This window comes from Camelus bactrianus, chromosome X (assembly GCF_048773025.1).
Source record: "Camelus bactrianus isolate YW-2024 breed Bactrian camel chromosome X, ASM4877302v1, whole genome shotgun sequence".
NCBI classification, from domain to species: Eukaryota; Metazoa; Chordata; class Mammalia; order Artiodactyla; family Camelidae; genus Camelus; species Camelus bactrianus.
This window is the reverse complement of record NC_133575.1, coordinates 29,975,842-30,120,020: the sequence shown is the minus strand read 5'-3', so window position 1 is coordinate 30,120,020 and position 144,179 is coordinate 29,975,842. Positions and strand designations below refer to the sequence as shown.

At 38.4% G+C, this 144,179-nt stretch overlaps 2 protein-coding genes across 9 annotated transcripts in view; one reads left to right on the top strand and one right to left on the bottom strand.

The window, feature by feature from the left end:
- The window catches only part of OTC (ornithine transcarbamylase), a 54,721-nt gene extending 3,166 nt beyond the window's left edge, over positions 1 to 51,555 (bottom strand). Inside the window, exons 1-9 of one of the 2 annotated variants that reach the window (XM_010949527.2) lie at positions 51,336 to 51,555; positions 39,612 to 39,750; positions 38,054 to 38,135; positions 28,072 to 28,159; positions 13,112 to 13,265; positions 10,970 to 11,092; positions 5,529 to 5,582; positions 5,299 to 5,448; positions 2,788 to 2,925 (exon numbers count right to left, since the gene is read on the bottom strand). In XM_010949527.2, the coding sequence (XP_010947829.2) occupies positions 2,788 to 2,925; positions 5,299 to 5,448; positions 5,529 to 5,582; positions 10,970 to 11,092; positions 13,112 to 13,265; positions 28,072 to 28,159; positions 38,054 to 38,135; positions 39,612 to 39,750; positions 51,336 to 51,412 (1,005 nt within the window). In that variant the 5' untranslated portion in view covers positions 51,413 to 51,555. Of the gene's footprint in view, positions 1 to 2,787; positions 2,926 to 5,298; positions 5,449 to 5,528; positions 5,583 to 10,969; positions 11,093 to 13,111; positions 13,266 to 28,071; positions 28,160 to 38,053; positions 38,136 to 39,611; positions 39,751 to 49,285; positions 49,409 to 51,335 lie in introns of those variants that run through there. The other variant, XM_074358914.1, reaches the window with a different exon arrangement.
- A 24,773-nt stretch (positions 51,556 to 76,328) lies between these two features.
- RPGR (retinitis pigmentosa GTPase regulator) lies at positions 76,329 to 143,028 on the top strand. Of its 7 annotated transcripts, none has more exons than XM_074358846.1 (19): positions 76,342 to 76,577; positions 78,003 to 78,128; positions 78,615 to 78,707; positions 80,161 to 80,223; positions 82,284 to 82,442; positions 84,319 to 84,468; positions 85,951 to 86,109; positions 90,714 to 90,869; positions 97,070 to 97,194; positions 98,617 to 98,802; positions 99,752 to 99,923; positions 104,725 to 104,822; positions 105,572 to 105,637; positions 107,953 to 108,894; positions 118,892 to 119,038; positions 120,478 to 120,535; positions 121,809 to 121,900; positions 129,857 to 130,038; positions 138,516 to 143,028. In XM_074358846.1, the coding sequence occupies exons 1-19, from the start codon at positions 76,415 to 76,417 to the stop codon at positions 138,529 to 138,531; spliced, it is 3,153 nt and encodes a 1,050-aa protein (XP_074214947.1). In that variant the 5' UTR covers positions 76,342 to 76,414; the 3' UTR covers positions 138,532 to 143,028. The 7 variants fall into 7 exon arrangements, with proteins under 7 accessions (XP_074214944.1, XP_074214945.1, XP_074214947.1 ...); XM_074358847.1 differs by lacking the exon at positions 138,516 to 143,028 and having other exon boundaries at positions 76,345 to 76,577; positions 107,953 to 108,142; positions 108,752 to 108,894; positions 129,857 to 130,337; XM_074358845.1 differs by lacking the exon at positions 138,516 to 143,028 and having other exon boundaries at positions 129,857 to 130,337.
- Positions 143,029 to 144,179: the final 1,151 nt, after the last annotated feature.

Below are 144,179 nucleotides of genomic sequence, written 5' to 3'. Positions count from 1 at the left end.
ACAATATTCATTTTTTTAAATCTCCAATGCCTGGCAGCGGGCCTGGCACACAGTAGACACTCAGTATATGACTGCCGAAATGAACTTGACTCTAATCAGATGACTCAGAGACATAAAAAAGATAGCATGTGTGTCACCACCTCCCTTCCAGAATTCATTGCAGATATCACTAGTCAGTTTTGCCACTTTTTCTTTCCAAGACCACAGGCAAGCTTAGAACCTTCTGAACATAGGACTTTAAGTAGCCTGTTTATGAGATTGCGGACCTAAGATTAAAAATATTTGCCATCTATATAGCTTGATCTGCTTATTTTATCTGTGAGGAAACTGGGACCTAGGGAGGTAACACTTATGCAAGATGACACAGCTGACTGGTATCAAAGACAGAGAATTCACATCTCCTCACTCCTAGTCGAGATTAGATTCTCTACCTTCTTTTAATATGACCATGCCTCTTGTTTTCTTTAAAATGTATTTTCCCATTAGGGCAAATGGGTACCTCAGCTAGGTGGGAGATGGAGAGATGGTGGTAGGACTTAGAAAGATGGAAAATGGGTGGGCATAAGATTTCACTGTGTGTATGTATATATATATATGCACACGCAGGCAGATATATTCTTGTAAACACTTCAACTATGTGAATACATTATGTACTTAATTTTTAAAGTAAATTCAATTAAAATATGTACGTAGTAAGCTTTTTAAAAATTCAGAAGTGCAGAGCATCTTCATAAATGATATTTTAGAAAGCTTACTTTTAATTTCTACCTCCCCCCACCGAATTTCTAGAAAGGACCTTTAACAGATTTGGGTTGATTTACCTTTATAACTTCAGTCATATTCTGATAAAGAATAGAGCTTGAGGAAAATTTTTTGCTACATTTCTTCCTGAGGCACATGGTTGGAGAGCTCACATTTTCTTTTTTGTCATCTGGATCTTTGCTACTCAAAATGTGGGCTGCAGGACAGCAGCATCTGCATTACCTGGGTGCTTGTTAGAAATGCTGAATCTTGGGCCCCATCTCAGACCCACTAAATCCAAATCTGCACTTTAACTAGATCCCTAGGTGATCCCTAATGGACATTAAAGCTTCTAGATGACATGACAATTATCATTTTAGCCAAAAGTTAATGTCCTGAGGTGGCAAGCTGGAAGGTACAGTAAAACAAATATCAACCCTCTTATTAGACAAATTTAGGCCTGATGTACAACTTTTTTTTTTCTCGTGCTATACAGTGTAATCTTGTTTATATATTCTACAATTTTGAAATCCCAGTCTATCCCTTCCCACCCTCCACCCCCCTGGCAACCACAAGTCTGTATTCTCTGTCTATGAGTCTATTCTGATGTACAACCTTTCATTGCAAAGGGAGTCATGATTGGCTTCTAATCAGCCAGAATGGAGCTCAAATCTCTTCTGGTCACTGCATTAGATCAACAATGAAGATGATGATGGTGATAATTATAATAACAATATTTACAGTGTATTAGATAACATGAAATGTTTTACATGTATTATTTTAATGATCACAATAACCCTATCTACCCCTATTTATAGATTATATAAATAATTAGCAGACAGTCCTTTCCAGCTTGTTTCTGTCTACTCCAGATGTTGAAAGCTATAAACTACATATCCCAGACCCCCTTGCACCTGGGGTGCAGGCATGCCACTCAGCTGCATCTTGGAGCCATTGTGACTTGGAACCATAAGTGAACATGTAGTGGAAGCCATATTTGGTCAATTGGATCTTGTGGTCCATATGCAGGTGGAGGTATCTGGTTCAGCTGGGGAAGCTATAATGGAGTATCTGACATTTAGTTTCCAGGGCATTAGGTACCAGGCTATGTGTGGCTGTGTCAGTGGTGTTTTGGCTACAAAATAACCACAGTGTTATTGGGCAATGTTCCTGCCTGTGTTGTTTCTGAATATGTGGTATACAAGAATGATTCACTGCACTCTCTTTCCTAAGAGATTATGGGAGGTGTGTCTAAAACTTGAACAAATTCCTTTTTCTTTATTAACCTGGAGTGGACTCTATTGTTTGACAGTTAGACTCTGGATAGTTTAGTAATTGAGATGAGTTAAATCACTAAAAGCGGTACTAAATTGTGGCACTTGAGTATTCTGATTTCCAGAGAGGAAAGTAATGTTTGAGATATTGTGAAGCAGAGATGTGAAGTTAATATTTCCTAGAATAGTGGTGATGAAGATGAAACTAGTGGCATTTTGTTAAAGACACTAATAATTTTTAAGATTAGTTTTGCTGCAATTCTGCAAATGTTCTATATCTAAAAACAAACGTGTCCGTATGGCTAAAGTTAGTAGAGAACCAAAACAATTATCTAGGCAAGGAGAGAAAGGAAGAAAGAGGGGAGGAAGGAATTAAGATTTCTTTGAATGCCCATTTTGTGCCAGCCACTGAATTAGGGGCTTCTATAAACATTATCAAGGGGATTACAAAATTATTGCATAAGAATTGTACAACTTATAATGGCTGGCAGGCAATGGTGGCAGGTGCCCAGGCTGATCAACAACAGTAAGAGTTTGGACTAAAATAGGTATATTTAGATGGGGATCACTTTTACTCCATTAAAAATACACAATAAATGCTAATAAGCAATAATACTCTATTATGAACTTTCTGAGGAAAAAAATAGATGCCGTATCAGCAAGTAATGTAGGTGGATAATCCTGGTTGCTTATTATTTACCAAAAAGCACGAATGACCAAGTTGGGGCCACATGGAGAACTCCCTATCCTCCAGTCTCCATTTCTTGCTTACCATGATTGTCCATTTTCTGTTTTCAGCCTCTGGAAAGACTAGTGATCGTGGAGAATAAAACACTTCATCATCCACTTCTTCTGGCTTTCTGGGCAAGCAGTGTAAAAATGTCCAGTCAGAGGCAGCAACTTTAGCAGTCTAAAGAAAAGATGAAGGTAAGACTGTGTTTTGACTATTTTATGCGGCTATCACATTTGTCGTCGTCAGAGTCTCTGACTCTGACCTAGAGTCGGAGGTCAATGCAAAGGGAGAGATCAAGGGGAAGAGTGAGGGTTTAAGCTCAAGGCACCCAGTGGAAATACATATGGTACTTTCAGCTTACAAACCTTTATAGTCATTTTTAATTTGGAAGATTATCACTCCAAATTAAACCACTAACTCAGTTTTCTGGTACTCTGTCTAGTGGGATAGTGGACGTTTCAATAAAGACCTCTACTATTGTAATATGTGGCTGATAGCAAAAGTCACCAATTATACCCCAGTATATTTTAAAGGTTGCTTTTATATCCTTGTTGTTATATTATTAGCTTATCTCCAAATTATTGTCTTTAGCACTTGAAGCATACTTCATTACTAGTTAAAAAAATTTTTGAAAAAGAGCTCTGAGATAGGAGTGCATTAAACAGGATTATGGGCACTATGCACTAGATGCTTCATTCTTTTTTTTTTTTAATTGAAGTACAGTCAGTTACATGTGTCAATTTCTGGTATACAGCACAATGTCCCCGTCATGCATATACATACATATATTCATTTTCATATTCTAGATGGTTCATTCTTAATGCAAATGTCCTAACAATTTTAATTTTCTCCAACAGTTAATGCCTGAAAGTTACATTTTCCCATCCATTTTCATTGTTCACTTACAGATTCAAAACTACATTCCCTCATAGCTTCTTACCTCAAAATTACTACCTTTGTACTAAATATTTTTTGGTTTTGTACAAAAAACAATAGAAAACGGGCAAAGGATATGATATGATGTGATGTGATATGATGATATGAATGGATATGACAGCAGTTTTATAGAAAAAAGATACGGAAATGGCCAATAAACTTGCAAAGATGTTTAAATTAACCCCATTAGTAATCAGAGAAATGAAAATTTTAAAAAGCATGAGATATAGATTTTTAAATATTCAAAATGTAAATAGCAACGAAGAATGGAGAGAGCGTGGAGGGAGTTTAAATTGTCAATCCTTTTTGGATGGGCAATTTAGCAACATTCCTTGTATTTTAAAAAGTATATGCCACTTCACCCAGAAATTCTTCTTCTAGGGATCTATTCTCTAGTAATACCTGCACAAAGAAATATAGATAAGGATCTTCATTGCAGCATTGTTTATAATCGGCATAATTGGAAATAGCCTAATTTTTCAACAGGAAACATTTTAAGTAAAATATGGTCCACTCATACTTTGGAATTCAATGCAGCCGTTAAAAAGAATGAAAACTATCTAAGTGAATGGACAAGAAAACCTAAGATTTGTTATTTGGAAAAAATAAGTCAGAATAATACGTCTAATCTACCATTTATGATAAATCAATATTTGTGTGTGTGTGTGTGTAGGCATATGTAAGTACACAGAAGAGGTCTGCAAAGAGACACAACAAATTGTTTAACAGTGGCTACCTCTGAGAATAGTCACTGTGAAGGGGATGGGGAAAATACATTTTTACTTTTTATTTTTCAAAATTCATTCCGTTGTCATGTATAAATAAGGAGCTTATATTTATATTTTACTTTATCAATAAAATATCTATTGGAATTGCTCAATCACTTTCTCCACCAAAACAAATTAGTTGCTCTGCAAACAGAATCCCAATGTACATCTGACTTTGAGGGTATTCCTGCAGAACAGCGGTTCTCAAAGCATGACCCTGGAGCAGCAGCATTGCATCACCTGGGAACTTGGCAGAAATGCAAATTCTTGGGTCCCACCCCTGACCTACTGATTCAGAATCCCTGGAGAAGTGGTTCCTGCCAGCTGTGTAGGAACAACTCCAGGCAAGTCTAAGGCATGCTCGAGATTGAGAAGCATTGCTTCAATCTTCATGAAAGGCATCCGATTAGATGGGATTCTCCTGGGAATGCCTTGGAGGCAGGTAGTAAAATTCAACTGAACTTGAGAGTCCTTAGAAAACAGAGGCAAGGACTAGCCTGAAGTACAGAATTAAGGAGCTTTTCTTAGAGAAATCAGAAGAAACTGCAACAAAAGTAACGTAATGTCTCTAAAAAAAGAGAAGCATTCCAATGTCTCCAGCGCTGTGAGAGGGAAAAGCTTGCTTCTTTCTTCTGCCTGGGCTGCAAATTCCTTCATCCCGGGCAAAAGTGTCTTTCCAAAGGACATAGCTAATCTTCAGGAGGAGAGAAATCACTGGGGGATAGTCAGTGAGTCCTCTATAGGGAATGAAAGGACAGTCTGCTCTCCCCAAAGTGAATGAGTGATTAGATGCTTCTGACCTTTATGAATGGAATTAATGAACCTTCAGAGAGGCATCAATTTGTACCTTCATTGTAACCTGGTAACCTTGGAAGGCCTGGAGCCGCCTCTTCTTCTCCTCTTCTTGTCCCATGCTTATCCAAGTGTCTGTAATTAATACATTGCCTCCACGAGCCGCTTCCAATGGATCATTCGTCAGTGACAGCTTGGTATCATTCTAGCAGACACAAACAAGCTGGTTAGAGAACTTCATGGGACAGAGAAGGACAATTTGGACTTTGCATATAAGGAGCATACCTCCTTGGCATACTGCTCTGCCAACTTGGTTATACTGGGATCCGGCTCATAACCCTGCAGGGGGAAGAATTAACAGCTATTTAGGTAATTTTATTAATTATACTTTCTCATATGTAAGAAAGTATGCATTATTGTCCTTTCAACAATATTCTCTCTCTCCCTTTTTTGCTGTAAGTTGTAGCCCAGCCATGTTTAGTAGAATAAGATACTGCCATCTAGAATTTGCAATCTTCATAGTGGTTTGGGGAATTTAAAAAGTTAATCAATTGCCCTGTTTTTCTTTTATGATCTTTGCCCTCTTTAGTCATTCAGACCAACGGGGTGCGGTGCTTTCTAACTCTTGGTAGCATGTCTTCTTTTTCCTCTAATAGTTTAAGAGGATTATATACGTAATTCTACAACTTAATGCATTTTTGTCTCAGAGTCTTTCCACAAGCTGTTTTTCTTTTTAATGCCTTTTTTGTCTGAAATGCTTTTTCCCACCCACTCCATGTGGATAATGCTTGCAGGTCTCAGCTAAAATGTTTCCTCCTCAGAAAAACCTTCCCTCTCCCCCTCAGTTAAATGCTAAGAGCCCACATGCACACGTCTTATTCTTTTGCGCTCACCGGCAGGTGTTCTGAGTGCAGGGCGCTTGCTTTGAAATGGCATTTTCACAGCAAGTATACTGTTTTCGCTGAAATGTATTTGTTCGGGATGGTTTGGTGAGGGCAGGGTAGGGGCTTGGGTGAGGCAAGTAAGGTGCTTCGGCACCAAATCTAAGGAGGCACTCGCTGTCAGAGTCGTGCAAGCACAAATTTTAGACCATAAGCACCTCGCCTCCTCACCCTGGTCTCAACCCTAGGTGAGGGGACACAGTGGGAACAGCTAAAGCCCCCCAAGCTATTCCAAATCCCACAGGTAGCCCCTCTGCCTCCATCCTCATCTCCAGTCTGTTCCGTGCAGAGCAGCAAGAATTGTTTTCTTTGAAGCTTTCAATGTTTACTACTTGCTTCTTAAGTCGAAGCTGATTAAGGGTATCAAGGCTCCAGGCCGATATCTCCTGCTTCTGTCTCTTTTAATTTTTCTCAACATCTTGCTGCAGGAAAACCAATCTCATTGTCATCCTTGTACATGTCTTGCCCTTTTCTGCCATCACAGCCTTTTGCCCTTGAACACCTCCCCTTTTTCCCCTCCTGGGCCCATCTTCTTCGGAACTTGTCAGCTCCTCCCTTGTCAAAACTGTAGCCCAGCCTCACCTCCAGACCCTCCATGTGAAAGGCTTGTCAGTCCAAACACCATAATTATTCTCACCTTCCTCCATCCTTCTCATCCTCCTGAAATCTTAGAATTTATCATGACTTGGTTTTAATAAATTCTCAGTAGGGAATTGTGATGGGTGCTGTGATGTGCCACCCAGACCCCCCTTCATGAATAAAGGGCTGATACCCCCAGCTGCTGGGCGTGCTGCCGGAAGATGGCTTTCAGCTGTCAGCCCTCTCTGGGCACTGCCTCAGCTGCAGAGAGCCGAGTCACCCAAGGTCACATACCCTTCCAAGGCCAACTGCATTCAGTGACTGACGGGAGGGCATGAAAACCTGACTCCCTCCTCCCAACTCAGGACAGCCCTAAATGGCCATCTCAGATCTAGAACTCTCCATAAGGTCAGCCGAGGCTGTTCTTGGCCCTGCATCGCAGCTCGGCTTCTCCCTCCCTCTGCCACTCCTGCTTCCTTCCCGCCCCCCCCCCTTCTCAAGGGCACGCCCTAATAAACATCCAGCACATCCTGCAGGCTGAACTCTCTCAGAGACTGCTTCCCAGGAAACTCAACCCACGACAGGCATGTTCAGGTTTATTCATTTGAAATTGCGTTTATTTGCATACGATTGTCTATCATAGTTCCCTCTCTCATTACAGAATTCTTGAGGAAAGAGACTGCTCAGATGATGATGCCTGCAGGCATTTTGGCAGCTTTATCATCCTCAAATAGCCATAAATTCTGGAGCTTTGTATATTGGAATTTGGGAGAGGTAATTGATAAAGGCTTGCTAATTTAGGAATTAATGTTGTGACCATTCATACTGGTGAACATAAATGAAGCGGCTGGGCTATTACCCCATGTACCTCCTGCCCTGAAAATTCAGCCTTCCCTTTGGAAGGCAAGTTTTCTACTCCCTAAGTATAATCATTCTTAGAGAAAGAATCAATAAGTACTTAGAGAACCAACAGAGAGGTTTGGAAATTAGAAAATCACCCAACCTTGCATGCACTGGGCCATGACTGAGAATACAAAAAGGAATGCTTTACTCACAGCTCAGCTTTCAATACTAAACCACTCATTGGCTTTTACATAAATCTTAAAACCAGACTAAGAAGGTGATTAACAAACCCAGTTCCATCTAAATATTCACTTAGAACAATGTTAAAATCATTACCATCAATAGTTTATGGAGCAATTTTACAATCAAGGACAAAATTATGTTTTCTTGAGCATGTAAGTTATTCTTGCTTGAAGAATGGGGAAATAGATGAATTATGGCTTTGGAAACTTTTCAGTGCTTTTTTTATTTTAATGGAGGTACTGGGGATTGAACCCAGGACCTTGTGCATGCTAAGCATGAGGTGTACCACTGAGCTATTCCCCTACAACTGCTTCTTAAATTTACAAGTCTTGCTTTATCTTTAAAGGAAATAGGTCTATTTATAAATTGATGGAACAACTTATGCACTTCAGATTTTCCAGAAGACTTTTTAAAAGTCGTACTCCCTCCCACCAAGATTTAACCAGGTTTTAGTACTCTTTATCATTTAAATAAGTTTCTGCATAAGAACAGCACTGAAATTACTCTATAATATTGGAATTTTTCCTTTGACGTTAATAAAACATCTTTGACATGCAATAAAATGTTGAAACCATATATTTCTCCAACAGAATAAAGCCTTTCCAAAAACACCTTATAGCAGGGAACAATTATTGTTAATGTATGTTTTATCTGTAAAAACTAAATGCAGTAATAGTTTTCATTAATATAGAGCCTTTCTCCAAACTAGATTTGTAGTGAGCGTGTGCTAACTCTTCCCATAAAATGAAGAAGAACCACTTTATACACATGTCAGATCTGGCCCTTTATTTCAGTTCATGCTGATGCTGAATGAAAGAGAATTATCTGTTGTAAGAGTTAGCTCTCTGAGTCCCCAAACTCAGTCCCCCTATTACTATGATAGGGTGACTTCTAACATATGCTGCTGCCTATGCCTGACATTTCTCCTATGGCAAGTGTATTAGGTAGAAGTGTGTCCTCCAAAAATTCATTCCCAACCAGAACCCCAGAATATGGTGTTTTTTAGAAATAGGGTCTTTGCAGATGTAATTGGTTAAAAGGAGGTCATACTGGATTTGGGTTGGCTTGAATTTAATATGTCTGCTATCCTCGTAAGAAGAGGAACACTGGACAGAGAAACACGAGCATAAAGGGAGGAAGATGGAGGCAGAGATTGGAGTGATGCAGCCACAAGCCAAGGAAGGCCTAGGGCTGCCAGAAGTGGGGAGAGACAAGGAAGGATCCTCCCCTCGAGGCTTTGGAAGGAGCATGGCCCTGCCAACACCTTGACTTTGGACTTCTGGTCTCCAGAGCTGAGAGAATACATTTCTGTTGTTTGGAGCCACCCAGTTTGTGGTCATTTGTTATGGCAGTCCTGGGAAACTAAGGCAGCAAGGTGCGCTGACTCAAACTGGTTTGGCAAGAACACTAGGGAAAAGCATTTGGTTTGGTTTTGTTGGTTTTATTTGGCTTTGGCGGGATGCAGCAGACAACGTTGGTGCTCCACCCAGATGCCGTCAGAGGACCCCATTTTATAGCTTTCGCTCCCTCTCCCAATTTCAGTGCACTTTGAACACCTACCACTCATAGTTCTTCAGCAGTTGGCCTCTGGCTAGCTGGCTGCTTTTCCTGCCAAAAGTGCCAGGGGATTCACCACCCCACCTCCCCACCCTGCCCTTGACCAATGACCGCTTCCAAGGATAAGAGCCTACCTTCCTTGTCCCAGGTTGGGAAGACTCTGGGTCATAACCTACATGCCAGAACTCACTGGTCGGATCAGGCTGAAGCCCCCTGCTGTGGGACTGTGCCTGACATGGCGCTTGGGTGACCAAATCACCCTGGTTCGCCTGTGACCCTCCTGGTTTTTAGCACTGATAGTCCCATATCCCCAGAAATCCCTCAGTCCATCTTAAACTCAAGAAGCAGAAGCAGGGGTGGGGGATTTTTAGGCCTCACATATTCAGCTCTGAATGTCTTAGATCATCGAAGTGAACGCACAGCAGTGACTACTGAGACAACAGCAAACACATGCTTGGTCAGAAATACCCGGGTGCACAATATTTTGAATCATCATCTCTTAATGAGAAGGTCAATTCTCTTACTTCGTTTCTGAAATGGTTTCTCTTTAGGGGAGTTTTCCCTTCAAAAGACTCCTGATAGGAAATTATATGTAATGAGAAACACAATGGTGCAAAGAATTCAGTAGAGATGGGGTATATAAAAGGTTCTGTGGGGATCCTTTAGGGCTGGTTTGTGTATGAATCTCTTACAGGATTAGTTTTTATCCCCTAAAAGGCCTATTTATTCTGTATGAGGCTGGGAGTATCTTAACATAGAGCTTCTCCTAAGGGGATCTGCACTTTTTTATTTGGGTGTATTTATTTATGAATTTATGTTTTTGTGTTGGCAGAATATTTACATGTTAAAAAAATCAAACCATATAAAAGGATTTGCTGTGGAAACAAAGTCTCCCTCCTACCTCTATCCTTGAACTTCCCAGTTCCACTTCTCAGAGACAATTATTACTAGTTTCTTGTGTATCAAAAGGGTTACTCTGGACCTATAAAAGAAGCCACATTTTCCATACATTCTGTGGGAGGCTGATAGGTAGGAAGTACATGAGGTCAACTTCACAGCCAGGACTCAGATTTAAAAGCGCCCTTGAATTTGAGTTCTGAAATATCAAGCTGGTGTAGACGCCATCACTTTGTCCTTCACATTAGATTGATTTTTTTTTTTTTTTACCAAATTGTAGTATTCAAAAAATGACAGCATCCTCCCCATGCCTTGGAGCACTGTCTGGATTTCATTACTTTCTTATACCTTTGTGATAGCAATGCACAGGAATGCCAGTTATCATAATGGCTGGTTTCAGGGCATCCAAAGGGATAATTCAGATGTGCTTTTAACACAGACTCACAGGATGAAAGACATCAGCCAAGACTATCTCTTATTATAGAGATCCGAAATTGGGCACTCAAGAGTCCAGAGAGCTTTTATAGTAGGGCTAGTAATATAACTTAAATTTTCTGGGCTCACCTGTGCTCTCCTTGAATAAAAGAGAGGTTTGTTTTTCACTAGGTAATTACGTCTGTGAATAATTTAAGAGGGGGTTAGTTTCAAGGCAGAAAGTTTCCCTACCTTTGGAGTAGCCACCTGAAGATGCATCCCGAATTTCGCTGCACTCATCATGATGGAGTGCAGGATGTTATTCCCATCCCCAATCCAGCTGAGGGTAAGGCCTTTCAGAGAGCCATAGTGTTCCTGAAAGGCAAAGGTTGGAGGAGATTACATCTGAGAGGAAATTCAATTATGTGAAACAATTATTAGGAATAGTTATTAAGAACAATCAATAAGGAAAATAAAGGAAGCAGTCTTCATCTCAATTTTAAAGGCTTTGTTGGAATGAATAAACTACTTTTTTTTTGCATTATACAGGGCATTTTGATAACATGAAGGTACAATCACAAAAAAAAGCAAATTGTCCAAATATCTTAAGCCAAGACATTATATGAGCTCATATAGAGACTCATATTTTCATATATTTCAAATCTGAACCTTTGTTGTGTTTATTCTTTCATTCAACAAATTGAGACCCATCAATGTCCAGACACTGTTCTTAGCCCTAGAGATGTTACAATGAACAAAGAAGACAAAAATTACTGCCTTTACGAAGCTTACACTTGTTGGTATAGAAAAGGAGAAATACAACGCACCTAGAACAGTGTAGCGTGGTAGTTGAGTATGTTCCCATTTATATAAAGTTGAAAAACATGCCCGTTAATACTCTTGGTTGTTTATGGGTATTGACATGTGCAGTTAAAGTATAAACAGATGCTTGGAAATTATAACTACAAACACCAGGATAAAAATTTCTTTGTGGGGTTGGAGGAAGTGGGATCAGGGAGAGTTACACAGTGGACTTCAACCCCATCTGTAATATTTTCTTTAAAAACAAAAAATTCTATAGTAATATTTGGCAAAACTGTATAATGGGTACATGGGTGTTTTACTTTTCTTCAAGTGTCTATAGGTTTCATATATTTTATATATTTATATATTTATAAAGATAAGATTTTATAAATCTTATATAATGGGCACATGGGTGTTTTACTTTTCTTCAAGTGTCTATAGGTTTCATATATTTTATATATTTATATATTTATAAAGATAAGATTTTTTTAAAGAGAACGGCTAACTAATTTGGAGATCATAGAACTACTGGGTGGCAAAGCTAGGATTTAAATCCAGGTCCATCTGATTTCGACTCCATGCTCTTAATAAGGTGCTATTTATTCATTCAACTCCTACTCTGAGTATGTCCTTTATGAATGCATGGTACCAGGTCCTGCAGGGGACAATATGATGAATAGAACATTTCACTGTCCATCAGTGAATGTATTAATATAGAACTGATGAAGCCCCAGGGGGAAGCATTACATAATCTGGCGTATATGTAAAGCCACACCTACAAACAGTCACTTGGTATCTAACATTGTTATATCACCCTCTCTGCATTAATCTTATCTTCATTACCAAAGAGTTTACTTTTGAGTTTAACTTCACATTTGCACGTGTGTAGCTTATTCAAATGAGGAGGAAGATGGACCTATCCAGTTTGTCCTGTCTCCCCAGAATAGTCCATAGACACAGAAGGTATGGTTGTCAGAATTCCCAGTGGCAAGACTATGTAGATTGGCTGTGGTAAACCAAATGGGATGAATCTTTCAAAGTTATTAACGTTCCTTAATTTGAAGGGCCGTGGCTAAGTTTGAGCCTCAATTCTATAAATTCTGCATGCTTTTAACTCCAGTCTTAAACAGTTTATTAAAATGGTAGAAAATGGCCTTCTTCTCAGAAAGTGGTTTAATCATTGACCATTTTGAATATTCAGAGCACTCTCCACTAATCTTCACTCCCAAGTCACAGAGCCTGATGTATGTGGGATTACATAAAGATTTTCGATTTTCTGTGCTCCAGCATTCCCTGTTCATCCACCATGTTAAATATGGCACCAAAAAGCAAAGTGATTGAAAGAACAGGGGATGAGAGAGGGGTTAAAAATGGTTGGAAAAAGGTTTGAGAATAGAATTATCTTATAATCTGTTTTTCACAATGCCCTGTCTTTGCTGGATATCTAGATGCACACATATGCTATAATTCTTTGCCAAGATGATATTTGAAAACAAAACATCAATACCATGATTTAAATGCTTCCATGTAGAGCTAGTTAGGGATTATTTATTGATTTTGCTCTTGTGCTAGGCAAAGAAATAAGCCAACCTGGAGCGTGAGGTAATCAGCCAGGATCTGGATAGGGTGGTACAAATCGGACAGCCCATTGACGATTGGGATGGATGCTTCTTTAGCCAAGATGTCCAGATCTGATTGTTTATACACTCGCGCCAACACTGCATCTGTCATGCTAGACAACACACTGCGGCAGACCAAGAAAAGATCAATCAAAGTTGATTATGATCAATAATTCCTTCTTTAATATAGGATCTTTTTTTAATTGAAGTACAGTAAGTTACAATGTGTCATTTTCTGGTGTACAGCACAAAGTCCCAGTCATGCATACACATACATATATTAGGATCTTAAATAGTGATAAGAAATGCTAATAAATTGGAACTTTTATTATGTTACAACTACCTATCAACATGACAGATTGAAAAACTAATAATAAACACGTAGTCAGTAAAGAAGCCAGATGTTGTTCCACTGATGTCTTAGCCAGTGACTACTGATTTTAGCATTTTTACAGAGATAAGAAACCAATTGTAGGCCTACCAGTTGTGATGATGAATTATCATTGATATGTGGCAGTTGGTAAAGTTAAAAGGAACAATACCAAAAACAAGATATACAGAGAAAAATTAAGGCCGTCTTCTTTAGAGTAACCAGCTACCCAGACCTATCTGATACCCTAAGGGAATGGGTCCCAAACTTGGGTGTGTATCAGAACTAAGTGAAGGCTAATAAACAAGTCCAAGCTCCTGAAATAGGATAGACGCTGGGTCTTTGTACTTTTACCAAGTTTCCCAAGTAACTCAGAGAACTTTCAAAAGTTTCAGAACCACTGTCCTAAGACAGGCTATTACAGTAAAAGAATTTTAAATCTTCTCCCCTTTTTTTCAAAAGCACAATACAAATTCCCTTCCCAGTACAGATATGCTGATGTTTCATACTACAGAATGCAGGCTTTTAACTCTACCATGGGAAAGTTACTTAAATGGAGGTAGATATCCCAACAGGGTCTATAATTATAATCAATTATCAATTCCCTATTTCAGAAGAATTTATTAATTTTATGACACTTAAAATTCTATGAGAGTGGGAGGTTGAGGAGTGTTTGACCCCAAAGGACTTTTTAAAATATATATATCTTCCTACAGTGTGTAGAGATAGGATTTAAAAAATCTGGGTTAGCCACTGCAGTTGACCTTCTGGAATCTCACAGTCAGAACAGATCTGACTTCTGTTGTAGCCTCTCAAATCATTTTAGGGAGCTAGGACTATGGGCTGCCAACCTCTTATGACTTTCATGAACTTTACAATGTGTTGTTGAGTTTTGCTAGATTTAGTGTGTACCACATGTAAATGTTATCTTAACCTCATAAATGAGAAAACCAAGGCCTTTGAAAACCTTGAAGTAATTAGACCAAGGTTGAGAAAGGATGAGGAAAGATGAGGCTGAAACAAGGAGATGCTAGGAGAGCAACTGGAGAAGTCAATGTCCTATACACTTGAGTTTTTCAAGAATATTTTGAAAGAGCAGTTGTGGTTCCCTCCCTTGAAAAATCCCAAGAGCTCCGGAAGCAGCCAAAAGGCAAGCACGCATTTACTTGCCTTGTTTATCATGTGGAGTTGGTATCCCTGGACCCTCTGTGGTATACTCCCATGTAATAGTGACTGGTCTGCCTTTTGAGGTTGCCCAACACCTCCTAGAACAGAGGTTCTCGACCATGGCTATGCATTAGTATCACCTATGGAGCTGTAAAAATTCTGATGCCATATTCTGCCCTTTGGAAGTCTAAATCAGAAGCTCTGCTGGGGGACTCACATCGATATTTTCGAAGCTCCTCAAGTTATTTCAGTATGAAGACAAACCTGAGAACCATTGTCCTAGAAAATAGAGTGAGTGAGGAGGTGGGAGAAACATGGGATACTCTGCTGCTGGGTAGAACAATGGATCAGTGTAGAGGAGGAAAGTCTTAGTTGCTGAAATCTCGTACTATGAGAAAAATAAGGGATAACAACATGATATGTTATACTGGAAAGAACAAGATCTTATACACTTATAACAGAAGTACAGTTGACCCTTGAACAGCATAGGTTTGAACTGCACACGTCCACTTATACATGGATATTTTTCAGTGGTAAACACTACACTATTACATGGTCCATGGCTGGGTGAATCCATGGATGCTGAGGAATGGCAGTTACTGAGGGCAGACTGTGCATATGTGGACTAAGCCCTGTGCTGTTCAAAGGTCAACCGTGTTTTCCTTTTAGCTCAGTCACTAACAGGAGTGGTCCCATGGCAACAGCAGTAGCTATAATCTTTTCTCCCTTCAACACTTGTTAAGCATCACTAGTGCCCAAATTTTGGTCTTAATATTGTTCTGTACATAAAAAGGGAACCAGAAACTATTAGAGAATAGTTAATTCCATGTCCTTGAGATAAAATCAGTATAGATCTGTAATACTGTTGTTGCCAGGAAGCTAAATGATTTTAAAAATAGCAGAGGCAGTGCTAAAAGGAAAAAGAACCAACTTAAACATTTGTCAAGTTGTGATCATTTACAGTAAAAATCATTAGGCAAAACAAGTTGTATGTATAAAAGGCCATGATGCTCATAAGAGCTAATATAAAGAAAATGTACAAAAATATGGTTGTAATATCAAAGAAGGATGACTATTATCACATACATTTAAATTTATTTACTTAAGTAAGTAGGAAAGTGCTTATATATAACTGTATAGATATGGATAGATATTTCATGGGGTTTTGTTAAGTATATTTCTGTTCATAAAGTATAGATATGTGCCATTTTTCATGTGTGTAAACCATAAATAACACAACTTATAAGCCAAATAGTCCTAGAAATAGTCAAAATTGTAACATAAATGGACAAGCCCATTAGCATTTGTGGTCTTATATGAGGTAGAAGACTAGTCTTGCAGTTAACTAGCACCCGTTGCCATATACAGTTTCCAATTAAAAAGATGATACAACTGTTTATTCCAAACTAATAACTTAGTTAACTGTCCTGAAGGAGAAATCTAAATTTTCAAACTCACTTTCCTGTCTCTCTAGGAGTGAAACTTCTTGGTGGCCCAACTAACTATAAAACAATGCCAATCAGAAAGGCATATATTTTAAAATATTGAAACCAGGCCAGGTAAATATATCATAAAAATAGCGAGGAGGTTATATAGCCCAGTGGTGGAATGCATGCCTAGCATGCACAAGGTCCTGGGTTCAATTCCCAGTACCTCTGTTTAAAAAAAAATGAACAAGTAAACCTAAAATTACCACCCCCCCATTAAGAAAAAAAAGGGAAAAAAAGAAAAAATTAATTTAAAAAAATATATATCATAAAAATATCACAATGGGTCATATATTGCCAGAGATCGAAAACAAATAAAAATTAAAGAATATCCCATATTTTAATTTCTTTAAAAAATCAGAATTCATATGAAAAACAGAATAAGGATCCTATGGCAGACAGAATAATGCTCCCCAAAAGATGTTCATGTCCTAAGACCCAGAACTGTGAATATGTTACCTTACATGGCAAAGGAAGTTTTACAGATGTGATTCAGTTAAGGGTCTTGAGATGGGCAGATTGTCCTGGATGGGTCCAATATAATGATAAGGGTCCTTATAAGAAAGAAGCAGGAAGTCAGAAATGAAAGAAGATGCTAGCTAAGTTGCTGGCTTTGAAAGAGAGGAAGGGAATCATGTGCCAAAGGATATAGGCAGCCTCTGCAGGCTAGAAAGGCCAAGGAATTGGATTCTTCCCTGGAGCCTCCAGAAGGAACACAGCCCCGTGGACTCATTTTAGACCTCTGACCTGCAGAATGTAAGATAATAAATTTGTGTTGTTTTAAGTTGCTAAATTTCTGGTAATTTGTTTAAAAAGCAGCAATAGGAAATGAATATCAGAACCCATGATAAAAAGTGAGGGAGAAATTGGGAATTTGGGATTATTAGATACAAACTACTATATACAGAATAGGTAAATAACAAGGTCCTACTGTATATACAGCACAGGGAAGTATATTCAGTATCTTGTAATAACCTATAATGAAGAAGAAAAAAAAATACACACACACACACACACACACACATACACATATGACTGAATTGCTATGCTGTATACCAGAAACTAACACAACATTGTAAATTAACTATACTTCAATAAAAAAATCTAAAACTAGGTGATAAAAACATATTCAACCCTAGCGGCCAGAAGCTGCAATTTAATTCATCTTGAACTTAGCAACCATTTCCTATAACCCAACCAAAACTAACTGGTCAGCAATCCACTTAACCTGCATTACTAGCTTCTTGAGATGATTTTTTTTTTCTTTCCAGTCTAGTAAAATTACACACATACATTTAAATTCCAGGACCATATAAAAATAAGAATAAAAAGTAGGGGTAAGAATGTAAACAAAATCAAATCTATGATGTTAATAGCATTGTGCTCAGTTTTGTTGTTAAAATATTCATCAGCTCTGTAATCAATGTTGTGTTTTATGTGTATATTTTCCTTTTTAAAAAATTTAGAGCATTCAAGGAAATCTGAAATGCTAGGCTTATGATTAAATTAAATGTTTTAAAGCATTTGATTAAGTTGCAATCAATATTTAAATGGTTGAGGACACTTGTTTTGTTCATTTAATATGTATTTGATTTAGTGGTTGTATAAGTAGTATGTGAATGTTTAAAGCAATCGTTCTGAAACTTGAACATGCATCAGAATCACCAGGAGGGCTTATTAGAACGCAGCCAGTTGTGTTTCTGATCCCAGTAGGTCTGGGTTGGGGCCCAAAAGAATCGGTATTTCTACCAAGCTCCGGGAAATGCTTATGCTGCTGGTTTGAGGATCACACTTTGAGAACCACTGAGGAATGTTTAATCTTTTACGTTTATAGAAATGCTGAATTCGTAAGATTAATATATTGGACTATAAACTAAGTACAAAGAGTACAGAATATTCCTATAGGCAGAAAAAGCCTCTTGGACATTAATGCATCTATGGGCAAAAGAGAGTATGACAAAGCTTAATAGAAAATGTCACTTCAGTCCTCCAGCCACAGAAACTGCAGGTGAAATGGACTCAACGACATGGAGGGAAAGGAGCAACTCCCAAGTTGTTTTCACATTGGAATCACTTGGAGAAACAAAGATATTAAAGGCCTTTAAATAGACAATGAATATTACTTTGTCAATGATGTTGCTTTCTGCTTTATGTTTAAAGCTGCTATAAATCATAGAGAAATCACTGTTCTTATTTTTCTTCTTCCAGTCTACTAAAGATCTTTTAAAGAAAAATCTTTTCACTGGAAACAATGACAAACCTGTAACTCGGGCTGGACTTACAGGCCCATTAACAGTAATCTGGGCTTTCTATAGCTCTCCATCAATTTAACATCCCAGCTTTAAACATTGTAAGAGCTGTGTTATGTGTGTTAGAAATGAAAAGTTGACAAGTTAAAAATACTCTCTGGCTCTGTAATGACTTTTCATTTTGCTCTTTTCATTCCAGTTGAATATTAGAGTTCTGTTTGCTTTCCAGTGGATTCCCACAGCTTTGTAGATAATCTTTGGCATGTGTCAATAATGGTAGCAAAACAGTTTTTGCAAAATCCAAATTACCCAAATTTAAAGTTTCTCACACCAATCAGTTTTCTCTGGATGTTTAATTGCCAATATTAGGATTCGAAAAAATAATTAACAACTTAAAATATTTATTCAACTTGATTTCATCTAAATGTTTAAAATGTGGTCTATTTTTTCCCCATCATCTCTTTTCCTGCTGTTGGCAGAAAAAGGAGAAGCATGGAATAGGACTGAAAATGGAAAGATGGTTCAGGAGATAAAATGTTAACTTTGATTATTTCTGGGTGATGGCAGTATTGGTGGTTCTAGCTATATTTTTAAAATTTCTTTTAGTATTTTCTACCAAAAGGAGTACGTCTGTAATAACCAGAAAAAAACCATATCTTTCAAAAGAGAAAGTTTCTCCCAAACATAATTTTGAAAGTAATTGAAAATGAACTAGGGCTTCTTAGAGTAATGGCTAATTCTCAGCCTTAGTGAAGAAGTGTACAAGATGAGCCTGGAACATCTTGCCATATCAAAAAGCCAGGGAGTTATCAAAGACTAATAAAGTTATGTCAGAATGACCCAGTAGCTAACTCTAAGACAGATTGCATTGGCCAAATATGGGGCAATTTGCACACCAATAAGAATAATAACTGCAATGAATTGAAAACTTCAAATATATTCAAATGTATGATTTTATGAAGATACTAAAAAAACAGAAGAGCATTGAGAAGAGTCATAGCAAGATCAATTTTAACTCAATTTAAAAGAGAACTCTCAGTCAGTTTGTATGAACTCTGGTCAGAAAAGTCAGACTGTGTAAAAATGGAACAAGATAGCTCTGTATATTAAGAATGCCCTGATATTGGATATTTTCATGTCAGCTCAGGAACAATTTTGAAGGAATGGTGTGGAAGAGGCATAAAAAGGATGCTTGATCTAACTAGCTCATAAAGATCTTTCAAACCTCAAGTTTCTATTATTCTTTGATATTTTTTCCCTTTGGTATAAAATCAAAACTTGTTTAGAAATTAACTAAAACACCCAGAAAGCCAAAACAAAACAATAAATACCATAAACAAAGTCTCCCATGGCCCCAGGAAAGCCTGATGCAGAGTCTATGTGGTTGGGTAAACAGATACTAAAAACAAAGAAAGAAACAAATAAACAAACAAAACCCCAAACCCCAGTAGTGTGCTGGGCCAGATCTTAAAAGCAAACATGGATGTTAATGAGATGGGCAATCATGAAACAATCCTGATGCTCTTAGAAAGAGCTGAGTTGTTCCTAAACTATTGGAACATGGTGGGTGTGTTGCAAAAGCCAAAGGCAAACAGAAGTTGTATTCTCATAGGGTCTTGCCATGCATTCTTCCTTTTGTCCCCATCCTGCCTTGAATCACTGTGTGCCCCGTAAATTCCAGTTTGTTATCAGTGACATCGCCAACCAGTTGAACAGCGGACTGGAGAACAGTGGGAGGAATTTTTGGCTGTTCATAATGACACCATTGAGAACCCTATAATCATTCAAAAATGGGCATTTTCTATTTTTATTTTTTATGGAAGCAAGCCAAGGTCCTAGAGGAGACATGGATTTTATCCCCAGTGTAAATTGGTCAAGGAATAAATCTGTTAACTGTCTCCCTCTAGGAGGGAGAATATTCTAGTGGTCTGATATCCCTACCCAAATTATAATTTTAGTTACGTCAATATAAGGATGATGAGGAAACAAGATAATACCTTCAGCACACCTGGGTGGCCTCCTCTCAAATGGGCTGATGTTGGAAGAAGCCCAGGGATGTTGAATGAAATTGCCATATGCAGTTTATTCAGGAAGTTTTCTATAATGGCCAGTTAATTTTGACTCACATGTTAGTTTGTAGTTTAGAAGACGTCGGAGATAAATGGGTATGGCATAACAGCATTCAGAATGACCTCCGCAAAATGTGCTATAGGAATTTCTGTGTTGGGGCAGCATAAGCTTCTAGGAGACCACAAAGGTGGCCAGAATTGAGTCAGAGCTTGTCCTGAGATTGAGTTAGGCCATAAGTTTATTCAATCAACATTACCTGAATTTCTTCTGTGTGCCTGTCCCTTAAAAGCACCATCTGATTTATCCTCATATAACTGATTGGGATAAGTATTTGTATCCCCATTTTATAAGTGAGGAACCTAAGACTCAAAAGCAACTGGTCCAAACCACAGGGCCAATGTGGTATGAGCTGTAACTTGGACTGAAGCCCAACCCTGCTTCAAAGCCCCTACTCTTTACATTATGGCAAACTGCCTCTAAACTATGAATATATCATAGTTCATGTTGTGAAGGACTGACTTCTGTTACCATTTATCCAAGGACATACAACTGCCATGCTGCTACTTTCCTGGTGGCCTGTGTAAATATTCACAGAGATACCATATTTCCTATTAGGTACAAATTTATTGGCACCTAGTTAGGTACGTATTTCCCACTAGATGCCAATATTTTAAAACATTTTACTAAGAAACCTAAGTAAGATGACCTTTTTTGGTCTTAATATCATTGATATGAATATCTTAAGAACAGTATTCTAGCTTTTCAAAACATTCCTTTCAATGTGACAATAGTTCACTCCTCTTGAGGACTGTGTCTCATCCACAAATCCCTTTATAACTTCCATTATTTGAGCTATCAAATGACAATGATTTGAGACCCTTCCATGTTGCTGCAGGGGCATGTGGATATGTGGTTGTGTAGTGGGTTGAATGGTGTCCCCCAGATTCATATCTACCAGGAAACTCAGAATGAGGCCTTGTTTCAAGTAGCATCTTTGCAGATGTGATTAGTTAAGATGAGGTCATACTGGGTAGGGTGGGCCCTAAATCCAATGACTGACATTCTCATCAGAAGGGGAGAGGATACACAGAGATACACAGAGAAGGTAAAGATAGAGGTGGAGATTGGATTGATGCAGCTACAAGCCAAGGAAGGCCAAAGATTGCTGAGAGCCACCAGGAGGTAGGAATAGAGCAAGGAAGGATTCTTCCCTAGAGCCTTCAAGGGGAGCATGGCCTCCTGACACATTGATTTTGGGCTTCTAGCCTCCAGAACTGTGACAGAATAGATCTGTGTTGTTTTTAAGCCACCAAGTTTGTGGCAGTTTGTATGGCAGCCCTAGGAAACAGTGGTTTTAGCTGATTTTCCTTTCTACTGGTTTTACACTGGCAGAAAATACTTTAGCAATCACTACCATAAGTAAATTACATCTATAGGGGAAGTAATTAGAGTAGAACAACGTTACATTATTTTATATGGAGCCCTTCATACACATGGTTCCTGAAGCCGTTTTACTAAGTACCGTATTAAAGTGAAAATGACTGTGAAGCTATTATGCACCTTTCAATAGTGGACTCAGAGCATTAGGCTTGAACAGCTGTCATTATGGAAGAAACAGAAAGCCTTGAAATTAGAGTGATAATGTCCCACTGCTGTTGCTAAGTTTCATCCATTTTTAACTTCCAAAGAATAAGTGATCTGAGTCATACTAAGGTGTCACTTCTAAAAAGACAAGCCCAGAGTGAGGGGAAAAAAATAGAATATCCAACTCTTAACCCCAGTAGAGCACCAGAGAACTGACAAAATCTGAAAACACTCTTAAATCTGAAGTAAATTTAACTGAATGTATATGTATATCTTTTGTGTCTTTTAATATAGTAGCAAGTGGAAAAGAGTCACTAAGAGACTTTCCCAAAGAGGGAAGTGAGCAGTAGTCGTTCTATCCAGTGGGAGCTTGGCCCCACAGGGACCACACTGAACTGAGGAAACAACTCAAATCTTAGGGCTGTCCTTCCATGGGTGTGCAGTACTCTCCCTTGCCAGTTACATTATGTCTAGGTAAAGGACGTTTGGCAAAATCCAGAAAAGAGATGATAGCCCAGTTGTGCAAAAAAGAGTTAACATAGCACATGGGTATCTTCAGAAGGCTAGCTTACAAGTTTGGCCCTTGGCTGGTATCTGGGAACTTGGACTTTGGGAAGGTTTCCACCATACCTAGGAATAATACGGATGGCTCACTACCTAAACTGTTTATAGAAACAGTATGGATTATGCTGAACACCTGCTTTCCTTCTGGGAGTCTCGAATTTGGGTTCAGGCTAGGCAGAGGGTGCCTATGTGACCAGCGCCTAATAAAAGTCTCATGCAATGAGTTTCTAATGGTCTTCCTTGGAAGACAACATTTCACACATGTTGTCACAAATGATTGCTGGGGGAATTAAGCATGACTTGTGTGACTCCACAGGGAGGAGACCCTTGCAATCTTGCGCCTGGCCTCCCCTGGACTTGGCCCCATGCACCTTTTCCCTGTGCTGATTGTGCTTTGTGTCCTTTTTTCATAATGAATCTTAGCCATGAGTATGACCATGTGCTGAGTCCTGTGGATCCTCCTAATGGATCATTGAACCTGAGGGTGGTCTTGGGGACCCTGACATACCAGCTCCTCCACTATATCAGTTGACAGCTCCATCTCAGTGCTCCTCTTCACTCCCCACGAGCACCCTCAGATTACACAATGCTCAGCTGAAACTTAGCTAAGGAGAATTCACCCACTATATTATGAAAACTGAACAGGTTTTATTATTGCAGTCAAGTAAGAAAAGAGCAATACATTTTATTTTGAATATTTATTTAGTTTTTTTTTTTTCACTCCTTGATCTGATTTTTCCTTCCTTTGGTGTCTGAGACAGGACCAAGTTGTAAGGGTACATTTTTTTTTTTAATTTGCAAAGTTTAAGTATGTTTATTTGCAGATGTAAAAACATTTCTGGCTGTCCTTCTGTTCCTGAATGCATCAAGCTTGTTCTTGCCTTAAGTTTTCATACCAGCAGTTCTTTCTGTCTGAGATGCTTTTCCCATAGCTGGCTCTGTCTTTTCAATGAACTCTCAAATTAACTGCCACCTCCTCAGAGAAGTCTTCCCTGACCACCCAACCTAAGTGACCCCCAGTCCACCCACAGATCACCCTGCTTTGGCTTCACCATAGCACTTATTTCCACCTCCTATTCTATTCATGCTTTATTTTGTTGTTGTTGTTGCTTAGTGAAAGCGTCCTCCCTCAAGAATGTAATTTCCACTTGAAAAAGTATTTTGTTTGATTTGATCAGCACTCTATTCTCAGTGCTAAAACAATGCCTGGAAGAAAAACTAGGCATTCAACAGATATTTTTGAATCAATGAATAATTAAATCAGTTGACTAAATAAGTGACATTTTGGAAATTGCATTTAACAGTTTTCAGGAGACTGGCCCAGTTTGCTTTTTTCTTTTTTCTGTTGCCACGTTCAGTGTATTCCCCATCAGGTTCTTTTTTTCACCGACGGGAAGACACTTTTTTTGTTCCACCAGGCCCCCAAGGCAGCCGGACAGGCAGATAGAGAAGCAACACCGTCAATCAGTGTCAGGTGTGCACTGTTCTCTTGACTTGAAAGGGCCAGCACTGTCATTTAAACATCATCCAATCTCTCTGCATCTTACAAAGTTTAACTTCTACAAAAGGCAAGGACGCAATTGCTATGGATTGTACCACGTGTATCAGCAGGGTAGATGTCATTAAGATTCATTTCCTCGCTTCTCCTGTTTAATTACTTCTAAGAAAGGCAAGTGGATTTCTCTTGTCTTCTTCAGTTTAGATTTATTGAATGTCTGAATCTCAGCCATATCTTGTTTGTCAGATATTTTGGCAGATAAAGCAGTAATGGGGTGCACAAAAGAAAGTCAGATTTCCATGGTAGCTACTCTACCCCTTTTCTCTCATCCCCATCTCCCATTCCAGCCTCTTCTGATATTGCACTATGCTTATTTTCGCTGGACCCTAATTATTTCCTCCTGTCCCTCCCTAACTGCAGGTCCAGAGCCAGGTTCAGCCTTCTGCAATTCTCTAGCAATGATACTCTGAAGCTCCTTTTCTACCAGAGTTTATACTTCGATTTCTCCAGCTCTCAACTTTACCTAAGGCCTTTATCTCCAGTGACTCAGGGACATTTGTACTTGGAGGTTCAACCTTTAACGCAATATGTCCAATGCTTAATCTATCACCTTCTCCCCAAAGCAGAAACTCCTTTCATTTTCCTGCTTCTGCTAATATATACATATATATTGTAAGAATAACAAATCTGAAATTATTTTGCCTCCACTATTAGTATACCCTTCACATTCAGTTAACATGAAACCATATTATTAGCTGTCTCCTCTTTACAAGCGTAGACTTACAGCACAACAGCCCAGGATTACTACACAACCTCCCAATTCAGGGGCTCTCAAAACGCCGTCCAGCCACCATTGCAGCAGAATTTGAATAGCTTGCTAAAATACAGATTCCCAGACACCAACTGAACCCCAACCGGCAGAATTAGAATTTCTGAGTGTGGGACCTAGACTTTTGCATTTTAACAAGTTCCCCGACATAATTCTTAAATTAGTTTTAGAACCCTTGGCATTCTCTCTCTTACCTCCTATCTTTGCAGATCCAAATTTCTCTGCATCAGTTTACACATAGTTTACATCAGGGCACACCTCTGTAAGGACTCTGACTTTATATCTAGTACATCTGCATACACTTAAGAATGTAAAATGGACCTTAGGGATCAGACCTCCCCCAATTAATAGAAGAGGAAACTAGGATCCAGAGAAATTTTCACCTATGGGGGTCACAGAGTAGGTAAAGTGGCGAAGGTTGGATTAGATCTTAAGTCTTGTGATTTCCAAGCCATGCAGAAAAGAGTTAACATAGCAGTCCTGACTGCTGTCCTTTGAAAGGACTGCTTGTAAGGTTGGCCCTTGGGTGGAATCTAGGAACTTCAACTTGGGAAGGGTTTCCACCACTCCCAGGACTGATAAGAGTAGCTCAGTATGCCTAAAATGTTTTTACAAACAATATGATCTAAAATTAACACCCGCTTTCCTTCCAGGAGTCTGGAATTTGGGTACATATCAAACAGAGGATGCTGTGTGATCATCCCCCAATGGAAAGCCTGGGCACTGAATCTTTAAGGAACGTCCCTGGTGGACAACATTTTGCACATTTTGTCACAACTCATTACTAAGGGAATTAAGTGCATTCTGAGGACTCTACTGGGAGAGGACTCTTGGAAACTTGCACCTAGTTTCCTTCAGATTTCTCCTCATGTGCCTTTTCCCTTTGTTGATTGTGCTTGGTATACTTTCCCTGTAATAAATCATAGCCATGAGTACGACTAAATGCTGAGTCCTGTGAACCTTCCTGGTGAACCATCAAGCATTGGGGTGGTCGTGGGGACCTTGTGACACACAAGCCAGTACTTCCCATAACTTATTTCACTACCCCTCTCGTAGGCTTATATAAGAGACGGTAGGGGTAAGTCAAAACAGTATGGCCTTAAAAACGACGGCATGATTTAAATGCTGACTTAGCTGCTAAGCTCTATTACTTCTCTGAGTCATGGATTCGTCATTTATAAAATTGGGCCAATAATACTTACCGTGTAAGGTTTTTACAAAGATTTAGAGATAATAGTATAAGAGGTCCATAGTATACACCCTTTAAGGAGGAGCTGTTATTTTCCTTTGAGTCTTTTGGATAAGACAGAATGATCAGAAGGAATTCTGTGAATCCAGTTTTACGTATCCATATATCTGTATAGCAGTGGAACTAATTATATGCACTAAAAGGTCCCAATCATGCTGGAACTTGTGAGCAAATTGTTTTTTTCCCAGGATCTGTGTAGAGCTCCTCTAACTAAGTACTTGCAGTGGGAATTGTTGTGTGGAGAGCAAGCACAGAAAAGAACATGTTTCTACCCATCCTTGGCTTTCAACCCATGCTTAGCTATTTGTCTCTTGCTTTTTGGGTCCTGCCCACTCCACTGATTTCTGGGCTCTAACCTCTGATTTCTGGGCTCTGGGCCAACCTGCACTCCTTAGCTCTTTACTGGATGCTCAGCTGTTCCTCTTCCAACCACTAGTTCACACGTAACTCATTCATCATCATTCACTTGATCCTATATAGAGGATCCCCACGGAAACTTCTTTCCTGGTTGTGTCCCCGGCTTTGGCTCTTAACCAGCTTGTAATAGTTGCTCTTGAATAAAGTATATTTCACTTTTGTGGAAATGGAATTATTAGACAAATATAATTCCAGTCAGTGGTAGCATATTTGGAAGAAAAACTCATTGATGTTTATTTATTCTTTTTGTCCCTTGCATCCAGAAGATGAAAACAACACTTCTTAATCCTAACATTGTCCCATCTGAGATAACATAACTAAAAGGTTTAAAGATGAGTTGTTTCAAATATCTTCAGCAATTCAAGTGAGGTGGACCATTTAGTATATACTAGGGTAGCCGCCATGAAAAGCAAACGGTGCCTGCAAGGAGTTACTTTATGGCACGCCATTTTCAGAAAATAATCATAAGTCTTTGATATCAAGGGCAAAATATTTAAACAAAGACATTTGCTCTGGATTTCTCAATCAGACATGATATAATGGTGAGAGCACTGCATGGGGAGTCAGGGGGCCTTTGTTTCAGCCTCTGTAGTATAGTGGTTAAGAGCCTTTTCCCACCTCCACTTTCATCTAGGTGGGGTTGGGGGGTGAGCTACTCGTACTTGCCAATAGAATGTGAGCGAAAGTGACTGCTGCTTCCTTGCTAAGGTGGCTTTGAAGCAAGTATCCTGTCTCCATGCTCTCTTCCTCCAGCTCCTGGCTGGATATTGGCACCCAGGATAACCTTGGAGGCCACGTGTTGAAGATGGTAGAGCCACTGTCATCTAGAGTCCCTGCATGGCCACATAAATAATCAGTCCTCCCATCTTCTCAATCAGAAACATTTGCGCTATGTTAAGCCATTGACATTTTGAGATTTTTGTGTTATAGTAGCTAGTATGTCCCTAATTAAGTTGTCTCACTTCTTTATGCCAATCTGTTTGGGTTGTTATAAGGATTAAATGAGTTAGAACAATGCCTGACACATAATAAACATTCAATAAGTGTTAGCTATTAATATCGCTACCTGCTCTGATGCTAACTGCTTATGGGTCATGGAACATGTCAATTTCCCTGGACCTCCATTTCTTCAAGGGTAAAACATAACAGTCAGGCTTGATGACTAAATTTCCCGAAGGTTGGAATTTTATAATCAGAAACCTCTTCAAATTGCGAAGAAAAAAATTTTTCTTAACTCATGGGAAGTGGCCAGAGGATGAAGGACATCAAGGAAAGTGGTCAGAGGATGAGGGACATTCAGAACATCAGTGAAAGAGGGAAAGAAGGAAAACAGAGAACAGTCCAAAGGATGCTGAGAGGGAAAACCATTATTTAAAGAGAAGCATATTTTCTTTTCGAAATTTGTCCATCAATTCTGAAATAAGCTTCAAAGAGAAGATTTACAAACCGGGCTGTGTCCGTGAGACTTTCATTCACACCCAAATGAATGTCTTGTGTGGTCAGAAAGCAGGGGTGTCCTCCCAGAAGTGCAAAACCTACAGTAAAAGAGAGAGAAAAAAAAGGCATTTTGAAAAAAAGAATTAACTTAGCAAACAAAATTATGAGGAATTGGCACTATCTCAACTGAAAAGTCAAAATCTTTCAATCTCACCAGCCTCTCTGATAGGAAATTCCCAGGGAGAGCAAACTGAGGAACCAGGAGAAGCAGGTGAAATTTTCTGTACCAGCACTTAACTCTCCTTCAGATGTGTGCCCACCTCTCCACCCTCTTGTTCAGAACCAGGCGATATGGGGCATTGTTCTCTTTTAGAGGCTATTCCTCCTTTTTATTCTTTAAAATACATAATGATGTCCACCAGGAAAATGGGCAAATAAACTGTAGTACTGCATATCATGGATTACAATGGAATATTACTCAGTAATAAAAAAAGAATGAACTACTAATATATGCAACATGGATGAATCTCACAAACATTATATTGAATAAAAGAAGCTAGACACAAAAGAGTAGATAATGTATAATTCCATTTACGTGAGACTCTAGAATGGGCCAAACTAACATAGAGTGGCAGAAATTAAAACTGTAGTTGCTTCTGGAGAGGGTGACTGGCTGGGAAGGAGCACTGATGAGCTTTCTGGGGTAAGAGGAATGTTTTATACCTTCATAGAGTTTGTAGGTTACATACCCATATACATGGGAATATGTTTTCTTCAACACTTTTTGAACTGTAAAGTTAAGAGCTGTGCATTTTCCTATGTGTAAATTATACCTTGATTTTTAAAAAATTAAAAATAAAGTGAGCATTGAAATGGCAGTTTCAGGTCACTAAAAGTCAGCATGATCAAAGGGCCATTCAACTGTTTTATTTATCCTTCATCCAAGACAAGGCTAAGATCACTCACACATTACCCTCACTACTCTTCAATCCTCCATGGAATGTGAGATTACTGCAGACATCTGAGAAGATAAGGATGGCTCCTGCCCACCCCCTCACAACACATTCCTTTGGTCTGAGGAGGATGACGCAGAGAGGGGTCTACCCCAAACTCTGTGGGCACAAGCAGGGCCCTTTTATCACGTACCCTGGGCAAAATTATGTGAAATGGTGACATCCAATTAGAACTTTACTATTTTGTTGGGGGGAGGGTATAGCTCAGTGGTAGAGTGCGTGCTTAGCATGCATGAGGTCCTAGGTTCAATCCCCAGTACCTCCATCAAAAAGTAAACAAACAAACCTAATTACCTCCCCCTGCCCCCCCAAAAGAACTTTACTATCTTATTTGAGACAGATTCAATAGGCAGGCTTTCTTAGATACACATGTAAAAGCAAATAAGTATAATTATAAGATAGAGACTTGTCTGAGGAATCTTACAAACATTACTTTTTTCCTCCTTGTTGTAATATACCTAACTGATCTTTTGGGAAATATGCAACAGTCACACTTTTCTAATCGCACCTGTTTCCCATGAGAAAGGAGGAAATCATTAATCGCATGGTGAATTGGGGGATGAGGAATCTTAGACCCATGAAGGAGAATTTGGCCCAAAGTTTCATGAAATAACCCACTGAAGGCTTAACACAATTTGAATAATGCAATTTGAATACAGACAGGTATTAAATGAGATCAACAAATCATTTTTGTTAAGTGTGAAAATGATATTGTAGCTATACAGGAAAATATTCTTATTTATTTGAAATATGCACACTGATGTATTGGGGATAAAATGTCATTATAGCCTTCATTTACTTTAAAATATTTCACTGACAAAAATGAATAGATAAATCAAAAAAGGCGACATATTAACAGTTGTTAGATTGATGTAAGGGGTACTGGTGTGTGTTCATTATGCTCATCTCCCTATTTTCTGTTCATTTGAAAACTTTCTTAAGCAAAAGTAAAACAAAAATATCCACAAGGAAGCAATTGTTCTCATTTCTGTTACTACATTAAAAAATAATTATATTCTACCTATTTAACACTTAAAAGTATTCCCTTAAATATGCCCAGACCAAATGGTTTTTAGCTAGAGGCCACTATGTTCCGACTCTAGAATGACTATAGTCACAGAGCACTAGCAGGTGGTGGCACTTCATAAAGGTTCTTCTGTTAAATCCTTCACTCAGACAAAGAGCATATTAGATATTATTATAAGAATTTTATGAGAAAACAAAATTATGGTTACCAGAGGGGAAGGGGGTGGGTAGGGGGATAATTGGGAGTTTGGGATTAGCAGACTATATACAGAACTACTATATACAGAATAGATAAACAGGGTCCTACTGTGTAGCACAGGGAACTATATTCAATACCTTGTAATAGCCTATAATGAAAAAGAATATATCTCTAAACATATATATAACTGAATCACTATGCTGTACACCAGAAATTAACACAACATTGTAAACCGACTATACTTCAATAAAAATTTTTTTAATTAAAAATTTAAAAAAAAGAATTTTATAGACAGGAGTTTTGAGAGTCAAAGAGTCTAAAAACTTGTTCAAGATTGTTTTTAAGAACCTAGAGCTTTACCAAAGGGGAGCTAGCCCCTGAGCCAACTTCCATTGGGATCTACAGAAACAGGATGACATAGTGGAACTGGACTCAGTCTTCATCTGGAAAATCAGTCAGTTTGCCTAGAGCCCTAAGATCCCTTGCAGATCTGAGGTGCTACATGACAGGTAGAGTCAGAGAACATGAAACACACCAACAGTCCTACTTGCTATGGATCCTGTAATAAAGTATCTGACTCAATTTATGATGTTTGATTGCTACCAGCTTCCAAGCCCATCGTCACTCTCCCTTCTCCTTCTGCCCTATATCTGGGCAAGCTGATAAGAAGGTGCAGATGCTTCCTCCTTTGGCACTAGCGGGAGGTTCAAACTACACAAGTCCTTGCCTGTACATGGGAATCCTCACCCCAGCGCCCCCCGGCCCCAAGCACAATAAAAGCCCAAGCTAATACCATTTCCTTGCTCTCTAATGCCACTTTTGGACCAACTTTGGAGCCAGCCCACCCTCCCCAGAAAGCCACATTATGTGAGTAATAAACCTTTTCATACCCTCTTGGTGCATGTGTGGTATCCTCACTGTCAACAATCAAACTAAATTTGGGTGGGAGGCACATCTTGTGTCTGTTGAGTGACTGCAACAGGTCTCAGCCTCACAGCATGGTTCTGAAATGTACTCATTCATTCTCAAGTATGTGTACATTGAATATGTTATATGTTAGATATTGACAAATACTATATGAAAAATAGAGCAGGGATGGGAGATAGGGACTGTATGGAATTGGAGCTGTCATTTTACCATGATCAAGGAAGCCACAGTGAAACATATCAGACAGTGGAAAGACCATATCCTGAGGTCCTGAGGAAGGGTCAGGACTGGTGGGTTCAAGGCACAAGAAATTTGGCTTGGAAGGTAGAGTGTGTGAGGAGGAGAGTACTAGGCAGTGAGGCTGCAGAAGGACGGTGGGGAGGAAGCAACAACTTTAACTTTTGTTGGAGTAAGATGGGAAGCCATGGTAGGATTGGAGCAGAGGATGACACGATTAGACTTATGTTTTAATAGAACATCCATAGTGGGGGAAGGCAGAAGCAGGGAGACCAGTCAGAAGACCATTGCAAAAATCTGGCTTAGAGTTGAGAGCTTGGACCAGCATGGTAGCAGCTGAAGCAATGAGAAAATGAATTCTTGATATATGTTGAAAGTAGAGCCAGCACTCAGTTGATAACCTTATGTCCTACCTCAGTGAAAAAAATGGTAACAGAGACCTTGCAGATTCCATCACCCCATTTTCTCACCTGCCAGCATTCTACTTCCCTTCCTATTAAGCGTAGATGGACTTGCCATGCCCCATGTGTGCACTGGAAGCCATGCCCTACTCATGGACGTTACTCTAACAATTCTTCCCTTTCTCCCTTTCATTATCTGCATCTTGAGCAGGCTCTTCTCATTTTTTCATTCATTAATAAAACAATATGGAAATGTTAGCTATCTTGATTGTGGTGGTGGTTTCATCTATCATCATTGTGGTGTATACATCTATCAAAATTCATCAAAGTGTACATCTGAAATGTGTGTAGTTTACTGTACAGGAATCATACCACAATAAAGGTGTTAAAAAAATAAATAAAATAACAAATGCAAACTTTCTCTTGTGCCTATTTCCCCTGCCAGGTATCCATTTAAGTCTTTGCTTTCTTTGCAGCAAAACTCTTGTTTTTAGTTTCTCTCTCCAGTTCTTCTTGTCTCATTTCCCTCAAATCTATTTCTATAAGGCTTTGGCCCCCCAACACTGCACCAAAACTCCACTCACCAAGTTTACCAATGACCTTCACATTGCTACATCCAGTGGCCATTTCAGTTCTTATTTTTCTTGACTTTGCAGCATTTAACAAAGTTGTTCACCACTTCTCCCGATAAGCTTTCTTCACACACCATCCAGGACACCACTACTCCTTGCTCTTACATCTACCTTGGTAGTTGCTCCTTCTCAATCTCTATTGCTGGTTCCTTTTATTTTCCTTGACCTTTTAATGTTGATGTGCCCCACGGCTAGTCCTTGGTCCTCTTCCCTCCATCTGCACTCATTTCCTTTATAATTGTATCTGGTCCCATGGCCTTAAGTACCATCTGTATGCTGATGACTCTCAAGTATCTCTAGGCCAAATCTCACTCCAGTACTCCAAACTAATATCCAACTGCCTTTTCAACATCTTCGCTTGTGTATCTAATAGAAAGATCAAACTCAGTCCTTCCAAAACTCGTCCTGCCCAACCTGCTCTGTCCCGCTCCATCCTGCTCACAGTTGGTTAGACAGAAACCTTGAAGTCATCCTTGACACCTCTCTTTTACCTGATACATCAGGGATCTTGTTGACTCTCCCTTCAATTCATACCCCGCATCTGACCCTCTTACCCCTTCCTCTGCTACCACCCTGGCCCCAGGTTTTATGTACAGCGGGGACCTTCTGACAGCTTTTACTGCTTCTATCTTGTCTCTACCCCCAGCCCCCGCATTAGTCTCAACAGAGCAGAGAGACCCATTTAAAATGCGAGTTACAAAAATAATTTAAAAATAAAATAGTAATTGCAAAAATAAATAAATAAATAAATAAATAAATAAATAAATAAATAAATGCAAGTTAGATCATCTCCCTCCAGTGTTCAAAACTCTCCAAAGATTCCTCCATTTTATGCAGAGTAAAAGGTGAAATTCAAATAACAGAGTACATGTTTTTCCCTCAGTTCCAGGCAGTCTTCTCCTTGCTGAGAGCACTTATCACCTTCCAACATACTATATCATCCACTTATTTATTATGTCTATTGTTTATTGTCTGTGCCAGCTAGAATGTCAGCTCCATGAAGGCAGGGATTTTTCTCTGTTTTGATCGCTGATACATCATTCTCAGGGACCTAGAATAAATACTGGTATATAGGAAGTAGTCAGCAAATACTTGTTGAACAAATGTCGGAAGGATTTTGACTCTAGAGGGAGGACCCATTCTTTTCACTTACGAACATCTCCTAATTTTGTTAATGGAATTTTCTATTCTGTGTAAAGTGAGCTAATGGAATTTAGTGATGATTATAATCACTCATCACTCTTGAGTACTTAATCTGTTTCTAAGCAGGGAAAATCACCCAAACAAATATGACTACTTACACAGTCATCGAGGAAGTATTCATCGTGTACCTACTATGTGCCTAGCACAGGGGTGAATGCCATTGAGGGTTTGGGGACTGTGGAGAAAGGTTTCAAACAAAGTTTAAGACCTCCTGGCAGATCTGCTCCAAGTCATAGTCTTACTTTGACTAGAAGTCATTTTGGTAACAACCCAGGATTAGTTTGTTGCCTTTTCATTTCTCTCTTTGTGCTGTAAAGATTCTCAACCAGCCTGAACTTACAAGGTAGGAGTAGGAAGAGGGGCTACAGAAAGTGTCCAGAAGTAGGAGTCAAAGCCTTCAACAGTTCTTGAAGGAGATTAAATGGAAGGACTTTACCTCCAAGAAGGGACTGCCTCTGCAGTTTTGGTCACTGATCAAAAAGAAGCCTCAGACCCCAGTCCAAAACACAGGTTAAGCATTCACCAGTTTATCAGACCTGGATGGCAATAAATGTTTCTGGAAGGTGTCAGAGATTCTGAGAAGTCACCGGGAGCTGCCATTGCTGAGGAGAGGAGGGCAGAGGAACAGGTTTCTACTCTCTCTTCACTCTTCATCCACAGGAGTTTGTTTTTATCGATTTCATTTGTTTATACGTACACATCAGATCTTTTTGAACAAAGGATTTCATCTGTTAATATCTCAACTTCTGTCTGGGGAAATATAGTATACCTTATTTTGCTCTTTCTTTTCCTCACAGATCCTTGCAAGCTTTAGAAGAAGGGGTATAGATAGAATGCATGCGCTGGAAGTATCAGAGCTCTGAGGGCTCTTGCTGGTAGAACTAAGGCAGCTATTAACCTCTCTGTGCTGCTCTTTCATACCTGCGGAATAGTATCGTGGTTTTTATATTGCTGCCTTTGTAAAGATGATGCATTCTAAACAGTTTGCCAAGCACCCGCTTCTATTTCTCCTTGAAAGTCAAATACCAATGTTAAACAATGAAAAGAACCATCTCTTAGATTGCTCTGTGCATTTTTCTATCAGCTACTGCACTTACCGAGATTAGTAAAAATGTATTCCTCTATCTGCTCAATTAATTTGCAATAAAAGAATATAATCATCAGTAGACACACAGGAGAATTGTGCGGTTTGCCAGGCAGGCATGCACAAAGAGTGGGGGAGGAATGAATGAGCTACAACTACACACAGTGACATCGATACAGCTCACAAACATAATGCTGAGCGAAAGAAGCCAGACACAAAAGAGCATATGCTGAATGATTCCATTTCTATAAAGTTCGAAAACAGGCAAAAAGAATCTATGAGGTTAGAAGCCAGGATAATGGTTACCCTTGGGTGGGGGTAGTAGCGACTGGAAAGAGGTACAAGGGAGGGCTTCTGGGTGCTGTTAATATCCTGTTTCTCTATTTAGTATTAGTTACAAGCATGTATTCACTGGAATAATTCATTGAACTGTATACTTAATGATTTGTGCACTTTTCAGTAGGTGCCTTACACTTAAATAAAAATACTACAAGGGCAATCAATATGGCTTTATTTGGATGGAGAATTTTATTTTGTCCCCTGAGATAAGTAGACATGCTGCTGTATCTTTGCAACTCAGGCTTGGGATGAAATCCTCAAGGACTGTCCTTTGAGGAACACCCCATCCCAGAGGCTGGCACAAATCAGGGGTAGTGATAGACAGTTTTAATCACATCCTAGTTTCATTCTAAATACCAAGGTAACAGGTTTTGATGAAAAATTGTGCCAATGGACAACTATTAAGATGCACATGTACACAATGAAAATGTTCTGCCCTGTTTTGGGTTGAGCTTTACCATTTCTGTAAGCATTTAAATTGGCTGCTTACTCTGACTGATTCTCCTACTGTTGAGTTTGGCAGGATGCCACATGCAATTAGACCCATGGGTATTTATTGAGGATAATGATGAATACTCTGTGAACCATAACTTTTATGGTCATATGTTCCTTTTTCTCGTGTATTTGTTGTTGTCGTTTGTAATTTTGTGCAGATTTCAGAGCATGTCTTTATGGAAAACCGTCATTTAACAAAATGCTTAATGCCACCTGTAGAAACAATATTACTGGAATAAAACATGTCCATGTGCGAATTAAATTAGATACTTTAAAAATACATTTAACAATGGCTTCCAATCCTGGGTCTGCCATTTATTAGCTAGCTATATGTCTGTGAGCCACCTGCTGAACCTATTTCAGCCTATTTTCCTCAGTGGTCTCACCCTCATAGAGGGGGAGATTGGCATGAGGATTAAGTGAGATAATCTATGTAATTAATGTAGAGCACTTGGTACAGGGTCTGCACCCAAAAGCTTATTAAATCTTTACTCTTGGTTTTATTAGTAGCTTAACTACCACATTATATGTGAATGGTAAAGCTGATAACAGGGATATTTGAAATAAAAAATAACATTCAAACAAAGAAAAGTGGTAGACAATACCAACAACTAAGAAAAAATAATTTGAAAAAAACTTAAAATTGAGCAATTTCTACGTATTAATCAATCCTTTTGATGACTTCAAAAAAGAACACCTCTCTAAAGTAATAATGATTTAAAAATGATAACCAGTGCCAAAAGGAGCAGAATCTGGAAATTACTGGCTGGTTTATACAGTATTCATTTTTCCTTTACTAAACGTCAGGTGTCAGTGTGACCTTTCAAAGCACCCAGCTTTAAAGAGCAAAATGTTCTCATCGGTTTTCTTCCTAGGACTTTAAAGATTAGGTGACACCTTATATGTTTTCTTTCTTCCTCCTTCCTTCTCTCAAGGGGCAAGGGGAGTGCATTAGTAAGAACACTAAACTTGAGATCTGAATCCTGGTGCTATTTGTATTAATTGCATGAATTTAGCAAGACACTTAATCCCTCTGAACTACATTGTGTTATGTATTTGAGGTACCGCATTACTGATAGTTACAAGGCAATAATTGCATGAAGTAGTTGTTTGCTTCTGAGCCCTAGAAAGCTCTGATGCTTGTAAGTAGGATAAGATATACAAAGAATCAACCAATGTGTTTTTGTTCATGGTACCTCCTCCTCGATCCTATCCATTTGCCCATTTGGGCAGTCATATTATTGATTCAACAAAGGTCTGATGGAGCAAAATTGCCGAGAGAAAGAGGAGGTGATGTGTAACAGACCTTTTGAAACTCATTACAGAGATAATAGTTTGAGAAAAAATTGCATTTCAACAGCCTAGGATTTCAGGATCAAACAAGAGACTTGAAAGAATACATGAGTAGTCAGAACCAGTTTTTCCTCCTGCTTTATCACCTGGCCTCCAATACTGGGAACTGGAAGGGGAAGAAGAGCGAGAGAGAAGAAGGAACAGAAATAGAAACTGATGTATCTTTGACACTGTATCCTGCTGTCTGTCCCCCAGGCCAAGTACTGAAGTGTGGGGAGCATGGAGCATGATGGAAATTTCAGATGAGTTTGGGGGACTCCAGAGCTGAGAATATCTGTGTCTTCTTTTAAGACAGAATTCGAGGAGAGAGCAAATGTTATAGAACTCCCTGGCACCCAGCAAGAGGAAGGAGCGATAGAGTAGAGAGAGCCTTGCAGTACCTCTGTGCCAACTGCAGCATGCAGAGCTGCCAAGAAGTTGACAGAACCAAACCAGGAGGTATCTCAGGTCTTGTGATCAGAGTGAAGCAGACTCCACAGTGAATGGGAGCCAGTCAAGGTCCAAAAGAGATACAGAAGTCCCAGCAGATTTCAGTATAGACATTTGATGATGGTATCCTGATTACTAATGACCAGATCCCCATAGCCTGAGATGCCTTGACATTAAGATACTCTCCAGGACTTAACCACGACGGTGGGGAGAGGGGAAAGAGACTCTAAATTGACAAAGCAAACACTGAAACGAATGAGGATTACCTAACATTGCAGAGATTGTTTCCACCATCCAGCAAAGTTGGTACAAACAAGAAAAATCTCTTTACATATTAGAAACATGCATATTTCTTGCTCACATGACTTGGAGGTCTGAGAATTTAAGCCCACTGACATCTTGTAGTGAACACGAAGAACTGTTTGGGACTTTTACTCAAGTCCTCGTGGAATTCCTACAGATGAAGCTAATCTTGCTGCCTGCAGCTTCTGTGAGAATTGGAAAGAGCTTTCAGAGGCTTGCCACGCTACTCCCAGTGCCAATGTTTTCCCTTTGTTCTTGCTAAAGAGACAGATCCCCCGGGGCCTACTTCTCCCAGGTCCTCACCCTCTGTTCCCCTCGTCAACACAAGTGCGAGTTTGTCTGTGGACTCACCTGTTTCTGTGGACAATCTTGTTCGAGTACTTCTTTTTTCAAAAATCATGCCTAAGGACTTCCCTTGCAATAAAGGCAAATACTGAAAATCAAGGACAAGAATACAATGAAAATGAAAAAGACATTTTATATCCCATATCAAGGATTATGTTTCAAAGCTTATTCTTTACATTATCAGAAAATGTCAAATCATTAACACTGCTCCCAAGTAAGCCTTCAAATGTTATTTAAAAGGTGAATTTAAAGTGTTTTTTTTTTTCATGTTCTATACAAATGGGGGAAGGGAACAGGAACTCCCACAGCTTATCGATGTATAATGAGAAAGTAGGATTAGTTGCTCTGGGTTCAACCTGAACATTTGTCCCAAAGGATATTAACATTGCATACCGGAAGCATCTTCTTACTTAAATTCGTGGGAACCTCTACTAGTGTTCAGTGACCTTGAAGATGCTTTGTTAGGAAATGTTTCCTCAGCTCGGAACGTGCTACTTGGTCACCACATGGGGCACTCAGACTCCTAAGGATGAAGCCCCAGAGTTTCAGCTATACCTTCATCATGCATCCTCGTGAGAGTGCAAACGCTTTGGTTCTGAAAGTCATTTGGAAACCATCTGGAGAGTTTGGGTGTGGGGTTGGACTCTTCCTCTTTCCTCTTCTGTAGATGGACTTGCCAGTAGGATGAGTTCTAGAACAAGTAGATTCCTGCCAGCTAACCTTCCTCACCACAAAGTGTGAAGAACAAACACCTGGGGTCTTGGGGGACCTCTTCTCCTCATTTCAGGTCTTCTATAGGAACGTCAACCCCTAGTAGTTGGAGTCACTCCTGTTTTCAGTTCGTTCTTAGAAACTTGGAGAGCTAGTTAACTAAATTAGAAAGTCAAGGTTGTGTAAAACTTTCTCAACCTGAAATCAGCTCTTTCAAATGCTTTTGAACAAGCTTGGAATATGAAAATGCTTTCACAATTAAGCAGTCTAAATGAAGCTGCGGCATTAATTAAGCGTGTTTCAAACGTAAATTGCTCAACATGCAGAATAATGCTTACAGCTAACCACTGTATCCCCTCTCTTAGCCTACTTTGTTACCATTTAATTGTTTCTTTGCTAATCTAAATTTTTTAACACTGTCACATCATCCTGAATTTTTTGAAATTATCCTTATATGATATATCTGATATTCATCCACAGTTAAAATTTGTTGCTGGGGAAAAAAATATATCATCCTTATTTTTAACTCAATAAAAAACACACAGAGAAAAGAAAGAAGGTATACTTATAAAATCTTTCCAGAGAAATGATTCCTTAGGTTTTGATTAAGTTAATAATGAATTTCAGCATTCCACATGAAAGAAATGCAATGACTTGTCATTGAATAACTGATTTTTATGCTTTTCATATGCCTGTACACTCAGTGATAATCAGTTACCTTGACTGTGTGGTTTCATTACTTAGCTACTGTTTATGAATTTTAATGTATTTTCTTTTCCCTCTTTCTTGGGAAAGGCTGTTTTTTAAAAGGCTGACTGGTAGCAGTGGAAGGTAATATGGAAATGCTACATACCTCTCCTTTCTGTTTTATCCTAAATTTCAGGTCTGCTGATAGCCATAGCATATACTTAATTTCTTCTCCTGTAAAGTTCTTTAGAGTGAGGAGGTCACGACCCTTCAGCTGTACTTTATTTTGTAGTGGTTGTCCACATCTACAAAAAAGAAAAAAATAAGAAAGAGAAAGGGAAATTTATATTTAAGAAAAAGAATCATGTCCTATGGTAATTCATTGTTTAATTCTTGAAACAAACCATAGCAATTCGCGTGTAGCCTCATATATCTCTGCAAAGTGCTCATGCCTTGAAATTGGTATGTGGTTTACATTTTGGATATCCAGTATTTGAATGTTGAAAGAAAAAAGAAATTTGAAGAAAGAGGTTGAATTCTTCTCTGCTGGAAATAACCACGAGTGGCTTTGTACTTAGTAGTTGTGCAACTTCAGGCAAGTTACCTAACCTCTCTCTGCACCTAAATTTTTCACCTAGAAAATGAATATAATAATCTTACAGGGTTATTCTAAGGGTGAGATGATTTACTACATGGAAATCAGACAACATCTGGCATATAATAAGTATTTGGTAAATTTTAGCTTTTATTATTGAAATCATTACATGGTACAAACAGAATTTGTAATGTACATACAATAGAAAATAATTTCATTCTTTTTCCCCTACTGCCCTTCAAATCTGTTCTTGGAGATTTGTTCTTTTCTTGTCCCTGGTCAGACACAATGGACCCTGTTGCTTTTCCAGTAACTTTCAAGGTAAAAAAGGTCCTCTGCTTCCTTTATTCCCTCAAAGAGTCTCAGTGAAAGAATGCATAATTTTTTAAAAAAAAACTTTTAAGAAAGGTACTGCAAGTTAACACCCTTTTCCTTCCAGCCCATGCCTAATTCAAACTGGCCTCCTCCACAGAGGGAAGAGGGACCATAAGCTGTCTCCTCTGTTTCTCTGCCTTCAGTTCCTCCAAGTAAAGCCAAGGGAAGGTGAGGAGCTGAGGGCCAGGCAAAGTCTGGCTCTGTTCTAGCAATCTAGCATTGGTGTAGGTGCTTGAGGCTGATTCTCTTCTGAGATGCTTTTGCGGGTCCTTTGGAGAACTCTCTCATCACTGGGAATGTCTCACAGCAGTACTTGATAGTGGACAATTACATTTCCTTTGCCATCCAAGGAAACACATCCAAATTTTTCTGCCGAGATCTCCCCAGCTGAGTGCTTCAGAGTCTCTTGGTCATGATGTGAGACCATGCCACACTAAGTATCTTTCTCCATCTATATTGGTCATGGGAAGCCCTGCATGTTCTCTGCTCTGACAAGAGTCAGATCCATCCCAGTACAGACATTTGTTCTGTCTACCGTCAAAACAACTAGCCACCCAGTCCCTCTTACTTCAGATTTTCCAGGTATAGGCCTGACATCACTCTACTGTGTCCCCAAGCTCTCCTCTTGTAGATGTTGGTGTCATTGGAGCCACTTTCCCTGGCTTGAGGTGAGGGAAGAATACTTCTCCATGTGGGCACATCATCCACAAATCCTCTTCAAATCTACAACTCATCTCTTGGTTTCTGCAATCCATTTGAGAAGCTGGAGGTAGTCACCAATGAGTTGTGTGAACGAAAAATACTGCAAACCATATCAGTAAACAAAGGACGCTGAAGCCATCAAGTCACCGGTAGCTGCCATCCCCCAGTGAAGACAAGCCTGCAGCCTGGCCTCTGCAGCCACTCACAGTGGTGCACTCTGAGAGGACTCAGAATAAGAAAGGCCAGGATACTGGCCCTAGATAGCTAGGTGCTTGTCAAAGGGATGAATTCAATGAGCCCACATGTTTGCTTCCTCCCATACATAGAAAAGCACTAAATGCTTCAACTTGAGATGCCTGGTTTTCTTTAGTTAACAAGTAATCTTTTAATGTTCCAACTACCTGGTCTTTGTTGTAAAGCTCCTATATATCCTAGCTCCTCCCCTGCCTCTTCGGAGCAGTCCCTCAGAGGGGTCTGAGAGGCTGTCATCCTGGACTCAAAGGGGTTCGTGTCCTCAGAAATGTCTGCCAAATAAAACATAACTCTCAACTTTTAGGCTGTGCATTTATTTCAGTCAACAGTTGCAAAACTAATTCTTGCATATCTCCTTTGCAAGTCCTGGTGCAGTGGTCTAGCATCTCACTTTGGAACGAGGGAAGAGTCAGCACCTACCGGGCCTGGGCAGAAACTAAGATAGAGTCCCATTTTAACATTCTGTTACATTGTGATGATAGTAATTGCCATTTGGGGTAATCAGTATATAAAATGGACAGCATTTATTCTTTCAGTATTCCCAGTTATCTCTATTTAATGATAATTAGTATCATATACCACGAGAAAATGGGAATAATCAATTAATTTTACTAGGAACAAAACAACTGTCACAAAATGATCATGTTTGAATTTCAACTTAAGAAAAAAGTGTGTGCTACTTGAGATGAAGAATAAATTCTCTAGTGGAATTTATGTCTTTTTGCAGTAATGACAAGATGATAGGTAGGCAAATCACAAATTCACTCAATTTGTTGTTCCCACTGCATGTTGTCAAATAACTTAGACAAATGAGTATTTCACTAAGTATCCAACTTTCTGACAGAGTTTATTGGTTCATTTAGTGCTCAGTAGGTGAATAGATTTTTTCCAGTAGACCTTCTTTAACATTAAGCCCTTCAGAGATTCTAGTTATTAAGGAAAGGAGCTTCCATAAAAATAGAGGGTTTGAGGGTTAGTTGGCTAAAGGTCGATTGATTTATTTAATATAAGATTTTAATTACATATTCAACTCCAATAGAAATTAGTGTTTTGAGCTTCTATGTGGATCAAAACTTTGGTCAACAATCCTATTTCAAAGAAGTACCATTGTCTTCAACTTTCAAAAATATGTGATTCATATACTCTCCAAATGGAAATTTCTCTAAAGCTGTTGTCCTCCATTTTTTTTATTACAGATCCCTAACATTAAAAAAAACTTGAAATGGATCCATAATGTATGTTTACTTACTTTTAATATATGTGTCACTATTCTAATAGATTATGCACATAACAAAGCATAAAGAAAAATAAATTAATATTCTAAAGTTTAGACTAAGAAGATCCAAATATTTTAAAAATAAATTTATAAATACACAGAAAAATTTTGCTGGCTAAAGAAGTTTCTAGTCTAGATATTCACTTTCTTCCTTTTACTGGAACCCTAGTAAAAAGCCGACAAAACTGTCCAAGATCTGGATAGTGGTAGTCAGTCATTTGATAACTTTAGAGACATGGCAATTAGGCAGGACATTTGTTTTTACATATATATTTTGGTTTTATGTTTGGTTCTGATAATATTAATTAGCAATAATATTAAGCAACACTTAGAATGTACAAGTACTGATATTTGCAAAGTAAAATCTTTGTCTGATATTCATACATTTTTCAGGGTCAGCTGGTTTCTTCTTCTGGGGATCTGTAAACAGGTTTAACATGTCTGGCCCAGAATGGAGGCGTAGCAGCTTAATCTTTGCCAATTCACATTTAGGGCAGCTTTGAGAATATTTTTTCTTCTGGAATAAGGTCCAAGCAACATTAAATCACAGAAGATAAACTCTCTTGACTCCATGTCGTACAACAACACATTAATATTTCATGGCTTAAGACTTCCTCCAATATTATTTTTAAAGGGGAAGAAAAAAAGCTTTCCTAGAAAACCCCAGTCCCTAGGATTCAAGGAATTTGCAAAACATCACTATAATTGTTGAATTCACATCCATCGACAACAGAGAAAACAACCCACAAGCTAATTTTCAGGTCTTTTTTATTACATGGAGCTCAAACTCAGTCTCCTGGTTATTTTGGAGCCCGCAAAATCTGAGTCTCCAAACTGTGGCACTTAAGGGATTTAGTACCTGCCCCCACTTTCCGCCCCTGCAGGGTTTGGTTGTATCTACTCCCCTCTAAATACTCACGGCCTACAGCTTTCACTTAAGAGAATACTATAGACTTCAGAATTGTGGTGTTGTTAAATATCAGAGAAAAAATTGGAAATGGAAAGGAAATGAAAATTTTACAGGGAACTGAATTTTTCTCCCTCTTTTCCACGAAAAGAAATAGAAAAATAATGATGAAAGAGAAGGACCAACAGCCCCTTTAGCTACTTCAAAAAAGCTCCAACTTCCAGCTCTTATTACCAAACAGAAGGCAGATGGGGAGAAGTAAAAGGTCTTTGGGGCTTTCTCAAATTTGTCCTTTCAAACAAGTTTCTAAGTTGGAGGTAGGGTTAGGGTTTGGGTCACAGTTAATGATCTGTTGTTGGGGTCATGTTGAGATGCTCTTTTTATTTCTCCATTGACAGATCTGAGTTTAAAGATAGGAAGAAGACACAAACATCCTGCTTGAATCCTCCCTTCTTATCCAGACCTTTCATTTTCAAATTTATATAGTGATGGAAACCTTATTTCAAATTCTTTTCCTTAGACCACAAGTGATCTGCAAGTCCCTCTTTGTGACTCTAGTCTCCTCATGGCAGCAGCTGATAATGTTGCCCTCACCCCTGTTGCTGTGGGATGACACCACCAATAAATCAGTAAATGTTAGCAGGTAAGCTTTTTTAAAAAAAAAAATACAGACAGTTCTGGCTTTGCACAGCAATGAGGGACTGTAAAGAACAATTAAATCCGAAACGGTTCAAAGCAACCTTAGCAATCAATGGAGAAAATCACAATTGTTTCGTGACTTAAATTTTTTGGTCAAAACATTAAAAACTCTCTTATTGTCAGTTATAAATGATTAAGGAAGTGAAAAAATTAGTAAAATTGATATATACTTGATACACTGTAATTTAAAACATTAGAAACATTGAGAATTAGTGTTTTATTTCTTTGTGAAATCTATCAGGAGTAGTTTGAAGAGTGTATGTGTCTTCTTATTGTCTAACTTATGATACAGAGCAAGGATCTTTTCTGTGCTGTGGTGAACTGTCATACTCCTTTCTAAGTGGGTCAACTTCCAACATTTTATCCTTTACACTCCCAGTATTGTGAAATCTCTCTGAGAATTCCTTTTATGTGAAATGTTTTGCTGGTGTCACTTCCTCTGGAACATCTTTATACTTTTTGTCACAACCTCTGTCTTCATTTACGTAAATAAGTTTATCTTCACTAAGTTCCTCTGGCTGCAGAGATAGAACTCCTCGAACAGTAGTAGGGTCAACAGTCCCACAGTCAGCTATTTCTTCTAGAAATACATTTGCATCTGATTCAGAGTGAACTGCCAGTGTTACCATTTTTTATTTCTCTACTGCACTTTCATCTCTGTCAGACAATTCCCTCTTTTGATTATCCATTTTTATAAAATGTTCCATGGACTTATCAATGGGAGAAAAGAAGGCAGAACAATCATACTCTTTGCTTTCTATATGTGAACTGAGTAACAGCTGCACAGTGGGCAATCACCAACAGACTTTGAAAGAAGTGATGTGATTGGTCACTGATCATGATGCACACCTGTGATTTACATAGTGATTTGCAGACTGAAGAGCTAGCAGTGAAGTTTTTACTTTATGCAGCTACTGACAATTAATTTACCATGGCAACTGAAAATTGACCTGTGTACTTGGAAGACTGATATTATTTAGCTGAACTGTGATAACTGAAATTCCTTCATATTAGGACCATGCAAAGGAAAGACTGCCTGTCCTTGAGATGCTTTCCCCTCTTAGGACTCTTTTCAGATATCACTCCCTCTGTCCAGAACACTCTCCCCTCAGCTCTCAAGGCTGGCTCTTTCTCATCCTTAGGCTGGGGGCTTAAATATCACCTCCTGTGAGATTCCTTCCCTGACTGTACTAAATAGTCTCCACTTTGCTTTCACTTTTAACATAACACTTGTCACAATTTTTAATATATATTTATGTGTCTGTTTATTGCTTACTTTTCATCTCCCCATTAGATTATATGATCCACGATGTCAGGGATCCTACCTGTTTTCATTCATTAATATATCCCAGTGTTTATTGCAATGCCTGGGATACAGTAGGCATTCAAAAAATATTTTTTAAGTAAATGGGTAAATGAATGAGGCAGAAATAAATCAATTTGTATAAGAAATTCAGCCAATTTCTGGGAATAAATTTGGAGAGATTTGCCATGATGGATTTTCAATGTCCTGACTCAAGTCTGATGACAAAAAAAGATACCAAGAGCCCCCCAAACAGAATTAATGTTAAGGCAAGAGCAAGTATGGGCCATGGCCCAGGCTGAACGCAAGGCCTAAGAGTCATAGAGGAGAACTGACTGTAGCCTAGTACGTTGCTAAAGCTTACATCCCCTAGGGCTCAACCGCTCCAGTACGGTATTTGCACTACTGGGAACAATGGTTGGATATATGGATGTGAAACAAAAGCAATATAACCTTGGATCCTAAGGAAAGCAGTCTGAGTCAAGTACAGAAACCTGGAAAACTGGGAAGAGGACCTGGTGAGATAAGTTTGTGCCCATAGCACCATGAGGGCCAAATCCGAAGTACATTAATAATGAACTATACCAAAATTTTGGTTACCTCTCTCCATGAACCCCTTTTGGACAGAATAAGTCCCCAGGGTTCTTGGGGACAAAAAGGGTGGAGAGGTAGGTCTGTACCTCTGTCGTACCAGCCTGTGAGTGCTCGAGTGGTTAACTGGAAACATTTTTTTTAATTGTACCTCAACTGGTGAAGAGGGTCATGCTGTTTACACCACTGAAAAATCATTATAGTAGTCACCACCATTCTCAGTTCTGTCCAGGAGGTGGGGCAGGAAATGTTGGCTTTGGGAAAAGAGCTGTTTTTCATAGATATCAAGAGCTAACCAGGAAAATTTATCACTGGAAGGAAAGCAAACACAATGGTTCCAGTTTAAATTCCTATCCTGTTTACTATGTCCTCACAGACCTCCCCTTGGCTCCAAAATGGAGCTGCCACACCTTGTTCCCTAAGCTACTTAAAAATTAGAGGAAAGTAGACAAGCTCCACAGTTGTACCATGTTGGCTGAAATGCCTCCACCACAGGTCCCCCCATTTTTTGTGGTCTGTATCAAGCATTTCCTGCTTTTGGGGGATAAACCCACACTCAAGTTAGCCAGATCAAACTGCTGGCGTCAATGGCTCTTCAGTTCTCAAAGAGACCCCATGCTTCAGTTGGAAGCCACTTATTCTAGTTCACGAGCACCTGAACCAAGGCCAGAATCACTGTTTTAGTGTTCCCATAAAATGCTTGGTCTCCTTGTACTCAAGTGTGTCTCCTTGGTAAACCAGATCTAAACCACATTATCATTCTTCAGCCAACACATAACAGGAAGGATACAATATTGGAGAAAACAATGGGAACCACGAACAGATTTTCCGTCAAAACTGTCATTGCAGTCTAGTTGAAGCTAGAGCTTTTGAAAACGGCAAGACTCGTTCATTACATTAATTTTATCCCTGGAAACCCCAAATTTCCGGGATTTCTCAACCCCAAATCACTGAATGCTAAGAAGTCAGGCCAAGGTAATAGTAGATCCTTCTGTTAGCTTTACCCAAATATCTTTCTAGCTAGAAAATGGAAGAGTATTCTGTATGGCAGAATGAAACCTTTCATTGCTGGAATCTGCATTTTCCAACTGTAGTAAATTGTTTGGAGTAAGGAGGTGGGGGGACCTGGATATGTTCCCTTCTATAATTGTATTCTGTTGGAAGACAAAGTGCTTAATTCGACTAAAATGTGGCTCATCAGAAACTGACTTTTCCAGAATAGGAAAAAATTCAGTGTTAAATGATATTTTGATCCCCATGGAGAATTTGAGATAAAGACTTTAGCTTCTGGAGGCATAAGAGAGGGCTAATGCACCTAATGGCTGAGATTTTGGTTTCTTTAACATTGCAAACTGATACAAAAGGCATACTTTCTTGGTGTTTTTTTCTTCTTTACTGAGATATTTTGGTTATATCTTTAAAAAAAAAGAAGGATATTGTACAGGGGTAGATTGGCCGACTTGATCAATTTGGAAGGATCAAAATAGTCAAAGCAGTGGAATGAAAAGTTCAGTGGGTTTAAATATTCAAATTCAAGTCCTAGTTCACCCTATGACCTTGGGAAGATCATTTTCCATCTTTGGCCTTAGTCATCTGAAAAAGTAAGAAAATGAACTAAAAATCAGTAATTCTTCATGTCTTTGTCTTCCACAACACTCAGGCAGTTTATAAACACAAGATTTCCCACAGGCCACACAGAAGCCATCTGAATTCTCAGTGACCTAACTTTAATTTCATCCCTTTCTTTCCATCTTGGAAAGCCATATTGCAATGCATGCAAGGAAGAGCCACTCTATTTTCACAAAACCCTTGAATCTGATCCTATTGATTTGGAAAAAATGCCCAAATCATTTCTAAATTTTCTTCATTATTAACAATAATAATAATTTATGAATAAAAATATACTTGCAACCTTCCTCACTGTTGCCACATGTTCCTATGTGATATAAATTACTATTGATAACTGGTTTCTAAGATACCTTAGGTGGTCAATATTCAAAAATCATGGAACTTTCCCCTCAGCTGAAAATTGAAGCGTGGGATGAGAATTAGCTTTGTGCAGACCTACAGTCAAAGGGTTGGAAACCCGAAACTGTTGAAAATCTGTGGCTGCCTCTGTTTCTTTTATCAAAATTAGTAAAGTTTGAAATTACTAAATTACTGAAAATAACAAACTAGAAATAAAACCCCAAGTCTACTGTTGGCCAAGGGAAACATCATGCACGACCCCATTCCATTCCTGGTCTCATGCCTTGTATAGTTCTCTGAAGTCAAGAAATAGGTTTTATAAAAGGCATTCATTTTCAGTTATGATGGAAAATGTGAATAATCAAAGAGAACTGTTTTCTCTCCTCTGCGCAAGAGCACAGATGGCCTGTAATCACTCCGTCTGTGTGTCCACGTGTGTATAGATGGGCATGTGTGGGATGAAGGGGACATAATGAGATCTGTAAGCCCTTAGAGAGGTCTGGAATGAAATACCTGAAAACTAGTCACCTCCGGCTCCAATCCATAACCTCCACAGAATTGGGTGGCTTAGCTCAATATTCTCTGAAGGAATTTCTATTTGTGAGATGAAATTGAACCACACTTATAAATTGGTCTTCTCTGATAAAGAAAGAGATTTTTTTAGTGGTTTCTTTAAAAGCTGTAAGTGGTTTCCTTAATAGGCAACAAATCATAGGACACTGCCTATTATCCAAACACACAACCAGGCTCTAGGGCCTTGTTTGTGAGATGAAAAGCCTATGGAATGGGTGTTTTTAGCAGTCTTGGTGTCTGATCCTGTTGATTTTGTAAAAAAAAAAAAATTAATAATAATAATAATAATAATAATAATAATAATAATAATAATAATAATAATAATAATTGTCTAAAAATGATTGATCCTGTGCAGATGGCTTCAGCCTCCCTTGAGCAGTGATTTTATCATGTCTATGGCGCTATGGCTGCTAACTTTAAAACTGTGCAGTCCCTGTTTGGTAGCATTGCCAAACCCTAACCACAGAGTTCCTACTACTCTCTAGTGCTAAACTCATGTGGGATATTTTGTAACAAGGGCCCTCCACCTTTCCCAAGAGGGACGGGGAAGAAAAGGACCCCAAATCTCTGGAGAAGGCTGAAAATCAAAGTAAAAGTACCATATAGGCAGAGGTGACGGGGAGATGTTCTCTGTTGTTGAGGGGTCGTCAAAGGCTGTAGGTCTTATTGGAGATCAGCAATTCTGAATTCATCTAGCTGGCAGGTAGTGTGGCTAACTAAAAGAGTAGAAAAGAAAAATACTCACGCTACATGAAAGTGACATCGTTTCAACAAAATGTCATTTTTCAATGGAGACTCATGTTCTTAAGTTTCTAATAACATGAGTGCTTCAAGGCTTTCATATTTTCAAATTGCAGGTATGGATTTAGGCTGATTTAGCCATGCTTTTGCCTTAGCCCCCAATCACTATGGGAGATGGCTAGCCAGGATTTTCAGAATCGTAGTCTGGCTACTAGACATAGAAAATAGAATATTAGTAAATACCAAAAATGCCTAAATATTTGGATGTGATTTTACTTGCAAAAATTTAACCTATACTAATGGTAAAAAATGAAATCAGTCATCACTGTGATTTTCAAAGACGAGTATAAGTTTTAGTTCCAAGCTTTGGTTATTCATTCAGTTGATAATTTCCAGCTCAGTGATGATTCTTTGTTAAAAACTATGGAATAAAATTTCATCACGCCTTTACCTGGTATAACTCAGTGGGATGGAATGAGAAAATAATGAACATGCGTCTGTTGCGTTATAGTTTTCACACACATTATCTTGCTGATTATTGCTAGACTGTGACTTCATGTGTCTGGAATGAAATAGCTTATTTACCTTATTTACCTCTATATCTCCAACACCTTGCTTAGGGCATGGCATGAAGTAGGTTCTCAATAAGTATTTATTAAATAAATGATTGAACCATCCCGTGATGTAGGCTGAGCAGTGATTACACTTTCTCCCATGTTATAGGTGAAGCAACACCGCAGGAAAGGTTAGTGGCTTGCTCAAGGTTGTATAGCCAGCGAGTTGAACCCAGTTATTTAGTCTCTAAAACCTGAGCTTTCCTTCAGATTCTGGGCTTCTGTGGTCTAACTCTGGCACTAATTAGTAAACCCCATAATCCCTCTGGGCCCCATTTACCTTATCTGTAAAATAAGAGAAGGCATTCTTCTGTGGCTCTGAGGCCCCAACTACATCTGATTCTATGGGCTTAATTTACAGTATTATTCACAGTGTTGGTCCGGCTTCTGAGTGATGGTCATGATGGAGTCCAGAGAGTCCAGAGCTGTCAGGTGGCCCAGAGAAGGGATGCCCAGCGCCACTTCCTAACAGTGGGAGAAAACTTCAGACTAGGAGCTTCCAATTTTAGAAAGTCATTGAGGTCGTTTTGAGGTTGGTTTAAGTTGTAAAGAGGCATTGGGAAAATTCAAATTGTTAACATGCAACTACTCTAGAAGCTCTCTAGCAACAGTGTCTGAATCTGATGGCCTTGCTTAACTCATCACCCCGTCCCTGTCCCCACAGACACACTCCACGCCATCTTCCACCATACGCATGCCCAATGACTCTGAGCAGGATATAGTTTTTATAATGAATTCGTCGGAGATGGACTCCTTTCACATGCTATGAACAATTTCAGAAATAGATTTCAGATTTGGATTTTATTCCCAAAATATCATTATCCTCATCACATACAAGGCTTCTTTGCAGCAGCTTTGTAAATATTTATCTAGCCATTCTTTGGGATCTGTTTTTCCAAAGAGCAAGTCAGTCCCCATGCCCTAGAATGATATATTGTTTTCAAACAAACCCAAATACAAGCTGAAGGCCCTGTGCAAATTAGTTCCTCTAATTTCCTGCAGCCAGTTGCTCCTTTAGAATGTACACAAATGGAAGATGTCAAGAACATTTAGTCTGTTATACCTGCCACAGTTACCCCCACCCCCTACCCTCCGGCGCCCGGTGAAATCTGATTACAGGGGACTGAGCAATGAAAGCTCAGCTGGAATTAGAGACAGCTGTCTCCAATAAGGGTCGAGCCTGGCACTACACCCTGCAGAAAGAGGCTGTAGGAGGCTGCACTCCTCTGCAGAATAGAATTTCATTTATCACCATGGTTCCGAAGTCAGACTCAACTCTCCGACCATCACTTACCGAAAATTTCGAACCACGAATCTGGGACCATTTCTAAGAACTGCATTGTTCAACAGGATCCTCAAATTAAACAGCATCTTCTTTTGACAGTGAAAAGGATGATTCTGTGCTCCTGCAAACGCCTCACCAAGGTCGCCAGTGGGGTCCACGTGAAAGCTAAGAATGCTTCCAATTGCAGTGAGAGAGCAAAGGTAAACATCACGCTTCAACTACCTTATCAAACTCCTGGTTAGAGATACTGCAGGGCAGGGTACAGGAGCGTTTGAACTTTAAGCCAAGCTCCACCGCTGTGTATTTTTTTTTTTTTTTTTGAGAAGGAATCCTGACTCTTTTGGTGCCCAGACGCCTCATTTTTCATAATATATTTATGCTGTCACATACTTGTACAAAATCAATTGACAAGTACTCATTGAGCGGATAATATATGTAAGACACTGCAGTGCTGGCTGCTATGAAGGTACATAGAAATAACTCACTCAGAAAATGTGAATTGGCAGTGCAAAACCCCAGGTGTAGATGTGACATCCCTGAGTATTTCCAGGGGTATCACTTTCCTACCCCTAAGGCCCAGCTTTTCCACAAAAACAAATAGGAAGATGTATCCTGGAAGCTATATATATACATATATATATATTTGGTAGAAAGAAGCTGGAGTGGGGATAGAGATGCAGTTAAAAAAAATCTCAGTCCTGGAGCTTCCATTGTGCCTTGCACATAGTAGGTCTTCAATAAATAAGGAGTTGCCTATTAATTAGAGCAGAAACCCATAATCTGCAGAAGTGAGGAGGGGGTTACCAAATGTTCCTCCCCTGGCAGCCTCTTTGGATCACTCAGGGGCCATCTAAAGCTTCACACTCATTCATTCATCCAAAGTTATAAATGGGATAATTTCCAAATCTATTCTGTGTCAGATACTGGGCTAAGCTGGAATTTCAGAAAAGGAAGATGATCTCACCTTTGCAGAGTTTACAGCTCAGTAAAGGTCACAGATTTGTAGAGAAATATCCATAATACAAGCCCATAGGGGAGGTCCAGATAAAGTGCCCATTGCGGGGAAGAGGGCATACTCTAAGCTGGGAAGGGTGGGAGGCAAGGGAGGAGGGCAAGGGAAGCACTTGCTAGACATTTGTGGAACGCAAAAAACAAGTGTCATTTCAAAACCAATTATGGCCACTTCAGGGGCAGGGATGGTCGTGATGTCATAATTCATATTAGCAGGGAAGTAAATCTTGGCACTATTCTCTCCTACTTACAGAGACTGATGTGGGATAAAGAGAGGGAAAGACAAATTCCCAAACCTCTGCCACATCTTCTGTTCTGGAAAGATTATTCCAGGCAGAAGCAAGTGTTTGCAGAGGCATGGAGGTGAGAAGGCATATAGCAAATGCTCCACGTGGGAGAATAGATGGCTGCTTTGTTTGAAAGGACCACCTTAAAGCATCATCGAAGAGGCAAAACGGGCCCGTTGTTGGATAGGTTTTAGAGAGCAAATTTGCTCTACCTAATACAGGAAAGGAAACTGGATGTTTGCAGGGATATTAAAAGAGAAGAGGTTAAACTGCATGCTAACACAAAGCCCATATCTTCAGTCAAGTGTGCTACCTACACAAACAGTTCATATGAACAATGCTTGGAGAGAAATCAAGAAGTGTCTGCAGTGCTGTGGTAGGGAATGCGGGCAGCACTTCTGAGATGCCAAAGCAACGCAGAAACCCTTAGTTCTATGGAAGTAGGAGTCAGTCCCCCAGAAAGGACTAAGAAAAACTTAAATGTCCCCAGAACCCCCACAGAGATGGGAAGAGAGGAGTGTACCACAAGTGGGATAAGCTGAAAGGCAAGTTCACTGAATCTCAAAAGACAAGCATCTCAACGGACATCTGGGTCATAGGTGGAAAAACACCATACAGGGTTTGACATTCATCCTCAGAATTCATTCAGGTGCTCTTCTTGACCCACTGTGTGACTCCTCTCATATCTCTTCGACTGCCTGGTTTAGCTCCAGACCTAGTTCCCTTTGTTCACCCAGCCCTCTATTCACTCATTTCTCTCTGCTACCAACAATTGTAGGTCGGGTCTCTGTGCTGGGTAGGCTCTGAGGGATATAGTGATAACCAGGAATGATGAGTCTCTTCCCACATAGAGTTCACCATTTGGAATGACTTCAGGTCACAACTTCTGTGTCAGTCCCCTGACCCCATGACCCTAACCAAGAGAGTAAGGCTTGTTTCCTGCTCCCTTGCCTCAGGCCCTGTGGAACCTCCAACTTGACTTATCCCTCATCCAGCTTCCCTGGGGTTGGGGGTTAGATGGGGTTCCTGGAGGACATGGCACTGATCCTTGATGAATTGGGAAGAATTGGGGAATTGTCAAAACTAGAGGAGGCTACAAAGGATATTAGAGCAAAGGATGGAAGCTGTGAGTAGACCCAGAGGAAGAAACAAATAGGGTGTGTGGGGTACCAACAACTGGAGGGTGGATCCACTCCATCATTGACAATTTAAATGAAGCACTGTACCAGCAAGCCCACTATGAAAAACACAGAACCTTTAGTGTCCATGTCCTGCCTGTATCTCCTTGGCATTCGGTCTTCCTCTGCATACCTGCTGCTTCTTAATGCACATGCCTACAGCTGACTGGCTGAGGGTAAACACCTCAGACTCGTCATCCCGGTGTGGGCAACCTCACACACAGTGTCTTACACACTTGTCCGAAGGTCCTCAGTGGGACTAAGCCTCCATTGCCCACAGTAATAACCTGCTGATCAGTGTACCCTTTATTAGCTGCCTTCCTTCACTGTCTCACTTCCCTCCCTCCCCTACATGTACTTCCTGGGATCATCTCCCAAATGAACCACTTGAACCCAAATCCCATTCTCAATGTCTGTCTCTGTGGGAACCCAATCTTTGCCCAGGTCTACCCTCTCAACAATTTTTCAATGCTCTGCTCCTTATTTTTCTCCCAGGACCTCCTATCTCTGATTTGGTACCTGGGCTTTCAAGTGTCAACATCTTTGTACCCTCTACCATAGGAAACATTCACTCTCAGATTTGTCACGGTTACCCTACAACTGGTGGTATGCTGGTAAATATTTAATAATCAGCTCTTCAAAAAACAAACAAAGCTCTGATTGGTGGCACTGACCAATTTGTGTGATATAAATTCTCTTACCATGGACAGCTTCAAGCTGCCAAAGTGACATCACTGAACACAGAGTTGGAAAGAGAGGCCTTCAGATTGGCTCTTGTAAGTCATTGTGAGCTGGCTCCAATAACCATTGCCAACAACTCCCACCAAAAAGGAGAATTCTCTCAAGATTAGGAAAGGAATAATGGAACCAGATTGTTGAGGGCCTTGAAATCCAGATTATGGAGCTAAGAATTTAATCTACAGTCAAAGGAAGATTATTAAAGTTTTAGAAGTGGAGCAGACAAGGGGACATATGTCATTATCTGCATTGTGTTTTAAAAAACTTAATCCAGCACCACTGTGTAAGAAGTACAGTGCGGATAAAATGGAGGCCAAGAGACAGAGGTTATTGTGTTATAATAAGGGCCTGAGCACATACTGGGGCTGTGGAAATAGAAAACTAGGGGTGGATGTAAGAGAGATTTAGGGATTAGAATCCACCTATCAGAACAATTGGTTGGATATTGAGAGAAAGGAGGTGGAAAAGTTAATGAGACTCCAGGATTTCAAGTTTATCCTATCACATTTGAGTCTAAAATTCCAAATAGCCAAATGACACCTTTGGGTGTTAGTTTCCTGACATTTAAAATTTGTAAGCATCACATATGAACTTGTAATATTTCTTTGAAATTGCTACTGTGCTTCCCTAGTGAAATCTAAACACTGAAGATGGAATCAATATTATGTAAAAGAAAGACTTATGGGAAGGATGGTTGAAGATCAGATGGGATCTCTGGCTGAGTCACTAGCTGTTGGTGAATTTGACCAAGTCACTTGACTCCTCTAAGACCCTCAGAGTCCTCATCTGTCCAGCTAAATGTTTTATAAAAATGGGCTATTACACTGCTTGGGAAACTTTAACCTGCTAACCAAACATGAGGTATAGTGTCTAAGAGTCTTGACATAGCTATTGCCAAAGATCTATTGCAAATTTGAGCTCTGTGCAAATAAGACATATGGCTGTTACTGCAGTAAGAAGTTCTGTTTATTTCAGAGTGTTGCTAATTACATAAATACTTTTTATAGCTGGTTGTCTGGAGTTTTAAGATCTTGAGAAACCACAGTATTTGCATGCAGTACACACTTTAGTTACAGACTCTGCAGGATTGTTGCTGGTAATCTATCTTCCACTGGATGTGAATAAAGACACATGTATTCCTGTCTGAGACCAGTAGCCATCCTGTGACCATGAGGAGAAGCAGCCTTAGGATGAAACTGCGATTTGGCAGAATGAAGCAAGAAGGAATCTTTGTCATTCATGACATCATTGGGTTGTAAAATCAACCAACCTCATGACTCTCCCTACCACTGGACACCTTGTTACGTCCTTTTTGCTTAAGTCACTCTGAATTGGGGGTTTTGCTACTTGCAGTCAAATGCATGCTAACTAATACATAATTAGGCTTAGGTTTTTGAAGGTTTATTTCTCCTGTAACAGCAGGGAAAAAGTGATGTCTTTCAAAGGTGTGGATTCTACTTCAGAACTTATCATTTGCTGGTTGAATGACCTTGGCCAAGTCAGTTTCCTTACCAGCAGATGGAAACAGTATTCTTTTTCTCACCTTTTTTTCTTTTTGGTTAAATGAATCTATTTAATATGCTTTGTTATTTTTAAATTTTTAAAATTAGCACACAGTAAACTCAACTCTTTTTTTGGTGCACAGTGCTATGAGTTGTAACACATCTATAGATTAATGTAACCACCACCACAGTCAGAATACAAAATAGTTCCATCTCTTCCCAAAACTCTCCCTTAAATCCTTTTGCAGTCACACCCTCTTCTCACCACTAATTCCTGGCATATTGATCTTTCTCTCTCTTTATACCTTTGCCATTTCCAGCATGTAACATAGATGGACTCATACAGTATGTGATCTTTTGAGACTGATTTTTTTCATTCAGCATAATGCCTCTGAGATTCATTTGCATTGCTGTGTTTCTCATTATTTTGTTCCTCTTTTTTGCTGACTAGTCTTCCACTGTATGGATATATCATCGTTTGTTTATCCAGTCCCCATGAAAGGACATTTGGGTTGTTTCCTGGTCTTGGAACTTATGCACAGAGCTGCTACAAACATTTATGTATAGGTTTTTGTGTGAACATACATTTTTATTTCTCTAGGGTAAATATTTAGGAGTAGAATGGCTGGATTATACAGTAAGTGTATGTTTAACTTTTAAAGAAACTGCCAAAGTATTTTCCAGAGCGGCTGTACCATTTTGCAGTTCCCCCAGTGATGTATGAGAGCTCCGATTGCTCCATGTCCTTGTCAGCACTTGGTTTTGTCAGTATTTTTCATGGTTGCCACCCAGATAGGTATGTAGTGATTTCTGTGGTTTTAATTTGCATTTCCCTAAAGGCTAATAATGCTGAGTATCTTTCCACGTGCCATTCATACGTCTTCTTTGGTGAAGTATCTGTTTGTTGTTTAATTGTTTGTTTTCTTATTTTTTAGTTTTGAGCATTCTTTATATATTCTGGAGACAAGACTTTTATTGAACATATGATTTGCAAATATTTTCTCCCAGACTGTAACTTATCTTTTCATTCCCCTGATGGGGTCTTTTGCAGAGCAAAAGTTTTAAATTTTGATCAAGTTCTTTTTATGGATTACACTGTCAAAGTTGTATCTATGAACTCTTTGCCTAACCCAAAGTCACAGAGATTTTTTTCCTATGTCTTCTGAAATTTTTAGAGCCTTGCAAATTACATTGAGATCTATGATCCATTTTCAGTTAATTTTTGTCTAAGGTATAGGGTTTAGGTTGAGGAATGTTTTTTGGGGGGTAGGGGGGAGGCATAAGAATGTCCAATTTCCCTTTTCTTAAGAGATCTCTATGTCCTAGGTCATATGTAATTTGCTGAAGAATCCAAAAAATCCTTTGTGTTAATGTCCCTGGAGTGCTTCATAAACTGTAAACCTGTGTCCTGTTATAAGAATGTATTCTTATGTGGCTTGGATCTGCACGGGAATTGGCAAAAGAAAATAAATTAGAATTATGATAGTGAAGTAAATCACTCATCAGCTGGCTACTATTATATTCCTCTCCACTTGTAAATATGTCAACCACAGAGCTCCTGATAATCTGAAAATTACTTTTTAATTAACAGATGGTAATGGGACTTTGTCAAAATATTGATTCAGGGGTGTTTTCTTGCTACATCACTGCTAAGTATTTGTTCAAACATGTAGGCCCTCAGGGAAGTTGTGAAATCAGTGAAGATTATCTCTGACCCGCTCTCCACCCCCTTTCCCACCATACCCTTTCAACTGAGGCATATGAAAAGGGTAGACAGGGTCCTCCATGAAGACCAAAATTCTGAACCAGAGTGTGAAATGCTGATCATCAAATTCAAGTGTAATCTCTCTTCTCTGTTGTCTTATAAACCACATGTCCATTGAAGTCATTCTTCTGTTAATCATTTACTCCGTCAGTTGTTGATTTTAAACAGAGCCTAGAATTTTTTAGAGCTTAGACAGGGACAAAAAGCTTGAGTTTTCAAACCTGGTGCTCTTTATTTTGTAATCTGGTAAATTTAAGTGTTCGAAAACAAAATTGGGAAATTTAGACACAATTTATGAGGTAGGGAAAGGGTAAATAAATATGATCCCACCTTTATGTCAGTCAGATGAGTTGCAGAAGGCAAGGTTATCTTTCATGAGCACACTTTTATTTGCTCAAGCTCCCACCCAGAATCCTACAGCTATCTCTTCCCCCATAGGCTGATTCCAATTCCTCCCCTTGGAAGCACAGAGGTCAAGTTGTGCATAAAGGAGATTTATTAGCAGACCAAAGGCTATCAGGCATTAAGCAAACAGGGAAATCACAGAGGTTCAAAGTTCACCAGTGTCTCGACAATTGTCTCTGAGGCTCCCTAGGACAGCCAGATACTTCTAGAGTTTGAGTGATCTGGGGGCCCTGTGAGGCTATTGGCATTGCTTGCTGCTGCCCAGGGCTTGGTTTAGAAGCACTTTCCCAGTAATAAGTTCCGTAGCAATATTCTCCCCTTGGGCTTAGGACATGCATACTGAATATTCTCAAAAACCACTGCTTAGTGAATGCCTTCCCTGCCCATTTCTAGTTCTTGGTGAAAGCTACAGTCATGTTTGTGGTTGGTACCTCTCTCCAGATACTACTTGAGAAGTCCTCTCGATCTGCTTTTTTGTATTTGGCCATATCTACTAAACAAGGGCTCTGCCCTCACCTTAAGCAAATAGGTAAACACGGCCTTCTCTTAAGGCTACTCCACTAGTAACAATTTTGCAGCTTATAAACATGGGACCTACCCAGGGTATGGAACATAAACTATGGGAATCTTGTCTCCAAAACAAGAGAGAAACAAGCCCTTTTCCTGGAGCTTTTCTGAGTCTTTGGAGTCTGGGTTGTGGGGATTGGGCACTTACCATTACCATTTCATCCTCCAGAATTCTTTCACTGGAGTTCAGCATCCCTTCTGTTAGAGAACCAGGGAATTCATGGATTGTCTGGTGATCCTCGATTGTTACGCAGTGTGTTACCATTAAGGAATAAACCAATCACCTGGGAAGCAATATAAGGAGACCTAATCTAGTGATGTAGGAGTCAGTCCGTTACTGCTGGAGAGCTCTTCATCGTGAGCAAATTCCTCAGCCTCCCTAAGCCTCAATTTCCTCTTCTATAACTGAGGGTACTAGCAGCTCCTATGTCATGGCTTTGTTGTTTAGATGAAGTGTGATCATGGATATAGAGTACCATAGCACAGTACCTGGCTCGGGGTTCAATAAATGTTAGCTTTTATTGGTTACTCCCATCAGTACGCGTGGTGAGAGCCCCCACTCCTGTCCCAGTTGTTGGCTTATTATAGTCACTTTCCTAGAAATAAAAGTGTACAGGTGCCCTGCTTTTTTTCACTATTGTCCTCTAAACTAATCAGAAATAAGAAACAAAAATGACGCTTCTCACTGAGGACCTATGATGTGTTTTCTTCTCTCTTTTCCTTTTCCCTCTAAATGATGGGAAAACCAGGGACTTTATTTGCACTCAGTACTTCAACTGCCTAACTGTTCAAGTTTCTAATCTGTTATTGTCTGATAGTATTTTCCTTCTGAAACCTTGCCATGCTGACCAACCTATCCCATCTGAGATGGAAAGGAGATAAATTAATTAATGATTGTTAAGCGCTTAGAAAATACAAAGGACTCTATAAAGGCCAAGAGTCATTATTGCCTTCCAGTATAACAAAACAGTATCATAAAAATGGATCATCAAATCTCTTTGCTACCATGGCCACTGCTCCTTTTGCCAGTTAAAATTTACATCGATAGGCTATTTGGTCAAAGCAACGAGGGACATGAAAACAATCCTGCCATTTTCTAAAGTAGGTGTCCCTCATCAACTGAACATAAAATGACTGGAGACATCAGCAATCCATTCTGCCAAGTCCATATTGGAATAAAATAGGCACATCATGATCTTCCCCCACTTGCGAGCTCTTTGCAGTGACTGTGCTGTCCCTTTCTCTCCTACATGTATGAGTTAGTTTATATCACTACCAGGTGTTTGTTCCAATGCCCCCTACATCATAGCAGCAGGACACAGGACAGAGAGGATAAATAATCCAGATAACCTTGGATTAGGTAGAGGGCAAAGAGCCAATGCATTATTGAGTTTAGAAGAAACTGTTTAATCAACTTAAAGAGAAAGCTGTTTGCTAGTTTTCCTATTATGATTCCAAACAGGACACCATTTTATTTTATTCTATTTTATTATGGTTTTTCTTTTTTTACTGAAGTGTATCAGTTTACAATGTTGTGTCAATTTCTGGTGTACAGCATAATGTTTCAGTCATACATATACATATACACATTCCTTTTCATATTCTTTTTCATTATAGGTTACTACATGATATTGAATATAGTCCCCTGTGCTATACAGAAGAAACTTGTTGTTTATCTTTTTCATATATAATAGTTAATATCTGCAAATTTTGAACTCCCGTTTTATCTCTTCCCACCCCCTTTACCCACTGGTAACCGTAAGTTTGTTCTCTGTCTGTGAGTCTGTTTCTGTTTTGTAAGTTCATTTGTGTCTTTTTTTTAGATTCCACATAGAAGCAATATCATATGGTATTTTTCTTTCTCTTTCTGGCTTACTTCACTTAGAATGACAATCTCCAGGTCCATCCATGCTGCTGCAAATGGCATTATTTTATTTTTTATAGCTGAGTATATTCTATTGTATAAATATACCACAACTTCTTTATCCAGTCATCTATCCATGGACATTTAGGTTGTTTCCATGTCTTAGCTGTTATAAATAGTGCTGCTGTGAACATTGGGGTGCGTGTACTTTTTCAAATTAGAATTCCCTCCGGATATATGCCCAGGAGTGGGATTGCTGGATCATATGTTAATTCTCAAATAGGACAGCATTTTAAACTAATCAGGTGTCAGTGCCATACCTGGAAGTCAACTTATTTCTTTGTGTTTGGAGAAGCCTGGGGAATTTAGTAGGATTCTACAAATGATTAATACATATGGAATCATGCAAAGAATTGGGTTTCCATTAGACAGTCTGAACATATTCACGACCCAGGATACAGGGTTGTTTTGGAACCAAATTCATATAAATGTGTTCAACGATTTTGAAATTGACTACAATTTTCAAAACATTCTGTGATATTTTTTTCTTTTACATCCCGGCACTGCCCTTTGGTTTGACAAAGTAATGTTGGCACCTGACACTATTCCTTAACATTATTAAGTGAGTATAATTAAAAGTTATTTGCGTTCAATTATTTGCTTATCTGCTTCTTTGATTGTGCTTTCTCTTTTCATCAATACCAATTTTAGCTTCATTTAATCAAAGTGGTGAAATAATTAGATAGATAAGAGATTTAAAGTAAAAACTGATGCATCAACCTTGATAAGACCCTAAGGCCTCCTGGAATATTAACTTCCTTTATCACTGTTCTCCCTAAGGTTCACCTTGATTTTTATATGCATTTTAATTTGGGAGGGGGCCGGGTACTGAGGGAGCTATTAAAATCAACATGAAATGTCAAAAAGTGAGTAAGGTCAAAATGCTTCAATATCTAATACTATAGGAGGAATTCCATAAATACTATGACCTGCTGACATATGTAGAAGTTCCATTTACAAGGAGAAACTGGGTTAAAAATGATCATTTAAAACTACTCATTAGATAAAAGGAAAGATCTTAGACTCTGCATTTATTAAACTTTCATTGTAAGCATAGTACTTTCCTTACTAGATTCTGGAGAGGTCTGAGATCATAGAGTTAGACATGGATGAACCCTAAATATGTTAGTCCAACTCCCTCCTCCAGAGGACTAAGGAAGTACACTGATTTTTCTCAAAATCAGGCAAGGGAAGGAGAAAGAGAAAGCAAGTGAGAGAGTGAGACATAGAAAATGGCTTCTGGACGCCCAGTGAAAGCTCTTTCTATGGCTGACTGACAGAAAACGAGAGATTTTCACTGCCCAGCATCCAAAACCCCCTCCAGTTCTCATCGAGTGAGTATTGGTAGAGTCTTAGTGTAAAACCCTTCCCTCCCTCTCTCCCCCATCCTGCAAAGCCAGGTCATGGGCACGTGATCCAGCAGATGCTCTTACGTGGGGCTTTGAATCTTGAAGGGCTAAAGAAAAAGAGTCCAGGAGATGATATTTATTGTGCTGTAATCTACCAGCATTTCTGCCTATGTTCAGTGACTAGCACACTCTTGCCCTAGTGACTAGGCCCAGTGGTGGCTGTGTACTTCAGCAAAGTCAGCAGTAACGTCCTAAGCCAGTCTCCTGCTGCCTAACCTCCCTAGTTTCCCCTCTTTCTCCATTCCTCTCCAGACTGTCCATTAATTCCATGAGTTCCCTGATGATTTCCCCCTAAATCTTTTTTTTTTTTTTAACCTCAAGAACTCTGACTCAGAAATTGTTACCACAAAGCGAGTTACAGATGGCTGACCCTCAGGGAAAAGTGATAAAATCAGGATTGGTTGACTGACATCAAAACTCCCCTTTAGAAATACAGTGGCAAAACAGCTGATTAAACCATTGCTTATGGTCACCTGGAATGCTGAATGAGACTATGATTTAAGGAGAATAGTTTGAAGGGCATGTAGAGTTCAATGACAGCCAGTGAGATAGCTGCTTCTTACAATGAATAGCTTGATGGTGAAAAAAGTCATCTGGCTCCGCTGATCTGAGATGGTCAAAGATAAACTCAGACTTTGGTCTGATCCTGTGTGCTGATGAATTACAATATCAGTGGTATTCCCAGCCCTGACAAGTTTCTTAGGTGATATTGTGGCATTATTTGGGTTAGACTGAAGGCTGGGAAATTGACATGGAAATATATGAGAGGATTTAGAAGACCCTAAGAATGCTGAACCCTTAATTCTCATTCAATCTCCCTTGTCAGCTCAAGCAATCTCTCCTAGCTTGTCTGATGAAACTGTCCTTTCCTTGATTGAAGATACTCCTTTACTTGAGGGAGTTACCTTGCAAGGTGAAGCCAGTTCTCTTCATCCTTCCCCACCAATCCCCAAGACTGTCAGATTTCAGCATGACCCTGGGGGAAGGAGTGGCAGTGACAAAGTCAAAAGCCAGAGAAGGCCAAAGAACTCCTGGATTTCTAATTTATATTAGAAAAACTCTGGGAAGTGTGTGTGTATGTGTTTGTGTGTGTGTGTGTGTGTGTGTGTGTGTGTGTGTGTGTGTGTGTGTGTGTGTGTGTGTGAATAGAGTATAAGGATGCTTGATTGAGGATGAGAAATGTAATTTTGGATTGGTCTGGATCCAATAATTCAAGATTCACTGTAGATTGAGCAGCTATAATTGAATCCAAGGGGTAAAGAAGGGAAATGCTCCTGGGGGCAAAACTTCAAGCCGTATACCTCACTGGCATTTTACCTTGAGGGGGAGAAGCCCTGAGGCATGGGTCTATACCAATTCATGAGCAGTAGTTAATGGTTTGGCCGGATGATTAGGGGCATGGAAGGAATAAAATTAAAGACTGGGGGACAAGGTTTCAAGAAAAATGTGGGTGGGCTTCTCAGAAAAAATATTGATGTCTCTTGTGAATACGCACCAAAAAGTACACAGTGTACGAGTCTCTTATGTCTGTCTCATTTATTACTCTATCCATTAAAAAACAGTTACACTGCATTTTAAGGACATACATATAAATGCTTCCTATATAAATAACAGCTGAAAAAAACCAACATTGTATTGGAAGAAATACCTGTTCAATATAGATATTAATAGCCCAAGAGTTTAGGTGTTCTATCAGGAAAACATTGATTAAGGTCTTCTATTGAGTGGACTTATTATATTACTTGGCTGGCCAACATTTGAACCCTCAACTAGATTTGAAGATCTTAGTCCTGCTTTCTTGTGTAAAGATCTAGAGAGATAAAGGGACCTTCCTAAGATCAGGAAATGGGGAAGGGAGGAAATGAGAGAGAAAAGACAAACAATTGGAAATAAAAACCAAATCTCTGTACTCTTGTCTGACACTCTTACTGTGGCAAATTATAAAGGATATTTAGGTCATTTGTTAATGGAGATTTGTCTTTTTTCTAGAGGAGACAGAAAATTGCTTTGTTTTTGAGCTCTTTCTGAACATCTAGAAATCCCCAAATGTGCGAGTGTTAAAAGATGCCAGCAGCTCAGTTCCCATCAGGGAAGCCAAAGGAGGCAGTATTTCCTGTCCCCACCCCTTGGAAAAGAGGGTGAACTAGCTTTAGCCAATTGGATGCTCCCGCCCAGGACTTTGCTCTCAAGAATGTAACCGAAAGGTGAAGGGATGAGATTAGAAGCATAGTGAAAGCAGTGGTTTCATCCATCGGTGGCATCCTAGTCAGATTCCTCCTGCTGGGTGGCTTTCCTTGATCTCTGCCTTTTTAAATCGGTCTCATTCCCCAGTCTTCCCACCGATTCTCTGCACCAGCTGATAGCCCCTAGTATGAGATATCTACCCAGGAAAGCTGATGTGCTTGGGTTTCATCAACGAGCTCTGGGGTCTTCTAGCTTCTGGTTGGCTTTGGCCATTGGAATCCCAGATGGAGTATGGAGGGAGGGAGAAGGGTGAAGTCAGCAGATTTATTCTCCTGGTTTCCCATGAGGTGGCCATAGGTTGGCTGTTCCTCGTTAGAAATTCACTATTCCTCTCAAAGTGGCCTACTTTACACAACCCTCCTTCTAAGTTCTAATGAACTCTCCATCCCTCCATCTCTTTAGGCCAAGGGATAGTAACAGTTCCACTGCTGTTAACCTGGGTCCTTGCACTATGCCTTATGGTTGTGCCCCAGCCCCCTTCCAACCCTTCAAAATTTATTCTTTTGTAAATAAACCCACTTCAAATTCTCATAATAAGAAGGTGTCGTCTGTTTGTCAGAAACCTGACTGGTAGGCCTTCAAGCACATTGATTTTCTAGTTAGCTCTGTGCCAAAGAAACCTTGACAGTCTTAGCATTCTGACAGGAGGGGAGGGAAGGAACAAAGGCCCAGAGTTGGGGTCAAAGGTGGAATTTTCAGTGACTTGCAATAAATGATACTGAATATAGCCAAGGGACCCAGTTGGGGAAAAGTTACCCGTGGAAAGGCACAGATAAAAATATTTCGAAATAGGCTTAGAGTCTTCAAGCCTGATTCCCAATCACAAAGGGCAATGGCAAACAGCTCATGTTAAAAGGAACTTTTGTTCACAGACATACAATTGCTAATAGTCAAGCCATTCATTTTTTTAAGTGTCTGGACAGTCATTAAGTCGTCCTTCCCTCCCAGCCCCTATGGTGTTTTGCACAAAGTAAAACACGTGTCGGTTCTTCCCCGTCTCCTCCACGGCTTTCTTCACTGTCAGAGAGACACAGCTGCCCCATGTTTGGAAGGATGCAGCATGAAAAAGCTATTAATCTAGCTCCATCTAGGTGCACCAAGTCTAACTGCAGGGCTGCCTCCAGCTCCATTATAGGAGGATGTACATAGTAGTGGCATTTTAAAAACACAGATCATGAAGCAAATTGTGGGAATTAAAATTATGAGGGAAAGTAAATCATATGTAAAAAGCTTCCAGAAAGCCAGGCACTACATCATCTCATGTAAACCACACAATCCTGCAAGTTAGGAGTTATCCTGATTTAACAGGTAAAGAATCAGAGCCAAACAGTAAGCAATGTGCCCAGATGACTCAGGTAACAAGTGGTAAAGCCAGAATTCAAAACCATGCTCTCTCAAACATATTTTCTAAATTGAGGTATGTGACAACCCTCCCCCTCCACCCAGGGGATGCTCAAAACAATCCATCTTGGTAAAGCAAACCAAATATTAGAACTTTTAGCTATGTTTTTTAGCTCATCGATTAAAATCTTTTTGTGTATGTTTTACAATATGCGTAATATATTAGTAGAGTTGCACATCGTATCGCTTCTGCGGGGTAGCTTTTCTCGATCTCGGCCTTTATTTTTTTCTGAGCCTCATTCCTCCCTCTTCTCACTGATTCTGTGCACCAGTTGAGAGCTTGAAGGGCTATCTACCCAGGAAAGCTGATTTGCATGGGCTACATGAATGAGCTCTTATGTCTTCTGGCTTCTGGTTCTTCATGAATGAAGACGTGCCATCTCAAAGTTTGAAGACCACTGCTCTGTGCTCCTTCAAAAGGTGGTCTAGTGTAGTTGTTTGGAGCATAGAGTCTGGAACTGGACGGCATGTGTTCAAATCTCAGCCCTGACACTTTTTAGCTAACTTTGGTTCACTTCTCTGTACCTCAGGTTTCACTTCTGTTAACAGGCAAATTTAAATAATGAATGCATAGAATGCTTAGACCAATGTCTGGCACAAATGAGAGCCCAGTAAACTAAGCCATTATCATCACATTACATGAGACTTAAAAGTAGTCATCTAGAAAATTACCCAGTCATTCCACTATGGACATATATCCCTCACAACTCTTCTTTCAGAATTATTTCCTGAGTTAGTGAGCCACCAGATCAGATCCATTTCTTTTTAGTCACTCTTTATTTGTCACCCAAAGCATATTTTTTCTTGAAAATATTTTCTATTTTTCATCAATTTAAGTTCCAAATTATTCTTCAATATAAATCTGTTTTGTAAAATCTAATACAAGTACACAGATTTAGGATTTTCACTTCCATGGCTTTTTACAAGAACATAACATAGCTCTGGAGTCTCTTCCAAAAGAGTCAAAGCGTGTTCTCAGAAATTTCAGCAATACTAGGCTAAGTGACCTCCCAAAGAAGGAGAAATCTTATTTGGATGTCTAAGCTATGTCTAGCAAAAATAATGCTCATATTCCTGTGAAAATAACCATTTTATTAGAGCATAGTGTAATGCAGGGAATCCAATCATCAGTGTCAGATAAAACTAAGTTTGATTCCTGGTTCAGTATTTGCTAATAGAATCACTTACAGGTCATTAACACCTGTAAAGTGATTTAATGATTCCTTGCTTGTAGATTTGGGATAGGAGATGAGCTCAGTGAGATAAGAGAGCAGGATGTTGTACGCTATTGTTAGGACTTTCTTTGGCTTTTATTTGAATGAGTAAGAAAGCCATTGGAGGGTCTTGAAAAGAGGAAAGCATGTCATGCCCTTAAAAGGGTTATTTTTTAAAAGGATTGGATTCTCCTGGGTTGTGAAAACTGTTAGGATGGACGCAGGGACACCAGTTAAGAAGTGATGAAGGTACTCCAGGTGAGAGGTAATGATGTTTTGGAGCACAGAGGTAATAAAGGAGACTATGAGACATGAGTTTGCAGATATATTTTGTAGCCAGAAGGGATGATGTAGGTAGAAGGCCTCAATCAGGTATCTGGTATCCAATAAAACCAATAAAGAAACAAAATCATTACTACTTGATGCTCAAAACTTGTACAGAAATCAATGGGCAGCCAATCTGTTCAGGATTATTATGAACTAGGATCTTCAAACATACATTTTCCCTTCCTAACGTATTTTAATTTTTCCTCAATTGGCAGATGGCCTAGTCTCAAGAGTTAGGGTCTTGTAGACAGACAGTTATGGGTTCAAATCTTGGCTCCACCGCTTACTAACTCTTTGACCATAAGCAAGTTACTTAACCTCTCTGGACCTCAATGTCTTCATCTGTAAAATGGAGAGGCTCAATAAAATATACCCCAGAGAGTTTTGTGAGGATTCAATAAGTTACTGTATGTAAAGTACTTAGAAATGTCTCTACCACATCATAAATACTCATTAAATGTTGGCTAGTATGTTTGTTGGCTTCTATTAGTTTTTTGGTTTATTATTTTTCATTTTAAACCTTTTTGTTTTGATTGAAAAAGCAAATTGTGTTCATTATAAAAAAGTTAAAACCATACAGATATGTGTGACTTAGACATTAGAAGGCCCCTCTAATTCCACACCCTAGAGGTAACTACTACAAAATAGCACAGTAAACATTGCTCCAGATTTTTACCTATGTGTATATCAAACCTACCCATGTATTCATATATATTAATTTACTTTCATATAATGGGATAATACTCTGCATATTATTTTGCAGCTTGTTTTCAATCACTTAAAATTTGATCTTTAGATATCTTCCCATATAAGTACACAGAAAGCTATTACACTGATTTTCATGGTTGCATAGTATTCCATTGTACGGAAGCCTGATAATTAACATATTCATTGGCTTATTGAAGTCACTTAGGTGTCTTTAATTTTTTTCTTACTCAAACAATGCCACAATAAACATCCTTGTACATATTTTTGGCACAAATTTGTATATTTCTGTAGAAAAAATTCTAGAAGTACTTATCTACAGAAGTGGTTATGATGAGTAAGAATTATATGCCTTTTAAAAATATGTATATATAATTTATATTGCCAAATTGCCTTTTGAAAAGGTCATATCTTTTTGAATTCCCACATACTGTGAATAATAATAATAATAATAATAATAATAATAATAATAATAATAATAATAATAAAAGTGCTTATTTCTCCTGCTAACTAGATCCTGACAATCTTCTTAAACCTTGCCAGTCTAATAGGAAAAATCAGTAAATAAATTGTATTGTTTTATTTGCACTTTTAATAGTAGAGTTAATTATCTTTTTTATTGAGTTATAGTCAGTTTACAATGTTATATCAATTTCCAGTGTAGAGCACAATTTTTCAGTTATACATCAACATACATATATTCATTGTTGCATTCTTTTTCTCTGTGAGCTACCACAAGATCTTGTATATATTACCCTGTGCTATACAGTATAATCTTTATCTATTCTGCATATGCCTGTCAGTATCTACATATTTCAAACTCCCAGTCTGTCTCTTCCCACCCCCTCCCCCCTGGCAACCACAAGTTTATATTCTATGTCTCTGAGTCTGTTTCTGTTTTGTATTTATGTTCTTTTTTTTTTTTTAGATTCCACATATGAGCAATCTCATATGGTATTTTTCTTTCTCTTTCTGGCTTACTTCACTTAGAATGACATTCTCCAGGAACATCCATGTTGCTGCAAATGGCGTTATATTGTTGGTTTTTATGGCTGAGTAGTATTCCATTGTATAAATATACCACTTCTTCTTCATCCAGTCATCTGTTAATGGACATTTAGGCTGTTTCCATGTCTTGGCTATTGTAAATAGAGCTGCTATGAACAATGGGGTGCAGGTGTCATTTTGAAGTAGGGTTCCTTCTGGATATAAGCCCAGGAGCGGGATTCCTGGGTCATATGGTAAGTGTATTCCTAGTCTTTAGAGGAATCTCCATACTGTTTTCCACAGCGGCTGCACCAAACTGCATTCCCACCAGCAGTGTAGGAGGGTTCCCTTTTCTCCACAGCCTCTCCAGCATTTGTCATTGGTGGACTTTTGAATGACGGCCATTCTGACTGGTGTGAGGTGATACCTCATTGTAGTTTTGATTTGCAATTCTCTGATAATTAGTGATAATTAGTGACATTGAGCATCTTTTCAAATGTTTAAAATTTGGAGTTTTTGGTACAAGCTCCCTGCTTTTGTCCATTGGAGGGTTTGTGTTCTTTTTACTTATATTTTCCTTTTCTTCTCCTTAAAATTTGAAAAAGGCAAGCCATAGGCCAAGAGAAAATATTCAAGTACATAAACTAACAAAGGACACTAGATGTTTACCCAAAAGAAGTTTGAGCTTTGTCCACAAAAAAACCCCACAGCAGCTTTGTTTATTAGAGCCCCAAACTGGAAACCCAAATGTCCATCAATAAGAAAATGGATAAATAAAGTTATATCCTTAAAAATGAACAAGTTATCAATATACACAATATGAAATAATCTCAAAAACATGATGCTGAGTGAGAGAAACCAGACAAAAGAAACTGTACAAAAGACAATACTGATCTATGACTGATGAAAAGTCAGAATGGCGGTTTTTTCCTAGAAGGTGGAAGTGGGGGAGGGAAATACGTATCTGGTTTAGGGTGGTTGTTAAATGGTGCATCTACTTTACGTAAATTATGCCCCAGTCAATTTGACTTAAAGGGAAAAATTGTGTTGTTTCTGATTCAAAGCATTTCAATTGTGCATTAAAGCACAGAAAATAATATGTCACTCACATACCACCACTCTGATTTATACGTTAACATTTTGCCATATGTTTTAGATCTCTCTTCTTTTGACAAAAGCAAACCATTACTGATACTTACGATGTTCACCATTCATCCTTCACCCTTCCTTCCTGTTCCAGAGGAAATGACTCTCCCTAATATGATGTTTATCATTCCCATGAATGATCATACTGTATGTTTTTAAACACAAAATAGCATCATATTGCACATAATTTTATTTTTCTCAAGATTAAGTTGTTGAGAATTCTTCATGTCCATACATGTAAAACTGGTTTATTTATCATAACTGCTATATGATATTCCTCTGTGTGAATAAACAGTCTATCCATTCCTTTACTGATGGACATTTCAATTATTTTCACTTTTTTCTAGAATAAACAATGCTGAAATGAACATCATGTATGCCTCTTTGGGACAGGTTATCTTTTCAACTTTAGTTTTGGCAATTTATTTTCTGATATGATTGTACTAATTTAAACCCTCAATAGCAAGTTTCCTGTATTCCTAAACAGTTATTAATGTTAGCACTTTTGCTAATAATGTGAATTTAAAATGTTATCTCATTATTACTTATTTTTCACTCTCATTTCCAGTAAGGTTGAAAATCTTTTTACAGGTTTATTGGGCATTTGAATTTTTATCTCTGTTAATGCAATACCCTTTGCTCATTTTTTAAATTTCTTATCTTTTGCCTTTTTCTTCTTGACTTGTTGGTATTCTGTACATATTCTGAGTACTAGATCCTTAATTCATTAAATTGTCCATAATTACATTTACTAGCCATTTCCTTTACTGTTTCTAGAAACTACTTATACTTTCCCACGAGTTAATCCCTTGCTACACAGAGTGTGATTGATGGAGCATTTCCACTAGTATCATCTGGGAACTTGTTTAAAAATGCAGATTTTTGGTGGGAATGTAAATTGGTGCCACCACTATGGAGGACAGTGTGGGGTTCATTAAGAAAGCTGAAAATAGACTTACCATATGATCCAGCCATCCCACTCCTGGGCATGTATCTGGAGAAAACTATAATTTGAAAGGACACATGCACCCCAATGCTCATAGCAGCACTATTTACAATCGCCAAGACATGGAAACAGCCTAAATGTCCATCAACAGGTGACTGTATAAAGAAGCTGTGGTGTATATATATGTCATACATATATATGTGTGTGTGTGTGTGTGTGTGTGTATGTGTGTGTGTGTGTGTGTGTATATATGAATAGAATACTACTACTCAGCCATAAAAAAGAATAAAATAATGCCATTTGCAGCAACAGGGATGGACCTGGAGATTGTCATTCTAAGTGAAGTAAGTCACATAGAGAAAGCCAAATATCATATGATATCACTATCTGTGGAACCTAAAAAATGATACAAATTCTATTTACAAACCAAAAAAAGACTCACGGACATAGAAGGCAGCCTATGGTTGCCAAAGGAGAAAGGGTAGGGAGGGATGGCTTGGGGGTTGGGGATTCACAGACACACATTGCTATATATCTGGAATGGATAAACAGTAGGGACCTGTTGTATAGCAGAAGAAACTGTATCCAGTTTCTTGTGGTAGCATATAGTGGAAAGGAAACTGGAAGGAAAGTATGTGTATACATATGTATATGTGTGGCTGGGTTACTTTACTGTGCACCTGGAACTAACATTGTAAATCAACTACACTTAAATAAAAAATTTTGAAAAAATTTTTTCTCAAATGTTAAAAAAAATGCAGATATCTGGGGCCCACTCTAGATCTGCTAAATTAGAATCTGAATTTTAACAAGACCACTAGATGATTTGTATATGCGTGAAAGATTTTTAAATACTACATTAAATGATTGAGAAAAGTGCAAATTTTCTTCCCAGTAATCCCCACCTGCCTTCTGCTGCTTCTTTACAAATAGAATGCCCTGGCCTTGGACCTGTCCGTCCTCAATTTATATATCCTGGAGCTGCACTACAAAATTTCAGAAATCAAAGAAGCTATTAGAATCTGATTTGTAAATGTGGACGTTTATGGGATTTCATAGTGAGGTTTTCAAAGTGGAGACACACCTGTTTACCTGATTCCAAAGAGAGAGATAAACAGCCATGGCAGTCACATTGCAATATAATTCAAAATGCAAGCCTTGGAAGTTTTGTTGAATGCTGTCAAGAAAGGAATTAGTTCAGCTAGGATGCATAATCCATCAAATGTCTTCCTTGTTCCTAGATGCCGCTATCTTTACTTGACACAAAATGCTCCAAAAATGAGTAGCGACAAGAATTAACAGAGGAAATTGCAAAGAGTTGTACATGTTGCCAGACGTGTGATGACTTCTGTATATCAACATGACTTTCTGAGGAGCATAGGAGTGTTGGCCACGTATGAAGTAGGGCACTGAAAGAGCACGTGACTGTAGCAGAAAGTCATAAAATTTTACTTTAGAAACCACTGCCTTCTCCAACACGAGGGAGGTGACGCCACAGGTTAAAACCATCTGGCTACAGGGATGTGGCCAAGGAATTTCTTACTCACAGAACGCCAAGCGTGCTCCCCCATTCCCCCCCCCCAACTGCGGTGCACAGGGGCACAGAACACTGGAGCTGACCGGCGGGTTGTAAGAAGGAGAAAAGCATCCCCTCTGGCCTGAAACATTTACTTCCTTGCTTCCTCTCCCTCTTGATCTGCTACAGCAACCAAAGAGGCCAGAGGTCACCTAGGGTGCAGCTACAAGATAGCTGAATTAGTACAAGGTAGTTGAATTAGTAGCCGGGGTCCCTGAGTGGCCAGGTGGAGTGGATCCCCCGCTGACCCACACTGGACATACCCCATGAGTGAGAAAGAAACTTTCTTGTTTGTGTTAAGCCACTGAGACTTAGGTGTTGTTTGCATCGCAGCGTAGCCTGGATTATACTGACGGATACAGTCAGCATAGTGGACACTGCCTTAACACTGCTGCATGTGACTCTGTTCCAGGTGCCAGGCTGTGAGTTCTACACGTATCCCACAATAGCCTTCTGACACAGACAACAGTATTGTCCTATATAGTATGACGTACATGATATGTATCTACATCATAGGTGTCAACGGTATCTTCGCTATCTAGATGTGAATGTATCATATATAGCAGTAGTTTATTGTGAAAGGAGGCTTTCTTCCTTTCTTCTTGTTATGCTGGAAGTAGTGTCTCTTCTCGCTAAGGCCAGTCCCTCCACATGAGATCTGGGTGCCATCTCTTCCTCCCTTACATCAGTGATTATTCCTTCACTCTCCTGAATCCGTGTTTCTCCCCTTCTATTCAGTCTGCCTCTCAGAATTCCCAAGTCTCTCCACGCTTAACAAGAGCCCTCCATCCACCTCCCTTCCTCCTCCAACCACTATCTCCCTTCTCCCTCCTCTCCTAGCCCATCTCTGTCTCCTTCCTCCAAAGCGTTCAGCCTCACTTCTTTCGCTCAGCGTCCCCCACTCTCCAACTACTCCAATATTGGTTCTTCTTCCATCACTCTACCTAACGGCTATTTTCAACACCATGAATCTCCTCATGGCTGACTTCAGTGGACAGTTTGCACCTAATGTCATTTCTCAGCATCCGCTTGACAAGATTGCCCACACCCTTCCGTTGAAACCCCATTCTGTGGGCTCTTCATCTCTGGTCACTCTGTCTCCTTTCCAGCTTCATCATCTATTACTGGACGATTAAATTTTAGCCCTCGTCACAAACTCATCCCAGCCTCTGTTTTCTTCTCATTCTATAGTCACTTCCCAGTCTTCCACCGAGCAGTCTTTGCCAAGGCTGTTATCACTACATAGACCCAGGCATCCCCCAAATGGGTACCTCCGTCTGGAGCTTCTGCTCACCAGTTGCCGGCTCAGTTCCTCGCCTCCACTTTGATGTCTTAGTGTGCACAAGGCTGGACTGTCAAGTTCTCCCCCCGCTACTTACTGAACTTCAACCCCTCCTGCTCCTTCCTCTGCATTCCCCATGGTACATGGTGCCACCATCCCCCTATTTGCTTATGTTGGAACCTGGGAATGGGGTTGCATCAGTACCTTTGGGAATGCTCAGCAGGAAAATGTGCTTTACTAGATTTCAGAAATATCATAACTAAACTAAACCATATCATAACAAAAGTGAGTCGCTGAAATTCTGATTTTCCCACTGTGACTATTATGATGCTTTAAAAAAAAAATCAAATCCTTTCCAAAATAATTTAGGGCCCCTTCTTTTGCTCTAAGAGCTATTTGGTAGTCCTGCCCTGCCTAGGAGTCAATAGTCAGACACCATTTCCTGTTGATTCTCCCTAAAATATTCTCGAATCTGTCTGCTCCTCTCAGGTGCCAATGCAGTGTATTTCAAGCCAATGCGATTGCTTGTCTGAATTTCTGAAATAGCCTCTGAACTCTCCTCCCTGCTCCAAATTATTTTCCACAAAGCAGCCAAGCAGAATGATTGCCACGATACATATAACTGATCCAATCAATCCATTGCTTAAAAACCCTCAGCGGCTTCCCGTTGACCTCAGGATAAAATCTGAGATTTAATAGTCTGAAGATCCTGACACTTTGCCATGGCCAGTGTCACCTGTTTGAGCTCCTGGAAAGAGCCAAGCTCCTTAGGACCCTTTGTGAGACAGGAGGGAAAGGGGCAGGACACAAATGCTAGACAAATGAAGCTGTTGGGATTTGATAAAGACTGGCTGGAACTGGCTGAAACCAGCTGAAACCAAGGTGACTTTGAGAATAGCCTGGTCATTGACCTTTAGCTCATTATAGCTTCACTGTAATACTAAAAATCACTCCCCCTTATGCCATGACAATTCTGAGGTGGACCATAAAAGGCCAAAAAGTGGGCAGTGGCCCAATTCCCGGGTAATCCCCACCCTTCCCCGAAATAGCAAGAATATTTCTCCCACTCGTTAGCCTATGAAATTACTTAACCCATAAAAACCTTCGACCTCGTTGTGCCCTGGGACCACCCTCACTTTCTGAGAAGGTCTACATTCTGCCTATAAAGTGTGTATCTCTCTAAATAAACTCACTCTCGCTTTTCTTTAGCTCGTTCTTGAATTCTTTCCTGTGCGAAGCCAAGAATCCTCAACTTGGTGGCTTGTCCTAAGGACCCGTGCAGGTCCCAAGACGTGACATTTCCCTCTTCTGCAACATCTGAACGTGATTTACTCTCAGCTCAGAGCTCTGTCACCCTTCCCAGCTGCTCCTTCTTCAGTTCTTAGATTTAATGTCCTCTCTTCAGATAAACTTTTCCTAACTTCTCACGCCGGGTTAATGCTCCCTGTTAATCACTTTCTTAGTAACCCCTACTTTGCTTTGTAAGTAAACAATTATTTGTATATTCGATCATTTAATCTCCCCCTCCCAATTTTAATGCAAACTCCCTAAGTCAATACACGCTGCGGTACACAGGAATTCAGGGATCCTTGCGTCCAGCTTTGATTCTAGAGCCCATGCCGGCAACTACCACATGTACATACATTTACTGATCCGGGAAGATGGCATTTTGCCTCTTTGTTTATGATGGCCAAGTGTTGATGCACGGGAGACTAAGAAACTGCAGAAAAATAAAACATCTCTGAGCTAATTCTAGAATAATGATGTTCTACTGTTGGTAAATCTCTTTGTGCATGTTCCTGTCAGTAGCGGACTGCACACCTCAGCCTTCTGTGGAAGAAGCGGCGTTGGCGGCGGCGGGGAGGGGGTGCGTTCAGATTACAGGTGGGACTGGTTAAACTGGACCTCAGCTCTCCCACTGTACAGTCTTTTCATCCGTAAATGGTAGTAACATTAACCACCTTACAGGGCTGTAGTTGGACTCATTTGATCAATTCGTATTTAACGAGCATCTAGTATATGCCAGGTCTTGGGTTAGATGTTGGGGCTACAAATGTGGTTTAGGATATTTAGCAGAGTGCCTATCTCATTTAGAGTTATAGATGGTCACCATTACTAGTATCATTACAGTTGTGTGTTGACGTTTGCCTGTGTCACATGACTTGACTGGCAGGGGACGTGATATTTGTGACGTCTGTCACTATCCAGACCCGGGCCCTGGGTGGCTTGGGTCTGCACAAACAAGCCTGCGCGCGCCGGCACAGTACTGCGCGGCGTGGCCGCCGCTCCTCTCCGGGCCACCAGAGGGCGCGCGGCCTCTACTTCTCCGTCCGCTGCGCCTGCGCCTGCGCCGTGCCGGTCGCCCGCCCTCCGCTCCCCTTCCCTCCGGCCCTCGCTCCGCCTCGCGCCCTAACGCCCCGCCTCCGTTGCCCTTAGCGGCTGTTTGTTGACTTCCGGGAACGCGGGAGTCGCCGATGCCTAGAGTGTCGCTATGGGGACCCAGGGGGCTTCCGGGGCCCTCGTCTGGGCTGAGGCGCAGCTTTAGGCCCCACCGAGTCCCCCCCACTAGCTTCCTGGCCCAGGCGCAGGCTTCTCGTAGCGCCATCGGCATGAGGGAACCCGAGGAGATGGTGCCCGGTGAGTCGCGTCTGCGGCGGTGGCGGCGGGCCGGGAGGGAGGGTCCGCGGCGGGCGGGCGGCCAGGCCCCGCCTCCGGGCCGGCCCCGTCGAGGGACAGGCCCGGGCCGCCGCGGCCCGACTTTGGTCAGAGCTCTGGCCGTGCCCCCGAGGGTGACTGAGAGGAAAAGAAAGAAGGGGAAGGACGGAGGGGGGACAATGGGGAAGGGGGTGCTGGTCTTTCTTCTCCTCATTCTTTTAAAGGAGGTTTTCGATGAGTTTCTCGAAGGCAGGGCTACCTTTTACCTCCCTATGAACTTCCCAAATTACTTTCGTCGAGGTGCTCCGGACCTGGTTGTGTACTGAACGCAGTAAAGAGTGGGTGACCAGGGGACGTGGGGTAAAAAAAGGATGGGGAAGACGACTGGGAGGAAGGAGGGAGCCGTTAGCGAGTGTTTTTTTAAGACTTTTCCCCTGAACTCCAGAAGTAACGTTTGACGTTGTGAGTCGGTATCATGTATATACTGTGTAACAGAGACACGTTTTATGAAGCAGTACTAAGTCTAGCCACTTGGGATGCGCTCAGCTCTTTTCTATAATACATTCCTTTAAAAATGGTAATCGTGACCCACTAAGTTGATTGTCTGACCCACTAATGGATCACGACCAACAGTTTGAAAAAACACTGGATTAAAGCAAAACCATGTATTCACTGAAATATGTATTGCGTTTCTGCCATGCTCTTGATTCAGACACGATTAAATTCCTGTCTTGAGTTCACAACTTAGAGATACAAGAAACTAAACAAAATGACAATATCATTTGGGGTGTGTGTGTGTGTGTGTGTGTGTGTGTGTGTGTGTATTTAGTTATTGGGTGTGTGTGTGGGTGTGTGTTTAGTTATTGGGATCTGGTAGGAGTTTTTAGTCTCTCTCCAAAATGGTACTGGATTAAAACTGTGTCCTCACATCAGGGAGTATATAATGACTTCATTTAGGAATGGTAAATCTCAACATCCTGCCTTCTCATGGTGTTAAGGATGAAACTCAATACTGACCTGTTTCTGTGTGTGGAGAAAAACCCTCAGTCAGGGGCTAGACCACCAGGTGTTCACCAGCATGAGGAGGGCATTGAGTGTATCAGCTCATTGCAGGGAGCAGATGGTCCACCTCATGACAGCAGGACTGCCTCCTTTGTGACAGTTTCTTACTTTACACCTGTAAATGAATAATATATATTTAATTTATTAGATTTTATAAATAAAACTAAAATGAAGTCTGAGGAGTAAAACTGAATTAAGATGGAAAAAGGAGGTTGTAGATGGTCAAGAGCAAAAGCAAAGCTGTTAGGAGACAAGGAATCTGTATAGATAAATTACTGGGAAAATATTTTAGTTCACAGGCAACATAATAAAAGTTGTGAAATCGAAACTCTCATGTATTTGCAGATTCGGGTGCTGTGTTTACATTTGGAAAAACTAAATTTGCTGAAAATACTCCCAGCAAATTCTGGTTTAAAAATGACATACCTATATATCTTTCATGTGGAGATGAACATACTGCTATTATTACAGGTTAGTATTAAAATCCTAAATGAAGATAGTAATACTTAAAGAATCCTAAGTATTGTAGATGTGTTGTGTTTGAAACATGTTGAAAATACACAGAAAGTGGCTTTTTTTTTCTTTTCCAAAGAATTCTTGACAAATTGACTTATCAAGGGCATCTTCTAAATTTTAGTTTCCCTTAGTATATTTAAGTGTGATTTTCTATACATACTACTTTCTTGGAATAAATCTATTTATTTATTTATATATATATTTATTTTATATATATATTTTTTATATATATATAAAATAAAAAATATTACTGTATAATTTTAGAAACTCTACACCTAACAGAATCTGGCTATAGGTAGATGGACAAGGTGATCTGTTTCAACATGTAAAAGCAATGACAGTGTTTAAGTACAGCTTTTTTACTGCATTGTGATGACTTCATCTCATATTACTTTATCTTGAAAATGCTTCAATTTATTATTTCTTTTTCCTTCCCTCCAGGAAATAATAAACTTTTCATGTTTGGCTGCAACAACTGGGGCCAGTTGGGATTAGGTTCAAAATCAACTGTTAGCAAGCCAACATGTGTCAAAGGTTGGGGTCTTTTCTTCCTTAACGCTTTAATTACTAAACTATATAAAGTACTTTTATATTGTGTAGTTCTTTAATATCATATTATGAATGATAAACCCTTTAGTTCTTTATTTTCTGAGATTTACTTGAATATTACTAGCATTTAACTTTTTCATATGGTATTTAGAATTACTTTTATATGTTAGGGTCTAAAAATCACATTGATCTTAAACCCAGAGACCACAAAAGAAGTAATGATTCTACAGTATTACACATGAACATCCTTTTTTTTTTTTTGCATGTTTGTAAACCTACTTAAATATCACTGTTATTGCATATATAGAAAACAAACAATATGACATGTTAGGATTTTTAGCTCTGTCTCATTTGTTAGAGTTGTGGACATCATGGTTGTATACAGTTGCCACTTTTATAAAACACACTTTATCCTGCTGTATAGAGTGAGCATAAGTGCCGAACAAAATATCACAACTAGGGATTGATTATTACTAGTATTCTTACAAGAACAACAGGACAAAGTATTTCAAATTAGGACTGTCCCAGAAAATATGGGACATACAATACCTTTACAAAACTTTCTCCCTGTTATGTGCAAAGCTTCTGCTTGGTTGTAACCTACAAACAGCAATACGTGAATGGCGATGGAGATACCTTGGGATGTGATAGGAGCTGGATTCTTTATCTTCCTAGCCAAATTTTAAATTTCAGCTCAAAGTTTCAGTATAACTATCATATCCATGCTATTTATAGATATTGTTGTGGAACTTTTAAAGTGTTCTGCTTGGTCAAAAGTATTTATTGAACCATCTACTAAACTGTTGGGTTTATTTACGGTGCCTATAATCCTTACTCTCAAATATCTGATAGATAAGCTAGCAGGATTGTCTCTACTAAGAGATCCTTGAGGCCAGGGATTCTGTCTTAGTGATCTTTGCAGCCCCTATGCTAAGCATTTAGGAGATGTTCTGTAAATGTTTTTAATATGTAAATGAATGAATGAAGAACTTTAACATAGGCGTATGCCTATGAGTATCGGACTTGGTGTTTTGTTGCGTGAAGTAGAAAGTTATCTTGATGATGGTGATGGCAGATTAGGAAACAGATCAGGTCTCAGGTCGGTGAAGAGGCACCATAGCAATGCAGTGGATTGCAGCACATTAATTGCTTGTGGCTTTTAAAAAAATATGTAGATGCCTAGGCCTTACCTCAGAGCAGCTGACTCAGATTCTCTAGGGGTGGGGCTGAGCTATCTGTATTTTTCTCAAAGCTCCACTGGTTATTATGATGAACAACTAGTTCTGAAAACTTGATTCATTAGTTATGAACATCACCTTTGGAGTCAGACAGGCCTGGGTTTAAGTCTGTTGCACCACTTGGTTATCATTTGACCTGGATTATTTATCATTTTCATAATCATAAAATGTCTTAATTGTCGTGTTTTTATATTTTTTAGCTTTAAAACCTGAAAAAGTGAAATTTGCTGCCTGTGGAAGGAACCACACCCTAGTTTCAACGGGTATAGTATTCAATCTGTATGACTTCCTGCCCAGTTTGAGGACTGAGGTCTCACTCCAGTAACATTTATGGCTTTGTAAAATTAACAAAAATGGTACATTGGCAACAATAAGATTAGGATTTTTAAAAATGTAAATGGTTAGCACACTTGTTTGCCTATATGCAGATAAATGTTGAGTGGCTGAAGAAAAAGCTTCTTTCCTTGGCTTATGTCTAGGGACGGCATCTCCTTACCTGTGTGCACACCTCAGGGGCAGCTTGCTCCTGATCTTGCTCTTCCCTCTTCTTTTCTGAGGGTGAGTGGAAGCCCTCCTCAAAAGGCTATTGATGTGAGTTAGCACAATCCAATCAAAATCCAAACAGGCTTTGTCTGTGTGTCTGTGTGTGAGTGTGTGTGTGTGTGTGTGAGTGTGTGAGAGAGAGAGAGAAAATTGACAAGGTGATTCTAAAGTTTGAATGGAAAAGCACGGGACCTAGAATAGTGAAAACAATTTGAAAAGATCAAAATTGAAGGACTTAGCACTACCAGATTTCAAGACCTACTGTAAAGCTAATCAAGACACTGTGCTATTAGTGAAAAGATTAAGACAAAGATTAATGGAACAGAGTAGAGTTCAGAAAAAGACCCACAAGTTTACACCCAAGTGATAGATGACAAAGGTGCCAAGGCAATTCAGTGAAGAAAAGGCAGTCTTCAACAAATCCTGCTGAAACAGTTAGACATCCAGGCCTTGACCACGGGGCAGTCTTTCCTACCATCCTTTTCTGCCACACAGCTGCTTCCGTCTTCAGGCTCTTCTCACTGCCTCGGTTCCCCTCGCCTCTCTGCCCTCACTTATAATTTTCCTTTGCTGAAATGTCTTTTCTCCTTCTCTTATTCAGATTCTTTTAAGATCCAGCGTAAGGCTTACTTCTCCCATGGAGCTTTTTGTGGCTATTCAGCTTCTTCCTCATATCGTTCTCTGAACTGCTTCAGCATTCTATGAACTCTGCTTTGCTCCAGATGTGTTCAGTTGTGTGGTCCAATTCCATGTGGCCTTGTAGTGTCTTCCATTTGAAAGCTAGTCTTGTTTCCTCAACTAGGTTTCATTTTTTCTAAAGTAACATCTAATTTAAAATTTTTAACTGATTCAGGATGATTTTGCCCTCAGTTTCCACTATAATTTAGTGAGGCTTTAATTTCATGTGCATTTTTATGACAGATATATTTAATTTTATTATGTACGTGTTTATGTTTCATTGCTTTAGAGGTTACTGGCAGTGTTTATTACCTAGGCATGATATACTTCTTATGTGATTAAGAAAATAATTAACAAACATTTATATAGTGCTTACAATGAGCCAAATGCCATTCTAAGAATTTTATAAATGTTAATTTAATCTTCATAATACTTCTGTAAAGTAGGCACTATTATTACCCCATTTTACAGATGAGGAAAATACAACACTGAGAGGTTAAGGTTAGCTTGCCCAAAGTTATACAGCTGATTAGTGGCAAGCCAGAATTCGCACCTAGGAAATCTGGCTTTGGTGTCCTCTCTCCTAAACACAATGCTATACTGCCTTCCTATTTAGCTAAAAAATTAAAATATAATTACACAACATAGAATTTTCATGTTTCTAATTATATTCTTCTTGTATTTGCCCCATTTTACTTATATGTTACCTGTTATATCTTAGCTTTAATGGGTACGGAAGTTAAAATTAATGAACCACATCTCTTTTGAAATAGTTTGATTTGGATTATAAATTAATTTGGAAATTACTTTCATCTTTTTTGCTCTGAATTAATAGTACTGCCTAAGCAAGAAAATACATTCCACACATATTATGCATTTCAATTGCTACTTAAACTCTAGAATGATTTATGAAATCTCACAGAAATGTAGAGCCTTGTTTGTTTGGCTGTGTTTTTGACACCAAAATGAAGTTCACCAAATTGCAGGATAATGCCAGCTTTCATCTTTCTCCTCTGGTACTAGAGGAACTATGTGGGGTACACCGGCCTGTCTCACTACGATGGTGACGATGGTATACTGATATTTTCTTTTCCATGTGCAGAAGGAGGCAAAGTTTATGCAGCTGGAGGAAATAATGAAGGACAGCTAGGACTTGGTGACACTGAAGAGAGGAACACTTTTCATCTAGTTAGTTTTTTTACATCCCAGCATAAGATTAAACAACTTTCTGCTGGATCTAATACTTCAGCTGTACTGACTGGTAAGATTTTTTTCCATTTCAAACTGGGACACATCTCTTTTTTTTTGAGACTAGGATATACCAAGTCAGTAGATTGAAAACAGCAGTGCTGTTTAATTTTCTCTCATTGACCCTGTGTTTTCAGAAGACATTAAAAATAGAACTTAAAATCATGACATATATTATAATTTCATGCTTACATACATTTAGAAGGTAATTGTTAAATAAGTTCTAAGCTATGCTATCCATCTGCTCCTTTAGATATTATTTTTAAACCCCAAAATACTTCATAGAGGTGAAATTTGCATAACATAAAATTCACAATTTCAAAGTAAACAATTCTGTTGCATTTAGTACATTAACAGTATTAGGCAACCACTACCTCTATCCAGTTTCAAAACATTTTCATCACTCTAAAGTAAACCCCTTCCTCAGTAACCAGTTTCTCCCCATTCCCCCACCCCCCCAGCTCCCAGCCACCACCAAATTTCTTTTTCTATGAATTTATCTACTCTGGATAGTTCATATAAATGGAATCGTACAATATGTGACCTTTTGTGTCTATATTTATTTTTTTTCCAGCTTTCAACTTAATTTATGCCGCAATAACTCTCATTTACCCATGTCTTTTTTTTTTTGCAAGACAAAATCTTTATTCCATTTTTAACCATTACCAATAGGCATTAACAAAATTAAAAAAAATTTTTGACAACTTTATTGTGGTATAATTTCTGTACAGTAAACTACACATATTTCAGATGTACAATTTGATGGATTTTGATAGATGTATACACTAGATATTCTTAAATATTATCTTCATTGTATGTTCTGAAAGTTACACCAGCTTTAATGAAGTTGCTGTCAGAAACATCATAGAAATCTGTTGGATATATGTTATTAAAATACAGTTTGTAATGTCATTGCATCTCTCTGCCCTCCCTATCAAAATCCTGTATGAGAAATTTCTTTAACTTTTGGAGCCGAGATAAATGAGTCTCACTGAAGCAGCTGCTGGTGCGCGCTCTTTTCCCGTCCTGGGAGCTGTGTGACGGACGCTGTTGCTCTGGCTGTCAGGAGCGCCAGCGCTGTGCCTGCAGCTCCGTCCCTTCGTTCTGCCAGCCGCGCAGTTGGCATTTTGGCCTCCTCCTTTTGGTTCTTATTTTTTTATGTTCCTTTTATTTGCCTTATTATTAAACCACTTCAAAGCTTTAAATGTTTTAAATTAATTAAAAGATGCAAGTAAATAAGTCTTGATAATTCCTTTCTAAAATATTTCCCTTAGTTTTTTCTCTGACATTGCAACCCTTATCAGAAAGCACGTTTAAGTTAACCTGTTTTTGAGATGCTATGTATGCTAACGCATCTCCTTGTTCTCTGAAGTTAGATTATTTATTTTCAAGTATAAATTGTAAAGTTAAAAAGTTAGTGAAATACATTTATTTAATGTTTTTCTTCCTTTACAGCATCATTCCCACAGTGTTCTCAGAGCAAGGTCTTCCAGGCCCTTTTGACCTGGGACTTGCGCAGGATATGTCCAGTGTGACTCGTGCAGACATTCAGTTAGGTTGCTGGTAGACAGCTCAAAAGGAGGAAACCATTTTCTGTTTAGAGACATTCGAATAAGGAAAGGTTATTATAGAAAAGGACATTTTGTCTTTGCTATTGAGATAAAAATATGGACATGTCTAAAGTGATTTACATCAGGTTATTCTCTATCCTTTATCATTTTGGAAACATTTCATAACAGTAGCTAGCTGGTGTAAATGTCAGGTAGTACTTTTCTTTAAAGACACATAATTTTTCTAAATTAAAAAATAAATGCTCTGTTGGAAATATAGTAACTTGCTATCCCTGCTACCTCTGAAAACCCTTTTTCCTCTTTGTGTTTTCTTTATAGAGGATGGAGAGCTTTTTATGTGGGGTGACAATTCTGAAGGGCAAATTGGTTTAAATAATATAACTAATGTATGTGTCCCTCATCAAGTGACCGTTGGAAAGCCTATCTCCTGGATCTCCTGTGGATATTACCATTCAGCTTTTATAACAAGTAAGACAGAGCAGTTTGGATTTATCATGTTATCTCCCATTTCTAACTTATTACTAAATAAATAGTAAACTGCCATAACATTCTACAGTTCTATAGAAATATTCACATGGTAATCCATGTAATAATACAATTTTGGTCTGTTTTGGGTCACAATATTTCTTCATTTCAATAATGAGTGTTTATAATTTCAAACTCTATCTGACATGTTAACTTTTTTTAGTGAATAAAGGTCTGTATCCTCCAGAGAGGTCCAGTATGTGCTTCCTAGTCCTTCCTCTTCCAAGGCCACACAGGGCATGTTTTCTCTTTGGCAGTGAATTACAGGGATGTATGTGTGATGTCTCTGCCCAGGGACACTCACTTTATTCTCGGAGTCTGAAGCTTTTATGTGGGTGACTGGTCTTGTCGGCACATCCTGCCAGCAGCTAGTCATGGCAACTGCAACTCAGGGCCCTCAGCGGTGAAACCAGGTGTACATCATCAGTGTTGACGTTTGTGCAAAGCTACCATTTCTTAGCATCTTGCTAAGCTGGCGTCATTTATTTCTCCAGGTGTACATAACAAAATCATCAATCACCAACACAGAGAACACACCCAAGGGCCACATTCCCAGGGATTGACCAAAAGTCAGTCAGCTGTGATTTTCTTGGAGACATGCAAATAATAAACAAGACGTGCTGTGTTACCTCTTTCCTCACACCAGTGGTGATATGTTCTGTGTCATTCTTTAGGTTAGAACGTGTATTTACAAGTTTTAAAATTCCTGCTCTGTAGAACTCAGTTCAGTTCATAGAAATGAATAAAAAATTCCTGCTTTCAAGAAGCTCATAGTCATAGCACAGTGTGGTTAAGTGTGATTACAGAAACAAGTCAATAGTATTAGTATGGACAAGGCAGTAATTAAATGTCACAAGTTCCTTAATAAGAGAGTCTTTCTGGGAGAAGTACCATCTAAGTAACTAATTGAGTAAAATCTGCTATCTTTAGGCTTACTCACCATATTTACTTCACCCGTAAATGAGTTTTCTAAAATAAGTTTCATAAAAAGCAATTATTCATTTATTCAACAAGTATTCGTTAAATGTTTAATGTACTAGACACACTGCTAGGTTCTTGCAATACCGTAGTGAGCAAGACAAAATCCATGTCCTCATGGGGGTTTAATGTCTACTCATTTTGCTTTATTAAAAGTAAGAAGAAGTAAGATCATCTTTACGTATTGTGAAACAGGTAAAATAATTCTCTAGTTGTTTATCAGTAGTGATGGTCATGAAATGTTCATGAAGATTTTGGATTAAAATAATCAAGGGGAAAGGAAAATCTAGCTTTATTTCCTTACCATTCAGTAAAAATATCTCCAGAAAGGTCAAATTTATTAAATTGAGATTTTCTAAATGTTTTATTGAAAGAACATATACCAAAAAGATGAGTATTTCATTCATGTCTATGTCATCACTGATCACTGTACTTTTCCTTGAATAGCGGAGGGAGAACTGTACACCTTTGGAGAAGCTGAATGCGGGAAGTTAGGCCTTCCCCCAGAACTGCTGGTCAATCGCAAAGTGCCTCAGCTAGTGCCTGGAATTCCTGAGAAGGTGATCCAAGTCGCTTGTGGTGGAGGGCACACAGTTGTTCTCACAGGTATGTGTGGATGCTGCCACTCTGTCCCCTACTTTCTGTGGTGGCTCATGAAAAACTTTTTGACATTCATTTATTTTTATTGTGGTAATAACACTTAACATCTGATCTACTCTCTTCACAAATTTTTAAGTTACAGTATTATAATACAGTATTGTTATCTATAGGCACGATGTTGTATGGCAGGTCTCCAGAACTTTCAGCTTCGCATAGCTGAAATCCTATGCCCATTCATTAGCAGCTCCCCTCTCCCCCTACCCCAGTCCCTGGCAACCACCATTCTAGTCTCTGCTTCTATGAGTTTGACTATTTTAGGTACTTCGTGTAAGTTGCCTTTGCATTTTTTTCCATTAAGATCCCCACCTTTTGTTCCTGTAGTTAATAAACTTTTCTGGCCTATGGAAAAACTTTAAGTAGAAAAAAATGAATCTTGTTGAATTGTTTTTGCTAACATAATTGACATTTTCATGATCTTAACACTTTAATGGCAAAAAATAACATTTTTAGCTCATTTCCAAGAATACATTGTTTTCCTCATATATGTGTTTTCCATATTTATTTAAAATTGACATTTTTTTCTGAAATACCTTCATTTGGAGAAGCTCCTTGTTAATGCTATTTTTTACTTGTAATTGACAATTCTTTTTTTTTGTCCACATTCATTTTTTTTAATTTATTTATTTTATGTGGGGGAGGGAGGTAATTAGGTTTGTTTGTTTGTTTGTTTATTTTTAGAGGAGGTACTAGGGATTGATCCCAGGACCTCCTGCATGCTAAGCATGCGCTCTACCATTTGAGCTATACCTTCACCCGATAATTCTTTTTTGTGTGTGATATTCACAATGTCTAACTTGGTGATTTCTTTCTGATTTTTACGTACTGTTATAGTAATTAAAGAGTGTTGAGATTTTAAATTATAGATAATAAAAGAAACTTAGAACTTTAATGGTAATGTCACTTTTGGCTTCTGAATTTTGTATTTGGTATGACATATGACTTCTCAGGATTGTACATTAAAATATACTTACTACTTGATAATATGCTTACAAAATTGATGCTCCCAAATTTGTTCAGCATTAGACTCATCTTAGATAAGTAGTATAAGAGATAATGCAGTTAGGTAGTGAATGATTGTAATATTTTTTGGTCAAAAAGAAATAAACAGTTTCTGAAGTCACCACTTAATCTTCAGTAACACAAAGCTAGAAGTGTTCTAGACAAATTTTAAAATCTAATTCTCAGAAGATAATGCTTAAATGTTGCAAGGTAATTAAGCAATATTTTATCTTTAGGTTTTCCTCTTGCATCACTTTTCCTTGACTTCCTATTCTAGTCCTAGTTATGCTTCTAAAGCTATAGTTTCCCAGAATTACAACTTCCAGATGGAATCTTTTCAAAGTTTGAAATAATTTTTTTCAAGGCCTCCATTCTACATTTGGAAATAATTCTGAGGTTTAAGTTTTTTTTAAACTTCTGCTGATAAAATGAATTTTCATATAATTTCTAAAAGATTTATTCTAGGAATTAAACTTTAAAATTAATCTTTATAAATTATCTGAAAATCCATCCATAGGCAGAAATGCAGCTTATTCTTCATGTGCTATGTATCTTCTCTAGTTTATACAAAGATTGTAGAAAGAATTAATTTATTAGGTGATTGAAGAATATTCTGAAGGACACAAATGTTGATTATGTAATAATAGTGTCATTCAACTATACATTATAAAATACTTTCAAAAATATTTTGCCAAGATAATTCATGATTCTTTTAATTATGCTTAAAATTTAAAATGCACCAAAGTATGATATTTTTGTGCAGTATTATAGACATTCAGCTTCCTGTGGACTTTGTTTTGAAATTAAGCACCATATTGCCAGAAATTGATTGTTTTCTCTAGATTTTGCAGACTTTGGGATCTCATAGGCCAGTAAAGTTGTTTTTTTTTTTTTTTGAAAGTATTCATTTGCTTTCAGAAAGATTCTTTTTTTTTTTTTTTGAGGCACAGTTGATTTACAATGTTGTGTCAATTTCTGGTGTACAATAAAAGTTTTTATATTTTAAGTTTTAATTTTGTAAAAAGAATATGAGAACCTACAGATGGTCGCCAACTTCCATTTTTGCATTTAGCTAAATGTGGACATTGCAAGAAAAATGCCATCTGTTTTTACCATTATATAAAATAAGGGACATTTTCAAAGTGAAAATTAAAAGCTTTTAATTTTATAATAAAAGACATCCCCTTAAGTTGTATAAATTTATCTGTATGGAAAATACACTATTTTACCTATTTTTCCAATTTCTCCATGGACCTTTGAAAGCCAATCCTGGTAAGAAACCTGTGTTCTGGAGCAGCATAGACAGAAATAATAAATATTTAATCCTAACTGATGAAGAAATGGGCATGAAGAGTGTATTGCTCATCAGTTTGACTAAGTTCTAAATTAAACACCTAAGAGTTATAGAATAATTTGCAAGACCTTAAAGCAAAGAATAGCTAGCCATCTGTTCTAGATCACTCCTTTCACTAAAGGAAAAAGCTTGATTAGATGATTCTATGGTGGCCCTCGCAGCTTTGTTTTTCCTTAAACTCTGATCTTAAAATCTATTTAGGTATCATTTAGTAAAATACTTTTAAGACAATTTAAATTAGTTTACTGCTGGTAAATATATTTAAGATACGATATTTAGATGTGACTGTGATAGGTCAGACAATACGACTACTGCTTATAGCGACAGGGGAAACGATGGATTTCTATTAAGAAAGTGTTAGACTGGGACTGGCATGCACTAAGTGAGACCGAGTGATAGGTATAACCTTGTATGTCATCCACAGCAGTTACCAAAAGACAAGAAAGGCCTGGGTATTAGATTGGGTCCACAATGAAGTCTGGACTCAAGGAGAAGAAGAACTTTGCCAGATTATGTTTAGACAAATTTAAGATCTCTACGGGGCTACACAAGTAACTATTTGTGAAATGAAGTGTATTCTGTGAAATTAGAGTAATATTTATCTGAAGCCAACTAATAAAATCTGTTTTCCTAATACCGAATTATTTATTAGCCCTGAATTGCATTGTTACAAATGTTATAAAGGTGATATGACTAATAATTATATTGGTTTTTGTATGTGATGTCCTTAGATAAAAGTCTTAGGTCATTTAAAAATAGTAGAAATGATTGTCATTGCTAGTCATCCAAGCACATGAAAGGGAACCTAACGGGATAAGGAACAAAACTTTTGTAACGTGATTCAGGCTGCCTGAACAGCCTAATGTCACAGGCTGATATCAGGGAGCCCAAGAAACTTAGAGTAATTGTTGGCCAGCTAGAGATACTAAGCTGAACATTCAGAACTGGAGATACGCTATGTGAGTATTAATTAAACTAAGAGATGATATTTTTTCCACTAAAATAAAGATCTGTTTGCCCTTGCCTCAGTGTGGCTTTGTATCCTTGACACATTGTATTTTCTTTAAGAAGTAATATGTATATGTCTTATTTATGAAGTAAATATTCTTATTAGACAGAAAAAATGTAAAACTATATGACAATAGTTATGTGTTCATCAATATCCTCCGTGTCAGAATAAGATGAATTAATTAGATAATTACTTTTTAGAAAAATGTCCTTTTACAACTGAATGTCCTATTGTGTTTTAAAACCTTCTTGAATGTTTTCTCATTTAATCCTCACAGCAACTTTATTAAACAGGTATTACAGCATCAGAGAATTTAAGTAGTTTGTCTACTTGCCACAGCTAGTAATGATGAAGGTTTGGGCTGCTGCCTGAATCCGAAGCTCTTGCTCCTGCATCAGGAGAGGCAACGTGTTACACTGTGGAGAAGCGGACTAATGCAGTGAACACTGTGCTTCCTAAGGCGGGAGCCAGCCAGAGTTGTGTCTAAAAGGACACGTTCATCACCGTTCGTTTATCCTGTTTTTGTGCTTTTCTGTTTCTCAAGAGTATATGAGCTAATATTTACTAAGTAATTGGAGTTCCTTTGGAATCACTTTAAAAATGTTAATATAGAGAAAAACCTTTTCCCCTCTTTTCATTATTACTGCATTTCCTAGTAAAGGAGCTTTTCCTGTAAATAAATCTAGCATATCTACTGTAAGTTTTAATTCTCATGCAAATTCTCCTCTGAAATTGCTTTATAAAATAGGTTATTCCATTAAACTACTGTTAAAAAATAAGGAGTCTTTCTGTAGGAAACACTGTTCATTTTTTTACTTAAGGCAGTGAAAGGAATTAGCTTAATGACAATTGATGCTTTTTAATGAGTTGAGTGGTAATTATAGGGACATTTTAGGTAGTTCACCAAATGACTTTTGTGTCTTTAGCGATTCCTTTTGTGGTTATATGTAAAGGATAAAATCAGGCCCATACCACAATTGTTATGATTGTGTACCTTGTCATTTTTCTCTCTCTTCATCACTGAGTAATGTATGCTTAAGTATTAGGTATTCCTATATGAGTATTTCTTTCAGAGGCACTTAACCTTCATTATAAAATAAGGTGGACTATCACCGTCTTTCTAGATATAATGGTGACTGTGTCTGTACCCCTGAAATCCTTTTCTTGTATTTGCCCCTTCCCTTTTAGAGAATGCCGTGTACTCCTTTGGGCTGGGACAGTTTGGTCAACTGGGTCTTGGCACTTTTATTTTTGAAACTTCAGAACCCAGAATCATTGATGATATTAAGGATCAGAAAATAAGGTATATTTCCTGTGGAGAAAATCACACAGCTTTGATAACAGGTACAGATCAGAATTTCTATTATACACTTATAGAACTCAGTATATTTTATTGCAAAATAAATACTATATGGAATGAATGTATCTAATGTAAGCAAAGGAGTTAATAACTAAGAAAATGGAATTCTTTGTTTAATATGCCAGTGTATAAAGTTGTGAACTACTTTTTAATATTTTAATTCGACTGAAAATCAATATAAATGATCCAAAGAATTACAGCCTCAAAATACATCAGTGCTGTCGGAGGTAAGACCATAGTATTATACTTTGGCAGAAAGCTGGAATCTTTTTGAAATTGTATCAACTTGAAGGCTCTCAACTCTGCTCAGGCCAAAGGGAAAAGCCTTCTAAGAAAGAACTTATTTTAAAACAGTCTCCCTGTACATTCAGTCTGATAGCTATAGTCAGTCTGAGTAAATTCTTATGATGCTTTTGCCACCAGGAGGCATTTTCAGAAGTAACTCTTCCCTGTTTTCTCCATAGTGGTAGGGAGAAAGGCACCTCAAAAACCATTAGGTAAATTCTTGGGCCCTCTAGATCTTCTGCTCTGTAGTTTCTCCTTTATCCAGGGAGATGCTGCTTTGGGCCTACTTCTCAACTTCTGAATCTGGGTGCTGCCAATGTAGGACTCAATAAAGGTGTATTCTTAAAATGACAGACTCACCTGTCGCTAATTAATATACTCCACAATTTTAATTGCTTTGGATCAAAAGGCTCTGTAATTTCTCTGTTTCTACCTCATGTTTCTATCTACAAATGAAATATTAAAAAGTCATAAAGCATGTAGTATTTTAAAATGATCTGGGTACTGGTATTGCTGCATTTTTTCCCTTCTTTTACAAAAGTTTCCTCTATGATGGAGCTCATCTAATGGGGTCTGGTTAGGGGAACTAGGAGTCAGCAAATATAAGGTACAAGCATGTACTATCCCTTCTTCCCCAAGGAACCTTTCAGAGAGAACTACCTGCCCATTTTCAAGTATCAAGTGTTCTTGTTAATGTAGCATGAAATGGAACTATATAGAATGTAAAGAATTATTATTCATTCATAGCCCCAGAAGAGCTGTTGATACATACGCCTTACTTCAGGGTTTTAAGCTCAGTTTCTCTGTCCTTACTGCCATTTTCATCAACTCCACATTGCCACTGGTGGTAAATACTTTTTATGGATCATCTAACATACAATGAGGTAATTTGGTTAAACTTTCATAATACCTTTCCTCCTGATGAAAGAAGTCATAGCACAAATAATTGAACATTAACTTTGTTTGACATTTTTGCTCATGAATTCTCCCCAGGGGACAGGTGTTAGGAATTTTTTTTTTCTCCAGGACTAACGAGAGGTAAATGGTGAGTTATCTGTAAGTTCTTGCTAGTTCCCCATTAAGACTAGTGGCTCATGTTTTAAAAAGGTCTCTGAGGTTGGAAGTATGATCAGGCGGCTTGATCAGAGTTTTTCTCCTCTGGCCAAAGATAATCAAGTTTAAAAAAAAAAACCTTTTTAACATTTTGGATAAAGAGATCAGGGTCAAAAACAGGTGGAGGAAAGAAAAAAGATGATAAGGCATATATATAAAGAAAGGAAATAAATACCTAATCGTAATTATAGCAGTCTAAATTTAGAGTCTAAATGCTGCTTATTGTTTATTTATGAATCTGTTTGCTTTTGTATATTAAGTTTTGAACTTGCCGCTTTACTAAATTACGTTATTATTTCTAACCATTTTTCAGGCAGGTCTTTTGGATTTTCTTAGTATATAGGTACTTTGCCGTCTTAAACTACAAGCCCCCAAATGTGATTTTGTCATTTCCCAGCTTAAAACTCTTCATTTTTAGCCCACTATTGTTCTTGATAGAGTTGAAAAATTCTTTTTTTTTAATTTTAAAATAATTTTATTAAATACATCTTCTTTTAATTTGCCTGTTAATTTGCTAGGGCACAATTGTGTTTTAAAAACATGTAAATAAGAATTGTATAATTTTTTTTACATTTTTTATTGAGTAATAGTTATTTTACAATGTTGTGTCAAATTCTAGTGTAGAGCACAATTTTTCAGTCATACATGAACATATATATATTCATTGTCACTTTTTTTTCGCTATGAGCTACCACAAGATCTTGTATATTTATCCCTGTGCTATACAGTATAATCTTGTTTATCTATTCTGCATTTTAAAATCCCAGTCTGTCCCTTCCCACCCCCCGCCCCCTTGGCAAGCACAAGTTTGTATTCTATGTCTATGAGTCTGTTTCTATTTTGTATTTATGTTTTTGTTTTTTTTTTTTAAGATTCCTCATATAAGCAATCTCATATGGTATTCTTCTTTCTCTTTCTGGCTTACTTCACCTAGAATGACATTCTCCAGGGACATCCATGTTGCTGCAAATGGCGTTATGTTGTTGGTTTTTGTGGCTGAACAGTATTCCATTGCAAAAACATACCACATCCTCTTTATTCAGTCATCTGTTGATGGACATCTAGGCTGCCTCCATGTCCTGGCCATTGCAAACAGTGCTGCCATGAACATTGGGGTGCAGGTGTCACCTTGAAGTAGGGTTCATTCCGGATATGTGCCCAGGAGTGGGACTCCTGGGTCATATGGCAAGTCCATTCCCAGTCCTTTGAGGAATCTCCAGACTGTTTTCCACAGTGGCTTTCCTTGCTTCCCTCTCCCACTCTTAATGATTTAGTTGTCTTCCTTTACAATTTTGTGTTTATTCTTTTTGTAATTCATGGCAGTTATCTTCTTTCCAGTTATGAGTTTCTCATTTTTGTAGCATCCTGCTTCTTTTCTATTTAGAGTAGACCTGTGAATATTTCTTTTAACATGGGTTTAGTGTTGCTAAACTCTTTAAGTTTTTGCTTGTCTATGAAGTTCTTTATCTCTCCTTCTATTCTAAAGGATAGCCTTGCTGGATAGAGTATCCTAGGCTGCATCTTTTTTTCATTCAGGACTTTGAATGTATCTTGCCACACCCTTCCGGCCTGTAGTGTTTGTGCAGAGAAATCAGCTGAAAGCCTTATGGCGGTTCCCTTGTAACTCACTCTTTGTTTTTCTCTTGCTGCCTTTAGAATCATTTCTTTATCCTTGACCCTGGCCATCTTGATTATAATATGTCTTGGTGTGGTTCTGTTTGGGTTCTTCCTGTTTGGGACCCTCTGAGCCTCCTGTACTTGGATATCTGATTCTTTCTTTAGGTTGGGGAAGTTTTCAGTCATGATTTCTTCAAAGACCTTTTCAATCCCCTTTGTTCTTTCTTCCCCTTCTGGAACCCCTATTATGCATAGATTGGCACGCTGTATATTATCCCATAGGTCCCTTATATTGTTCTCATTGTTATTTATTTGCTTTTCTCTCAGCTGTTCTGATTGGGTGCTCTCTGTTGTCCTGTCTTCTAAGTTACTTACTCATTCCTCTGCATTATCTAGCCTGCTTTGTACAGCCTTTAGGTCAGCTCTCATCTCTGCAAATGAGTTTACTAATTCTACTTGGTTCTTCTTTATAGCTTCTATTTCATTTTTGACCTATTTTATATCTCTAAACACTGTTTCTTTTAGTTTCTTCAGTACTTTCATCACTCCTTTTTTGAAATCTTGATCTAGTAGGCCATCAATGTCTATTTCCTTGATCGTGCTTTCAGGGGATTTCTCTTGCTCTTTTAATTGGGAGTGGTTCCTCTGCTTCTTCAGATTGCTCGTATCTCTCTGGCACTGTGGCTTAAGGAGTATCAGTTATCTAGTTCTCCTGGTGACGGTGTGCTCTTAATGATTTTATCAAGAGGTCTTTGTGTCTTCGCCCTGTTTCGCGAACTCAGCTTGCTGTTTCCAGAGGCCCTCTGTTGGCGCCCTCATCTGTGCTGCTCCCAGTGGCGGTCGGCTAGCAGACTGCACCCCCTCCTAACACTGGGTCAGAAGCTGAGCTCTTACCCGGTGGGCGGGTGTGTCACTCCCCCTCCCGATGCCGCAGTCAGATGCTGCGCTCGGGGCGGGGGTCGGGGGGAGGCAGGTGGGCGGATCACACCCCCTCCTAGCACCTTGGTCAGGAGCTGTGTGCCTGCCAGGAAGGCGGATGGCCGCCCGCCCTCTCCTGGCACCCATCACTCCGCTGCTCTGTGCAGCTGCCCACTCCACCTCGGGTCGGTGCTCCGAAGGCGGGCTTGGGGAAGACCACGGAACAGCCCTGCCCCTGCTCCGTGCCAAATCTCAGCTCCTTGTTTGTCTTGGCGGTGCAAGTTCGCTGAGGTGCCAGGGCAGAAAGATCCTACCTGCCTCAGTCCTCCCTAGGAGGTTGCAGAGCCCCTGGGTGCGAATTCAGGTGTCAGCCCCGCCCCCGCCTAGGCACTGCACACAGGAGGAGATGGCGGCTGTGGCTGCGCCCTACCTCTCTTCTCGCGAGATGCGCCAGTAATGGTGGCACAGGTCTGAGGAGACAAAGGCTACGGTGCCCCTCCCCGCAGGGCACACCAGCCATGTTGCTTTGCTTTCTTCACAATTTATGGGGGACCGAGGTTGTTCTGCTCCGTATCCCCTCCCAGCCACAGCATGCAGCACTCTGCAGTCCCCCAGGGCTGCCTCAGTGCAGCCGCCCTAGTCCTCTGCCCGGCTCGGGCGGCCTGTCCCGGCCCCAGCTGCTGGCTTGCGTCTCAGGCTGGGTGTCACAGGGACCCTTTGTGCCCGTTTAACTCAGTTCTGTCGGTCAAGGGGTGCTCGGGGCAGATCTGAGCCTCGGAGGCTCCCCCTCCATCCCGCTGGCCTCTCCGTTGGAGGGGGGAGACCCAGTGAAATAGCACCAGTCCTTCTTTGCCGCTCCCACCCCGCGGGACTGGTCCCACACTGTTTTGCTTTTTCTTCTTTCTTTTTTCCTTTTCTCCTACCAGATTTTTGGTGTCTTTGTCTTTCGAAGAGGGTGATGTTCTGCCAGAGTTCGGCAGGTGCTCTGGTTGGCTGAGTAGGTCCATAGATGTGAGTTTTGGTGTATTTGTGGGAGAGGGTGAGCTACGAGCATCCTTCTACTCCACCATCTTGCTTCTCTCTCCTGAAAAATTCTTAATTTGAACTTATAGGAACCTCTGTGGTGTGGTTCCTTCTTCCCTCTTCTGACTTATCTCAAAGCACTCTCCCCCTTGTGCTCCAGACACATTGGTTGCCTTTTGACTTCTTGATTGTGCTATGTTTTCTCTTGATTCACAGCTTTTGTATGTACTCCTGGTCTCTGCCTGAAAGAGTCTCTGCTTCCTTCTTCTTGCAGCTAAACTCTAATCCTTTTGGCTTTGGTCTGATAGCCTTTCTGAATCACCAGACTAGAAGGAGAGCCCCCTCCTCTGCACCCATACTGGCACCCTTTCCTTTCCTTCTGCTTCCATGCCACTTACCCAGCTTGAGATGGAGGGTATGAAGGAAGGGCTTGGGGAATGAATGTTCAGAGTAGCTGCTATAGCAGTGGGCAAAAGAATTAACTGGAGAGAAGCAACAAAATTACTCATTATCATCATGTGCCCAGCTGTATAGGGGGCCCCAGTATTGGTATAGAGACTAGCAGCATGGTTGGTTTATGGCATTTTCTTCAGCAGCATTCCACAACCGTGGAGCAGAAGTAAAAGTGACAGTTGGATTGATCTAAACTCATGGTGATTTTTGTCTCCTCAGGGGACACATGGCAGTGTCTGGAGATATCTTTGATTGTCACAACTGTCGAGGCAGGGTATTCTATGAGCATTTAGTAGGTAGAGGCCCAGGATGCTGCTAAACATCCCACAATGCATGGGACAAACCCATATGATCAAGAATTATCTGGCCTCAATTGTCTGTAATGCCAAGGTTGAGAGACACTGATCAAATCAGTGACCTGAGGAAAAAAGAAAATAGATTGTGTTGGGATGTAGGGGTCCAATATACCAAAATCTCCTTCTCCTTGAGAAGATGGTGTGTATCATGAGATCTCATGCTGGATTGCTGCTCCACACAATGCCTCGCACGACTGGCTCTCAACTTCACAGACCACCAAGGGCTTAGTGATTTATTCTCAGAGTATCTATTGCCTGTTGTTTTGTGTGGGACCACAGAGACCATAAACAGTGTGAAAACATCAATGGATCAGAGTGAATTCAATGCAAAATTTGAAGGGATAATTACAATTAAGTTAATATTTGTCTGTTTAAAAATAGATCCATGAATGTAACACTCTCTCTTTTTTTCATTTTAGATATAGGCCTTATGTATACTTTTGGAGATGGTCGACACGGAAAATTAGGACTTGGATTGGAGAATTTTACCAATCAATTTGTTCCTACTTTGTGTTCTAACTTTTTGAGGTTTATAGTTCAGTTGGTAAGGGTATTACATTTAACTATGTACATTTTCATATTCCTATGTTTAAGTCTTTCAGTATTTCATAGAAAATACGTACTTTTATGTTAGTATGCAATAATAAATATACTTGTTTCCTGAAGGCCCAAAGTTAGACATCATGCCACTCTGAAAAATCTGTTCCTTTCCTAACGTTCCTCCTTTAACATCTTCCTTTTTGCCCTAATCTTGACTCTTCTACTTTGTTCTCATATGTCTCTTAAGAGACTGTTCCATGCCTGGAGACTTCGTGTTTCTGTAGCTCCCAGCAGAGTGCCTCACTCACGGTGGCTGACTATAAATATTTGTTGAATTAGATATCGCTTAGACTCTCAAATCCTGCACAGGAGAAAATCTGATAATAAATGAAGAGTTTTGAAAATACGTTTTATTGCCTAAGTGTTATTTGGATAAGGTGGTGGTTCAGTGTCATCCCCATCAGGCACTATATCTCTGTTGTTGCTAACACTTTGGCCAGTTAAGAACTATAGGCTTGAAAATTCTGTTTACTTAGTGATGATAATATCACTTGAAATTTGTTCTTCAAAGGCTCAGAGCCTCATACTATGGGACACTTCCATCCCTTGATTTGACACGTTTAATGAATGCCTGCTTGATATATGATACTGGACTGAGGATGAGGAATACAAAGCATACAGTGATGAACAAAGTGACCAGATTCTCATTCACTAAGCTTATAATCTTATGGGGAAGATCAATTTTTAAAATGCTATACCAAAAAAAATCAATTTTAACTTTGAAAATATTATGACAGAAAGGTTCAGAGTATGCTATTCTGTGCCACCTTGTAGAACACTATAAAGATGCTAAAAATCTGTATTGCAAATACTACACAATATTTTTTAAGCATTTTATCAAAAATGTTATTTCTCAAAATCCTTTGCTGATTTCAGTTTTCATTGTTTCATCATTGTGTATGCTTACATTTTGCTCTCAGGACTTTTAAGTTTTAAAACTTAAATTTCATGTAAAGAGAAAGACTTGGAGACATAATTATCCCAGGAGACTGATTTATTCTTGGATCACTTATTTCCAAGTAGAACTTCTCTGAGTAATTTTTTCAAGTTGTTAATGTTGTTCCCAGATTAAAATAACGTTTTCTAATGTATAAGGAGAAATACAATGTGCTAAATAGTTTTTTCTTTATATTATATATTAAATTGAAAGTAAAATGGTATGTTAAAGTATTCTAATTTTCAGTAATAGTATTTAAAGAACATATATTGTATTTCTCATGCGTGTGTATGTGTGTGAAGAAAGAGATTCACGTGGTCAGTCAGTCAGTATACTGGTAAGTTAATGTTTTGTAGCTGAAAACTGTTAAAAACCCATTTGTGTCTGAAGCCAATGTTGATTAATTTATCCGTGAATTGATTTCTGCAGGTTGCTTGTGGTGGATGTCACATGCTAGTTTTTGCCACTCCACGACTTGATATGTCAGAAGACAATGATTCAGATGAAATGAATGATTGTTACTTACCTTCATCTACATTTTTGCCCATCAGCGATCTGACCTCAGAAACTGTCTTGAATAGATCTTTATCAGCACGTATGCGTCGAAGAGAGCGGGTACAGCTGTGGCCTCTTCTATGTAATAGTATCGTCTAGCCCTGCAAAAACCTGGAAAACAACAAATTCACTTTCTTTTTAAACCGAAGAAGGGTTTTCTTAGATTTACTAAACAGGATTATTAGAATTGAGGGCTTACAAACTTTTACAGTGAATTCAGAATTAAGCTGTTAAACACACAAACTAGAAAACTAGAATTATCATGAATATTTTTTTCTTATAGACAGTGGTACTTAGCACTATCTTACCACCTCAGATTGAGTGCTGAGTTGTTTTCTCAACTACACGTGAATTGACTTCTACTGTGCTTTTATTTTTTGAAGAAAATACCTCATGAGCAGTGGAAGCTTATATACTATAAATAATGAAATGTGGAAAACAAAGAAATAAGGACTTTAGTTTGAGAGAGGGAGTGTTCTTTCTCAGTTATATTTGGAGATTCTCTTCCTGTGCTTTAAAATTTTATTTCAATGATACTTATATTTTAAAAATACCAAATAATTTTAAAGGAAACATTCCTTTAAAAAAATTACTGTAAGTTCCAAAATGTATTCCTTTTGAGGTAAAAAGGTTGAGTTTGGCTTTTTACTATGGAAAAGTATATATGGAAAGATTGAGAAATATCCCATAAGTTTTTTGTAGTTGTTGCTTGTTTGCATCTTACGAGTAATCTTTTATTACTCAGGGAAGGCAGAGAAAACACATACACATTTTTCCCCTTTGTGTGAAAAATAGACTTCCAAATTGACAATTTAGAGCAACTTAGATACAGAAGCAACAGAACAGAACATTTTTGAGCCCTTGGAGATTATTAAGAAGTGAATGTTGTGGGACACTGACCAATTTTGAAGTCTGTCTCTTAAATATTTTTAGCAACCTTAGGGTAGTTTATGCCAATATTAAATATATAACATCATCTAACAGTTTATTGAACCTATTTATTTTAAAGGAGAAATCTCCAGACTCTATTCGAATGCCAAGAACACTACCTCCAACTGAAGGGACTCTGGTACCACCCACTTGTTTTTCACCTTGTTCAGTTCCTTTCTGTGTGTCTGAAAGTGATCTGCTAGAGAAAATGATGCCTGAAAAGGAGGGCTCCATGCAGCCAGTGGAACCAGGTAACATCTGAAGCTCTGCCATCTCTCAGAAAAAAATGTACCATTTGTTTCTATTGTTTTCATGTTTATCTTAAGATGTTTTCTCCAATTAAATTGTTTTCTTCCTAGTTAGGGACTGACACCCCTCATTTGAACTCCAATCCAGGAATACTCTAACTAATAGAAAGCATCTTCAGTGATCCTAAAAATCCCATGTAGCAGCAGCAGTGTCCCTTCATAGAGCAGTGTATAGCGTACCTATTACCTTCTCTTACGTTATCTCCTTCAAACCCAGAAGCAACTTCATGAAATAGGTGGGAGTTCTCGTCTTCATTTTCATAGATGAGAAAAGCAAGGCTTGAAGAGATTGAATGACTTGCCCAACGTCACTCAGTTTGTAAATGAATTGAACAGGATTTGAATGCAAGTCTTCTGGACCTGTGTGGAGTTCCGCATTTAGGCAATATAGCATCATGTTAAGAGCGTGGGGTGTGGAGTTACACTGATCTGCAACCAGACCAGCTCTGACATTTATTAACTATGTGACCAACTTTGGGAAAGTTACTTAATTTCTCTAAGCCTCAGTTTCCGTATCTTTGAAATGAGTTTAAATAATACCTACTTTACAGAGTATTGGTGACAGTTAAATGAGATAAAGCATATAAAATACTTAGTGTTGAGCCTAGCATCTCTAGAAACCTCTTAATAAACATAGTCGTGGTTATTAACACCTCTGCCTCACTGCCTATTAGATAGATTTCATGTTTTAAATTGTAATTCCACCTCTTTAGCTATTATACAGTTTCTTCTAAATAATTTGGTTTATAGAAATTTGTGTATCTTAAGAGTGTGTTTATGTTACTGCAGGGAAGATACCTGGATGATAGGGGCAGGACAAGAAGCCAGGGAATCAGAGTAAGCAGTAGGTTTGGAAATAAGACGGTGATCTGAGCGTCTGGGATTAAGAATCGTGGCACAGATAATATTTAGTATCTTAAGGATCAGGAACCTAGACAAAAGATGGAGGTAACAAAGGAGCAGAAACTCAGGCAAGAGTTGTGGGCCATGGAAATGGAATATTATCTACAACTAGGACTTTGTTAATGAGCTGGATTTCCTGCATTTCACCCACAACTTTTGTATGTTTCCTTTTGAGATAAGAATGACTGGCACTCTTCAGCCCTGTACATGGGAAAAATAGATTCTGACAACAGTGTGTATAGGGAAAAGAGAAGTTTATAGTTTAGAGTAGGTTGTTTCCCACTTCAAGAGATCTAAATGTGAAGATAGACAGGATTTTGTAGCTTTGGAGCAAAAGGAAAAGCCATCCCTTATCTTTTTGTGACTGTATGCTAACACCGACTTAATAAAAAAGTATTTTGAAAGTTGCATCCAACATATAAGGTGACTTTTTCTAAATTATTTGCAGACTAATGGAGGGAAGGAGGTCAGGGAAGACATAGCTGAGAAGGTGACATTAAAGCTAAAACATAAAGGACAAGAAAGCCACACAAAGAGAAAGGATGTATATATTCCAAGCAAAGAAAATAATGTAGGTAAAGGTTTAGAGGCAGTTTATAAGAGAAAGAAGACCATTGACTCTATAGAGTGAGAGAAAAGGCAGGACAAGATGATGTTGGAAAAAGAGAGCGCAGAAGAATGTTCATGGTTTTATAGACCATGAGAAGCCTATTTGATTTGGGTGTTTTTCTGAAGTGCAATAGAAAGTCATTAAAGGATGTTAAACAGTGGAATGATGTCCTCCAATCCAATTTAAATTTTAAGATGATCACTTATGCCTGTGTGTGGATGTAGGAACACCAGACTAAAGGTAGGAAGAAACCTTAAGAGCCTTTTACCAGAGATGATGGTGTGTGGACCTAAGGTATTTGCAATGGAGATAGAGAGAAGGAGGCAAATTTGAAATACATTTTAGACATAGAACCAACTGAACTTGCTAAACTTGTTAACAGATTACACAAAAATGTGTAGGCAGGAGGATGGTTGACTAGTTTGAGGAAAAAAACTACAAATTATGCTTGATACAAGTGTGACACATCCGAGCAGAAATATCAAGCAGGCAATTGAAAATGAAAGTATAATCTTCAGAAGAGAGGTCTGGACTAGAGATAGAAATTTGGAAACCATCAACATAGAGATAGTATTTGTAATCCATGGAAGGTGATGAAATCACTTATTAGAGAGTAGCGTAGGAAGAAAAGAGGGCCCAGGATTTTGTCCTGAGACTAACACTTAGATGGTAGGAGAGGAAGAGCCAGCAAAGCCGCCTTCCTCATCCTTGTCAGACAGTAGGATAGGAGGAGGGAAGTGAGGAGAGTAAGGTCATGAATTCAAAGTACTGCTCAAAAGTTAAGGAAAAAGAGTTCAAAGAAGCATCCTATGGATTTGGCATCATGGAGATTTTTGGTGACCCTGATAAGAGTAGTTCCAGGGAAGATCAGGAGAGAAGGCAGAGTGTTAAACATTGAGGCATGAATGGGAATTGAGGAAGTGAAGAGGAAGTAGGGTGTGTAGATAGTTCTTTTGCCTAGTTTGGTCATAAAAAAGAGCAAAGAAATGGGCTGGCAGGTAGAAGGAGATGCAAGGTCAATGGGCAATATTAGAGCATATTTGTGTGCTAACGGACATGAGTCAGTAGTCCCAGAGATTGGTAGCATGTGAGAGGGAGGGTGTAACCAAAGGTGCAAAGCTCTTGAGAAGATGGGAGGAGCTGGCCTACAGCGAAGTCTTTATTAAGAGGAAAGACACGTTCTACATTTTAATGCGAAGATGTAGGTAAATGTGCACATTTGTTGGTGAGAAGATAAGGCAGATCAGGTCCAATGATTTCTGTTTTCTCAGTCAAGTATAAGGCATGACCATGAGCTTAAATGATCTACTATCCATTTTCCAAACCTTCTTTCTCTGCCATCTCTAATCTATTCTGCTTAGTACTTTCTATGTTAATCTCCTTCAGGTGCAGTTCAGTCCCCATCTGCTCCAGTGTCTTCAGAGGATTCCTAATATTTTTTAAAATAAGTGTGAATTTTCCCATATAACTCTCACCTTCTCTTCTAGCTTCATCTCTCAGTAGCCTTTTTCTTATAACTTAATTCTTAATTTAGGTTACAAGTCTGCAGACTGGGCCATAGTCCAAATCTAGCCAGCCACTGGTTTTTATAAAGTTTATTGGAACCCATTCATGCCCATTCATTTGTGTATTGTCTGGCTACTTTCACACTACTATGGCAGAGTTTGCATAATTAGGACAGAGACTATACGGCCACAAAGCCTAAAATGTTTACTGTCTGGCCTTTTACAGAAAAAGTTTGCCAACCCCTGATTTTGATCAAACTGAGCTCTTCATAGTCAGACTTAGTGGAAAGGCTGTGAAGTCAAGGCAGACTTGAGATTGACACTTAACACCGAAAGAGTCACTGAACCTTAATTTATTCGTTTGTGAAATGGGGATATAACATTTACCTCTCTTGCTGTCATGGAGTTAACCTGATGTGTATAAAAGCCTATGTTCCAAGCACATGGTAAGCCTCCAATACAAGCCATTCCATGTCTTCTGTTAGCACCAGGCTTATTTTCTTCTCCATCTACCTCCATCTCTGCCTCTCAGAGTTCTACTTATCATTCCCTTTAACTCCTAAGTGAAACATTCCCTGATTCCAACTTTCAGATGTGATTTCTCATTCCCCTATATCTTATATTTTGTATTCCCTTCTAGACTATAAATTCATTAAGAATTAGTAGTTACTTCAGTTGATATCACCTACATAATACCTCACATGGGATAAAGACAAACTGATTATTTGCTCATTTGAATTGAATGAATTTACAAGGGAGAGATCAGTGTGGACTGGCATTTTTAGTGAAGACTTCATTAAGGAGCCCCTCTCAAATAAATATATGGGTGCTAAATGGAGATATAGTAATTGAGAAAAATGTAAGGCCAAATAACGCTTATAACTTTTAATTATCTGCTTTATGATATAATAACCTGGAAGTTTTCTGTGAGATTTTCTAGGTCCTTGTACTAGTTTTTTGTTGCTACATAACAAATTACCCTAAAACTTAGGTTGCAACAACAAACATTTACTATCTCACACAGTTTCTGAGAGTCAGGAGTCTAGGAGCAATCTAGCTGAGTGATTTGGGCTCAGGGTGTTTTATATACTTATACTCACACTGTCAGTTGAGGCTACAGTCATCTGAAGGTTCGACTGGGGCTGGAGGATCCTCTTCCAAGCTCACTCACATGGCCGTTGGCAGGACACCTCACTTCCTCAGCACGTGGGCTTCTCCCTGGGGATGCTCACAGCATGGCTTCCCCCAGAGCCAGTGATCCAAGAAAGTGAGACAGAAGGTGGACAGTGGGGATCAAGACGTAAGGCACAGTAACATCACAATTACGTCCACTTTATTTTATTGGCCATACAGACTAATCTGGTAAAATGTGAAGGGAACTACACAAGTGTATGCATAGCAGGAAGAAGTGGGTCGTTGGGGATCTTTTTGGGGACTGGCGTCACAGTGCTTGATACCTGGGCAGTATTTATCCCAAAGGAATAGTGTTTGCCTGTTCATACGAATGAAGCAGTTATCAGCATCAAAGTCTTTAAATTTTCCAAAAGAGACTTCAAAACCTGTTTTCACTGTGAATGGATTCTGTTCAATTCCTTTAATATGCGATTAAAGGACCTCAGTAAAATTATAACTGTACTTTTATATTACAGAATAATTTCTGTTTATTGTCTAGTTATCTTTTACTTTTCTGTTGAAATCTGGTTTTCTTTCTCTTTTAATCATTCAGATTATTTTCAATATAAAATGACCAAAGAGAAGGAGACAGACAATTTTTCATCAGTGGATTCAGAAAGCCTTGGAGAAACTACTGATGTCTTAAATATGGTAATGATTTTCCTATTTATATGATCTAGATACAAGATTGAATTTTAGTTCTTCATGTATTTGTATGTGTATGTCTGTGTATGTGTGTACTTCCTGAGCCGTTAGATGCATAGAAAAAAGCTTTTTGTTTTGGTTTTGATTTCATTCATTGTTTTAAAATCAGTTTTATTGAGGTATAGGTTACATATAATAAAATTCATTTCAGGGAGGGGAGGATATAGCTTAAGTGGTAGAGTGTGTGCCTAGCATGCACAAGGTCCTAGGTTCAATCCCCAGTACCTCCTCTAACAATAAAAAATAAATGAACCTAATTACTTCACCCTCCAAAAAAAATTAAAAATAAAATTTAAAGTTAATGTAAAGAACTTAGGTAGCGTCGAGTGAAAACAATGGAAATCTTCATCTCATGTTTCCTATGTAGCCAACTAGGTAATCAAACACGTGTCCCAGTGACTTTAGGAATCTAAGGTATTTTCAAATCAATGATTTTGTACACTCCTGGGTCATAGAATGTCAATTTGGCTGATCAGGTAAAATACTATGTCCCTTCATAGTATTTACTAATAAATAAAATCAATCAATCAATCAATCGTTTCAGCCCTCACATTATTAGTATGCAATTGAGAGTTGATTATATTACCATCTGAACTGTTTTGTATTAATTTTATTTATGTAGATTTTAATGTATAAATATATAATCATATATAGTCTTTATTCTTTTTAGAACATATTTTTTTAATTTATTTCAGACACATATGATGAGCCTGAATTCCAATGAAAAAACATTAAAATTATCGCCAATTCAAAAACAAAAGGTATAATATAGAATAGAATTATTTTCTCTGTGGTGGGTAAGAACAGTTTAAATTATTTATATTTTTCTTGAAAGATTTCTGGAAAGAACACAAGAAAGGTAAGCATTCACTTTAGGATTTAAAAGCGAGGGGTACAATATATATAGCCTTACTTTGGGCTTACTCTGTTGGTATGTATTTTCTGTGATACAACAAGAGTGGCAGAATTTCACTGCTGAAATCTGCCCTTTGGAATCACTAACAAGTGACAATAGCCTTACCTTGTTATTATCAAGACAAAAGATTTTTATTGCAGTTCTTATGTATTGGAAGAGGCTACTGTTTATCAGAGTGCCTCTCACATTTTGGTCGAGTGTGACTTTGGGTGAGTTACCTTGCTGACCTTGCAGGATGATAGTAACATCTTTTCTAGCTCTAAAATTTTGTGGGTTTAGTTAAAATATTTGGTAATAGCTTTTACAATGTTTGGAATGGGCTTTAATTTATCAAGGAGTTGGTAACAAGATTAAACATTTGGAAATTAGTCAGAAACTATGCATGGGTGATAAAGAGAGACTTTTAATGAATAACAAATGAATAGCAAGAAGAAAGAATAGTCTGGTTTTCACAACCCTGGAGAGATAAAGGCCTGCCCTAAAATCATTTGCTTTTCCTGGCTTTAAGGAACAGTGAAGTGAGAGGATGAAGGGTTGAGGATTAGAAAAATAAATTGGAGAAATGTAAATTGAAGGACGAAGGCTATAGAAAACACTTAATTTCTGTTTCTCATGACTTTGCCACATTGTTAAGCAAAAAAATCCTTAAAATCAAAGTCACTGAAATGCAAGAGAATCTTGCTAAATTATAAAAATTTGCTGCCAGCCCTCATTAGTCTTATCTATATTTTACTGAGAGGCATGCTGAATAACAGCATTCCTTTTGAATATGGGAGAGTCGTTCTCCAGACACAGTTGTGGAAGCTCAGTGAATGTTGACTGATTTATTAACTGACTGTATTTCCAAGCAGACGTCTTTTGTGTGTCTTTCCTTCCTCTTAAGACTCTGGGCTCTGCGTCTTCTGTGCTGCCTTATTGTGCTAAGGAAATAAAGGCATATACGTTTAGAAATCATTTCTGGCAACTTGGCCTCTGTCTCTCTTAGGGCTCTTGAAAGAATCGTGACTTTTTAAAGAAGAGATCTAGAACAAGCAGAAAAGGAAGCACTTCCTTTTAAGCTAATATATGTTTTATGCTTCAAATAGTCCTTTGAAGTAGAGGCCCTACCAGGCCTAGTTTAGTCAAAAAAAAAAAAGATTTATTATAGTAATTCTATATATTAACTTTTAACTCGTGCTGTTTTAAGAATCTGTTTAGCAAAAAGATGACCTCTTCCTAGGCCTAGCACTCATCACAATTTATAAAACTTGATTTAGTGAGGTTTTACTATCTAGAGACCCAAATTCATTTACTATTTTAATTTATTAGCTTGTAGAATTTAGGTCAACAGTTTGATTTTTGCCTTATTTTGTCCATTAGGAAATTAATTTTATATTCTTAACATATTATTAAAATCTCAGTGTTTGATTTCAGAAGTTTTTTATTAGTTTATAAAGTTTTTAATAAAATCTTATATTTTACCACAAGTATTTTTATAGTGTTTTTTATATATGCAGATTATAATTAAAGAATATAATAGATAAAAGGAAGAGGGTCAAAACTTTGAAAACTCAAAGATTTTGTTTTGAAAAGAAAAATATATTCATTATTTACTATATTGATAAAGAACATTTCACTTGTAGTTTTCATTTCAGATGTCTTTCTTCTAGAAAAAGCTATTCATTATTTTAAGTTTTTTAAAATTTCATATTTTCATTTATTTTTTTAAATTTTGTGAATTTCACACAATCAAAATTTGACAATTAAAACAATAGAGAAGATAGAAAAGCATATATTTTTGAGCAGTATTTTGTTCAAATTATTATTTGCTCAAAGTATTGCAAAATCAGTCTGGAAATATATGTAATTGATTCAGATTAAGAAAAGGGGCAGAAAATAAATATTGATGATACTGTGAGTAATGACAAAATTAAAGTAGATAGCAGATTTGAAAGTGAAACACAGATACATGTTACTAAATCAAAATTAGGTGTTCTACAGACTTAGAGAGTGGCATAAATTATCCTCAGAAAAAACAAGATCTGAGAAAATGTCTAGTAAAACTGAGCATTTTTATTCTAGTGAAACTTACAATAATGCAAAATCTTGGCAGTATTTTATAATAGATAAGTTACTTTGTCAATTAACAGTAGTATGACAATGACTTCAAAAAATTTACAGAAACAAGAAACAATTGAGAAACTGAAGCAGCATACAGCTCAGACTGAAAATGATGATAGTAATGAGTATGAAAGTGAAGAGATGTCCCAAAAAATGAAAGAAGGGAAAACATATAAACAACTTTTGGCAAAAGGAATGTACGCGATGCAAGCAGCTGTGACTGTGGAAGCATTTTCAGATGAGGACGTAGGTAATGACTCGGGCCAGCACAGCCGTCCAGCCAACACCAGTGCAGAGGGTTTGCAAAGAGGGATATTTAGACGTGAAAGTAAGCATGGTGTCTATCCACTTAATAGTAAGGAAATAGAAAAAGAAAGTGATGGAGGACACAGTCAGAAGGATTCAGAAGCAGAAGAAATAGTCTCTAAGAAGGAAAGTGATCTGGTGAAAATGACAGGTCCGTATATAAGAAAAAGTGAAGAGAATAGAAAAAATATTGACATATTTGACAACTTACCAAATAGAGACATGAATATTGAGGATGAAGAAAATAAAAATTTTGTTAAGGAAAGTAAAAGGAACGAGCAAGATGTGCTCTTTGACAGTGAAAGAGAATCTACAGAGGAGCCAGATAGTTACTTGGAAGGTGATAGTGCAAGTCAGCAGGGTACAGCTGATGGATTCGAGCAGCCTGAGTCAATAGAATTTAGCAGTGGAGAGAAGGAGGATGATGAAGTGGAGACTGATGTAAACTTATGGTATAGCAGAAAATGTATTGAACAAGGACATGAGGAAGAGATTGAACACCGAATGTCCAAATTCCTAACAAAATATGATTTTAAGTGTGACCGCTTGTCAGAGATCCCAGAGGAGCAGGAAGGAGAAGATGATTCAGAAGGAAGTGGAATAGAGGAGCAAGAGATAGAGGCAAATGAGGAGATGCCTGGAGGAAAAGAGAAGGAAGCAGAGCTCCTGTCAGATGACCTTACAAACAGAGCAGAGGTGAGTGAAGGCGAGGGAGAGCCAAGGGGAGAGGCAGAGCACCTGCCCGAAGGTGGAGGTGAGGGGATCGGGAAGGAGGGGGATTCAGGAGTGGAACGGAGGCGAAGTGAGGAAGTGGAGGAGGAGAAAGACAGGGAAGAAGGAGAAATGGAGAGCCTGGGTAAGGGAGAGAAAGACTTGGAAGAGGAGGAGGAACAGGAGCCAGAGGAGAGGGAACAAGGCCATCAGGAGGAAAGAAACAAAGGGATGGAGGAAGGGGAAGGGGGAGAACAAGGAGAGGGGGAAGGAGAGGAGGAGGAAGAGGGAGGAGAAGAGAAAGAAGAGGAAGAGGAAGAGGAAGGGGAGGAGGAGAAGGGAGCCGGGAAAGAGGAGGGAGAAGGGGAGGAAGAGCCAGAAGGGAAGGGGGAGGAGGTGGGGGAAGGGCAGGAAGAAGAGGGGGGAGAGGAGGAAGGGGAGGGGGGAGAGGAGGAAAGAGACAAGAAAGGGCAGGAAGGAGAGGAGGAAGGAGAGGGGGAGGAGGTGGGGGAAGGGCAGGAAGAAGAGGGAGAGGAGGAAGGGGAGGGGGGAGAGGAGGAAGGGGAGGGGGGAGAGGAGGAAGGGGAGGGGGGAGAGGAGGAAGGGGAGGGGGGAGAGGAGGAAGGGGAAGAAGGAGAGGAAGGAGAAGGGGAAGGGCAGGAAGGGGGAGAGGAGGAGGGGCAAGAAGGAGAGGAGGAAGGAGAGGGGGAAGGGCAGGAAGGAGAAGGGGGAGAGGAGGAGGGGCAAGAAGGAGAGGAGGAAGAGGGGAAAGGGCAGGAAGGAGAGGAGGAGGGAGAAGGAGAGGAGGAGGGAGAAGGAGAGGAGGAGGGAGAAGGAGAGGAGGAGGAGGGGGAAGGAGAGGAAGAGGAAGGAGAAGGGGAGGGGCAGGGGGGAGAAGAAGCAGAGGAGGAGGGAGAAGAAGAGGGAGAGGAGGAAGGGCAAGAAGGAGAGGAAGAAGGAGAGGGAGAAGGGGAGGGGGAAGGAGAAGAAGAGGAAGAAGGAGAGGGGGAGGAGGGAAAAGGGGAGGAGGAAGAGGAAGGAGAGGAGCAGGAAGAAGAGGGGGAAGGCAACCAAAGGGAAAAGAAGGAGGGGAAACTGGGGAAGAGGAAAGAGGAAGAAAAGAGGAGGAGAGAAGAGGAGGAGGAAGAAGAGGAGGACGAGGAGGAAGAGGAGGGGAAGTCCCAGGAGACAGGCAATGAAGAAAGGGGAAGGCAGGGAAGACAGGGTGAAGGAAAAGAATCCAAAAAAGTGAGGGAAAGCAGAGGATCTGTGAAATACAACAAAGATAAAACACATCCCAAAAAGCTGATTGCTGAAAGGGAGGGAAAGGGGAAAGAGCATGAAGTACAGAGGTTCAAAATGCCAGTGCGGTCAAAACAACTTTTAGAAAATGGGCCACCAGGTTCCAAAAAATTCTGGAATAATGTATTACCACATTATTTGGAATTGAAGTAACAGATTTTAAATTTGACCTGATTATGTCCAACCAAATAGTTTGAACACTTTATGCATAATGGGCACTCAATACATTCTGTTAAACTGATTTTATGTCATGGTTACTTTACATGTGGTACAATAACAACTGATAAAGGTAACTTGTAGGTACTGGCAAATTTTGACTCCTCCTAAACTAATATTTTGGTGTATTTTCCCTAAAATTATAAATATATAACTAGAAAATATGAAAAGGCCATAGCATATAATTAGCATAATTCCTCATTAAAGACAGTTTTAGGGAATAGGAGTATACTATAGAAATACTTTGTGTACACAAACAAGTCCCTTTAAAAATGGCACAGATCTTTAAGGGTTATAAAAATGTCTGCTTGTAAATATGTTAGCATAATTTTTTTCAGTCTATGATTACAATTAGCGTACCACATAGAATAATTTTATAAGAATGGGTGGTATTCTAAAGCTAAAATGAGGGATTCACATTTTTTTAAAAACAGTACTATCTTCCTACCTTTTATGTGTCCTTTTTTGCAACAGTCTGCAAAGTGACAGCTGGGTTCTGAGCTTAGACTCTAATGTCTCTTTTGGTTATTGTTTGATAAATGACAGAACATCTAGTGAAATGGAGATAAATGTATATTCTGGAAGTATAAGAAGCTTGAAGTATTTATTGACCCAGCAAAGCTATTCATTTGGGCTTCCGTTTCCTCATCTGTAAAATGGAATGGATTAGATGATAGGATAAATATAGCCCCTTGTAACTCTTAGATTCTTTCATTCTAACATGTTTATTATTTGCATAAGAAAAAACTTTTAAAGAAAAAAATTATACTTTACAATTAATTTAGTTTTCTATAAAAAGTTCTTTCCTCTTAAAAGGTTATGGCAGCTTTAATGTCTTTTGTCTTCTGTAATTCTGTATTTCTAAACGCCTATAATTTCTGAGCTTTCACTGTACTGTCAGACCTCCATCCCCAGTGCTGTCATTCCCAGTGTCTATACTTACCTTCAGTGTATTCTTCATGCACTGTTCTGTAATTCTGTGTGCTGCTTGTCAGAATGTTTTAAGTAAAATAAAAATTAAATGTATACAGTCAGTAGTTGTTTGTGAAAAGAGAAACTAATATTAGACTGGAATTTGGAATTTGAGAGAGGCTACATTTCTACTAGCATAATATCATTGTGTATAATGCAGCTAGTTTGTTTGACTATTGTTTACCACAGCTTTCCTTCCCCAGTCCCTTCTATATCTTGGACACCAGGGATTTCTTATACTTTCTTTTATCAAGGAGGATTTTGATGGTAACCTTCCTGTGAATTTTGTGTAGTTGAATTCTTTGCATATTTGATTTTCCATGAGTGAGAAAGAATATGGGGAGAAAGACTAGGACAGGAAGGGAAGAAGTTCCTAGGAGCAATTGTAAATTTTGTCGTAGCTGCAAGGCTCTCTGGTAGCTTCCCCTAACTAACCAAATATACTGATTTGGCACTGCACGGTTTACCAAATCTCCCACATTCATTAGTGTTAGTAAGATTGAATTAATACTTTGATTAAAATGTATGTGCTGTGTTGTTAATTCTAGTGCAAAACATGGTTATTTTAAAAGTAGATTTAGGATTAAATAGCAAAGAAGTGGAGTCCATGAAGGAAAAACCTGTAAGCAGAGGAGAAACTCTTAAACTTCAGTTATTAATGTTAAAGATACGGGGGCATTCATCTTCCACTGAAGAGATGAGCAGCCAGCAATACTGAAATGATGTTCTTAAAATCTGTCCATCTCAGTATTTGAACTGTTCTAGATAACCATTCTTAAACAGCATCTCTTACCCATTTCTTCACATTTCCCTGGCCAAAAAATTTTTTTCTGTGCTCTTTTAGAAGCAGTAATTCATGCAGGCCTAGTGCTCTGGTCAAAAGAGCACTGGCCTAGTCATTTTGAGACCTGAATTAATACTTAGTTAAAAAGATTGGAATAACTGGTTCCTTCTTTATCGTCCCCATCTACTGGTTGATCAAGCTTTTACTGTAGTTTATCAGTAATCATTTCTGAGGCAAGTGTGAATTGTGTATATAGAATCCATTGAGTTACAGTTTCAAATGAGGACTCTGGCAGGAAAATAAGGTAAGCTACAAAGGAGTACCACAGAAACATGCCACTGCTGCTGGACAGCAGCACTCCAGGTGAGTGCAATTGAAATGTTTTATTTCACTATAGAGGTAAATTTGCTGTATACATTTATATTAAAAATAAAATGCTACCATGGAGGAAGGTGCTGTAATTCCTTCATTCTTTCCATTGTGAAAGTTAAATATGATATTTTATGTGCAGTACCTGACACATAACTTATATTTGGTACATATTATTCATTCAACAAATATTTATGTACCAAGCACCAAAAAGAGAGTCAGAAGCTTCGCCAGATCAGGTGGATCTCAAGAAGTGAGGGCTGCTTACAGTCAGCCTCCTATGGCTCTCTATCCTATCAGGGATGTTAGGTGGGTATAGATTTCTTGAAAGAATACCAGGTAAAAAGAGTTCCTGTGACTCTGCCTTAACTGTTGCTTAGCAATGCCCTTTTGTTTCCCGATACCCCCATGTTCTTAGCCAAGACTGCCCAAAGATAAAAATACAATTTGAAAACAAATCTATTATGGCTTTCCTCCATTAAATCCCTTAATAAGAAAAAAATAGTTTTGCACCTTGGGAATGCAGAGAGTGAGATATGGCTCCTGATCTCAGGGAATTCTTGGCTATTTCTACAGACTGACCAGAAAATTTACCAGTACAGTAAAGTGCTTCAGGATGGTACTTCAGCTGCCAGTGAGAAAGGCTAGGAAAGGGCTCCCACAAAGTGATGGTGAAATGTGAACTGAGTCGTGAAAAGTAAAACCTAACCAGGCAAGGAGCGGGCAGGGTGACGGGAGCCAGGCTGACGGGAGCCAGGAGAGGGTTTCAGTGTGACTATAGCCTAGAGTATCCCTTGGCCTGGATAGAGAGGCACAGGACCTTCAGTGTTTGTAAATGTTGTTAAACTGCAAGAGTAAGATGATCACACTTGGGCTTTTGTAGCGTCATTCCAGCAGCAATATGGAGGGTGGACTGGAAGGGAACAGGACCAGAGTCGGGGGCACCAGTTGGAAGGCAGTTATAGTAGACCAGGCAGAGACTGAAGAGGAGCTAGACTAGGACAGTGGGATGGAGAGTTGGGGGTACGTATTCTCAAGAGAGATTTAGGGGTAGAATTGGAGGGCTTAGTAAAGAGATGGAGCTTAGAGGGAGGAAAAAGGTCAAGCTATTCTTGTTTCTGGCCTGGAGGATTGGGTAGAAAGAGTGCCGTTCACAAAGGCTGAGAACAGAGCAGGGCAGGTTTGGGAGACTGCTTGGGGCTTGTTGATCCCGGAGATGTTCAGCAGGCAGATACACGTCTGGGTCTGGAGCTCAGGGAAGATAGCTGAGTATCACCAGCTTATCAACGTAGTTAAAATTATGGATGAATGAGAGCCAGCATTCATAGTGTGAAGAGAGAAGAGAACTGAAGAGAGAATTCAGGGAAACATCAGTAGGTAAGAGGAGGTTGAAAAAGGGAAGTCTGAGGAGGAGGGAGGGTAGGAACACTTTCTAGGAGACAGAGGGACCCCCAAAGCCACAGAAGAAGGAGCAGTGGAGGGCTGCACAGAGGGCCTGGGGGAGGCCCAGGGCAGAGCTCACATTGCCGTCAAAGAGTGAGCGCCAGGAAGTCTGCTTTGCAGAGAAACAGAATGAGAAGTAGCTTTTGAGAAATAAATATCAAAAAGCGCTACTGGCATATTTCTCAGTATAGGAAGGGAGATTTATATTCCAGAGATTTTGCTGCTCTGGGGGAAAAACATCTAAATTGGTTTTTTTGCTGTTATTATATACAATAATACATAAGAATAGGTTGTTGCTGAAGTGAGTTTATCAGCAAAAAAAGAAGAGTCTGCAATGCTTTAAATATCAGTGAGGTGGTGGAAGAACAACTCTGAGGGCAGCTATTATGGTCTTCAACTTACATAGGCAGAGCTGGGGAAGAGCACAGCTCTGTGGTGCGGTAGGCCTGAGTCCCCGTCCCGGCCTTTCACTGATTAGCTGAGTGGCCACCTGGAAACTTTTTTTTAACCTTTCTGAGTCTTATTTCCTTCTTTTAAAAGGAGGGGAGGTCTTATAATAATTAAATTAGTTAACACCTGGAACATATTAGGGGTGCTCAGCAAATGCTAACCTATATCACTCTTAATCACCCTCTCTGATCACATCAAGTCAGGATAGTGCTGCCCTCATGAATCTCCAAGTCACTGACTGATGTGCAGGAGTTTAGTCCTGTGAACCTCACTTTTATTTAAATACAACATAGCAACCTCCCAAAAAATTAGCTTATGGAAATAGATCCATGGGAATGAAATGAATTGCAATAATGATAGCCCTGAAATGTGGAGTAGAGTGAACCTACCATTATACACCATACACGGGTCAAATATTGTCCCTCAACATTTGAACCATGATGAAAAGGCTAATCACACTCACATGGTTAGCCTAAAATTTAGATATTAGTGCTTTCACAGGACCATAGATTTCCCACTGAATCCTAATGTTTTTATCAAATAGTTAAAAAATAATTCATACATTGAGCATAATCATGGATCGTTTAAGGTAAAATATTCTAAGGAAAAAGAAGGGGAAAATAATAGAGTAAAACTGAAAATGAGAATAAAACTGTATACCAGCAAGGTGATCTGTACCCTGAGCACGACGTTCATTTTTGCAGGCCACTTACCAGAGTCAAGCTGTAATATATTTCATGGTGGAAATATAGGATTAGGAATGAAGTAAGGGATTGGCACATAGAAAGAAGGGGAAGTTTACAGATGATAATGTCTTTAGAAGCAAAGAATTAGGAAGTCACAACTGGTAGCCCCTGGGTGCAGTCTGGCCTGCAGACTTAACTTTCTTTGTTTTTAAACATTTGAATCAGTTGTCAACATTGAAATATTAGGAGACTTTACATTTAAAAAAAGTTTCTTGGACTTCTTTTGGAAAATCTGAGGGTCTGGGAGCATCGTGTCCTGTGGCAACACTGGCCTGCAGCCCAGCTGAGCACCGCCCCCCACTTCCCTGCCATCCAGGGCCTGCTCCTAACAGGCATCTGCCTTCTTTCCTCTCTTCCGCTGGCTGCCGGCCTCTGGCAGAGAATACGGAATGTGTATAAGAGGGTAGAGCAAAGAAGTATGAACTATTTTCTAGTGATAAGATCTGGGACATTACGGCAAAAAGTGTCCAAGCTTGTTTTTTTTGACAGCCTCAATGCACACTAGGGATTCTACCTTACTTTTTAGAGTGGCCTTTATAAAATCACTTCTATTTATATACAAATACTTATTATTTGCTCATGTTACTTTCTCTGTAAACAATGTTTTTCATGTTGATACAAACCCTTCCAGGTAGGTGTTGCTAATGTCATTTTTCCAGTTTACAGATAGACTGTAAAGCACATTAAGTAGGTGCCTTGCTCAGGCCAAGAGTAGTGGAGCAAGGCTTAGAAAATAGTGTTCAGGTCTTTGTGTTTAATGCCCTTCCTACTCTCTCCTGCTGCCTCAGTGATTTCTAGAGTAGCTAAAACATGAGCTTACATGTCAGCTCTTCTTGTCCTAAAAAAAAAAACACCTTGAAACTGAGATTTTAGAATATACACTTTCCTACCTGACATAACTTAGATATAAAGTTTTATGCTCCATTAACCTATTTGGAAAACATTTCTATCCTGTATGACATTGAGGCATGCCATGAATCCAGAATTGTAGCACAAAATTTTATGCTTTATTGTCCTTTTTTAACTTAGATGTGCTTTTGAAGTTAATACACAGGCAAATATAGATCTCATACATGTATAGCTCAGTGTATTCTCCACAGACTGAACACACCCATATAGTCAACATCCAGACCTAGGAAAAGCACAGCGTCAGCCCCCCAGAAGCTCCACTTCGACTCCCTTCTAGTCATTTCCCACCTCCCCCCAAGGGTGACCGCTAGGCCAACTTCTGACAGCAATCTCTAGTTTTTAAAGCATGCATTGTAGTCATATTCTTAAGCAAACTGAAACCTCATGAAGAACTTTAGGTTTCTTGCTATTTCCCATAAGAAATGTAAAAAGTATTGCCCTGGGCCTGACCAAAGACTGCAGCTCCCTGTGCTGTGTCTGACCAATGAAACAAGGGTCCTTTTATGGGAGCCAGGCCCATTCACATCTTCACTGTGGTCCCAACACAAGATGAATTTCCGCTGACCAGTCCAGACTACCCTTTACATCTTACGTGGTTCTGGTGACAAGAATATATTTAAACTTTAACCTTTCTTTTTATAAAATGACAGTATTCTGCCAATCTCTCCTAAATTGTTTCAGTTTGAAGGTAAGTACTATATGTGACTTAAAGTAGTTGTCCAGATGTATATAGATTAATTTTAAGTGTGTTTAATTTAGTGCCAAGTGCTACAATTGATGATGTGATTTCTACTGTAAGTGCCATTTTCCAAGAGTATCCTCAAACTTAGAAAATGATAGAGTTCCAAAGGTTCATTGTTATACATTTATATAAGGTTAATGAGTAAAACTGTAGTTCATTATAAAAGAGATGAGTGTTTTGCATATTTCTAAAATAAGGTAAAACTCCATGTTTCTTTTTATAATAGCATGATATCCTATGGTTACATTAATACCTTAGTAAACTAGCACAATTGGAGTTGACCCAGGTCCTAGATTAGCCAAACTCTCCAGGTAATGACTTTGATAGAAAACACTTCACTGACCCACCCTCTGGGGGATAAATGGGCAATCTGAAATTCTCTGTCTCAGGAGCTCTGTTCTTTCTAGTTGGCCATCATTTATGCACATTTATGAATACATCTGTTTATCAGGCCTAAGTCTTAAATCTAGTAATCTTGCTTCCCATTCCCTTCCAAAGTAAAGTGATCTCCGATCATTTTAGCTACCCGTAATGTGCATCTGGCTAGCCATAATATATAAGTCACTTAGAGGGGAAATCATGCAGAAGAAAAGAAAAAGCTTTAGATGTTCTTGGTAAATGGTAGCTACCTTGTTGTTAACCCTACCCAACCTAAACGTGTAGCACATCCTTTAATATACCTCCCTACCCCAGTACTCTGTTCCCCTCTCCTGCGTTCCCCTCCCAAGTGCACTGCCTCAAGACCTTGAACCTAAGTTAAGCCCTCCCAGAGTAACTTCTGAAATTCTTTTTTAAATCTCAAGGCTTCACTTCTGGATTGCTTGTCCTCAGTGGAATGCTATTAGGCCATACCCTTAGTGCTACTGGCCTGAGGATGCCACTTATATCTCTTACAAGGTGTGAAATATAAATACATTCTCTCCCTAGCCTGAACTCTCATATTTTGCATTTTTGCCAGAAAAAAAAAAAGGTGAGTTAATTATTAGAGGCGTTCTTTTCAGACCACCCAGAAAAGATTCTGTTGGGTGTCAGCCTTATCCTTAGCCCAATGGCCAGTAGGAAGCTGACCATGAGAAGCTACTTACAGTGTTGAAGGGACATACAGGGCATATATGGTCTCAGGCAAGTATGGCCAAGGTGAACTTTATAAAAACTTTCTTCAGCGGAGTGAATGGCACAGATTACTTACTGTGTCATCTATTTTAGGGGTCGTTATGCCTTTAGTGAAATGTATAAATGAAAAGTATAGGAAAAAATACCCAATAAGGAGTCTAGTCTGACAAAAAATAATCATTATTCCACCCAAAACATGAAATGGCAGGAAAAAAAAACCCTCAGTGTAGAATAAAGAATAAAACTAATATTTTTGCCTAATAAGCATTGGTAATTAATATGCATTACATGATTTACCTGTCTATCAAATTTATAGACAAGCTGTTCCATAGTTTGGATTAGCTGGACAGGAGCCAGATGGACTAAATTCTGCCTCTGTTTGGTTTTCCATCTGCTTTAAATAACCAAGAGCAAACCACTTAAACTGCCTACTTAAACTGCTTTATCTTTTTCCCAGAATGTAAGTAATTATAGTTACCTCTCTCTTGTGAATATTGGTGAATTATACTTCTGAAGTGATTTTAAATCACTATGTTTTGGAAAATGAACATAACATATAGATATGATTATGTTATAATGCTACAGTAGGTAGAAAGCTTTTTAACTTCTCTAAGATTTAAAAGCATCCTTATGAGACAGCCCAGAAAGCATTTTTCTTTTTCATTTTAACCTTACAATAGGTGCTAAAAGAACTTTGGGAACCCTAGTCATTGAAAATGTTGAAATAGAGCAACATGCATGAAATCCTTGGTGAGGTAGTAATGACATGCAGCATGGATTATGCAGTATTTTAGTTCTTGACTTTAATATTTGAATTCATAGTCTATGTGTTCTTTGAGATGCTATAAATTATTTGTGACAGCAATATCAAATCTTTGGGTTTTTTTTTAAAAAAAGAATATTTTAACTCTTCCCTGATTATCAAATTTGTCACAGGATCATGAATTTTCAGAAGATGAAGAACTAGAAGATGTGAATAAGGATATTGAGGAATATCTAGAAGGCAGAAAGAAAGCTCCAGGTGGCAATAAGAGTGCTCCTGCAGATGACCATAGTAAAACCACTGACATCTCAGTCAAAAAGGTATTGACAGCCATTGAAAAGATATGAAGATACATGCTTAAATCCTGAGATCCTGCCTAAGAGAAAGCATATGGGTCCCCTGGTTTCTGCAGAGGGCAGATTCCAACTTCCTTGGAAAACAGAAATACTGATATGAATAACCTTGTCCATGTGCTAGAGGAAAAGTTTTGATGAATTTATGGATCAGACACCCCTTTTTTTCTAGCATTCTTTCCACACTTGTTGGTAGCATTCTGTTCCTCACACGAGTGGAAGTCAGTTGTTATGGGCCAGTATAGTACACTGTTAAGAAATAAACTAAGAAGATCAGCAGTGGGTGCTTGAAATGATAAAATTACAATGTTAGCAGCCCTGTACTGATGGCAGAAATGAGGTGTGTTTGCAGGCATACGTGTGTATATTTACATGCATATGGACAAATGAAAGTTGCTCATAGCAGTGTTTGAGGTTGTGATCAGTTTTGCACAGATGTGTTCTAGAAGAAAGTATTTATAGGAGGAATGGGAGGAGGCATCCCTGAGGAAGAGAAAGTCATCCTGAAAGTGGAGCTAGGGATGCCAAGAACATCTCTTCCATTTGGCAGTTTTGCCTAAGAGTGACCCTCCTAGGAGACGGTAGGTTTGAAATCCTTCATTTGCTAGCACTAGTCCAGATTCATTTGGAGGTATGGAATTCAGAAACCCAACCTGAATGATACTGCATTGATTCATCTTCATTTTCATTTTTTGGACCTCTTGCAAAGAGCACTGAGTTAATCATGCCTTCTCATTGATGAAACATCATCATCACTGGTCTGTGTGAGGCTCTTCTCTCTTTATTTAAATTGACTCCCTTTGAGCCCCATTCCCCTTTTCCCTAACGTAGAAACCATTGACACATGCTTGTCCTTTTATTTGAATGTGTACTTGTAAAACATGTATTGTTGTTATGTGTCTATGTATTTTTAATTTATGAAATGGTATTGTGCTACAGAGCTCATTCTCTTCCTTGATTCCTTCTTTTTCCAAGACTCCTTTCTCTCACTGAGAAAAAAACATGTCTTAGCAGTTACTGTTTTCTTTCAGAGGGAGAGAAACATTCTGTTTTATAAGGAACATTTATACGTTCCAGTTAGGGTGGTCCCTAAATTAGCATAGAACTCATTAAACTCCAATTTGATTATAAAATGTTGAGCTAATTCATACAACAATTAATGTTCCTGAATCCTCTCTGAGTAGAATTCTTGAATATATAATTTTTGCTAATCATGCAATTTTAAGCTAAGAGGGACATTACCAATCACTCAGCATCTAAGGCAAGAGTCCGGCAAAGAGAAGTAACTGTCACATGTTTATGTTGTTAGCTAGAGGCCAACTCTAGAACCCTGCTTAAAACCAAGACTTGGTTTTCTAGCCCGGCACAGATATGTTTTTTATTATATTGTTTCTTATTGTTTATAGGACAAAAAAGCCAAACAAGAGGAACGGGCCATTCATGAATACAATGAAAATCCAAAAGGTGTGAGCATATTTGACTTCAAAAGCATACTTTTAAAAAGGCTAGATACATGACATACGGTATCCATATGTACATATAGATATATATCTACATATATGTGCTGTAACTGAGTATAGCTTACACACATGAATTCTATTTTATACTTTATTGTCATGTGACCATCATAATAAGCTATGAGATATGTGGCACAGGCTTATGTGTTCTCATTGATAACCACCACAGCTTCTTCACATAAAAATATTCGCATCACTCATGGCTGCTCATGTGTCAGTGTTAAGTGGTTTAGAACAACGTTTTTACTACTTTTTTTTCCTTTTCAATCAGTATTACTAAGTTGGGCTTTTGTCCTAGATCTCAATTTATATGTCTGGTGAGCACTGCCAGTCCCCATCGCCAATGTCCAGGATGGCCTGTAGCCACAGCATGCCATCCAGTTATTTCCCCCAGCGCCCAGACCTGAGTCTCTGATCTCACCACAGACATTTCAGAGGAGTCCTTTCCTAAGCCTCGCTCTTGATGTCAGAGAGCAGGTGCCACAAAACAGAGGAGATTGTGATTGCCTTTGAATCCTACAGTTTCTACACCTAAATCATCATTGTTTTTGCTGTACGACCCCTATATTATGTTTCCACATGTTCTCATTACAAATAACAAGATAGCCATAGTAGTGGATAGCTGATCTGAACTTAAGCAGAAGAAGGAGTAGTTCCCCTAATACTTTTTTCCTTCTAACTTCTGCAGAAAGAGTAGTAAATTTCAGAATATCTTAAAGAAAATGTTAAAATATTTGCCATCTCTAACTATTCTTAGCATATAGCCTGTTAAAAAGAAATTAAATATAAGATTTAAGTCGTTGATAATATGAAATTAGAAGAATGCATATGCTTCATGGGTATATTTTAGAGATCATTAGTCAACTATATTACATGTGGATTAATTTGAAACACCAAAAAATAGCATGTCCATTTGGGTACAGATAATTTCATTACAATTAGGTTAATTTTTAAAAAAGGTAATTTATATTTTACAGAAGTCTTCCAAAACATTTACTGTTACCTTTGCTCTATTTGGGTACTGGGCATCTAAATATAATATTGGTCAGGTCATTATGGGATTTTTTGCCTCAACTTTTCAAGAAATACGCAGTGGACCTTGTTCACTACTCTTTAGTGTTACCCCATAATTCAGGGTTGACAGCGTTTCACTGAAAGCATCAGGACTTTTCGTTTTCTCATTAGTTAGAAAGAATATTTCTAAATATATCCTATTGTAGGAAATATGCGTGATCGTGCACAGAGCAGTTCTTCAGAAATCCTGGAAGATAGCGAATCAACACCAAGTAAAGACATGAAAAAATCAAAGAAGGTAAGTGAAATGAATGTTTCATTTTAGTGTTAAGGCCAAAGTATTGAATTGCTTCTTGTACTTTTTGTATAGTGATATACATAATTTAACTCCTGTAATATGAGTTTTTATGGCCCAGGAACATACGAAGAATTTCAGGTGATGTTTCACATTTTAATGTGCATATTTACTTACTAGACTTTAGATTAGGAGTTAGGTTGCTCTGCCAAAATGTAATAGCATGTTCCTTTCAATCACCCCATCCATGCTGATTCATCATACAATAAAAGGTATGTAAAAGAACTCTATTGCTTAAATTATAACAGTATAATATCCTGAGAATCTAGAAGTGAGTAAGGCAAAGCCAAAACATAGGATGAATGAAAAAAATAAAGATGATTGTGCTTAGAAAACATTACAACATGCTACTCCAGTCTCTCCTGACTAATACCTGTTTTGGAGTTGTTAAAAGTCTGATGGATACATTTCTTCTTCTTGGAAGTAAGTTACTCTTCCCACTTGCAGAAGAACTGTATTTAATCATGAAATCAAATTTCCAGGTGGAAGTGTTAGGAGGAAACATGGAAGAGAAGAAAAATGAACAACTTTGTTAATTCCTATTCAACTTTAGGTCTCAGCTTAAATGTTATTTCCACACAGAGACCTTTTGTGAACAGCTGCACTTATATAAATTATGTCCCATTATTATTCTCTCACATAATACCCTTTTCTTATCCTTTTTTTCTTTTTTGCATGAGGGGGGAGGTAATTAGGTTTGTTTGTTTATTAAGTGGCGGTACTGGGGATTGAACCAGGACCTCATACATGGTAAGCATGCACTCTACCACTGAGCTATACCCTCCCCTCTCCTTCCACTTATTTATCACAATTTACAAACACATAGTCATTTGTATTTTTATTTACTTTATTTCTCTGTCTCCCCACTGGCCTTCTGTTCCATGGGGACAGAAACTATTTTCTGTTTTGCTTTCCAGTGTGTCCTTAGCACTTAGCACAGTTCCTGGTACATGGTAAATGCTCCATAAATATTTTTGGTTGACAACGAATTGTAAAATGTAAGGAGGTTAAAAAAAAAGGAAAGGATGAAGGTAAAACCAGGAGCCGCCTTTAGAGTAGCAAACAGCCTGTCTTTGGGTGTATGCCACTCTGAAATTCCTTTCAGAATTACTTCAGAAATTTCAAAAGTTGTTTTAGCCCAAATCTCTGTATTGTTATCTTTTACTAAAAATTACTTCATGACCATTTTACCTTTATAAAATTGTAAGTTTAGATTACCATACCCAAAAGATATCTCTGACTGGCTCAAAGGACACTTCAGAATTATTATTATTCTTAGAATTATAACATATAACACCAAAACATTTCATCAAAGTTTAGGGACATTTTATATTCTCTGTCAAGTAGAGCAGAACATTTAACAGATATTTTACTCTACTCATAGCGTTCCTGTGAAAACTTTTTTCCAATTATGAGCTCAGGGAAAGACTCTGGAAAAGAAAGTCAAATATGTGGGAGAGGGTTGAAAAGAAAAGGAGTCAGGAGACATAAGAACCTCAGGAAGAGGAAAAGTGAAGTGAAGCAGCAGGAAAAATAGTTGAAATACACCTCTGACCAAAATGCATATTCTAGAATACGTGATCAAGTTTCAGGAACTTTTTAGGTTCTCCAGTCTTCAGCATTGTCCTTAGGTGGTAGATTTGGATGCACAGGACAGGGGAGGGCTGAGCCAGGGAAAGAATGCTGTGTGGGAGTCAGGTGGCACACACCTGTGGCAGCAGGCCAAGCAGGGAACCCTGCAAGTCCATGGCACAAAGGTGAGGTCGGGCCAGGATACAGAGTGCCAGGCTGAAGAATTTGGTCTTAAACTTTGATTCTGCTTAAATTCTCATTTATACCTAATGGAAAAATTAATTTCAGTAAGTACACATTTCCTTGGTTAAAGGAAAGAAACAAAAAGTTATGAAAATTATATTTAAAAAGTCAAGCAGTAATAATATATTTCCTACTTAAAGAATAGTCTGTTATTCTGCATATTTTAAATAGGAAATAGATGATTTGGATGAGGTTTTCTTCAGTCATTCCCACATGATGTTTTTTAATCTACAATATCTCTAACCTATTTACACCATCTAAGCCAAACAAATCAAACTATTTTTAAATCTTGGAAAATAAATGATGCATTAACTCATATCAAAATAAACATGTTTGAAACTTTGCATTCCATCCCTTAATTAGATAGTCACTCCAAAGATAATCTTTAAAAAAGAAAAGAAAAAATTACACTCTTGGTGTCTACAAGACAGAATTCACCTTTGAATTTTGTTTGGATGATTTTAAATGTTTCAGATAGCCAAGTTAGGACCCATGATTTTAATCATCAGCAGAGATCTTTTAATGATTGCTATATCTGGAAATTACCAAATATTGCTTTTCCAAGCTGTAGCAAATTTGGATCCACAGTTAGCCACTAAGGAAAATGTGCTGTTGGCTTAATTTCCACCTAAGTAAGCTAATGAAAAAAGCAGTAAATTTTTCGGATATTAAAAATAATTTCTTCCCATCATGGAATTAATTTTTTCATGTATTTATTTAGTATATATTTACTGGGTGCCTCTTATGTGCCAGGCACAAGGCTGAATGCTATGGTCACAGATGTTAAAAATCCAGTGCCATCCCTCAGAAACTAGCTAGAACATGGCAGATTCCTAGATAGTTCCCCATGCCAGTTCACAGTCAGTAGATTTCTTATTCATTGCCACTACCATAAATATGAGACTGAAGTGAGAATTTCTCCACGAAAAATTATGCCTATGGATTCTTGCCTTTCCTGGAAACTGCCTTCTCTCTGATGCTACGCTTTGTTCACCACGGGAGAACAACTCAGCACGTTTGCCTCAGGTACACAGTTGGCTTTCCTCTATAGTGAGGGAATTCTGAGGTATGGTATATGGTATATGGTCTTCTGTTACTGTCAGTTTTTCCCAGGCTTAAAACCTGAGACAGCCTCTTTCAGACCTACCCAATAATTGCTCCCCTGCATTTTTAAAAATAGCTTTATTGAGATATAATTGAAATGAACTATACATATTTAAAGTATATAATTTGATTAGTTTTGACATAAATATACACTTGTGAAAGCATAATCAAGCACGATCAAGAGAGTGAACAGTGCCGTTATCAGCAGGAGGTTCTCTGTGGCTCTTTGTGATCCCTGTCTACACCCCCAGCCCCCTGCCATACTCAGCAAATCACTGATCTGTTTTCTGTCATCCTACATTTTACATGTTCTAGATTTTTATGTAAATGAAATCCTATACTGTGTACTCTTTTTTTCTTGGTTCGTCTTCCTTCACTCAGCATAACTGTTCTGAGATTCATCCATGCATGTATCAGCAATTCATTCCTTTATATTGCTGAGTAGTATTCCATTTTGAGTTAATTTCTTATATGGTAAGGGTGTGGATTGAAATTATTTTTGCATATGGACATCCAATTGTTCTAGCACCATTTGTTGAAATAAAAAGGCTATATTTTCTCTACTATATTGCCTTCATACCTTTGCCAGAAATAAATTGATTTTTTATATGTGAGCCTGTTTCTGGACTATTCTGTTCCTTCGATCTGTTTATCTTGTGCCAGTACCACACTGTCTTGATTACTGAAGCTTATAAGTCTTGAAATCAGGAACTGTTAGTCAACTTTGCTCCTTTTCAGACTTATTTTGACTATACTATACCCTTTGTATTTCCATGTGAATTTTTACAATCAGTTTGTCAATTATTGGGAAAAAAAATGCCTGCTGGGATTCTGTTTGGGGATTGTTTTGACTCTTCATATGAATTTGGGAAGAATTAATGAACTCATAATTCATGAACATGAAATTTCTCTTTATTTATTTATTGATGTCTTCTCAAAGTTCCTTTAGCAACATTTTGTTGAATTTTCCTTACCATGGAAGTTTAGGTCACTGATAATAGGCCTTTTGTGCTATAAATTTCCCCTGAAGTACTTGATATGTTGTTTTTATCTTCATTCAGTTCAAAATACTTTATAATTTCCCCTTTGATTTCTTTGACTCATGAGTTATTTAATTTCCCCTGTTCAACCTGTTTAGGAGTTTTTCAAGTGATCTTTATGTTACTAATTTCTAATTTAATCACATTGTGATTAGAGAACATACTTAGTATGACTTGATTCCTTTTAAATTTATTGAGACATGTTTTATGGCCCAGAATCAGGTCTATCTTGGTAAATGTTCTTTTGAGAACAAGTTTGAGAAGCTACTGTTGTTGGGTAGAGTGTCCTATCAATGTCAGTTAGATCAGGTTGGTTAACAGTGTTGTTCAGGTATTCTCTATCCTTCCTAATTTTCTGTCTGCTTGTTCTATCTGTTATTGAAAGAAGAGTATTAAAATCCCTGACTATAATTGTAGAATTGTCTGTTTCTCCTTGTACTGCTATTAATTTTTGCTTTATGTATCTTAAAGCTGTTATTTGGTTCTGTAATGTTTAGGATTTGTTATATCCTCTTAATTAATTAACCCCTTCATCATTATGAAATGACCTTCTTTATCCCCAATAATATTCTTTACTCTAAAATCTACTTGACCTGATATTAATATAACCACTCTAGCTTTCTTTTGATGAGAGTTATCATCTTTTAATATTCTTTTACTTTTAACCCATTTATGATTTTACATTTGAAGTTCACTTGTTTTAGGCAGCATATAAATGGATGTTGCTTTTTTATCTAATCTGAAAATATCTGCCTTTTAATTGGAGCATGTAGACCATTTATATTTAATTTGATTATTGATTCCATTAGGTTTAAGTTATCATCTTACTGTTGGTAGTATTCTTCTTTGTCTCTTAAAAAATGCTAGTTTATTTTATCTGATATTGATACAGCTGTACTAGTTTTTATTCTTTCATTTTTACTTGTGTTTTATTTTTTTAACATTTTTTATTGATTTATAATCATTTTACAATGTTGTGTCAAATTCCAGTGTAGAGCACAATTTTTCAGTTATACATGAACATATATATATTCATTGTCACATTTGTTTCTCTGTGAGCTACCATAAGATCTTGTGTATATTTCCCTGTGCTATGCAGTATAATCTTGTTTATCTATTCTACAATTTTGAAATCCCATCTATCCCTTCCCACTCTCCACCCCCTTGGCAACCACAAGTTTGTATTCTACGTCTATGAGTCTGTTTCTGTTTTGTATTTATGCTTTGTTTTTTGTTTTTGTGTTTTTGATTCCACATATGAGCGATCTCATATGGTATTTTTCTTTCGCTTTCTGTCTTACTTCACTTAGAATGACATTCTCCAGGAGCACATGTATACCTAAAATCTAAGGTTAATTAGTATTCTTTTTCCCAAATAATACCAGGATCTTAGAAGAGTTTTCTCTCCTATCATCACTTCTCATTTTACATGTTATTGTATCAAGTATTTAAAAAATTTTTTAGCCTCATCAATCCAGTATCATTATTTGTTATACCAGTTTCTTTATTTACTGTTCTTTTCATATCTTAGATGTCCTTTCTGGAATGCTTTTTATTGTTCCTGAAGAAATCCTTTGGTAGTTACTGTCATAAATTTCTTCCTTAGTTAACTTTTTCAGTTTCTATTCACTTGAAAATTAATGATAGTATGGCTGGTTGACAGTTATTTTCTTTTAGGATCTGTTCCCATTGTTGCTATTAAGAAATTTGCTTTAGTATAATTGCTGATAACTTAGCATATAAACTGTCATTTCTCTCTGGATGCTTTTTACATTGTTTGTTTGTCTTCGATGTGCTTCATTTCACTATGAGATACCTAGGTGTGAGTTTTTTTAATTTTAACTTTCTTCTAATCCATTATGACTCTTGAATCTGAGAATTCATATCATTCATCATTTTAAGAAAATTCTCATCCATTTTTGAGTATTTCCTCTTTCTTCTTTCAAACTCCAGTATAATCAAACTTTTCATTCTGTTGTGTCTTTTAAATATTCATATTTTCTTTGTCTAAGTGATATTTGGGGGAATTTCAGAGCTTGTCCGTTTCATAGTATCTTTTCAGCTGAGACTAATCTGCCATTTAACCTACCTATTGAGTTTTAATTTCAGTTATTATATTTTTCACATTTTGAAGTGAAATTCTATTTTGATTCTTTTTCAAATCAGTCTGATCTTTTACAAACTAGTATCTTGTTTTATGCTCATGGTTTTTATTCTAGTCCTTTAAATAATTTAAGCATACTTATTTTATATTCTGTATTTAGTTATTCCAATGTCAGACATCCTTCAGAGCCTAAATCTGTTTGTTGCTTTGTCTGACTTGCTAACAGTGTCTTGTTTCCTTCTGTGTTTTGGAATTTGGATTGTGAGTTCATGTTGAACCAGGACTTTTTGTGGAAATTCTTTAAAGCTTAGATTAGGGTAAATTCATCCATAGAGAATTTGTATTAGTCTCTGTTAGCTCCCCTGGCTGTTAGCATTCCAGGACCACTTTCATTTAATGTCTCAGTTAAGGGTTTCCCACACACACCAGTAATGTAGATGTGAACCCCAGGCTCACATTAGGAAAACATTGTTAGGCTGAGAGAGACATGTTATTTTGTTATCTCTCAATGTTTGTAGGTGGACTTACATTAAAGGCCTAGTCCCTAGAGGTTACCTACTTTATGTAGGGAAGGGTCTCAGTTCTAATTTTCCATATTTTGTGAGATCAAATCTGTTAAAATCCAAGACTTGAAGTTATAAGATCAGTATATGCCATTTCAATACTCATCTCATCTCTGAGGCTTCCTGCTCCCTCTTCATTTTTTGGCCTACAGGAATTTCCTTTCATTTTATGTGAGCTTAGCTACACATTATAAAATTCTCTTTTGTATACTTCTTAAGCATTTCTTGGAATTTTGTAATGGCAGAATTTTTCAAGATGTGTATTCCTCCACAATAGCAGGAACAGAAGTTCTTCCATTTTAGTTCATAGACTCTTTTTCTAGACACTGACTTTTTGGGTTAAAACTTTTCACTCTAATTCCTCCATTCTTTAAGGCTAAAGGTAAGTTATTATTAGTAGCACCATTTCAATTTCTGAAGGAGCCAAGTCCTCAGCTGTTTTTGTTTTTGGCATCTTGTCAAAACCATTATTTGGATTGTCACTCTTTAGAAGTCTTGTTTTCTGTGTGGCTAAATCCTCAAAGGGCTCAAATCACTTGGAACTTTTTAGTTATCGTCTTCCTTGATGTCTCCTGCATATGTCTTGTAGGCCACTTTCTTCTTGATATCTTCCTCCCCTGACATCTGAGCTGCCTGTTTTTCCTGATTTTGTTCCTGCAAAGCTCAGTCCCCAGTTCTGGCTCTCTTCCTTTCACACTTGGCTTTTCCTCACTCTCTTTTTTACTGCTCTCTCTTCTACCCACCTGGAATCCCTGGGTTATGGGGTCTACTTTCATCTCTTCAGCTATTACCTGCACTCTGCCTGTCCACAGCCCTGGCCTCCCCTGAGGAGCAGATCCATATATCCAACTGCCTACTCAGACCCCTGGGGCTCCCACTGCCATCATTCAGCAGCACTAACATTTTGCCAGAGTTGTGATCTTCAGGAATGTAGATGTATGTCCTCCTCTATAATATCCTGGTTTTCATCTTTTTCCTCTTGTAGCAAAACAAAGTAAAATACTAAATTTGTTCTTTGAATAAAAATAATAACATATTACCAAAGCGCTGATAGTGTTGAAGGGTAAACCCAGAAAGGTCTTATTTTAGGGAAGAGTCGTAATTGTGATTGGTAAAAGAAAAAAGGCTGGTGGAGGCTGAGAATGTACCATTGTGGTGTCCCGTAAAGATATGATGAAATATGTTAAGACTTGTTGAAAATTATACCCCCTAAATACTATTAAGTGAACATTTCACTTACTGAAATGAATTCTTTTTGTGCATTTTTTCCTAGATTTTCCTCTTTAAAAGGATGTCATTGACAAGTCAGAAAAGTATGCAGAATAATAATGACCTGCTTCCAGAGATAAAACCAATAGGAGATCAAATAGCTTTTAAAGCCAATAAGAAAGATGCTAACCAGAACGACATGGGGCAAAATCATCAGGACACCTCACCCCCAAATACGGAGAGAAGGTCAAAATCTTGTACAATACTATGAATATATAGTTATGTTTCATGGTCACCAAACACATTGTAATTTATACTTGAAAACAACATTTGCGTTCTAAAGGAAAGTTTCTGATAAACTTTTAAAGATATAACTTAATAATATGTTTTATTTGGTTTGAATAGTACGACCAGTTTTGATATTTATTTAAATACCGATATTTTTGAGAAGCAGTTTCAAAATATGTGTATCTCAAACTCTCCTTCAAGTGTTGTGGCTTTAACTGGTCAGTGTTGTGATATAAAATATATTTTTATATGTGAAAGTTAAGATATTTCATAGTTTTTACTAAACAATTCTACTTCTTTATAATTTCATAAGGCAATATTTGCAATCTCATGACACTGTGACAATTTTTAACATATTTGCAATTCTCAAAAACTGAGTCAAAATTGTTTTGAATGAACATATTTTAATAAACTATATCTGGTTTATTAAACCAGATATATTTATTTATTCATATTCACCCTATTTGAATGGGTGAATATGAATAAAATTTGCAGGTACTTAGAGTTATCAGTTGGTAAAATGAGGGCAAAAAAATCTAATTTTAAAATACTGAAAGATGCATAGTGCATTTACCTCTGAGTAAAAAAAATATCAGGGTAACTGTATAAACAGCACATCCTTGTGGAGAAACTGTTGAAATTTCTTTGCTTCCGGCTTCTCCCTTTAGAGAGGTGATCTGACATGAAAACATTGTAGATTATGTGGTATAATCTGCACTGTTAGACCATGCCACAGAGCGCCACCATAGGGGAACCAGACACAGCCAGGCTTGCTCCTTTCACCTGTCTCTAGCATTGACAGTGGTTACCAAGGTTGGCTCCATGACACGGTGCTCTGCCACAAGGAATAGGAAGGGTAAAGCTGTGGTGTCTGACCTGATAGAAATGTTGCTTTCCTGTGCTCACAGGTGCTACTTACTTAATGGAGCAAACTACCTTCATTTTTCCCATTCTAGCTTCTGACTGCAACATTTTCTTATTCAGTCACAGTGACCATTACCCCATTTAAACAAAGAAAAGGAAAAAAGCCCCATCTTTGTTTTTCATTCACAAGGACTGTAAGGGTGTAGAGTAGATGTGATTTTGAAATCTTACAAAACAGTCTCCTATGTAAATATTACATTTAGTGGAATTCTAATTTTATTAAAGGTAAATTTAATTTAAAAATTTACCATTGCCACTATAGTACTGGTACAGTATTGTAAAAGTACTTTGCCAAAATATAAACTGTAGGAACCAAGTCGAAGTGAAACTCACAAATAGTGCTAAGACATCCCAGTTGTGATAGGCAGGATTCTAAGATGGCCGCCAAGGTACCTACCTGCTGGTGTACTTGCCCTGAATAGTACCTTCCCCTTGACTGTGTAGGGGAGGGCAGTGAATATGATGAGATATCACTCCATTGCTTATATTATATTACATGGAAAAAGTGAAATATTTTGCAGATATAATTTTATAAATTTATATAAAGTTAACTTTAAGTTAGGTGGGCCTGACCTAATCAGGTGAGCCCTTTCAAAAAAGCTCTAGATACCTAAGGTGGAAGAAGTCAGCAATTCAAAGCAATACAGATGCTCTCCTACTGGCCATGAAAAAGCAAACTGCCACATTATGAAGAGGGCCATGTGCCAGGGTGAGAGACTTCTAGAATCTGAAGGCCTCGATCCTGCAATTGCAAGGTACTGAATTCTACCAACAACCAATGAGCCTGGAAGAGGAACCCAGTCCTCAGATTAGACCACAGCCCTGGCTGACACCCTGACTGCAGCTTTGTGAGGCCCTGAGCAGAGGACCTAGCTAAGCAGTACCCAGGCTCCTGACCCATGAAAACTATGAGGTAATAAATATATGTAGTTTTAATCCACTATGTTTATGGTAATTTGTTATGCAGCAATAGAAACCAGTGTCAGTTTTATTCTGAGAAAGGGCCTCTCGATGGCAACTCCCAGAGCTTCTGTAACAAACTACCATAAACAGTGACTTAAAAACAATAGAAATTTATTGTCTCAGTTCTGGAGGCCAGAAGTCTGAAATCAAGGTCTTGGCCAGGCTATGCTCCCTCTGAAGGCACTAGAGACATTCCGTGCCTCTCTAACTTCTAGTGGCTTCAGGCATTCTTTGACTTGTGGATATATCACTCCAATCCTGTGTCCTCACATGACATTCTTCTTATGTATCTTCACATTATCTTCTGTGCATGTCTATCTCCATTTCCAAATTTCCCCTTTTTAAAATGGCACCAGTCATGTTGGCTTAGAGACCATTGTAATAGCCTCATTTTAACTTGATTACTTCCTTAAAGGCCCAGTTTCCAAGTTCTGAGGTACTGGGGGTTAGGACTTCAGAATGAAGCCAAAGTTATTATCACAGACCTCTACCCATGGGAGACCCAAGTGACAGTAGAATGAGACGAGTAGAGATGAGACTGAATAATTATTTGAGGATAAAACCAGGCTGATTTCTTTATCATGCTCCTGAACTTCAATTAAACAGTTTTCTGCCTGCTTGGATGTTGTGAGGCTACCAAAATGGAAAATATTTCCATCCTTAAAATTTCCTTTTGCCAGGGCACATGGTTTAAAGATTTTTCAGCTGATAGTAAGTTCTTTAAAAAGCTTAGAGTATCTTTTTAGACAGAACTTTAAAATGCGCTTTACTTTTTTTTTTTTTTTACCTTGTAAGAATAAGAAATCAATAAGCGAAAAGAGGAGATAAATCAGAAGGTTGGAAAGTCTTCATCTCAGGAATGAGGAGGATATTTGATTAAATTGAACAAACAAAGTGCCTTTAAACCAGAGATCACATAACTGAAGTGTTTTCAGAGGCTAAACAGATAATCATATTGAAGCTGCTGCCTGTCTGTTCTAGCTGGTAACTGCTGTTTCTCAGTACTGGGCCCAATATTGCCAGACCCTCGGCCATTTTAAAAAGAAGCTGTACATTTGGGTTTTTACATAGACAACTCATTCGTGTACGTGTGCAGGCATTCATGCATGCATATAAACAGCCAAACCCTAGCTGCAGGCCCTATTTGGCCCAAAGAGAGTAACTTGTGTGACCTCTGTTTTAAACAGAGTACATTATTTTGGCAAGAGAAAATTGTTTACAAGGAGAATATGTTGAAAAAATTAATTAGGCCCTGAATTGATCTCAATTGTAATCTTCCCTAATTTGACCTCAGATTTAAGCAGAAAATGAGAGTTAAAGAATTAATTAGAAAAGTGATCATTCTACCAAGAAGGTAATTTTTTGTTGTTGCATACACATGCATACTAAGCCTTCTTGGGAATGTGGAGAGTTGGGAGGGGATAATGGAGTACAACTGTATTGAAGAGAATGAACTAAGATGTTTCTGCTGGAAGAAGCCACTTGAAAGTTAAGAGACAACACACAAACAGGCTTAGTAAGCAGTCACTCCAACAATTGTGATGGATGGCGACTTTGGCACAATGTTAATACACAATCCTAATCACTGAAATGTCAGGAAATGTTATACTAACCCTAAAATTATTTACAAAACTACAACAGGAAATCTTATCTGACCAGGCCAAGCTACATTCCCAAATAGTTCCACTTGCTTTCATTTTCATCTGGTATGTATAATATGTATATTATGACAGATGAGATATCTTAAAGGTAAGGTCAGCAGTGGACTAGAGAGCTGATCTAACTTTAAGCGATGTACAGGCATACGTTTTTATTTTAAGAGAAATCTTATGTGGTTCAGTGGTAAACATCTATCACCAAGGTGAAAAAAAATTTTATATATTCTAGAAAACCTTTTGAAGTTTCTCAGAAGCAATCTTTACAAGTAATTTGTTCAGAATTACAAGATATTGAATAGAGTTCCTGTGCTGTATAGTAAATCTCTTAGTTTATCCTTCCCCTCCTCCCTTTCCCCTGTGGTAACCATAAGTTTGTTTTCTATGTCTGAGTGTTTCTGTTTTGTATATAGGTTCATTTGTATTATTTTGTAGATTCCACATATAAGTGATATCATAAAGTATTTGTGTCTCTCTGTCTGACTTCACTTAGTATGATATTCTTTAGGTCCATCCAAGTTGCTGCAATGGCAGTATTTCATTCTTTTTCATGGCTGAGTAATATTTCATTGCATGTGGTTATTGCTTTTTAAACCAATCATCTGTTGATAGGCACTTGTGTTGTTTCCATGTGTTGGCTATTGTAAATAGTTCTGCTATGAACATTGGGGTATGTGTATCTTTTCCAGATATATGCCAAGGAATGGGATTGCTAGGTCATATAGTAGCTGTATCTTAGTTTTTTAAGGGACCTCCTTACTGTTCTCCATGGTGACTGCACCAATTTACATTCCCACCAACAGTGTGTGGGGGGGTCCCTTTCCTCCACACCCTCTCCAGCATTTATTATTTGTATATTTTTTGATGATAGCCACTCTGGTGTGAGGTGATACCTCATTTTGGTTTTGATTTACATTTCTCTAATAATTAACCGTATTGAGCATCTTTTCATGTTCCTGTTGGCCATCAATATGTCTTCTTGGAGAAATGTCTGTTTAGTTCTCCTGCCCATTTTTTTTATTAGGTTTTTTTTTTGATACTGAGTTATATGAGCTGTTTGTATATTTTGGATATTAACCTTTTGTTGGTTGCATTGTTTGCAAATATTTTCTCCCATTCTGTAGGTTCTCTTTTCATTTTGTTGATGGTTTCCTTTGCTGTACAAAAGCTTTAAGGTTTTATTAGGTCCCATTTGTTTATTTTTGCTTTTATTTCTTTTGCCTTGGGGCACTGATCTAAAAAAATATTGCTATGATTTATGTCCTAAAATGTTTTATCCATGTTCTCTTCTAGGAGTTTTATGGTGTCGTGTCTTATATTTAGGTCTTCAAACCATTTTGAGTTTACTTTTGTATATGATGTGATGCAGTGTTCTAATTTCATTGATTTACATATAGCTGTCTAGCTTTCCTAGCACCAATTGTTGAAGAGACTGTCTCTTCTCCATTGTATAGTCTTGCCTCCTTTATCATAGCTTAATTGACCATAAGCATGTGGGTTATTTCTGGGCTCTGTATTCTGTGCACGCGCACACACACATGTGTGCCAGTACCATGCTGTTTTGATTACTGTAGCTTTGTAGTATTATCTGAAGTCTGGAAGGGTTATGCCTCTAGCTTTGTTCTTTTTCTTCAGTATTGCTTTTGTAATTCTGGGTCTTTTGTGATTCCATCTGAAGGATTATTTGTTCTTGCTCTGTGAAAAATGTCCTGGATAATTTGATAGGGATCACAATAAATCTGTAGATTGCTTTGGGTAGTATGGCCATTTAAACAATGTTAATTCTTCCAATCCAAGAGCATAGGATATCTTTCCATTTCTTTGAATCATCTTCAGTTTCCTATATCAGTGTTTTATAGTTTTCAGCATGTAAGTCTTTCACCTCCTTGGTCAGGTTTATTCCTAAGGGTTTTATTTTTTTGATGTGATTTTATAAGGAATTTTTTTTTACTTTCATTTTCTGATATTTCATTGTTAGTGTAAAGAAATGCAACAGATTTCTGTTTATTAATCTTGTATCCTGCTACCTTGCTGAATTCATTTATTAGTTCTAATCATTTTTGTGTGGAGTCTTTAGGGTTCTGTATATAAAGTATCGTATCATCTGTAGATAGTGACAGTTTCACCAGGTCCCTTCCAATTTGGATATCTTTTATTTCTTTTTCTTGTTTGATTGTTGTGGCTAGGACTTCCAATACTATGTTGAATAGAAGTGGTGAGAGTGGGCATCCTTGTCTTGTTCCTGAATTTAGCAGGAAGGCTTTCAGCTTTTCACCACTGAGTATTATGTTGGCTGCGGGTTTGCCATAAATGCTTTTATTATGTTGAGATGTGTTACCTCTATACCCACTCTGGTGAGATTTTTTTTAATAATGAATGGATGTTGAATTTTATCAAATGCTTTTTCTGCATCTATTGAGATGATCATGTGGCTTTTGTCTTTTCTTTTGTTAATATAGCATATCACATTGATTGATTTGCATATATTGAACCATCCTTGTGACCTTGGGATTAATCCAACTTGATCATGGGGTATGATCCTTTTTTTTGTATTGTTGGATTTGGTTTGCTGATATTTTGTTGAGTATTTTTGCATCTGTGTTCATCAAAGTTATTGGCCTGTAATTTTCTTTTTTGTAGTGTCTTTATCTGATTTTGGTATCAGGATGATGGTGGCTTCCTAGAATGAATTTGGGAGTGTTCCCTCCTCAATCTTTTAGAATAGTTTAAGAAGCATAGGTATAAGTTGTTCTTTGTATATTTGGTATCCAGTTCTGGGACTTCTATTTGCAGGGAATTTATTACAGATTCTGTTTCACTTCTAGTGATCTATCGGTCTGTTCAAATTATCTGCTTCTTCTTGACTCAGTTTTGGAAGGCTGTATGTTTCTAGAAACTTGTTCATTTCTTCTGAGTTGTCCATTTGTTGGCATATAACTGTTCACAGTATTCTCTTATGATTGGTTTTTTATTTCTGTGGTGTTGGTTGTTATTTCTCCTCTTTCATTTCTTATTTTATTTGGATCCTCTCTCTTTTCTTCTTGGTGAGCCTGGCTAGAGGTTTGTCAATTTTGTTTATCTTCTCAGAAAAACCAGCTCTTTGACTTATTGATGATCTTTTAAATTGTTTTTAGTATCTATTTTATTTATTTCCTCTCTGATCTTTATTATTTCCTTCCTTCTGCTGACCTTGGGTGATTGCAATGGATGGAGGTAGGAGGAGGGTATAACTACAAAGTGATAGTATGAGACAGTGTTTTTGGAGTGATGGAATTGTTATGTATCCTGATTTTGGTGATACTGCCTTAAACTATACATTATAAAAATTGTCCACCCAGTAAAGGTCAATTTTATTATATTAATTTAAAAAATATAATCAGAATATACTTTTTTAAAAAACCCAATTTAGTCAAGTAAATTATATGGACTTAAAATAATGAGACTTGAAAATCTAACCTTTGATCTAAAAGTAAAATTTGGGTTATCTTAAAGTAGTGGTTCTTAACTAAGGGTATATGTAAAACGCAGGGAAGGTTTTCAGGTATCACTGCCTATAACCTACCTTGTTCTGATTAACTAGGTCAAGGCTAGGGCTGGACATGGCTTTTAAAATGGCTTCTAAGGTAATTGTGATATAATAGCAAGTGGAGAATAATTGATTTGAACTGACAAATTACTACAGAACTTCAGAATGTTATCTATCACAAGCAAACTATTATAATAGAAGAAATTTCCACATTGTTTTCTCTGAAAGATACTAGTTGTATTAGTCTAGGTAGTTTAACTTTTGTAACAAAGACTCTCCAAATCTGAGTTAATGCTGAGTGTTAATTTCTTGGTTTTGTCAAAATACACAAATGGTATGTACATGACCTTGCCCCACACAGTAATTTAGGAACCTTGTCTCTTACCATTTGGTGGCTTTAGTATTCCTTGGAGTCTTGGCATCCTCCAGACCTGGAAGCTGTATATATCACTTATGTCCACATTCCAGTGGCGTTCACTGGCAAAGGCCCAACTTACTACGAGGAAAATTGAAAAGTGTAGGCTAATTGTGAGTCTAGGAAAACAAGGGCTCAACACAATTGAATATACTTACTCCATGTGCCAATGGAGGGCATATCCATGTACTTTCAGAACTAAGAGTGAAGGACCATGGAATACTCTATACTTTTTAAAATTTAAAACTCTTTCTAAGACATTTTCAACAGCATAAAAAGCCAAGTTTCCAAAGCATAGTTGTGTGTTACTAAGAATACTGGAAAATACATAAAAGTGTTTAATTTGGACTTTGGAGGCCTCCCCCCCCCAATTCTTGCTTTTAATCACAAGGACCTGCTGACATCACCCCTGATTATTTCCCTTGTATCGCAGTGAATGGTCTCGTCCTCCAGGGTTTATTTTTCACCTCTGTTCCTCTCCAGAGTATTCAGTGAAGAGCCACATAGATGTGTTTCCTCCCTTCCTACCTCTCACACAGACAGTCGTGTGGATTAAAGAAAATTTCACTCATTACACATTCATTGTTACAGTATATAAAAATATTCTACATGTCTATAACGTGTACCATGTATCTTAGCGCATATGATAAATTGGATGTAGTCAGTGTGGTGAGCATCACAGAGGTACTCCAAGAAGAGTACACACATGGAGTGTAACCTTATCCCATTCTTCATTCTCCACTTAAGTACCAGAAAAGTGATTCTTTGGCTTTGGTAGTGATTGCAGCAGCATTTGTATGTGTGGGAAGATGTAGAAAGAGGAAGAAACAAAAATAGAAAATGTCTATGATCTACTGAGACAGGAATTTACCCCCTATTTTCATAGAAGGGCCTGAACATGAAACAAATGGAATAATCAATACATTTTGTCTGTTTCCTATGTTTGTAACAGACTGCATTTGCATTGATTTGAAAGCAAGTTTTGTTTCCAAGAAGAGATGGCTTACAAGGGATTTTATGCCTCCTCCTTCCTGAAAAGCTGACTAGAGTAACATAATTGGATAGTGTTTTGGCCATCTTTCACAATCATTAATAAAGGATTTACTCCAGCCACAAATACATCAAAGTAAGTATTTTCAGGTGTCAGAAGAGAAAGCACTCCAAAAGACCACACCTCAGTCTTCAGCATGAGGTCAGTGTCAGAACTACATTGTAGGGTTATGACTTCTTAGTGGCAGGATTTGTTTATTTAGAACACCAGCAAAGTTTACTTCCATCAAGGATTGAAATATAAGACACAGGACTCAGGCAATGTGTGAGTAAAGCAATAAGAAAAGGAGGAAGAAGTATGGGTAAACTGATAAAATCAATGTGAGCTAGGCAGTGAGTGTGTTTGCAAGCCTGTATGTCACTTGTGCCCTAAAATTCCCCATGCCGTAGATTGTGCACTCACAGAAGGAGGCCTAGCAGAGCACTCTCCTCAGAATTGATGTCCAACACTGAGGAGAATGATCGTAAGAGAGAACACTGAGAAGTTGGAAGAAATGTGACATTTCATAAACCATAAGAGACATTAAAAGGAGGCCTTTCAGGCATTGAAATGGCCAAGGTTGAAGAGAAATAGAAACCCAGATAACACAGAGAGACATGAACCCTCCCTCTGAACTATGTGGATTTAAGCATAGCTGAAGAAACTGAAGGAATCTGACTTTATAATACAAGCACAGTACACTTTCCTTTCATGTCCAAGTTTCTGAAAATAATATAAATGATTTTATCAATGATAAAATAGCCAGGCAAACCCTCTAAATCTTGGGGCAAAAATCTGATCTCCCAAAAACTACTTCAGGAAAAGTTCTTATTATATCTGTGTAAGGCTCAATGGAGTTGGCAAATTGTTTTAATATTTCAACAATTAGTTATTAACCACCTCAGAACTTTTCAGGAAAAAAGAAAGTAGAAACATAAGCAACATTTGAAAATAATTTTCACTGCCTTTTAGAAATAGCTTTTGTTTTAGTAGGAAAAGACTAGTAATTTATCCTCTCTACCTGCCAAAAAATAGAACTTAAAAGAAATTGACCAAACTGATATTTTAAACAGCCTTTAACATTTTTCACATTAGGTATTGTACTTTTCAACTCTAGAATTCTCGTTTGGTTCTTTTTTATGATTTTTATTTCTCCATTAAGATTCCCTGTTTGTTGGCTCATTACCATATTTTCTACTAATTTATTAAACATAGTTTCCTTTAATTCCTTAAACAAATGTTTAACACCTGCTTAGAAGACATTCTCTGCTAAATCCAATATCTGGGTCCACTCAGAGTCAGTTTCTATTGACTACTTTTTTCCTGAGTTTGGGTTACACTTTTTAGTTTCTTTGTATGCCTAGTAATTTTTGGCTTAAAAGTGGACACTTTAGGTAATATTTTATATAATACATTCTAATAACTCTAGACTGGTTTAATTTTCTGAAAGTCTTCTGTATGGTTGTTTGTTTGGTGTGTAGTAACTTGTTTGAACTTAAAACTGCAGAATCTGTCTTCCCCCACCCCTAACCCCCACCATCCCACCTTGCTCCCAGTATACAGCTACTGATGTCTCTGTTCAGACTTTTAATTATTTTTACATTTTAGCCCAACTTCCCTAAGGTTGCCTCTGTGTCTGAATAGCTTAGTTGGTTAGCCAGTTAACTTGGCTGAAGTTGTGTTCAAACAGTTGAGCTCATAAGGCTTCCACCCTCTGCTGATTGAACTGTGCCATGATTAAGGACTGCATTCAGACCTGCAGCCAGTTCTCATATTTCCCTTGGCTTTCACTTTTCCCAGGATCTTTTGGGTCTCCCCAGTGTTTTTAGTTTGGCAGCCCATGAGGGTGGTATCTCAGCTCTTCAATGGCTCAGTGATTTCAGGATCTCCCCTTTAAATATCTGGCTATAATCAACATTTACCTCAAACTAGGACCTCAACCTTGGACTAGCAAAGCTGAGAAGATTTCCCCATCTGTTACAAACCAAGTCCATCGTTTCTATCTGGCAAATCTGTGAGTTTTCATCCTCTCCCCTTTATCCTTCACAGGTGTTACCCTCAATAAATCTCCTACACATCTAATTCCATATTGGCACCTGCTTTCCAGGGGACCTAAACTGGCACAGTGGGCGACATAGTTAAATGGGCCATCAACTTTGCAGTTTTCACTGATGAAGTGTTTAAATTAGAATTGGATAATCCAGAGTCATCCTCATCCATAAAACTGAGACTGCTCTGGAGCAAACAACTCCCTGTCCAGGTCTGCTAGCTGAAACTAAAGATACTGCTCAGTGCTTGAAGGAACCCAGGGGTTAAATTCCTCCTGTAGAAAGGAATGAGGCAATCAGATGGGATTGGAATTTAGTCAGTTGTCACCAACCTGAGATGGGAAAGCTAGATTAGGAGCTGAAGGAGGATCCACAGGGGGCTCTATCCTGGCAAAGTCCTGAGCTAGGAGGTAACTAACCTTCTAAGGTTTCCTAATTGTATCAATAATTGCATTCAAGTAGTAGTAATAGAGATTCAAATATAGTAGCTTAAAACACAATGGTTTATTCTCTTGCATAAAACAAGTTCACAGGTCGACCGTCTACAGTTGTTATGACAAATCCACAAAGTCATAGGGATCTAAAATCATCCTAACTTTTGCTCAGCCGTTCTCACCATGTGGCTTCTTCTGTCCTTAAAGTCATCCTGTGTCCCAAAGTGAAGTCTGGAACTCCAGCCATTACAGATGTAGTCTAGGAAAGAAAATGAAAGAAAAGCAAAAAGGCCCTTCCCCACCTCCAACTGAGTCAGCTCCTAAACAGCTTTCCCCAAAGTTGCATACACCACTTCCACCAAATCCCATTGGCTAAAACTTTATCCTGTTTCTACAGGAAGAGAGAGGCAGGAGACAGAGTCCTTTATTCTGGGAAGCAACGTGCCTAGCTAGAAATCACGGTTCTATTATTAAACAGAAGTCTTTGCCACGATGATCCTTCAGTTTAAAAAAATCTACATTGATTTAGTTTAGGTTGAACAGTGTGGCCAGAAAGAGAAGGGAACTTGGGGTAAGATTTTTTCCTTACAGGCTCTGCTACAGACAAGAGGACAGATTCAGCCTCTTTTGTGAACCATGGCATGGAATGGTCCACAACCACCAGGTACTAGAGAAGAGCCCCACTCACTACCCAGGAGACTGTAGAAAGAACCCAGACATGACACTCAATAGGATGCAAGTCCAAGATATTTTATATATCATTAAAGACTTCTTTTCTTTGGGATAACAGAAATTGGAAAGGCTCAGCCACATCTAGGTTATGAAGGAGATGGTTCTATTATAAACTTTCTTAGCCAGTTTGGTCTTGCATAATCATGGCTCCCTAGGCCTTCCTCCCAAAAGGTACTGACTGTTTTAAAATAGCAAAATGCAATCAACCAAATTGGCTGTGAAAATCTGCTAAATACAAACTCTGATTTGATAAAAAGCTTCTCTCTCTCTCTCACACACACACGCACGTGCGCGTACGCATTCAAACACAAGTACACACATTCTAGTGAAAATCATCCCAGATCCAGAATTGAGTCTGATAAACTGCAGTCTCACTTGCTTGAATACCTTGACTTTAGCTGAGAAGTTTCCACTGAACACAGAGGGCAGATTTTAGAAGAGTTTTTTTCAAAAGTAGACAGTTTTTGCTTTCTCTGGAATGAGTAGATTGTTTTCCTGTCAGAAGTCCTGTGTTGATAAGACATAAATATATAGAAATGGTAATAATTTGTGTTTATGAGGTATAGATGAGACACTTTCTTGAATGCGAAGTGTTCTGCAGATGTGGTTTTCCCCATTCTGGACGCCAGAATCTTGGCTACAACTGTCAGGCAGAGACTCCCATTCGAGGCATCTACCTCGTACATAACATAACACATGGAGCAAGAATTTCACTCAGAACTTCATGAAGACGATCCAGAAATTTACTGACAATCATCAGTGTATCTACTTCCTTATAAAGTTAAAGCACAATTACACACCATAATCATAACATTAACATTTAATAAGCATTGATGCACCACACACTGTTTTGCTTTATTAAGTCATTTAATCTTCATAACAAGCCTATGAGAAGAGTTTTATTATCCAGATTTTCAAATGTAGAAGTGAGTCACAGAGAAGATAATGAACTTGCATAAAAACACACAGCTTTTGAATGGATTTCTAGCTTTACAAAACCTGTTCTTTTTTTTTTTATGGAGATTTATCTCAAGTGTTTTTATTTTATTTTTTTTGTTGAGTTATAGTCAGTTTACAATGTTGTGTCGAATTCCAGTGTAGAGCACAATTTTTCAGTTATGCATGAACATACATATATTCATTGTCACTTTTTTTTTCGCTGCGAGCTACCTTGTATACATTTTCCTGTGCTATACAATATAATCTTGTTTATCTATTCTACATATGCCTGTCAGTATCTACAGATTTCGAACCCCCAGTCTGTCCCTTGTCACCCTCCTCCTCACTGGCAACCACAAGTTTGGATTCTATGTCTATGAGTCTGTTTCTACAAAACCTGTTCTTTTAATCACTGTAAATTGTGTACAGCACTATAATTATTTAATTTCCTACGTCTGCCTTTTTTTCTCTCTCTGAAGAATTGATGAATATCCTTAGCCAGGTGTGGCTAATAAAATGGTCTTCATTTTGATCCTGTCTTGTTTCACTTTGTTGTGTTATCCAAGTTCTGTTGCTAAGTCCTCTTCTGAGTGTCCCATTGCCATCCCTGTTGGGGTCTGTATTGTTAGGCTACATATTGGCTTTGTACTGTGTCGACTTAGCTAACCCCAGAACTGTGTTTCTCAGAATGTCCTTCCTTGTGTGGTTCTGGTTTCTAGTTGGCCACAAGAGATTCAGTAGTAATTATTCTCTGAAGGTCAGTGTAAGATGCCGGGCAATACTGCAGAGTGTGTGCATTGCCACTGACAGGCTGGCTTACCTTCTTAGCACCGGACAGCAGCTGGGCTGACAGGTTCTTCAGCAATGGCCTGATCTCCCTCAGCTTCTTCAAGTTCTGAGCCACATGCATATGCAGCTCCATGACAAAAGATGCCAATCTCTGCATGTCACCCACATCCTTGGAGCTGGAGATGGTAATAACAGATGGTGTCCACTTTGTCCTCGCAGGTTCCAGTTTGTCCTTGCTCTCTCCCACCGCATGTTCAGCTTTTCCAGCCCTGCTACCTACAGTGACTTCAGGCTCATCACCATATTCCCCACCAGTTCCCACAATTGCCTAAGGTCTAATCCTTTGATAAATTTTAAATTCCGTGTCACTTACAGTGGTTCTGCTCTCCTACTTGAACCCTAATGGACCAGTTTACACTATGATAACGAATTAACCTTAAAGCCAATTGTTTAACATAACAAAGGTTTATTTTGAGCTCAGGTTATAAATCCAATGTGAGTCAACAAAGTGGGTTAGCCAACACTTGGTACATATGGTCAGTCTTCAATTTTAGCCATTCTAAAAAGTATATAGTGTTCTTATTACGGTTTTCATTTGAATTTCCCTAATGATGTTGAGCATCATTTTCTGTGCTTATTTGCCA

Coding starts and splice junctions, on each gene's coding strand:
- RPGR (XM_074358843.1), top strand. CDS start 76,415: ATGCCTAGAGTGTCGCTATGGGGACCCAGGGGGCTTCCGGGGCCCTCG. Junction 76,578..78,002: donor ACCCGAGGAGATGGTGCCCG/GTGAGTCGCGTC, acceptor ATGTATTTGCAG/ATTCGGGTGCTGTGTTTACA. Junction 98,803..99,751: donor GTATGCGTCGAAGAGAGCGG/GTACAGCTGTGG, acceptor TTTATTTTAAAG/GAGAAATCTCCAGACTCTAT.